Below are 136,197 nucleotides of genomic sequence, written 5' to 3' on the forward strand. Positions count from 1 at the left end.
TTTCATACCGGTGGCGTCAACGTTACGGAGTCATTGTCTTAAAATAATTCGGGTATGACACATGGGAATATTGTCCCAACTATCTCGAAACTGAGATTTTAAACAGATGGGAAAACAAAAATTACCAACTATGTATTTTTTATATAATTGAAAGAAAATAACTAATGTTAAATATAATTAGGTCTGTTTAACCATCACTCATTCCTGGAAAGGTTTGTAAAAGGTAATCTGTGGCAGGGATTTTTTTTTAAATAACTTGATTTAATGAGGACTAAGGGTAAAAATTGAATTTGGAACCACAAATATTTGGAACAATACATATTTGCCCCGAAAGGGGAAAATCTATATATTTTCGAAGATAAATATGTCTCAGAAAACCATCAGCTGTTGTTTTGTTTATTTTTGTTTTGATTTTGTTTTGTTGTTTTGTTTGTATGACTTAATATTTTGATTTTGTAAAGTTATGAAACGATTTTTGTCAAACTATAAAACCAAGTAGAAAAATCTTTTGGTGCAATGAAGCATACAACTGTATGGAAGACAGCCTCTTGTTGATTGCATACAGCGACGTTTCGATGTAGATTCTGACACCGTTGTCAAGCTAAAAGTGACTATGACCAAGAGATGAGAAGTTGTAGTCACTTTTAACTTGATAACGGTTTCGTTCTATGCAATAAACAAGAAGTATAAATATATATACTTCAATTTTCACTCACTAACCTCTAGAAGGCCGATCAAACAAATCTTTGGATGCTTAATCTAATATATGTAAAAAAAATCAGTTGAAAATCAAATTTATGATCAACTCAAGTAAGAAGTTAAGTTCCCTTTGCTCCTCATTTTATGATGCATTTGAAATACGGCAGTAGACCTTTCACCTGCCCTATTCCGAACCACTCATTGACCTCCTCACACAGGTAATAACTGTGGCACACCATATTGCAGTAGTTACTCGACTAAACGCCTACCTGGAAGAATATCCGGGTTTATTATCGTGTAACCCCAAACTGTTTGTTACAATGTGATATGATACATCACTCATGCATACAGTCCCCATAAGCGTGGTAGGTAAAACTGATATATTAATGATAAACCCATGCACAGATGATTCGCTGGAAAATGCGACACCGAAACGTTTAACGGAGGATTTACGGTACATTTCTATAAGCGAAAATTATGTATATTGTTTCTGAAACTATTGTTGTAACGCAGCATTGTAGGTAAATAATGCACAGATGATTCGATGGAAAATGCGACACCGAAACGTTTAACGGAGGATTTACGGTACATTTCTATAAGCGAAAATTATGTATATTGTTTCTGAAACTATTGTTGTAACGCAGCATTGTAGGTAAATAATGCACAGATGATTCGATGGAAAATGCGACACTGAAACGTTTAACGGACGATTTACGGTACATTTCTATAAGCGAAAATTATGTATATTGTTTCTGAAACTATTGTTGCAACGCAGCATTGTAGGTAAATAATGCACAGATGATTCGATGGAAAATGCGACACCGAAACGTTTAACGGAGGATTTACGGTACATTTCTATAAGCGAAAATTATGTATGTTATTTCTGAAGCTATTGTTCACAGATATTCACAGATAGGTAGCGGAAAGCTTCAATACCCAAACATTTAATAGAGAATTTACAAAAACTATATATCTGCATCGTGCTATATTGAGCATTTATTTTTTAAAGTAATGTTTTACCGCGGCTAAATTCGTTGTACAAAAAGGCCTCTCTCTGAATACACAAGATAGTAACTCAAACCTTTTTAGATCATTTTAACATGGTTTAAATACGGATATATACGAACAATGCCTGTTCTGTATACAATACGGATGTCCGTTTTGTTCAGCTGTTACTTATTCTCTGTTGATACTCAAGTGGTACTATCATATCGCAGTGCCCATCCTTTCAGATTCAATGTAAAATTAGTTGACGGATCTCCATGTGAAGATGTAGCCTTGCTCAAAGGCTGTACCCAATGCTGAGCCCATGGGTGTATAGTAATTCTCAGGGGGGTAGGTGGGGTGGGGGTATCCTTCGAAGAGGCAGGTCCAGATAAGCAGACAGGACCCCAGTCTGTTATTTATTATTTTTTAGAAATTAGGATTGAAACTATTATTTTTTACATTAGAGACGTTTGCAAGTCTAGCGAAAACGGTTAGCGAATATAGTTATTGGCGGTAAACGTCAGATATGCTTTGTTACACTGTACAGAGTCCTCAACGCCACCGTTGTTGTTTTTTTATATGTACAATAACATTTGAGAAATTGAGCTTGTAGAATGTTGAAATTTTTTCGCAGCAGCTCCTTATTTTCATTTGCATTTGTAGTCTGCTAGTATTTTTATATGTTTGAAGAAATGTAAATATATTTGTTTCTTTAATGAAAATGATTTAATTTAAAATGATTTGTAACGAGGAATTTTAACTCTTTATGGCAGCTGTTTTAAAATGACAACTTTAATTACGACTTTCGTTGTCAAATTACGATTTTTTGTTACAACAACGCGCGTGCTTTCAAGCGTCACACACGGACCGAGGTAAGGACAACCTCACACCTGCTTCACGCATTTTATTGATCAACATGCACGCACCTGAGGGTATAGCGTCTTACCTGCCGGACAGGTAACGATACAGGTGTTTGCTGATCACCTGTGTAACAACCAAAACACGAACTGCCTGGACCCGTTCATTGTACCTTGCTTATCTCCAGGCAGAGTAGATCAGTCGAAGGGGATTCTTCTAACCTGTTAATAAATTTGATTTGCCTCGTAGTCATTAAAGATTCATCAATCTCGAGAATCTCGATTCTGCATCTCTTCAAGTGCTAACAGGCATATGGATTCTATAGAGGAACCGGCATTTCAGCTTAACTTAGTTTCATGTTAATGTAAGAGATAAAATGCGGTTTGTATCAAGCATATTTTCTGTTTTTGTTTTTGGAATATTACTAAATGTATATTTATCCGTTTGAATTTCAAAGTTTGCTAAGAGTTTGGAAATTATTGATAAAATAGCATAGAATGTGTTTTTCAACGTTTTTTAACATTAGTAAACCAAAAAATTAAAAAGAATATTATTGATTATTTTTTCCTTCTGAAGATCAAAAAATGTTGACAAAACATTATAAATGATATTGAATATTTTTCTCCATTTGAATATTAAAATTAGTACAGTTGTACGTAAAAGAAATAAGTGTATATTAAATATTGTTTGTTTTATGTATCATAAATGTGCATACAATTACCCGTATGTCCATACGACGTCTCCGGGTGTAGTGGACCTTGGTCATCTACTGTGACAAGCTGTTGTTACATTAGTCAGTACCCCCAAAGCGACCAAGTCTGACCTTTCTAGTAGCCTACATTAAGTTTGACGCCATGGTTGTGATGAGCAGTTCGCGTGACACCTTTCACTGACGGACAATTGGTAACATCCGCCTGGGCCCCAGACCTCAATGCATGGATTATATACTTAGTGTTGACCCCGAGGATATACAACTGAGAAATGAATCTAAAACATTTGACTGTACAAATGTCAAGTGTCTGACTCTTTATTTGGCTGCCATGTCGCCGGACTAATGACCGACTGTATGTGTTTTATACGACGACCCAATTTCAAGTAAAAAATATGCTGATATGCATTTGTGGAGTTTTGATAAAAAAAAAAATATATACATAATAACGATATATAGATGTATTGATCAAATGTAAATAAAAATATATATGACAACGACTTACAGATCTCGATATATCGATAAAAATGTAAATAATAATAATAATAACAACAACATATGAATATCGATATATTGATAACAAAATATACTAATATATATAACGACATATAGATATCGATATAGTTTTAAAAAAGTAAATAATGAGTTATATGATAACGACATATAGATATCGATATACTGATAAAAAAACAATATATAAAATAACGACATATGGGTCGGAATACGCACACGCACATTTCTGCAGCTTTTCTGGGTCCAATCCGGCAGTATGCCGTAATATTAAGTACTGTTTTCATTAATAAATGAAAATACCTCTGGTTAATACAAGAATGATTATATTGTTCATTATGCTGATAATGTAGTTATTTCAACATGAGTAAATAGCATTTATAGAGAAAACAAAACAAAAACATGTTGAATACACAACCAGCTGTTAGTTTATTATAGAAAAACGGATACTGCTGTAGAGTTAACATCTGACGACCAAGCGATCGTGAGAGTCCGCACGTAGGTTGCAAAAGCCTGTTTACGTTTATGCCAGATTTCCCGCGCTTTCCTCACAATTTACAGGTAAACATGCAGTTGTGAACTTTGGATGACCCATGACGTAATCACGAGTGTATAAACGGCTGACATCACTCGGACCGCATCGGCAATGGCCGTAACTTGAGGAGATGGGGAATGCAGGTTTACAGGAAGGGATCTCGGTAGTGTACAGTTACCCCTATACCATTACATGTCCACAGTCTTTTGTTGGAAGTGTTCAAGATGTAACGTTGAATAATTATTGAGAGTTTAGTTGGTCAATTTCAATTCCTGTTTTCACAGATCAGGAGAAATGTGACCAATATGTGATAACATTCACATAAAAATATAATGTTTTGTTTCAACCCAAATGCACTTAATTCAAAATCATTCAATTTATTGTCATGCCAATTACATCCCAATGTTAAATACACTGTATATTAAAATAAATCTGGTCATAATCGGTAAAAAACGTCCAATATAGTGTGATATACCTCCCCTGTTTCACCGTACAATCTCAACATATCACCTAGACCTACACTTTTTTCTTTATTTCCTTGAAATATTACATTTCATCGGTGTTTGATATTTGATTATTAAACATTTGAGAGAATGGTATGCTGGGCAGGAGAATGTACACAATATAAATTACATATAAATATAAATTACATGTTTCGTATCTTAAGAGCATTAACAAGAAATCTACCTAGGTTACATAATTGTGTAGTTTTTTGGATAGTAAATAAGTGTACAAGTTTATAAACAGAAGGATATTTTCAGTAATATTGTTTGATGTATTTATGTCTCATTTAATTATATTTAGAACATTTAAGGATAAAATGAAATTCGTCCTCAATATCTGTAATACACAATTTACAAAATCTTTCATTCATATTTACATTATAATATCTTCCTGTTTCTATTGATAAGTTATGCGATGATAATCTAAATATAGTTATATATCGTTTGTGAACGCGTACCCTCTCTATAGAGTACAGCACTATAGTGAGGGCTGGGCGGAATGGACACTGATATAATACAGTGAGTTGCCAGGGCTACATTCCAACATATAAACTAGCCAGTCATTACATAGAACTATTTTATTTTTTCTGACCGACAGTTCTTTTTTTTTTTTGTTTGGTCCTTTTCTTTTCATCGAAGAGACTGAGTAATTTTCTTTTGCGTAAAGTCTAGACAATTTTAAACACGAAAAGATTTCAAATCTGCGTGGGAAGTGACATTGTCGGTATGTATGTTTCTTGTGTAATCAACACAGCAAGATTTACAAGTTGCTTCCTTGGTGCCATTTATGCACCACGTGCACTATGCATCACTTTCAAGTCGTGATGTTCACAGAAATATTCTTCATACACCTCTCACCAATATGGCGCAATGCAGTCATGCAGTGTAAACAACAGTGTAACGTATGCATTGCTTCATTTCTTTTTGGAAATAATTTACCTCATTTGGGATACAATTTATGTGATGAAGGAAATGATTCATCTTAGTTACGAATTCACACAAACTTGCAACATGGAGCACTGGAGGAAACACTGACATGAGATACTTAGTATATGTACTGGAGAAAACAACATCATTCCATTACAGAACAGAGGGAATTTTGTAGACATGCACACATACATACAGGTAACATCTAGAGCATATATTTTGAAAGAGAAAAAAACAAACCTAAAATGTATAAGTTCATATACTAATTAAACAATGTACTTTATTCATGATCAAAGGCTCGGGTTTTAAATTTACGGAACTAAAGACACGATAAATATTAAAGATGTTAATATCTTTGAGGTGCGCAAACAACCTCGCATTGGTAGCACCCCAACTCCCGGTAGCCAGCTTCAGTCGTTAAAAGCAAAGTCTATGAAAACACACACATGCACAGTCTGGCGCGAACAATGACCTCTAGAAGCAGAAGCTGTAATTTTTTTAAACTTTCGTTTCAGTCTTTTTTTCATTTTGCAAAATAGCCTGATTTAAAGTCTCAAACACATACAGGATATAAGCAAATAACAAATAAATAGACCACATTCGAGTTGATGGCATTATCTTATACCACAGGGCAGGTGATATTCAGTGACTGTCAGCTTTATCAACGCTTATGTCGAACGTGACATTTTGCACGTGCTATCCCTTGTAATCACGCGAGAGGAATCGTGGCAGACATCTTGTTTATCTTGACCTCTGACTTGTCGTCTGCTCACAGGCTGGAATTGAAAATATTCCTACGCGCCGGCTGAATTCTTTCCGCCATATGTATAAATCTGTTCGAAATGTGAAAAATAAACGTCGCTTTGATTTAAAAGGAAAAATAGCAGGGTTTACGCTTCTGGTGTATATTTACTTTTCCAGATGCATTTATTTTGGCCTTGCTTTTTTTCTATTTGTTTATTTCGTTTGAAATGCACCTAGACGTTGCTAGCTCTTGGTAGTATGTGACTGTGTCGAGTCTTGGGGGAAGCAATACTTTGTCTCTTTTTTTCAACTTTTGTGTGAGAAGGGTATGTGAGAATTGTTCTCTAAACGCCCGTTTTGATTTCAATCAAATCTCTATGACTGTATGACATTTGTAATAAATGGTGTCTGAGAATTGATATTAATAAAATTCGTCACCCAGTATCGATCACTGATCTCTACGGCTTCCACGTCTGATAGTCCAGCAACCCATTCACCTGACACTACTCTATTTTACTCCCTAAAAACAAACGATCAAGTCTTAGTCATGCTAGAGTTATCTCCCATTTGATTTCAATATTTTACTCACGTTTTCACTGATTTGTTAGCCTCTTTTATTTTTAGCCTGTGTTTGTTCTTTAACGTGTTTATGCTATTTTAATGACCCCAATGACACTTCAGTTCTTTTCGAAACAAATCAGGACTAAATATTAGCTTCAATACCATGTACTGCAAAAGAAAATATTAACTCTAATTCGAAGAGTTCATTTTCATCTGTTTTCACGAGAGTTTTAATGTTATTTGATAAACCTTTTAGGACAAAGGAGGGCTGCGCACCCCTACACACACACCCAGGATCCGCCTATGCACTATAAAACCAGCTTAAGTCTGGGCTAGTACAAGCAGCCGCACGTACACACGCATGCACGTCGTCATATGAGCGAAATATTCTTAAACACGACATTAAACCCCATTCCACCTCACCTCACCTCACCTCCCACCTCACCTCACCTCACCTTGTATAGACTGTAGTAGCATATCAGTACCTTTTACTTGGAAAGAAATCTTGCCACAATATAGAAAATGCTCGAAATGTATTTCAATGTAAGCTCTTGTAGCAAAGATTTTTGTACCTGAAACTTTCTGTATTTAAGATGAAAATATATGATGTTGTCACGCGCACATATTGCAAAGCGAGAAAATCGTGTTGAATGTAAATCTAGAATGCGAACAAATGATGCCTTTCCGGAACAAGTTTGAATATCACATAGCTGGCGAATATTGTTTAGATTTAAAGTCAACCAAACCTATTTCAGCGAATCGAATCACAAAGATATCTATATTTACCCAGTATGAAAATGGAATGTCGACTGCAGATAGATTCATCAAAATACTTCATGAATCAAAGTAGAATAAGTAAGGGTGTATTGCTACGATCGTTTGTAATGAACCTGGTTCTCTGAACCCAAAGACACACGAGTGTCTATACGATGTTTTGATAATATTGTTATTTCGTAATTTGTGCATGAAGCCTCTTCTGTTTGATATCACCATCTCTCTTTACAGTCACCGTGAAGATCCGGGTTAGAATTGATCTTCAGCAACCCATGCTTGTCGTAAGAGGCGACTAACGGGATCGGGGGGTCAGGCTCGCTGACTTGATCACAAGGGCGGATACTGCATTTTGAGAAGGGGGGCTGCACACTCTTGAGAAGGTGTGTGTGTGTGGTGTGTGTGTGTGTGTGTGTGTGTGTGTGTGTGTGTGTGCGCGCGCGCGCCCAACCCCACCCCCTCTGGATCCGCCCATAGGTTGACACATGTCACCGTTTCCAAATTGCGTAGATCGGTGTTCATGGTGTTGATCACTGGAGTGTCTGGTCCAGACTCGATTATTACGCCATTTAGCTGGAATATTACTGAGCGCAGCGTTAAACAATTATCAACCAACCTTTTTACAGAGTATGTGCTGTATATATCCCACAAGTAGGTCTTTAGATGCATGGATTTCACCAGGATGAAGGCCAATAATTAAAGCTAACTCTGGATCCACACTTATGGCTAAGAACAAATAACGGCAAGAACAAACAATGGAAAACCTTGTTGCTGATCATTGTGCAAACATTTCAAACATAAGATCATTAAAAAATGTTACAGCTAAACGATTAAATAAGGATATGCTTTGTCATAGTTAATATAGGTCTTCTGACTGCGGCGGTGGGGTAGCCTAGTGGTTAAAGCGTTCGCTCGTCACGCCGAAGGCCCGGGTTCGATTCCCCACATGGGTACAATTTGTGAAGCCCATTTCTGGTGTCCCCCGCCGTGATATTGCTGGAATATTGCTAAAAACGGCGTAAAACCATACTCAGTCAGTCAGTCAGTCTTCTGACTCATGAAAATATAATTGTAAGTCATTCATTGTTTTTTTGTACTTATATGTTGTAAGACAAGTTGGGGTGCGGCGGGGTAGCCTAGAGGTTAAAGTGTTCGCTCGTTCCGAGTTCAATTAACAACATGGGCACAATGTGTGAAGCCCATTTCTGGTGTCCCCTGTCATGATACTGCTGGAATATTGCAAAATGCGGCGGCGTAAAACCATACTCACTCGCATGTCAAAAAGGATGTTCAAAGGACTGGCCAGTAATTGGTTGATTGATCATAACTCAGCCAATTGGTAAACGCAAGCGTGTATACACGTATGGTATAGTTTCTGTGGCTTTATATCTGTGTAAATCATATTGAAATGTATTCAAAGGAGTTACCGATAATACATCGATTGATCATTGTTTTTTATTAGTGGAGATCATGAAATATATTTTAGTTGACCAGTCAGATTATACACCTCTGAAACTCCTAACAATTCGTGAATGTCATGATGCATATATGTTTAGTTTGTTTTAGTTTGGATTTTTCTTTGTTGTTAACGTCACACTGAACAATATTCCAGGTACATTAAATATGACAGCGGTCTGCAAATAATCGAGACTTGACCAGACAATCCAGTACTTCCGATAGTATCGTGTTTCTTCTAGAATAAACTGATCTTGGTATATATATGCCCACGGCCTCTCAATAAAACTGGTACGGAGTGATGTGAATGGAGCTACCATAGTCCAAGAAAGGCAGGTCCACTCCATCCCTATCACCACATGGTTCGTGAAACAAGACGTTACTTTGAAAACTGTATAGCCAACGGTCACTTGAGAAAATAATCTGGATGCAATACCAATAATGCACGGTTGCCAAGGCGATGAAAAGAGAATATGAAAAAAAACAGCCTAAAATATTGATTTTTTATAAACAGTAACTTACACTGCGGGAAGAAAGAAATCGGGCTCTTTCACAGGATTTCTAGTATATCATGACTTTCTGTGTGCACATCCTTTAATTGGATATAATCTTGAATGCAGAGCATTCACGACTAGTTGATCGTGGAAGATGGCTGAATGATAGATAACCTTGGTGAGATTTATATGAAATCAGGGGCGATGGGGTAGCTTAGTGGTTAAAGCGTTGGCTCGTCACGCCGAAGACCCGGGTTCGATTCCCCACATGGGTACAATGTGTGAAGCCCATTTCTGGTGTCCCCGCCGTGATGTTGCTGGAATATTGCTAAAAGCGGCGTAACATTAAACTCACTCACTCATATGAAAACAAGGTAGTACAAAACACTAGTACATGTATACCTATTAAGCGTGATATTGCCCATCTACATTACCGGAAGAGCCACGGTCAGAGTGTAACAACAAACAGGCATTTATAAAAATACATTGCACGAACACAAAAAGACCAAAACTAAAATAAATGCATTTATTTGAAAAAAGCGTTTTCATTTCCTCCTTCAGTGATGGCCATGAATGAAACATAATACATGTAGCTGTTCACATATTACGCTCCTCACCGCGAATAGCGGTAATAATGCTGGTGCAGCGTAAAACAATAATTGTTATTCATTCATACGTATTACTGCCTATATATTCATTGTATACACAATATTATCCCCTCGAAGTAATATTTTTCGCGCTTTTATAAAATGCAAATTTTATTTTCCATGACGATATGTCAATGTTCTGGAGAGGAAATCTGTGTTTTAGATCAGCCTGCAAGATGTCAATGGCTTTGTTAACAGCCCGTACTTCTCTAAAGTCGTAGAAAAAGTTGGTATGCGGCTGGAAAGACCTGTCTCTTCGGAAGTGGCCTTCATTGTTATGGAGAGCACAGTCTACGTTTACTTTGAGCGATCCATCGTCTAGGAAGTCTGCAATGCGAGACAGCTGGGAGCTCAGGTCCGCCTTCAGGTCATCGAACAGAACGACCTTCACATTCGGGCACCTGAGCCAGTTGCTGTAATATGGCTGCCACTTCTTGGAACTTTTCTTGAAGAACTCGTTCCAGTCTAAAATACAAACCCGGAACCTTGGTTTTATTTCGATCAAAACTAATTCTAATACAGATATTGTATATGAATGTGAAATGTTCGATAGGTATTAAGTTTATGTAAGTTTTATATATAGCAAGGGTATTTCTGTCTGCAGCTTAAAACAACAACCATTTACTCATTGATGTGGTCATATGCCTTTAGGACCTCTCTGTATGATAAAGGTACAGGTGGGTACAATTCCAGGAAGGTGGCATCTTTGCTATTTTGAAACGTTGGCGTCGTAAACTTACACGTTCGAATACAATGTAGACTAGTCTGTCTCACAGTCCCCCAACCACATTATTTTCCCTTTCGTCCAGCCCTTTCTGCACTACTAAAGCCCTAAATGAAGCAAGTCTAGATTCCCCCCCAGGTACTGAGACTCCCAACTCACTGTGGCACCATTCGCCACCACTCGCCCCTTTCCGTAAACTTGGGGTTGTGATGATGATTTTATGGAGAAGCATGTACAATGAGAATGGCTGAGTATGGTTTTACGCCGTTTTTAGCAATATTCCAGCAACATCACGGCGGGGGACACCAGAAATGGGCTTCACAAGTTGTACCCAAGTGGGGAATCGAACCCGGGTCTTCGGCGTGACGAGCGAACGCTTTAACCACTAGGCTACCCCACCGCCCCTCAATGAGAATGACCCTCCTAAACATTTATGTACAAAGAAAGTGACCCGTCCCACCCTGCATGTCACTTACAAAATTTATGACAAACCCCACCCCATTCCCATGATTTCTTGGCATAATTTCTTAATATTAACGTGTACAAAATTGATGACCCGCCTTAGTACTTGTGTACAAAATTGATGACCTCCTACCTCCCCAGAACAAAATGGGTGACACCCTCCCACCCCCACCCTCCCTTAAAATCATCAACACACCCTCCTAGCCATAAATTATTTCCCTACAATCACACTTGCAACATACTCACTAGACTAATTCTTAGTCTCTGAATATATATAATTTTGATTATATAAACAAGCCCATTTTAATTGAAAAGGAGCCCCAGGGAGACCAGAGATTCAGAACCTGAGGAAATCTAGACTTGCTTTATTTGGGGCTTTAGCACTGCAGATAGGGCTTGGCAGTAGGGAAAATCATGTGGTTCAGGGACTGAGTGACAGACTACATACTCACGTGCGATAAAGGCAGAGACGTACGCATGAGCGACATGATCCCCTCCCATGTAGTATCTGTTGAACTCTGCCAGAAGAGTGTCGTACGGGTTCCTCAGCAGCAGGATGACTCTCTTTGTGGATTCCACCGAGGTGTTGGCTGAGGGATTGTAGTCATTGTGAGTCTTCACAACGATGGTGGACTCGTTCCGGACAAACTCACCGATAAAGCCTTTCTCTAGTAGCCGCTTGTCTGACCAGTTGGAGCCGGTTGCGTAACCTGCAGTGGTATCATGATTACGGTCGGTTAGGGATTTGTCCCAGGGAATAAATTACATTTTTATACTCTCCTGTCATTGATACAAATGCGGGCGGTAACAAAAACAACATAATGATAACTACAGAGTACCATACGAGCATCTGTATAAAGCAACCCTTAGAAGTTCAACCATTTGGTTCTAGCAGATGGCACGGTTTGTGTGGAAGTGAGGAGTTGCGTTCCCTAGCAACTGCTGATCTGCTGATACTGATAGTGTGTTCGTTTCCCAACGTTATTTTTTAGATCCATGTTATTTTAAGCAACAATGCCTGCTCGTTTGTATTTTACAACCTACCCTACTTGGAACAACATGTGAAGCATGTTACGAGCGGTCGATGGATAGCTTTTATGTTTGCGATACATCTTTTACTGGATTCCAAGCAGATCCCTGAGTACCCCCTTTAAACTTGTGTTATAATGAAACAAACATGACAATAAATACCAGCTTGTAAACACAACTATTATATACCTATGAAAAATCACCATAGAACTACTTCTTGTTTCTTATATATTTATTCAATCTTAGACAGATCTCTCCGTGTCCCTGTGCCTGTTGAGACAACACAGTTCAACTATAGAACTGGACTAACGAACATCTAGTCTCTGAAATGAACATATTTTACAGAAAACACGTTTTTAGATTAAAATAAAATACAATAAAAAGGAGCCCAGAGACTTTCTTCATTTTCAGAAATTGTGTTAATCTAGACTTGCCACATATTCTAGACTTGCATCAGCTGCAGTGGGTATATTTGTTTCAGGGTCTGTATGACAGACTACGATAGAACCATCGGGACACAAGCTGGTATATCAATTTTCTGATGTTAAAAATTGTAACTGCCAGCTGTACTAAATTCAAGACAAACCCCATTTTTTCAAGGATCAAACCAGACTGGAAGAATTACATTATTGAAAAGAAATCCTCGTTATAAAACATATTTTACCTGTCATCCTCTCAATAAGATATCGGAGCCAGGTGTTGCCAGACCCAGGGTAACTTGCAAACACTGTCAGCCTCATAGGCCGATCTAAGAAGCGGGTGGTACTCGGGCATGTCTCCGATGCTCTGGTGTCTTTGTGTGAAGTGTACCCATAGGTGTCATAGCCCTGGCGATAGGTGTCACTGTGATCCTGGCGCTCAGATGTGTGTAACTGGATCATCAGAATGGTCAGAGCCATGCACCCCAGAACCAGGTGGACAGTTGACCTGCGTCGTCTAAACCTGAACATGACCATAGGGATCTGCCCTTGCAATGATGTAATAGTTCCTTGTTAGAGGCGTCACCGCTTGAAACATGTAGATGTATACAGACTGCCGGGGAAGCGAAATTATACACACTGGAAATAATAAATGTCAAGACAGTCGCCGAAACCATGCAAATTTCAGGTCCAAATCACAACTATGATACAAGTATGAGTGAGTGAGTTTAGTTTAGCTTTACGCCGCACTCAGCAATATTCCAGCTATATGGTGGCAGTCTGTAAATAATTGAGTCTGGACCAGATAATCCAGTGATCAACATCATGAGCATCGATCTACGCAATTGGGATATGATGACATGTGTCAACCAGGTCAGCGAGCCTGACCACCCGATCCCGTTAGTCGCCTCTTACGATAAGCATGGGTTACTGAAGATCAGTTCTAACCCGGATCTTCACGGGTCGATACAAGTATGAAATATAATCATCATCGATTAACGAAATACAATTTCGATCTGGCCGCTTTAACCAATGTCATGTTTGAATCCGAGTTCAATGTGTCAAAGTCATAAAAGGAAGCATCGAACGCTCATAACATGCGCTACTTTACCCCTCAAGGAAGTTTATATTATAAACACCGAATACGAATGTTAATTCTGGAGTGGGTGGGTCAGTTTAGCTTTACAGCTCAGCAATATTCCAGCTTATGGCGGTCTGTAAATAATCGAGTCTGGACCAGACAATCCAGTGATAAACAGCATGAGCATCGATCTGCGCAACTGGGATACAATGACATGTGTCAACCCAGTCAGCGAGCCTGACCACCCGAACCCGGTTAATTCTGGAAAGGTTTGATCATAATATCTATATATATATATAAATAATAAAACCGACTGTACTTTATGAAGTCAACTGTCTGTTTATCGTGAAAGGGATGATGCATTTAGATGAAAGTATTTGTGCTTGTTCTTGTAATTCGTAAGTCATACAATAAAATAACAATTTCAGTCTTTTTCGACGAATTGCACAATCATGAGCTTATAATATATATCGTCTATTATAATATAGTATAAAATACTCACCAAGCAAACACTAAGTGTATCGTGTAACTCCAACTGTTAACAGTCATCTCCTGTGGAGATTAATTAAAGGACTGGTTGATGTACATATGGCCACGGGACGTTGAAGACCTGCTGTTGCGCACTGCGATGTCAGAGACAGCTTCATAGGTCTGCCTTGGACACATTACCACTTTACTCCACTGGTAAAGGTGCTCAATCTAATTTGACAAGTCAGATAAGAATCTGTAGAGAATCTGATTAGAATCTGAAGGAACAGATTGGGACATATTAGTGAGTGAGAGAGTGAGTTTTGTTTTACGCCGCTTTTAGCTTATTGAGCAATATCACGAGGGGCGCCAGAAATCATTTCACCTGAGTTTCCCAATGGTCATTTGACGACAAACTTTCACCACTAAGGGGGCTACCCCACCGCCCCTGGGACATATTAAGGTATCAGTGCACACTGACACCGGTCATTCAGTTCTTAACCATTTCAGATAAATAGTTTTAGCTGGCTTTCATTATTTTTTCTTTCTTTTCTATTATGTTACCTTTTGAAGAGTATGACCTCGGAGAGATACACATCCACATGAGAATTACGATACATAAAAACGGAAAAACACGTCCCGGTAACCATTAGATATTTCTGCTCAAAGCACAGTCCGATGTCACCCGTCACAAATAGATGCATTGACATCTGGATCCGCCTATATAGGTTACGTTACTTATGATATGATTATATTAAATATGTTTCGTGAAAACGTATCAAGGAAATCTGGAGCGCCATAACAATGTATAGGTCAATAAGCATACATTTGAAGGGTTGCACATGTTTTGTTTAAAACATTGTTACGTTGTTTAAATGCGAGAAACAAAACTTCGCTAATCGATTTAAAATACCTAAATCCTGTGATGTGCAAAGTAATTCAAATTTATCATAAAAAGGATGCATGAGCACAAAAGAGCTCAGGCAAAATTGTATGATGTCTAAGATTATAGTAAAACGGACATTCCAAATTCATGTGATATTCTGTCTCAATTACAGGTATAACACAAAATGGACATAATCTAGAATTTCTTGTCGGACCAGATTTTCTTCCAGACCCGCTTCTTATCATTAACTGATTGCCTGAACAGCGGAATTTTCTCAAAGCATTACGATAAGGCTGGATTTACACTACGCCCGCATTTTTTGACGCATGCGTTACCGAGTGCGTTTTTTCCAATACACTAGGTGCGATCATCTGCGATATAAGACGGATGAATATAAGATGGAGGGAAAATCCCAGCATCTCTGGCAGTTTCTGTGCATGAGGAAGAGAACAAAACACGGAGATGGTGGGTACATCCCTTAAACCAACAAAGATTTCTTGAAGGAGCCTATAATCGTCTTATAAGGGAATTATTAGGGAATTAAATAACATCAATCTTTTATGTGTTTTCGAAATATTGAACTAAAAGTTTGTAGAAAATATTTACCTCTATACCAACATTGTTCTCTCATACACACAGGCATTACAAATTCCACATATATAGAATCTGAGCAGTACTGATTTCCCTGGGGAACATATTTATGAGGGTTCTGTTGACGTGAACCAAATTGAGCCTCATGAAATATCTGGGCAATTTTATTCTTCATAAGACTTTTAGAAGCATCTTGAAGTAGCTCGTTCTAGGAATGACATTTATCAACGGTTTGTCATATTATTGAATCTGTTGTGCACAGACAGGCGCAGAAACACATTGTAAATAATATCTCATAAAAAAACAGCCTGTCTGCAATTGGAATCGCGTGTTTTTATCGAAAGATGAGGAAATAAACTTACCTGATTGTCAACGTGTTGGGGAAATACTTTATTGGAATGACGTCATCAGGGGAATTCCTCATGCGAGTTCATTTGCGTTGCGTCAAAAATAGGAGGCCTACCTATCTAAATCGCTTCGGATCGCAACGCATGCAAAATTCGCACCTAGTGTATTGTCTAAATGGAAATTGTACTGCTTGCGGTTTTTCGGACGCAACGCATGACGCAACGCAGAGAAAATCGGACGTAGTGTAAATCCAGCCTAAGCTGGTACTTCCAGGTAAGTTCTCCCTCACAAATGAAAGTTTAATGTCACAATATAAAATTAGTTTAAGATAAGAATGAATACGTGTCAACAAAGTTTGTGTATCTATATCAATACATCTAATTCTAAAAGTTCCTATGAAAGATGAAAGGTCGAAATCCAGTTGTTTTTCCATACATATCCTAAACCATACTTTTCTAATAGCTGTTTTACTTGTAACTCCAAACAAGATATTCCAATTTCTGCTAGTCTATATTGACAAAGATAAGCATTTGATAAAGTTACATTATCTTTCTGTTGAATCAAGCGTACCCAGAATCGATTACAAATTGATGTATTTTCAGAGAATAACGACCTAATTCACCACGAGCTAAAATATTTGGAACTGCTCTTGGAAGATGTAATATTTCCTTTAAGAATTTATCATGTACATTAAGAATATCCTGAGAAGGACGAAAACCCCAAATGTCCGTAGCATACATCAATATTGGTAATATCTTAACATCAAAAGTTTTAATAGCACATCTAATGACAAATTATTAAACATATGGATTCCACTTTTTTCATGATATGACTTTAGTAACTGTAAAATGGGCCTGTGTCCCCTTTATTGAACAAAAAAATATTCATAAACTGTCAGCAAAGACAAACACATTAATGATTATTGACCATAAAACTGCAAAGATAAATATAACTGTTCACAAGTACAGAGCAACAACATGTAGCGTGTTTTCATTCGTCACCGCCGGGGATCGGACCACCGACCTTTTCCATGTGACATACATTTATGTCATTTACTCAAATGAATTTTTCGTAACGTATTGACTGAATTCTCATATAACCATGATAGTCCAACTCCACTATTGAATCATCAAAATATTGGAGCATCAAAATATTAGAGCATCAAAATACCTCCCAATTCAGTAGGATATATTTTTGTAGGATTTCCCCATGTACTATGACATCATATATATGTGTTGTAAACTCAACCTTTGTTATTGTATACATGTGTAAATGAGATTATTTTATGACTTTGACTTGGAGACGATATGACATTACTGCATAACATTATCATTATCAAAAGATAGAGATTTATGTACTTGATATCCAAAGAAAACCCAAAACCCTGTAAAATGGGCCTGTGCCATCCAACTCCAATTGTTATTTTATGAGTGCTTCAAATACTTGATAGGTGCTCTCCAAGTCTGAAGGTCATTTTCTATAAGGGACAAGTCGTTTAATTATATTGTAATCGAGTATATTATGAACATGTTGCGCCTTTGAGATACAGAGTCATGTACAATTTATACCTGTTATTTTAATCATTATGCATTATATTTTGGAAGGTATTTAGAATATGATTATTTAGGAATCAGTTTAATGTCAGTATTTCAAAATGAATTCTCAAAAGCGGGAGAATCAAGATGGCCGAAAAAGAGAAAAGTGATAACATTGCAGATGAAACTTCCAAAGTGTCAGGCATACTTTTGATTTAATTTGCAACCTAATTATATGTAATGATTATGCTTGCTTATTGCCTCTTGATGATTAAATATAATGAACTGTTATTGTTGTATTCAATATATGAAATAAGTTTCTCGGTCCTTTTATTAGTTTTAGAGGTTTTAGCCTTTAGGCAAATAGTGATCTGTTAGAAAAGCCAACGACGTATATACACGTGGATGTACGTCTTTGGAAAAGCCTTGCTGTGCTAGTGTAACTGACTGGTCGCTGCTTACTGTAGCGGTAATTGGGTGTCCTTTCACGGGTCTCGGGATTCTTTTCGATCAATATGTTAGTGGGTGTGTTAGGGTTAGGGAAGGTTGCACCCAACTCAGTCCTTAAGACGTTATTCCGTGTGTACTCTTTCCGACCCAACACACCTTTACGATCACCAGGGTTAGCTACTGAATTTCAGCCCAACATTACCTCATGACCTCCAGCATTGAGGACCACTTGCCAATTAAACACTCCATTATCGTAAAATTTAGTCACCTCCTTTATGATCTTTTTGGGGTTAGTTGTTGTGGTTCATTGTATGCCACAGCCATCTCATTATGGTGACAAATAAATCCAGTGCAATGAAATATAACTTTTGTCACATGATATTACTTGAATATTGATGATATCAGTGTAATCCAATTCACTCACTCCCAAGTTCTTTATACCAAAAGACGTTGAAAGATGGCACTTGTTGTTTCCTTGCCTAGTGCTAAGCATTAAAAGGGATAAAACAAGGACTGCTTGGCTTGGAGTCATTAGTCTGTGTCTGAGAGGGGTATATATGTCAACTGCCTTATGAATATCTCAGTACAGGAGACCGCCTTTGTGGTGTAGTGGTTAGAGCGTCCGCCCGGAAAGCGGAAGGTCGCGGGTTCGATCCCCGACCGCTTCATATCAATAGACGTTAAAATATGGTACTTGTTGGTCCCTGCCTGGCGCTCGGCATTAATGGGTACAACAAGGACTGGTCGGCTCGAGTCAGTATAATGTGTCTGAGTTGGGTATTCATGCTTCACTGTGGCATGGTATCTCAGTGGGCTAGCACTATAAAAGCAGCTTAAGTCTGGGATAGTACAAGCAGCCGTACATACACATACACACGCATGCACGTCGTCATATGAGCGAAATATTCTCAAGCACGACGTAAAACCCAGTTTCACCTCACCTCACCTCAGTACAGGAGCATTAAAAACTATTCTAAGATGCTTTGGTGAAAGATCAAATGCGCCTACTGTACTTTATCAGACGATAAAGAGCGCTTTTGGCATTATGTCACAATGTACTGGCGTCACTGCACCATTCTAGTCTGTCCCCTCGTAATCGAACACTTTTCATTATGTCACTTTGTAACTGACATCACAATGCATGTCAGTTGTCATCGCCTTGTAAAGCCTCCTACAGTAAACTACTTCGTTTGCATCCTGTTTCTTGGTTTGCAGTTGCTTCCCTCAGCTACCATCACTGGTGGAAACATTATGTTTATGTTTTCTGACGGATAAAATATCTCAGTTCGACTCACAATTTTACAGTGACACGGTAACGTTCGCAATGTTTACATTCCCACAATGCAATCGTGGAATGTCGCTGGACTTGTCAGCTTCATCTGGATGTACTGATCTAAACTTACGTTGGTAGTAGAAATGCGACATTCATATTGCCCCATATGGTTTACGTTAAGCACAGATGTAATTAAAATTATTCAGAGAAGATATGTAAAACGAACGTAAACTGTCATCAAACTGTTTATCATTTGTTTTTTCTGGTAATGTTCATCTTAACGTAGGGGGTCAAAAGTACAGCGTGTCAGTTAGCCCTGTGTGAGGATTCTTAATTTGGTCACCGACACCGTCATTTGTTTTCTGCCTTAGCTTATTCATAATTATCCTAAGAAAGTATTAAACTTTAATTATAATAGTTCAGGGCGAAAGTGTGCTTTATTACACTATACATGAGGGTAGAGCGAACTGTATTTCTTAAGCATGAGTGTGGCCGTGTACAAGAACCCTGATACATGCACATCATTACAATTTACAGTACATCAATAACACAACATTAAACCCTGTTTAACTTTGTGCACCTGTATATCATTGGGCCCCAATATCAGCAACCTTGATTGACAATCTTGTAATCAGTACATTGTTAAGTGTCATATGTTAGATGGAGGAATGTTTTACAATCTATGAGAGAAGTATTTATTAACAGTAAACAATGTCGTTGATGCTCATGTTGTATGCTCTGACAGCCCCGAAGCAACAACTGAGAAGGCAGGATCCATCCAGGCAATAGACAGAGGATCGGTTCATCGTATATGTTCAGGACAAGTCGTTCTTACGCTGGCCATTGCTGTCAAGGAACTGGTTGAGAACAGTGTAGATGCTAGAGCAACAAGTGTTGGTAATACACCATATTTCTGCTATTGAATGCTTTTGTTAAAAGGCATGACCAATTTAGTTGTGTTGTTTTTCAGATTCCCTTTCACTGTGCCAATTTCAAAACAAAAACTTAAGTAGAAATCAGTCCTGTGGGCCTTAGCAACTTTTTCATTAAATTATAAGTGGCCTTGACACGGCAAACTATGTTTGACAACACATGTTAAAATTTCAAAAGTTGTCAAAATAGCATTTTCACACGTCAAACACATGTTGTCAAACTTTTGTGTCATTTGAGCGATGCTAATTTGTAGGATGAGTTGACCAGACAACCAAAACATCACGTGACAGTTTTGTTGACTGCTCTTGGTTGTTTCTGAACAACACAAGTTTGACAACACTTCACACGTCAAACTTGAGTTTGACAACACCGAAAGTTTGATAGAAAAGTTGGTGATAATAGAGACCGATCCTATTTCTCGACAACAGTTTGACAACTCTGAAATTGGTGTTGATGACGAGTTGTTTGAATGTTCACACTCGAAAACTCGAGTTTGAAACATGTGTTGTCAAACTTTAGTTTGCCATGTGAAGGCCACTTTAGAGTTCAGTGACACTTTCACCGTGTTTATCTCCCCTGTTTTCTCATAAAGAAACTTGGAAGTGAAAGGTGATTTGAATAAAAACATGAAATCAAAAAGGGGGTTGTGTATTGTAAACAATATGTTTATAGTTACAGTCTGCATGGCTTAGGAAGCTTTTGTTATTGAAATTTAATGGTAGTGTGACACTTTCACCATGATTAAAAAAACCATGAAGCCAAAAAGGTGATTCTGTATTGTAAACACGAAAATATGTAATAGGACAATTCAGTATTACATTTAATGCGTATATATTGTTTTAAGTAATGCCATTATTTACATAGATTTCTCCCCTTCCGGTATTTTGGGGATGATTTCTGTAAAACATATATAATTTCATTTGACGTAGAAACGGTATCAGCCCAAACAACTTCATTGTACTTAATGTGATATGAAAGTTGAAACAAATATGTGCCACTTGAACATGAAGAACTGATGTGCGAATCTGTTGGGTCTGATATTACTTTTTTGTGTCGACACAGTATGTAATATTAGTTATAATGTTCAGTTTTATAAAGCAACCTATTTCACTAGCACCTGGCGTTGATGAACGTGAACCTGACAACCTCTGTCTCAAAATGTAAGAGTGATGTTCATTTTGTATTTTTGTCAGAGGTGAAACTGAAGGAGTATGGCAGTGAAAGTATTGAGGTCAGTGATAACGGAACAGGAGTGGAGGAGAAGAACTTTGAGGGACTCAGTAAGTTTTGTTTTTTTTTCACTTTATTTTAATTGTGTAGTACTGGAGTATATCATACAAAGGATGGCAGGTTTCTGTACAGCACTAGAGTTACCCATGTGTAGTACTGGAGTATATCATACAAAGGATGGCAGGTTTCTGTACATCACTAGAGTTACCCATGTGTAGTACTGGAGTATATCATACAAAGGATGGCAGGTTTCTGTACAGCACTAGAGTTACCCGTGTGTAGTACTGGAGTATATCATACAAAGGATGGCAGGTTTCTGTACAGCACTAGAGTTACCCATGTGTAGTACTGGAGTATATCATACAAAGGATGGCAGGTTTCTGTACAGCACTAGAGTTACCCATGTGTAGTACTGGAGTATATCATACAAAGGATGGCAGGTTTCAGTACTGGGTATATCATACAAAGGATGGCAGGTTTCTGTACAGCACTAGAGTTACCCATGTGTAGTACTGGAGTATATCATACAAAGGATGGCGGGTTTCTGTACAGCACTAGAGTTACCCATGTGTAGTACTGGAGTATATCATACAAAGGATGGCAGGTTTCTGTACAGCACTAGAGTTACCCATGTGTAGTACTGGAGTATATCATACAAAGGATGGCAGGTTTCTGTACAGCACTAGAGTTACCCATGTGTAGTACTGGAGTATATCATACAAAGGGCGGCAGGTTTCTATACAGCACCAGAGTTACCCATGTGTAGTAATTGGAGTATATCATACAAAGGATGGCAGGTTTCTGTACAGCACTTGAGTTACCCATGTGTAGTACTGGAGTATATCATACAAAGGATGGCGGGTTTCTGTACAGCACTAGAGTTACCCATGTGTAGTACTGGAGTATATCATACAAAGGATGGCAGGTTTCTGTACAGCACTAGAGTTACCCATGTGTAGTACTGGAGTATATCATACAAAGGATGGCAGGTTTCTGTACAGCACTAGAGTTACCCATGTGTAGTACTGGAGTATATCATACAAAGGACGGCAGGTTTCTATACAGCACCAGAGTTACCCATGTGTAGTACTGGAGTATATCATACAAAGGATGGCAGGTTTCTGTACAGCACTTGAGTTACCCATGTGTAGTACTGGAGTATATCATACAAAGGATGACAGGTTTCTGTACAGCACTAGAGTTACCCATGTGTAGTAATTGGAGTATATCATACAAAGGGATGGCAGGTTTCTGTACAGCACTAGAGTTACCCATGTGTAGTACTGGAGTATATCATACAAAGGATGGCAGGTTTTGTACAGCACTAGAGTTACCCATGTGTAGTACTGGAGTATATCATACAAAGGATGGCAGGTTTCTGTACAGCACTAGAATTACCCATGTGTAGTACTGGAATATATCATACAAAGGACGGCAGGTTTCTATACAGCACTAGAGTTACCCATGTGTAGTACTGGAGCATATCATACAAAGGATGGCAGGTTTCTGTACAGCACTAGAGTTACCCATGTGTAGTACTGGAGTATATCATACAAAGGATGGCAGGTTTCTGTACAGCACTAGAGTTACCCATGTGTAGTACTGGAGTATATCATACAAAGGATGGCAGGTTTCTGTACAGCACTAGAGTTACCCATGTGTAGTACTGGAGTATATCATACATAAGATGACAGGTTTTTGTACAGCACTATAGTTACCGATGTGTAGTACTGGAGTATATCATACAAAGGATGGCAGGTTTCTGTACAGCACTTGAGTTACCCATGTGTAGTACTGGAGTATATCATACAAAGGATGACAGGTTTTTGTACAGCACTAGAGTTACCCATGTGTAGTACTGGAGTATATCATACAAAGGATGGCAGGTTTCTGTACACTGTAGTTGCCCGTGTATATCCTACAGCAAAGTGTATGCCTTTGTAAACAGAAGATTTGGCAATGTCCTGTATATTAACATATCATACAGAGAATACTACAGGCTTTGGTAGAGCACTAGAGTAAAGTATAAGAGTACATCATACAGAGAATACTACAGGCAACTGTAGAACACTGGTGTTGTCCATGTCTGGTAAAGGAGTATATCATATGGAGAATACTGCAGGCCTTTGTAGAACACTATAGTTGTACATGTATAGTATATGAATATATCATGCAGTGAATAGTCCTGGCTTCGGTTCTTCTTGTGAAGTATAAGAGTATCGGGTATATCATGTTATTGAATGTCCTTGTTGAGTATAAGAGTACATCATGCAATGAATGCTACAGGGTTTGGTAGAGCTCTTGAGATGTCACAAGTGTATGTAATACAGAGAATATTACAGGCTCCTAATAGAAACATTGGCTGTGTCTAGTAATGAATTATTACCACAATAATATACCCTACCCTATTATGCCTTTCCACAGCCTTAAAGCACCACACGTCTAAGCTGCAGGACTTCGGGGACTTGGTTGGAGTGGAGACATTTGGTTTTAGAGGGGAGGCTTTGAGCTCTCTCTGTGCTTTAAGGTTTGTCTGTTTTGTATCAGCACTGACTGGGTTCAGGGCTAGTTTCCATGGATATAACCCTCATTGACTTTGGAAATAGCTGGTTACCTGATGTTGCAGAAGTTTGTTTTGTTATGGATATATTTGCCATGACATTCATTTTGCCCCAATTTTCACATTGAGTTTATTAAAGATGAACTGTCTTGTTTTTGTGACAGAGAAAGATACAGACAGTAAGTTTTGGTATTGTTTTGTCTTTGATAGACATTTGAATTGAAAATGGACAGTTGAAATATATTTATTTACCATGTTTGTGAGACAGGTTTTCATTGACATTGAGTTTTGTCCCTTATTTTGCAAGGATATTCTTATGCTTATATGCGTGTCCACATCAGATCCTTGGCCTGTTTGCCTGATGTTTATGACCTTCACCAATATATATCAGCAGAATCATTTAGAGCTTTACTTCAATAAAGCTGACTAAAATGTAACACAAATACCTTTCTAAACCATGTTGACCCATGAAGATATGGGTTGAAATTGGTCTTCATTAACCCATGTTTGTCATAAGAAGTTGTAAATGGTCAGGATTGCTGACATGGTTGATGCATGTCATCTTATCCCAGTTGCATAGATTAATGCTCATGATATCAATCACAGGGTTATTTGGTCCCAACTCGATTATTTACAGTCTGCCATCATGAAGCTGGAGTATTACTTAGTGTGGTGTTTATCAACAAACAAACATCCTTCCCATGTTAAACCAAGCTTGTTCTAGACTGTTTCTATGTTATACAAGTGGTGTGATAATGTTGTATGTTTCAGCAAATTATGTGTTGTTACCCGTCATGAGGATGCAAGTGTTGGGACAAGACTAGAGTTTGATCATCATGGGAAGATCTGCAGCAGGGCACCATGCCCTAGACAGGTTAGTCTGGCAGTGAAAGTTTTATATCTCACACCTTCAGCACAAACAGGGGCGGTGGGGTAGCCTAGTGGTTAAAGCGTTGGCTCGTCACGCCGAAGACCCGGGTTCGAATCCCCACATGGGTACAATGGAATCCCCACATAGGCTAATATTGCTAGCGTGTGAAGACCATTTTTTGCCCTTTTTCATCCTTATCATATATAGTTATGGTGTATCCGTTTACAATATCAATTGGGGGCATGGTGGGCGAGCTGTCTAAGGCGCAAGGCTAGTGATCCAGCGAGCTTGAGGTGTCGGGATCAAGCCCACCTGTGACCGGGTGTAAAAACTTTGTGTTCAGACTCTTTCAGTGTTGTCACAACCATTAGTGTACAGTACACAACCCTGTGTACAGAACCCACAAATCCGTTGTTATATGACAAGATGGGTCAGCAACATGCAGTAAACTTGGACAAAGTACTGTGACTATGTGTCCCAGTCCACCCAGCTGTGAATGGGTACTTTGTAAGGATGGGAAAGCCGTAATAACTTGGTGTGCCTAGTGGCTGCAAGAGTTGTATGATCCCCAGGGGAGTTGAGATTGATAATACGATATGCTGTTGAGATTGACATCCAATGATCCGGGGACAAAATACCAGTGCCTTGAGCACGTACTAGTTGCGTGGATATGTGCGCTATGTAAATATCCTACAATAATCAATCACTTGATCATGTGGTCCAGATTAGATTATAGTTGCCATCAAGGACGCTATTGATGCACCATTAAATAAGAAACACACTTACCCCAGTAATCAGCCTGACTGGTGATGATGAGAAGAATTGCTCTTCCTGGCATGATGCGTATTTCACACACAGGTTCTGACCGATCAACAGTGGCCATATTGGGGATCAGTCATTGCTTATAGGGCAGGGTGGAGCAGAAAGCATCAGGGAAGAGTCACCAAAGTATTTTTCAGTGTGGGCCTTGAACAAATGGAGATTTTACCCCCCAAAAATAGAGTGCTTTTGTCATGTTGAAATATTGCACTTTCAGGGAGAGTCATAAGAAGGGTTCATGTTGAGGGTCATCTAAACTATGACATAAGCATTCACTCACATTTGTAGTTAAATGATTATTCTACTGAGTTTTGTCCTTTTAGTGCCAATCAATTGAAGAGACGTTGAATTAACTTACTGTGTCTACGTCATGTCTTCAGAAAGGAATGACCGTGATTCTACAAAACCTGTTCTCGACACTGCCAGTGCGACATCGAGAGTTTCAGCGAAGTCTGAAGAAGGAGTTTGCCAAGATGATCCAGGTTCTCAATGCCTACTGTCTGGTGACGACCGGGGTCAGGATATCCTGTACCAACCAGGCTGGGAAAGGGTAAGTAGAATCATGTTGTTTTTCTGACAACCGGGGTCAGGATATCCTGTACCAACCAGGCTGGGAAAGGGTCAGTAGAATCATGTTGTTTTTCTGACAACCGGGGTCAGGATATCCTGTACCAACCAGGCTGGGAAAGGGTCAGGAATCATGAAAGGGGGAAAGGGTCAGGATGGTTGTCCAGGCTGGAAAGGGTAAGTAGAATCATGTTGTTTTTCTGACAACCGGGGTCAGGATATCCTGTACCAACCAGGCTGGGAAAGGGTCAGTAGAATCATGGTGTTTTTCTGACAACCGGGGTCAGGATATCCTGTACTAACCAGGCTGGGAAAGGGTCAGTAGAATCATGGTGTTTTCTGACAACCGGGGTCAGGATATCCTGTACTAACCAGGCTGGGAAAGGGTAAGTAGAATCATGGTGTTTTTCTGACAACCGGGGTCAGGATATCCTGTACCAACCAGGCTGGGAAAGGGTAAGTAGAATCATGGTGTTTTTCTGACAACCGGGGTCAGGATATCCTGTACCAACCAGGCTGGGAAAGGGTAAGTAGAATCATGTTGTTTTTCTGACAACCGGGGTCAGGATATCCTGTACCAACCAGGCGGGGAAAGGGTTGTTTTTCTGACAACCGGGTCAGGATATCCTGTACCAACCAGAATCATGGTGTTTTCTGACAACCGGGGTCAGGATATCCTGTACCAACCAGGCTGGGAAAGGGTAAGTAGAATCATGTTGTTTTTCTGACAACCGGGGTCAGGATATCCTGTACCAACCAGGCTGGGAAAGGGTAAGTAGAATCATGTTGTTTTTCTGACAACCGGGGTCAGGATATCCTGTACCAACCAGGCTGGGAAAGGGTAAGTAGAATCATGTTGTTTTTCTGACAACCGGGGTCAGGATATCCTGTACCAACCAGGCTGGGAAAGGGTCAGTAGAATCATGTTGTTTTTCTGACAACCGGGGTCAGGATATCCTGTACCAACCAGGCTGGGAAAGGGTAAGTAGAATCATGGTGTTTTTCTGACAACCGGGGTCAGGATATCCTGTACTAACCAGGCTGGGAAAGGGTAAGTAGAATCATGTTGTTTTTCTGACAACCGGGGTCAGGATATCCTGTACCAACCAGGCTGGGAAAGGGTAAGTAGAATCAGGTTGTTTATCTTACAAATATATGTAAACAAAATATTGTACAGCAAAATCTTTCTTTTTTTCTACATACCGTATATTACCGTAGATAAGCTGATCTCATAGATAAGCCGACCCCCTAACTTGACCCTTAAAATCAGTATCAAAATATTTTACATGTTTAGAGTAAAACCTGAAATTAAAATTACACAATGCTAGGATATATTTGTTTTGGTATAGGTTTAGGTATTATATTTTACTGATTACTGCGTCAGAATTCATCCAGTTATATTATTGTGTATGTTGTAATATATTCCAGTCAACTTGTTTTAAGTGGTATATGTAATAGATAAAAAAGGATGCAGTTGGAACTCAAACAAAATTTGTTAACCCATTATTTCAGGTTAATTAACTTCTAAACAAGATGTTATGCTGAAGATGATGATGATGATGATGATGATGATGATTTTTCACATGTCTAAGTCTCCATGCCATATCTGGGCTGAGACAAGTTTGATACACTTCATGTCAAAATGGTCTCAACAGTTAATCAGGATGGACCTTAAAGGTCACATGCAACCAAAAAATCATACATAATTAAAACACAATTATCACTTATTCATGGCATATAATATACATTGCTGATTATGAAAAAACATATAAACAAAATTATAAGCGTACAATCGCAAATCAAAAGTGCAATATTTTGTATTTGGGTTTACTTCCCAAGAAACGAAGCAGCCGGGATACCGAACCCAGTCAGAGAGGGACGGTGTGCACTCAAGTGTAATGGCTGGTTCATTTGCAGATGCCACTCTCACGGCTCATTGTGTGTGTATATATACAGATGTTGGGTTTTGTAAATACATGCTCATTTTTTGTGTATAACATTTTGCAATCAACAGACATCATAACATGTCATGTGTACAAGTATCACACCTGCCTGTCTGTGTAATTACATAATGTGACAGAGACCGAACTCGGGCCATAAATCAATGCGTTTTGTTTATGGTGTATAGCCTGATAGGTGTTAAGTTCAAATTGCATGTGGTCAGTGATCGAAGTTGTGTATTGAATATTGTCATTAGCAGACAGGCAGGCAGACACATAGGTGTCAATAAAACAGACATTGAGTTTTGTCTGTGACAATGACATATCTATATCACAGTTAGAAATTCTGTCAACGCTAAATAATGACATTGCTTTTAAGTATCGAACTGAGAAAGTGACTTGGTAAGAAGAACGTGTGGTGAAATAGACAAATGAAATTATATAAACAGTTAAATCGGTAATCTACTGTCATAACATATAAAAAGCTCGCGCCTGTGAAATATCAACGAAACATTAGAAAAATAGCTCACACCAAAGCCTTCACCGAGTATTCACGGACAACCCACTTCCAAGCTGTGCGAACCTATTTCACTCGCATGTCCTATGAGCGAGCCCAGCCCAGCCCAGCTGTTGAAACCACTGTTCCCCCAAGTGCTGGGGGCAAATTAGTGAATCGTTTGAACTCCGATTTCATGCGCTTTTTTCATCGCGCGTAATTTTTCAACTTTATAAGTTGAATTTGCATTTTGATGATTTGTTTCGGTAAGTCCATACCGAAAGGTATCAGAATCTGCAGAGTTGTGTTTTATGTTGCATGTGACCTTTAAGCAATTTAAACTATATTTTTCCTTATCCTGACTCATGCTAAATGCTTGTCTCCTTCTTCTTGCGAATGATAGTGGAACACTTGAAATCCCTTGAAGTTCCCTTCTAAAAAAGCGGACGTAAAATCATCACTCACCCACGAGTGGCCTCCCTTGCCTCCTTTGGCCCTTTTGGTCACATGACCAGCCATGTTTTGTCACTCTCTCCTTCTTCGCCCTTGAGGACGGTTGTGAGAGCACCTGGGTCCCTATACGGCACATATCCTTTTCTATTTTGGACCTTTACATCAAAATTATTGCTGTATACGGCTTTTAGGATTGTATTCTACTATATGGTTTGAAATTTGATCTAAATTATACGTTGTTTGACATGTTTTTTCATCGTGTTTACATTTGATGAAAACTTGTATTCGTTGTAGGTACCGGCTGTCTGCGGCTGACCCACATTTATTATGTCCTGATTGCACTACTTCATGTTCTTTCAGCTCTCGCTGTAAACATTGTCTGAATTTAACCACTTTTGAATTTAATAACTACCTTTTTTCCATTCATAGACGTGCAAAGGACTGGGTAAGAAGGTATTCACAAGTCATGTCTAAATCGAGTGATTGCGCTGATAACCGTGTGTTAACTACTGCTGCCGATGTTCATAATTCCAGTGAATTGCCGAGCAGTTTTACGGGGGCAGGTCGCTGTTCCAGTGATGAACTCTGGAGCCAATAAGAGATCGTCGTCAACGGAGCTGACCTCTTCGCAGACGAAGAAGACTAGATCGTCTTCAACGCAGAAGAAGAAGGCTACTACCCCTAAGACTTCATCGAAGTCTCTACACAGCTCTACGCAGAAGACGAGATCCTTCTCTGCCGAGATTGTACCTCTGGAAGAAGCAGACGTGTATGATGATCCCCCCATCCTCATACCTGAAGTCACAGTCGTCAGCAAGAAGACGAAGCCTGCTTCTACAGCTACATCGGCAACTTTATCAGCGCAGACATTGACAGAAGACCTTCTATCAACGCAGACATCGGGTACCAGAGATAGCAGCAGCGTCAACTCTTCACAAGTGCAGCATGCCTTAGAAGACGCCTCATCGTTGTCAGAAGCATCATCAACCCTGCAGCAGTCTCTTCAGACATCGCAGAACTTCAACCCGGGCTGTTTATGCAACAGTTTACAGACCAGATGATGTTGATGATGGAACGTCGCTTCACGGAGGAGAAAGCTGCTACGAAGACCACTACGATGACTACTAGCCTGCGTGAAGATTCAGCAGTCTCTCCAACGCACTTGGAAGAAGAGGGAAGCCTGCGTGAAGGCTCACGCACCCGACGATCTTCCCCATCTGAAGTTAGGAGCCTGGACAACGCTACTAACGTCAGCTCAGCCTTAGACGTCCCTGAAGGAGCCGCTAAGAATTCTCCACGCAGAAGCAGATCGAAGCGTTCTCCAGAACCCTACAGACGTCGTAGATACGGGTCATCATCACCATCGGACTCAGACGCACATCGGAACCTGCACGCAGGCACTCCACATCTTACAGAGGGGAAACTACGCCTAAGAATCAACCTTCACGAAGGCCTAGAGAGAGATCTCAAGACTCCAGGAAGGATACACGATCACATCGATCGCTCACCTGCGCACAGCAGTTCGCCATACAGATCTTCATACAGAGACTCACACGCCGTCGTGGATCGTCAGAGCGGGAGATGTCTAAATCAGAGGAAGAAGGTGAAGTCATATTCTCCGATACGGAAGTAACCTCATGGATTGCTAATGGCCTGGACCTAGCATCACCTTCCAAGGACACAGACGAAGCGTTTACATACAAGATGTCCAACGATGATTTCGACACACTCACCTTTCCGCCTATCGACCCGATCTCCCAAGTACCGGACAGTCTCAGCTCAGCCTTTGATAAGGCTACCAAGTTCCAGAATCAGCATATCCCGACGTTCAACGCCAGGAAATTCCCCTTACATCACATGGAACCCTTCCTGAAGGCACCAGAGATTGATGAGGACTACAAGATCATCAACGACTCCCGCTATAGAACTTACAAGATAGAGGACAAGAAGCTAGCGCAACTGGATACGACTACTAGACGTACCTTCTTCGGACTAGCCAGGTCTAGGGCTATCAACGAAGCACTCATCTCGAAGTTCAAGAACTCCACCGCCGAAGATGACCGGATGATATATTCTGCACTACTGACTCAGAAAAAGGACCACCAGTTTATGTCGGAGCATCTAGCATCCACATCAGCGGGCCTGACTCTCCTGAGGAGACAAGGATTATTGTCATCGTGCACCTGGAGTGAGCGGTTCACCAAGTCCTTATACAGAGCCCCATGGTCAGCATCATCCATCTTCGGAGGAGGAATTGAAGAAGTCGCCAAAGAGGTTACACACAAATCAAGGGAGGTCATGATGATAAAGTCCATAGATACCTTGGCAAATGTGATTCACCAGACGTCCCAGCGCTACTCCAACAAATCCAAGTTTGCAGGAGTCCAGAGAGCCAGAGAAAAGAAGTATTCCAGCTCGAGAGGAGGAAGAGGTTCTTTTCGTCGCCCAACCGGAGCCCCCAGAAGTAACCCCGGAAGAGGCCGAGCACCCAGGGGTGCCAGGGGAACCAAGCGCTGAAGGACAGGTTTGGAACGACTGGAGTCTTCCACCCCCAGCCGTTCCTGTACAACCTTCGACAGTGGGTGGACGTCTTCAACGGTACTGGGAGAATTGGGGAATACTACAGGACGACTACGTATCCCAGATACTACGCAGAGGGTACAAGATACAGTTGGAAGCCACCCCGCCGCTTACAAGCAACCCGCTGGCCTTCAACTACGCAGCCGACCAGACAGAGAAACTGGACGACGCAATCAAGACTCTACTCGACAAAGATGCAGTAGAAGAGATAAATCAAGATCTCATCACGCCCGGTTTTTACTCCCCAATTTTCCTGGTACCGAAGAAGAATTCCAAGGAGAAGTTTCGGCTCATCTACAACATGAGGAAGTTCAACCAGGAGTATCTCCGCAGACCAGCAAAATTCAAGATGATACATCTTCCTCAGCTCCGACATCTCGTTCGTCCATCAGACTACCTCGCCAGCATAGATCTACAAGATGCGTACCTACACATCCCGATACATCCAGACTCAAGGAAATACCTAAGATTCCTTTTCAACGGACATCACTTCCAGTGGAAGGTTCTACCGTTTGGAATATCGTCGGCCCCCTGGTTGTTTACTCGAGTGACCAAGCCCATCGTCACATATCTACATCGTCGAGGTCTACGCAGTGCTTTTTACCTGGACGACGGAATTCAAGTTCATCAAGATCCCAGTCAACTCAGACTGCAACTAGACTTCACCATCAGGCTTCTCACTCAGTTAGGATGGCTGGTAAATCTCCTCAAGTCGGAACTGGAGCTGAAACAGGATCTTCAATTTCTAGGAATACGACTCATCACGCCGGTGAATCGCATAGTCGTCCCAGAGGATTGTTGGGTCAAGATACAACAGATGATATCTCAAGCAATGCTCTCTCCGTTGACACTACGTGCTTGGCAAAGCATGCTCGGTCTACTCACCTCAGCTCAAGACATGACTCGCAGAGGGTGAATTTACAACTCCCCACTACAAATATTTCTGAATGCCCCATCTGATACTACTGGACACCGACTTGAAACCATACCTCTTATGGTGGACTCGGAAGTCGAATGTTTGCTGAGGAACCTTTTGTCAGAGCCGGTTTGCAACACTCATCTCTACGTGGATGCATCGCTACAAGGATGGGGTGCCCACCTCGACAACGAAGTGGCAGCAGGGAAGTGGTCGAGTCAGGATCAGAGTCTGCACATGAAAGCAGTGATCAACGCTCTACAACACTGGTCCAGCGTACTAAAGAATGCAAGACTCACGGTCCACACGGACAACTCCACAGTAGCGTTCTACATCAACAAACAAGGATCAACAAGATCAACAAGTCTGCAACAACTCAGCTTTCTCCTGTTCAGCATCGTCGACGACCTGAACATCTACATGAAGGCATGCCACATTCCAGGAGCAAAGAATGTCATAGCAGACGCCCTATCTCGTCCACTACAACCATCCCCAACGGAATGGATGTTACATCCAGAAGCGTTCCAGTTCGTCATACAGACAATAGGATCTCCACTGATAGACCTGTTTGCAACAAAGTTCAACAAGCAACTACCAACATTCATCTCACCGATTCCGGATCCTCAGGCATGGGCAACAGACGCTTTAAGCATCTCATAGGAAGGACTAAACGCCTATGCGTTTCCACCTCCAGCACTACTACCACAAGTAATACAGAAAATCAAGCAGACGACAATGCTGCAACTGATTTTGGTCGCTCCCTATTGGCCAGCGAGGGTATGGTTCCCGTCCTCATACAAGAACTCGGAAGTCCAACCCTGAAACTACCAGAGTGGTCGAACCTGCTCGTCCATCCACACACCAAGCAAGCTCACCACCAATTCCGACGGATTCTGCAAGCATTTAGCATGAGTCAGGATAAGGAAAAATACTTAATTGTCTGACTAAAATTGATATTTTATACTTATCCTGACTCATGAGGTCAGCCCTCCCAACCTCCCCTCTCAGGGCACTCTGGATATCCCTGTAAATCCGGGTGTCGGGCGTACATACGGAGAGAGTGACAAACATGGCTGGTCATGTGACCAAAAAGGGCGCCAAAGGAGGCAAGGGAGACTACTCGTGGGTGAGTGATGATTTTACGTCCGCTTTTTAGAAGGGAACTTCAAGGGATTTCAAGTGTTCCACTATCATTCGCAAAGAAGAAGGAGACAAGCATTTAGCATGAGTCAGGATAAGTATAAAATATCAATTTTAGTCAGAAAATTACATTATCCTCGGAATACATGGGTATTTCATTTTATAACTTCTTCTGGATAACAACTTCTTTCTTGTTTTCACCTGAAGTGTTGTTATAAGCAGTTAAGAAGTTGTTGATTGTAAAATGTTAAAAGTAAAGATTGTTTATTCCAGTTCATAACCAATGATATTGGAAAGAATGCATGTGATATAATGTTCTATGTATTGCAGCATGTGAATTGTTATTCCAAAGAATTGCAATACGCAATTCAGGCCAATGCCCATCTCTTGTGATAACATAATTTGTTATTCTGGGGCCAAAGTTTGTAAATACTCTTGATTAAAATTTGATACATAAGTAATACCTGAATGGATACATGTGTATGATGATGCAGTGTACAGTGTGCTGTACCTTATTGAATCAAGCCATGTATGTGTTGCAGGATAGAGGGCTTCGTGTCCAAGTGTGAACATGGCCGAGGAAGAGGGAGCTCCGACAGACAGTTCATCTTCATCAACAAGAGGCCGTGTGACTCAGCCAAGGTAGTGAAATTCAAATATCTGATTAATAGTTAATTTAAGTTCAGTTAAGGATGAAGCACAAGTAACCGAACATTCTATACAAACAGTGTACTAGGCAGGCGAGTATCAATGTTTTAACAAAAGTTCAGTTGTGCATGCATTTAAGATTCATTGTTTGATCGGCATTCTAGAAGTTGGTGAGGCAAGAATGAGACATACAACTTTATGGATGACAACTTCTTGTTTATTGCATAGAGCGACTATTCGATATAGATCTACATCAAAACTTCGCTCTATGCAATAAACCAGAAGTTGTGATCCATAAAGTTGTATGTCTCATTTAGGATACAGCCCAGGGGTGGAAATAACCCATTGCCCGACGTCCCAGTCCAGTGTTTTTTGTCTGTCGGGCAAGCAAATTCGTATATCACACTGTACCGGCGTCCAGTTGACTTTCCAATGTTAATTATGTTGTTTATTTAAAAAATTCAACAAGAAAACGGCCGGTATAGAGGAAAATTTTTCAGGGCAAGTGATTTCACATGTGCCACTGTACCGGAGTACACTAGCAATTTTAAAGTTATTTCCACCCCTGCAGCCTACAATTTACAATATACTAACAAAGTCAGATTTAAAATACAGTCTCATGATGACATTCCAGTTGTCCAAGCAGATCAATGAGGTGTACCACAGCTACAACCGCCATCAGTACCCCTTTGTGGTGTTGACCATCACTATGGACAAAGGTCAGTGAAACATTTTTTGCAACCTATTCAGCTGTATGGTTGTTACATAACAGAAACCGGATATCTTCAGAATTAAATATCATTTAGATAATGTGATATTGGCTTCTGAGAATTTGAAGCAAATGTTGAGATAAAGTATTTTTCAGTAATGGTTTCTTGAATCATTCATATGACTTCGAGATAGGTAATGTTCCTGCATGCATTTTAAATATACATGCGTACATACATACATACATACATACATACATACATACATACATACATACATACATACATACATACATACATACATACATACATACATACATACATACATACATACATACATACATACATTACATACATTACATACATACATACATTTGTATAGCGCTGATATCCAGTACAACTGCTCAAAGGTGCTTTGTTTTTCTTCCTCGATCATTGGATATCATCACAACAGCACATCATATTTTTCAATCTCAACTCCCTGTGGAGCATACAACTCTTGCTGCCTACTAGGCGCACCGAGTTAATGTGGCTTTTCCATCCTTACGAGGTACCCATTCACAGCTGGGTGGACTGGGACACATAGTCACGAAAAAGACTGGGCAGAATAGGTCTCCAGCACTTCATGCAGGTCTCCACTGGGGTTTCCATAGGCTCCCAGTACCCCATACTTTTCTCCATTCAAGGGTAAAATATTATCGCAGTGCTTTTTGTTCATCTGCAATGGGGTTTCCATGACAAAATAGGTCCTCGTACCCAATACTTGTCTCCCATGTGCATTCTTGGGTAAAATTGGTGTCAGTACCCCATATTTGTCTCCTGATGGCATTTGAGGGTAAATGTCACTGTCTACGGTGTTGCAGAGAGTGTTGATGTGAATGTGACCCCCGACAAGAGACAGCTCTTCCTTCAGGGGGAGAAACTCCTACTAGCAACACTGAAGGTGAGTGGGCTTTGATGTAGTTCCCTTAACCCCCTGAGGAATCTGGAGATGAATAGGGCCACAATAACGCAGTGCTTGTTGTAAAAGCCTGTAGAACTGTTGGCTGACCCAGACCTGGCTTATCACTGTTCATTAATGTTCATTATCTTGAAAACTGACAGTGCTATGACTGACAGATTTGGAAGGCATTCTTAACACTGAGACATTGTAACTCCCATTCTGTAACATAGACTTATGCCAGTCTTAGCCCTAAGTTTGCTTTGTTGAACATGGTCAGGTTAGATTATTTATAACTTCAGAGAATTCAGGGCCCCCCATTCCTAAAGCAATCTTAGCGCTATGATGACCCTAAACCTAAGTATGGGAGTTACGATCACCATACAGGGCTCGATTTAAGAGATGTTAACCTACTTGCACCAGGTGCAACCTAAGATAAAAACCTAGTTGCACCAGCCAAATTCCAGTTGCACTGCTTTTATTGCAATATGTAATGTAAGAAATATGGTATTCAATTATTTAGATGTTTTATTGAGAGTTTACCCACTCAAACATTTAGTTGCACCAGGTGCAAGCTCAGCTAATAGCTAGATTGCACTGTGTAATATTTGGGTTGCACCAGTGCAAGTAACAAAGTACTAAATCGAGCGCTGCCATAGCACTAAGATAACTTTGTGGAATGGGGCCTGCCTAGTTAGTCAGACTCTTCACGGTATACGAAAATCCTTTTACTACAGTTTGTACGGTGACTCTTGCCTGACTTTTGTCTAATGGCTGTGTATTGCAGACGTCACTGGTGAAGATGTTTGAGCCAACTACCAACATACTAAAGATCAACACCTTCATGACTCTCAACACTAGCAGAGGTACACAGAGCCTTATGTGGTAACACCCATACATTAACAGGGATGTTTGGTAGTCATAGTGATGCATCCTTTTCTTGCTGTGAGGGGCAGCACCTAGTTTCACAACGTACAACTGTCTTAAAAGTGTACAATCGCAAATCAAAAGTGCAATATTGTGTACTTTCGGTTTACTTCCCAAGAAAACGAAGCAGCCGGGATACCGAACCCAGTCAGAGAGGGTGGGTGTGCACTCAAGTGTAACGGCTGGTTCATTTGCAGATGCCCTCACGGCTAATTGTGTGTATATATAGAGACAGATGTTGGGTTTTGTAAATACATGCTCATTTTTTGTGTATAACATTTTGCAATCAACAGACATCATAACATGTCATGTGTTCAAAGTATCACACCTGCCTGTCTGTGTAATTACATAATGTGACAGAGGCCTAACTCGGGCCATAAATCAATGCATTTTGTTTATGGTGTATAGCCTGATTGGTGTTAAGTTGCATGTGGTCAGTGATCGCAGAGTTGTGTATTGAATATTGTCATTAGCAGACAGGCAGGCAGACACACAGGTGTCAATAAAACAAGACATTGAGTTTTGTCTGTGACAACACACATATGTATATCACAGTTAGAAATTCTGTCAACGCTAAATAATGACATTGCTTTTAAGTATCGAACTGAGAAAAAAATGACTCGGTAAGAAGAACGCGTGTGGTGAAATAGACAAATGAAATTATATAAACAGTTAATTTACGCCGCCTGTGAGATATCAACAAAACATTAGAAAAATAGCTCACACCAAAGCCTTCACCTAGGTATTCACGGACAACCCGCTTCCAAGCTGAGCGAACCTATTTCACTGGCGACGCGTGCTATGAGCCCAGCCCAGCTGTTGAAACCAGTTTTCCCCGAAAGCCGGGGAAAATTAGTGAATCGTTTGAACTCCGATTTGGCTGGGGTTTTCATCATCGCGTTATTTTTCAACTTTATAAGTTGAATTTGCATTTTGTGATTTGTTTCGGTAAGTCCATACCGAAGGTATCAGGATCTGCAAAGTTGTGTTTTACGTTGCATGTGACCTTTAAGATAGAGTACAGGTTATTGGTGGCTGAAAATCTCCACAGATTTAAAATGTCTGGTGTCAACATTGATTTTCACTGATCCATGCATATAACTTTCACTGTTATTTTGCCTTTCATCCTCAATGGAGACTTGTTTGCTGGATAATCAAGATTTGTTGTTCTCATGCTTTGACTTTTGAATTCACATTTAACAGTTCAAATTAGAATAAGAAGACATTGACGGATGACAAGTGAACTTAGGGCTATGAGTGGATTAGGTTCTCGACTTTGTGTGCTTATAATTAGGGGAGTGTGTTCTGGATGGGATTTAGCCTAAGGAAGTACCAGAATTTGTACTTCACTGAAAACTGTCATCCTAATAAAACATGCTATATTTTTACTGCTTGCATTATAAACTGATATGGTTATTTTCCTAGGTGACAAAGATGACGACAGTTCAGATACAGGGTCTGACAGGTAATATATCATTTGTATTCAGTGTTAATAAACATGCTGTATTTCAGTATAGAGCTATTTTACCTGCAGACCTGAATTATAAACAGAATTTTGAACTAGGTTTAGTTATACACAAGTCACTATTATGATTTCATACAGCTCATTGTGATCCTGAAGGTATAATGTTGAGTCAGATATACGAAAACACTAAATTGCTGTGTTACACCCAATTACTGTCACCAATCTTGAGTGGTAGAATTACAGATAAACTTCAAGAATGGGCTTGGTGTGAGCAAAGTTCCAGTCCTAGAAAGATTAAATCACCTTTCTCACCTGTTATCTCTAAATCTTTTCATATTCAGAAGTAACTGAAATGAACAAAACATATATAGAAAACTTTCTAAGTGCTTCTTCCTCCACTTAGAGCTTCTTCTGCCACTAAGTGGGTCTTCTTCCACCACTAAGTGCTTCTTCTTCCATTTAGTGCTTCTTCTGCCACTAAGTGCTCCTTCTTCCACTAACTACTTCTTCTCCCCTTAGTGCTTCTTCTGCCACTAAGTGCTTCTTCCACCACTAAGTGCTTCTTCCTCCACTTAGAGCTTCTTCCTCCACTAAATGCTTCTTCCTCCACTAAATGCTTCTTCCTCCACTGAGTGCTTCTTCCCACCACTAAGTGCTTCTTCTTCCATTTAGTGCTTCTTCTGCTCCACTAAGTGCTTCTTCTTCCACTTAGTGCTTCTTCTGCCACTAACTACTTCTTCTCCCCTTAGTGCTTCTTCTGCCACTAAGTGCTTCTTCCACCACTAAGTGCTTCTTCCTCCACTTAGAGCTTCTTACTCCACTAAATGCTTCTTCCTCCACTAAATGCTTCTTCCCTGCACTGAGTGCTTCTTCCACCACTAAGTGCTTCTTCTTCCATTTAGTGCTTCTTCTGCCACTAAGTGCTTCTTCTTCCACTTAGTGCTCCTTCTTCCACTAAGTGCTTCTTCCTCCACTTAGTGCTCCTTCTGCCACTAGCTACTTCTTCTCCCCTTAGTGCTTCTTCCTCCACTTAGAGCTTCTTCCTCCACTAAATGTTTCTTCCTCCACTAAGTGCTTCTTCCACCACTAAGTGCTTCTTCTTCCATTTAGTGCTTCTTCTGCCACTAAAGTGCTCCTTCTTCCACTAACTTCTTCTTCTTCTCCCCTTAGTGCTTCTTCTGCCACTAAGTGCTTCTTCCACCACTAAGTGCTTCTTCCTCCACTTAGAGCTTCTTACTCCACTCTGCTTCTTCCTCCACTAAATGCTTCTTCCTCCACTGAGTGCTTCTTCCACCACTAAGTGCTTCTTCCATTTAGTGCTTCTTCTGCCACTAAGTGCTTCTTCTTCCACTTAGTGCTTCTTCTGCCCACTAACTACTTCTTCTCCCCTTAGTGCTTCTTCTGCCACTAAGTGCTTCTTCCCACCACTAAGTGCTTCTTCCTCCACTTAGAGCTTCTTACTCCACTAAATGCTTCTTCCTCCACTAAATGCTTCTTCCTGCACTGAGTGCTTCTTCCACCACTAAGTGCTTCTTCTTCCATTTAGTGCTTCTTCTGCCACTAAGTGCTTCTTCTTCCACTTAGTGCTCCTTCTTCCACTAAGTGCTTCTTCCTCCACTTAGTGAGTGCTTCTTCCTCCACTTAGAGCTTCTTCCTCCACTAAATGTTTCTTCCTCCACTAAGTGCTTCTTCCTCCACTAAGTGCTTCTTCCACCACTAAGTGCTTCTTCTTCCATTTAGTGCTTCTTCTGCCACTAAGTGCTTCTTCTTCCACTTAGTGCTCCTTCTTCCACTTAGTGCCTCTTCCTCCACTTAGTGCTTCTTCCTCCATTAAATGCTTCTTCTTCAACTACATGCTTCTTACTCCACTTAGTGATTCTTCCTCCACTAAGTGCTGCTTCTCCACTAATTCCTTTCCTACCATGACTTGAGTAAATACTTGATTGTGATTGGTTAATTACAGTCAATCACACATATATAATCACATTATACAGGTCTCTGATTTTCCATTGCACATATTTTACGCTGGCAGAAAAATAATGTCACTGGACTGACAGTTAAAAAGTGGGGAAGTTTAATTTTCTCCAAACATGTACCCAAGAACTGGGAGTTACATGATATTCCAGCTTCCATGATACACATGAAAATAATGGTACATGTTATCTTTCCTTCTGGAATTGTACTAGTGTCTTATAAATAATCTGAACATGGTAAGAAAAGTGTAGTGAAGATGTATCGTGTGGACCCATCTGCTTCTTGGTGAAGAGGAACCTTGTCTGTTTGCAGATCATTGCAGGTGGTACCAGAAGGACCAAAAACAGGAAAGGTATGGATAATTAGACATTCTGCATTAAACTTTGAACAGGACTGGAATCCATCAGTAGTTATATTGGTAGGAAAGTAGCCTGTAACAGTGAGTGAGTTAAGTGTGTGAGTTGGGTTTTATGCAGCTTTTAGCAATATACTAGTAACATCACGGCGGGGGACACCAGAAATGGGCTTCACACATTGGGGAATCGAACCTGGGTCTTCGGCGTGGCAAGCGTCAGTATCGTGTATGGCCTCCATGGGTATCGATGATGGTGTTGGATCGTCTGTACATGGAATGAATTCGCTGGTTGATGAAGGCCATAGACACTTGGGTCCATACTCTGCGAAATGCCTGATCGAGTCCAGCTGCAGTTGTCGGCCTTTTTGGTTGGATGTCATTAAGTCTTCTTTAAATCTCGTCCCAAAGGTGTTCTATTGAACTTAAATCCAGACTGAGTGCAGGCCATGCTAGGGTTTGGATGCCATGTTGTCTTCTGAAGTCCAATGTTGTTCTGGCAGTGTGGGCATGAGCGTTGTCTTGCTGGAAGATGTGATTTCTGTAACGCCCAAAATGACTTGGATCAGACTGACTGCACCCCACACCATGATGCTTGGACCAACCCACGAGTCTCTGTCAACAATACACTCATTAGAAAACAGTTCCCCACGCCTTCGCCATACTCTCACTCTGCCATGGGCAGTCAAAACACAATATCATCTTTCATCTGAAAAAAGTACATGTCTCCAGTTTTGATAACGCCAATTTCAATGTTGAGTTGCCCATTGCAGTCAGTTTGGGCGATATGGTCCGTGACAGCAGAGGTTTCTTCAGACACTAATTGGGACTGTTGTGAGTCCCAATGGTCTGGCGTGCTGTTTGCGTCACTCTGGGGAAGCGATTCTGCAGCTGGTTGTGCACAATCTGTCGGTCTTGACGTTGTGATGTTACTGAAGGTCCACTGCGTCGACGGTCCTGGGTTCTGTTAGTGGCCTGATACAGCTCCTGCAGTTGGTAGATTGTCCTAACATGAACATTAAAATGATTGGCTGCAGCTGGCCGTCCCAAGGCTTGATTCCTCTGCACAAGAATCTGTCGGTTTAGGACTTCATTGGTAGGATTGTCACGATATACATGTGCATTTTCATTTTCACAAATGTCATACAGAACCTATCACCACATTTGCCTTTTTAGGTGCATTTGGTCGATATGCTTTTTCATCAGAAAACACACTGATTTTTGTAATAACTGTCAATTTGGATTGAAAATCATGTTAACAAAATGGTACAATCATAATAAAAACACCACCTTGTAAGAACAAAATTTTGCATTAGGTTTTGAAAGGCAATGTTTCTTTTGCAGTTCAGTATATTTTCCTGTGGCATGTTTTGTAATGGGGTCATTGGCTAATTTCTTGGGGCATCTGTATCCTTGCTATTGTCAAATGTTTTATATATTTGTTAGACATATGAATCTGTTGTTTCAGCCAACTCTCGTGAACACCCTGTCCAAACTAAAGCGGTCATTTTCCAGCGCTTTTGCAAAGGATGATGGGACAGGACACTTTCAGACTTCTAGTCCTGAACAATCAAAACGTGAGGCCACCTTCTGTAGACCTTGTACATCAAACATTGACCCTACAAAGTATGTTCAGATGTGGATACCAAACATCCTCTTCAGTACAAAACTGCCCTTGCATACAAAATGACTTTGGGAATGGCTTAAGGCAGCCATTTTGGTTTGCTTGAGTCTTGCAGAGTGAGTGAGTGAGTTTAGTTTTACGCCACTTTTAGCAATATTCCAGCAATATCACGGCTTAAGGCAGCCATTTTGGTTTGCTTGAGTCTTGCAGAGTGAGTGAGTGAGTTTAGTTTTACGCCACTTTTAGCAATATTCCAGCAATATCACGGCTTAAGGCAGCCATTTTGGTTTGCTTGAGTCTTGCAGAGTGAGTGAGCGAGTTTAGTTTTACGCCACTTTTAGCAATATTCCAGCAATATCACGGGGAATGGAACCATTTTGGCTTATACATTGTATGTATGTGGGTTTTCACTGCCATGGAACGCGGTCTTAACTACTCAGAGGTACTTTTACCCACCACCAGTGTTACAGAGACGTGTGAGTGCATGATGTGTATTACAAAGGTTGCTGGAGAACATAAGTGTGTATTCAGAATCTGTGTTGGTCTGTATTATTACAGGGGTGGAAATAACTTTAAAATTGCTAGTTTACTCTCGTACAGTGGCACATGTAAAATCACTTGCCCTGATAATTTTTCCACTATACCCGCCGTTTTTCTTGTTGATTTTTAAAAAACAACATAATTAACATTGGAATAACAACTGGACACCCGTTACAGTGTGATATACAAATTTGCTTGCCCGACAGAAAAACACTGGACTCAAGGCCGGGCAATGGGTTCTTTCCACCCCTGTATTAGATTATTTAATAATCGGCTCAGACAAAAATTTTTCCTTTAGTGTATCCTCATATCCACCTTATTATATAATAACACTAATTCACTAATCTGGAAATCTAATTCCTAAACCTTGGACACCCTAAACTGGGAACTATAATGCAGGACAGAGTTTGGTGCTGGAAGAAGACAATAATGTTTACTGTGCTTATATTTATGTCAGTTTTACTTTGTTTCAGTTTGTAGCAAAATTTAAGAATACAGAATAATAGCATACAAATGTTATTTGTCTATGAGGACCAATGTTATCTGATTTTCACATGTCCTCTGCACAATTGAGAAGTCTTGGGCTAACGGCCTTGCATGAATTCTTTTGACATTAGCATTCTGAATTGTAAACGGATCGAGTAAAGTACATGGTTTTATTCATTTCAGAGAGAAGACTTGACAAATGGACATTACCCCAAAGTCAAAGTCTCCCTGCAAAGTTCAAATCTGAGGAAACCTCACCTGGTAAATCTTCTCTTTCAAAGTTTCTGTGCAAACAATCCACAAACTTGGGAGAATCTGATTCTGTGATAGACTCCGACTCAGGGATGACAGAATCCCCCAGCAAACACTCATCTGCATTATCTCGGAAAACAGGAGCTGATCATTTGTTTTCATCTCCAGTGAGTGCAGAAAGAGGCTCACATGTTGACAGTTTTTTATCAGATTTTAAACAGAAGTGCACCAAGGATGCAACAAACAGTGAATGTGGATCCAGTCAATCCTCAGATTGTGTTATTGTTGTTCCGGAACTGATCCCATCTCCCCAAGGTAGTGACTCCACATTCTGTAGCCAAGAATCCAAAACAGACAGCTTTGCTGTACCAGACACAGATCTGGACTATATTCAGTGTGAGGAAGACACAGCTGATGAGGGCATGTCATCTCTGAAAACTTCAAAACATTCAAGTCCAAATATGGTAAACCTTGAGGAAATGTCTAAATCCTCTGTGTTAAAGAAGACAAGATTAAAAGGTGATACATGTGAACTAGAGGATGTTGTAGATGTAGAGGAGGAGGCATCACGCTGGGCTGCTGCAGGTGTTTCAGGAGAAGCTTCACGGGAGAGTCCAGATGATACACTACTACCTCAGGAATGTCAGGTTACCCTGCTGGAGTTTGTGAGTACCATAGTCTTGTTAGGATAATCTGTAGATTCTTAATATCATCTGACCTGCTACGTCATTGATGTTGATATGTCAGTTGATTTCATTTCACCATTCCTTCTTTCAGAAGCTGATATTTGTATCTGAATAGACTTAGTGTCTGAATGATTGTCTTGTAAGATTCTTCAAGTGCACAGCATACCCTCTAAACAAAGAGACACAGTGGAAAGTTGAAGGATTAAAATTGACTCTAGCCCAGCATCCCAGCCCAGGATTCTTAATGTTAAAGGTATCCTAAGGACTTGTGCAATGTTAGACTTTGTCTTTTGAAAAGAATAGGTATTCTTTGACTTCTATTGAGTAGATTATATCATCTGTACATATAATACTTATAGGTCAAATAAGCTAAACTGTGGATTGGGTATTGAGTGTTTTGCTCCAGGATGAGAAAGAAGAGGTTCACAAAAGAGAGAGAAGACTTCCGTTTTCCTTCAGTGCTTTCAAGGCGAGGAAACAGGCTCTGAATGAAACAAGCCATGATGGTTGGTAATACATATTTGCAACTGTCCTAAAGAGAGTGTCATTATTTAGTATTAACCTGTCTGCTACAAATGTGTGTCTTGACTGGTATGAAGTCTTCTTTATAAAGAAGCATAAGACTCTCAACTCATTAGAAGTTGCTGTAGCCAAAATGGAAACTAAAAAAATGAAATGGTCAACTGAATTGTAATTACTTGTGTGTGTTACTGTAGATTATTCAGTGCCGGTGTCCTGATGTCAGTGATGTGACTGTACAAGAAGTAGCTGACTTATTATTTCATGCTCTATTTTCACAGTACACAGATACTTGTTTGATATTTATGTTATACATCCAGTCAGCTCTGCTATGGGTTGTAAAGCATGTGCAGTTGTGGGTAGATTTTTTCCAGCTGTCTGCAATACTTGAGACATATTTGTTTGTTTATTTGTTGTTGTAGTACTTCAGGTGTATGACTGTATGACAAGACAAGCTAAATCTAGTAAATGTCATCATGAGCATCGATCTGTGCAATACGACTGACATTCATCACCGAGTCACAGAGCCTGACCACCCAGTCCATTATCCAACTTTTTCAGCTTTTAAAGAGTAATAACCAGTAGATGTCACATGATCTCACCCAAGTGCTATCTTCTATAGGAGTCCATTTTGATTTATAATATCAGTGAACAGCCCAAGGATTGTGTTGTCCTTTTTCCTTATGGGAACCCCACACGAGCTGCAGGAGTTATCTCCCCTTGCAAAAGACCATCGTCCAGATCACACACAGTAACAATCAGGGACATTTTTTCTGAGCATGGGGCACTATATTGACAAATTAAGTGTGTATTGACACAAACTGTATGCAGTGTAAACCTGTTGTACAAAAACCTTCTCTTTTTTCATAGGAAATGGTGATACAGATTTCAGCCGCAGTTTCCGAGCCAAGATTTCCCCCCAGGACAACAGGTCTGCTGAAGAGGAGCTCCAGAGAGAAATAACGTTAGTTTATCTTCTGCTAGATGTGTTTGAGAGGGGGCTTAAATACCCTGGCATGTGATTAATGCTGTAAAGTACCTGATTATGACTTGTGAATCCAAGGCCACCATACTGAGGCTGAAAGTTATTAGGTAAGACCTCTAAATTCAAACTGCTCAAGTAAAGTGCTGATAGCAAAATGATTGTAAACATTGGGATTTAGTGGCACAAAGGGTGAACCACTGACTATTCCTGCCTAGGATCCAGCAACGGATGTGGTTTAAACATAGCTGAAAGATTAGTGCACATATGTAGCGAAATGCTAGTCTGTCTCACAGTCCCTGAACCAGATTATTTTCCCTTTCGCCAAGTCCTTCCTGCAACGCAAAGGCCCTAATGGCTGGAGCCTGGAAGAGCTAAGAGCCTCGATGTTTGAGTTGTGTTGCACATTGGAATTGGCTTATAATGTTGTTGATCCATTACTGTACTCTGTGGCAGGGCTTTGTTCAATTTTGGCATGACAAGAATTACATTAGAAATAATAATCATAAAGTTTTTTCTGTCTGATTTGGTTGCAGGAAAGACATGTTTGGCAAGATGGAGATCATCGGCCAGGTGAGACATACAGAGCTGTTGTCACTACAGTCTGTATTATACACTAGGTTCCACCATCATTCCATCTTCACATTGTATGTGAATACATGTATCAGATATACAGTGTAGTAGTAACATGTGTCTGTGTTTACTTCACTAATAACACAAGAGGACCTGTGGAGATCCTCAGTAACCAGGTGTAGTGACATGTGTCTGTGTTTACTTCACTAATAACATAAGGGGACCAGTGAAGATCTGGGTTAGAATTGATCTTCAGTAACCCAGGTGTAGTGACATGTGTCTGTGTTTACTTCACTAATAACATAAGGGGACCAGTGAAGATCTGGGTTAGAATTGATCTTCAGTAACCCAGATGTAGTGACATGTGTCTGTGTTTACTTCACTAATAACATAAGGGGACCAGTGAAGATCTGGGTTAGAATTGATCTTCAGTAACCCAGGTGTAGTGACATGTGTCTGTGTTTACTTCACTAATAACATAAGAGGACCAGTGAAGATCCGGGTTAGAATTGATCTTCAGTAACCCAGGTGTAGTGACATGTGTCTGTGTTTACTTCACTAATAACATAAGAGGACCAGTGAAGATCCGGGTTAGAATTGATCTTCAGTAACCCAGGTGTAGTGTAGTGTTTACTTCACTAATAACATAAGAGGACCAGTGAAGATCCGGTTAGAATTGATCTTCAGTAACCCAGGTGTAGTGACCATGTGTCTGTGTTTACTTCACTAATAACATAAGGGGACCCGTGAAGATCCGGGTTAGAATTGATCTTCAGTAACCCAGGTGTAGTGACATGTGTCTGTGTTTACTTCACTAATAACATAAGAGGACCAGTGAAGATCCGGGTTAGAATTGATCTTCAGTAACCCAGGTGTAGTGACATGTGTCTGTGTTTACATCACTAATAACATAAGAGGACCAGTGAAGATCCGGGTTAGAATTGATCTTCAGTAACCCAGGTGTAGTGACGTGTCTGTGTTTACTTCACTAATAACATAAGGGGACGAGTGAAGATCTGGGTTAGAATTGATCTTCAGTACCCAGGTGTAGTGACGCGTGTCTGTGTTTACTTCACTAATAACATAAGGGGACCAGTGAAGATCTGGGTTAGAATTGATCTTCAGTACCCAGGTGTAGTGACACGTGTATGTGTTTACTTCACTAATAACATAAGAGGACCCGTGAAGATCCGGGTAAGAACTGATCTTCAGTAACCCAGGTGTAGTTAAATGTGTCTGTGTGTTTACATCACTAATAATATAAGAGGACCGTGAAGATCCGGTTAAGAACTGATCTTCAGTAACCCATGTTTGTCGTAAGAGGCGTCTAACGGGATCGGGTGGTCAGGCTCGCTGACTTGGTTGACACATGTTATCATATCCCACTTTTGTAGATTGATGCTCATGCTGTTAATCACTGGATTGTCTGGTCCAGACTCGATTATTTACAGACTGCTGCCATACAGCTGGAATATTGCTGAATGCAGTGTAAAATTAAACTCACTGAGTAAAATGAGGTTATTTATGATTCATGGAAGTCAAACTAGTACTACTCTGTTCATGGAATTTGTGATCCTGAACAGATGTTCCAATTTGTGATCCTTAAGCTCTTGTTTTCTGAAAAGACTCTTGGTCAAATATATTGATGCTAGGTTTGGGATTACTTTTGGCTAATCTCAATAGGGACAGTTAATCCATAATTCATTATCAACTTTTAGATTGTTCTGTGAGTGACCTATCAGGGGCACCTGTCAACTTTGTTCCAGTTTAACCTGGGCTTCATCCTGGCCAAGCATGGGGAGGACTTGTTCATTGTGGATCAGCATGCGACTGATGAGAAGTACAACTTTGAGATGTTACAGAGACATACAGTCATACAGAGTCAGAAGCTTATACTGTGAGTGCTCATCACTCACACACACACTCACTTCAGCGTGAATGCGTGCACTCACACACTCACACAATAACTCGATCACTCTATCCCTCACTTGATGGTCATGATATCATGATCTTGATGGTAGAACATACTTTTTCAGTGCCTACCTTTTTTGGCTTCAATATTATAGAATACCTCACTCACTCACTCACTCACTCACTCACTCACTCACTCACTCACTCACTCACTCACTCACTCACTCACTCACTCACTCACTCACTCACTCACTCACTCACTCACTCACTCGACATCAAATACTTGAATGGTAGAACATAATTGTTTTATTAAGTGCTTACCGTTTTTGTTTCACAATTTTTAGAATATATCTGAAAAAATATCTTTGAAATTGGTGATTGCAGTCCCCAAAACCTGGAGCTGACCGCCAGCAATGAGACTATCCTGATAGACAACCTAGACATCTTCAGGAAGAATGGCTTTGACTTTGTCATTGATGAAACAGGTTGGGTGGAGTCTGTTGGCCAAACTCAGGGAACTATTTGTACTCCATATCCTGTGATGGCCTGCTTATCCTCGTTTTAATGCCACTTTGATTGTAATTGATGTTTGGAGAATGTTCATATATTTAAAAATATAGTGTATTGTCTACATAAATGCAAAAAGTATTAAAGGCTGTTAATAATACACAAACTGTTTTGACAAATGAAACCATGGCAACAAGAATGGAAGTTGAATATATGAAAGTCTTGTTACAGCCCCTCCCACCAGCAGAGTGAAACTGACCTCAACGCCAGTCAGTAAAAACTGGAACTTTGGCAAAGATGGTGAGAACTACTTGCATTATGTTGACATGGGTATGATTATATGTTTGAAAGGGGTAAAGTCCATGATGATGATGACTATTGGAAATTTGCCAGAAGTGGGAGGGGGTTCTGAAGTCCAGGAGCCATTCTGGACATTTTATTATTCGGTGATTTTTGGTGAGAGACTGAGGATCAGAACTTCAGTTTATAGAGCAGATGTTTGCAAAATTCTTGTCTCAAAACCATGGTTATGAATGAAACTATGAATAGTATTTGAGGTAGTATTTGACATGCATTGCTTTTCTGGGTCTGGGAACAGTTTGTTATTTTAATCAGAGGTCTGATTACCAGGGATAGTGGCAATGCAAAATGCCTCCAACTAATTGTTTTTAGGATAGCCATCCACAAGTGCTTGTTATTAAAGATAACACACTAAACAGCCTTGTCTCCTTGCAGACATAGAAGAACTCATCTTCATGCTGACAGACTCACCAGTAAGTACACTTGTCTTTAGGGACCGTGTAGTCATTTCAGGCATCTTGTATGTGACCAAAAAATAGAAAGTAGTACATATAGATATTCCAATCTTTAGCGGCGGGGGACATTGCCATATCAGTGGCAAACACTTGTTTTGTACATAAATTTTAGGGGGGGTCATTCACATTGTACATGCTTCTCTATAAAAATCATCATCAGCCCCTTAGCCATAAATTATGAACGGTCCCTTAGTTCCTGTTCTCAACTGGAAAACTGATGCCAGGACTTCCATTGAATGAGGATTGATGACACTCCAAGGGGAGACAACCTGAATATAATCCCCAGTGTTTTGGCAATCAGTGGTCTATGTACCGTAGGTATCTGCATATATGATGCTGTGACAATGAAAGATATGTCACTAGGATCTGAAGGTATTTTCAACTGTAATGCTTAAGTTTTGTCTCATATTCAAATTGTCTGTAGCGGAGACTGATATCAAGACTCACTCACTCACTCTACCCTCCAGGGTGTCATGTGTCGGCCGTCACGAGTCAGGATGATGTTTGCCTCAAGGGCCTGTCGGAAGTCCATCATGATTGGAACAGCTCTCAATAAAGCAGAAATGAAAAAGGTCAGAATAAAAGTCTAACTATAAAAAAGTGGCAGTTGTCTGAACTCACATTGTCAAAATGGTTGTGACATGAATGTTTAATGTTTAAGAAAAATGTACTTCTAGAATGCCAATCAAACAGCTATAAATCTGGTTATTGTGTGTAAACATGATTTTTTCATTGGTGTTTTGGAAAGTTTTTGAGGTGAAGAATTTTAAAATCTGTTGATTACCATACTTTCAGAAAGGTAATTTATAATCTGTGTTCATGGCAAATTCTCTTCAGTGAAACCATACTTGAAACATTAATTCCTGTAGCCATAGCCATATAGCAAACCGTCTTTTCAGGAAATGGGGTTTCAAATTTAATGTGAATATTTTATGGTTGACACTCAACTTTCAAGATGTGGGAGAAAAATTGTTTCCTTGATTGTTTCAGCTGCTGTGCCATATGAGTGATATTGAGCAGCCATGGGTAGGTTTTTAATTCTGTTCTGGATTTATTTCTCCAAGATTTGACAATGTCTTCTCGCCTTAGCTCTTCTGAAGCCTACATCCGTGTCAAGTGATTGATGTACATGGAGCTTTTCAAACAAGACTAAACAGTTGTAATGCAGAATTGTGTATTACTGGGTAATTTCACTGGAAATCTTAAGCCTTTAATTACCTTTCAAGATTTATCTTCTAAATTAATTACAATGAAGATAAAAACTTTTGAAATGAGAACAAGTGCTGTGTTATAACTGTTATACTTTTCAAAGCCCAATTAGAATAAACTCACTCACTCACAAGTGAAAATTCAGAGCATTCCTGAAAATGCTACTCTGTCTCATAATTTGAAAAAAAGTTTGAATTCAAACTATGGATTAGCTGTGACATCGAGGTTTTTAGAAAATTGAAGAGAAATAAAATTCTTGGCAAGTGATAATGATTGAGAAGAAAAATGTATCCTAACATTGCCAAACAACATAATATTCATATAAAATGTGTCCTGTAGGTCTGATGGATTAATAATTGACTTATGGAGTCCTTATGATGCTAATTATCCTCGTTTCAGAACTGCCCCCATGGTCGTCCAACAATGAGGCATCTGTTCAATCTCAACATGCTGCCAAAATGATCGTTTCCAGTGCAGCTGTTGATGTTCGCTCAAGAGTTGTCTCCCTTGAATCAGTGATCTTTTAGCAAGGCGCACCTTAACAGTGTGAGAAAATCAGAATCATTAAACAGACATTATCTGTGAAAGTTTAATGACAAGAAGCTGTAAATAAAGACTTTTTAAATCTGCTGAATGTTGTCTAATCTTCAAGAAACATGCACCATGTGGAAATCATATTTTCTTGTTTGGCACCATCCCACGTCTCAAATGGATTGTACGTAGGAGAGCTCAGTACATCGTTAGTTGACGCAGTGCATCACATTAGTAGAATCTGGTTGTGTAAACAAGATATAGTCATCTGGGCAGGCAATGTCCCCGAACATTGGGGCTTCATCGTTGCTATTAATTAAAATCTGATAACTTGGAACAGATTATAAAGAAATTTTTATTTTTGGGGATCATACTAAGAATTTTTCTCAGTTCTGATGCATGTAATGCAGAAATGCCAATCATCATTTTAGTAGAATCAGTACCAAAAATTACAAGTTCCACCAGGATATTAAAGTGATATGTATTGCATAATTTATCTAAATGACTCTGACTTGTTTGTGATGTCGCCATATATAGTAAATCAGTGTTGTTCTCATGTATGTTAATTCCGGATTGTTGCACCATATTAGCGCCGTGTTGCATGGCAAGGTTAGGAGACACAGGTTTCAATTACACTGTGCAGCAGGACCAGCTATGCATCATGCGAGAGAGTAGTGACACTCAGAAGGATGTGATGACAATTTGAGGGGGAGTCTCAGTCCCTGTACCACATTCTCCCTTCTGACCAGCCCTTACTGCAATAGCAATGCTAAAGTCCTACATGAAGCAATTCTTCAAACTCATTTAGAAGTCGGTTTAGTAATACAAGACAAACCGTATGGATAACAACTTCTGTATTTATTTGGCACGACGTTTCCGGGCTACTTCTTGTCCCTTCTTCAGGTGGATAATGAAAATAGTGAAAAGGAAGCAAGTCTAGATTTCCTCAGATTTAGAATCTCCCATCTCACTGGGGCTTCTTTTCAATTTAAAAAGAACTAATTGTTTCTCTCAAAGTTATATAGATTCAGTCTTGGGGGACAAATACACCTATTGCCCTCCTGCTTGTCTAAAATTACCTCCTGACTGTAAGATTGTATTATATGTAATGTTATATTCTGCTGCAATGGCTGAGCAGGCTACATAGCTCACCTGGTGTGCTGGCAATTAGGTGCCTCACTGTGTGTTTTGGTTTGAATCCCAGGTGAGACCCAACCCCAAAAAGTACGAGATCTGTACAGAACTGAGGAAGTGTAATCCCATATATGTCATGTTTGACCACTTTCTAAAATGCTTTGTATAGTAATGACCAACATTTGACCAACAGTTTGAACTTTGTACAGACTGACACCCCATGCAGCCACTTGTGCTATAGGTGAATATCAATTTCACTTCAAATTTTTAATGTTTGAGATAATCATCTGATCCGAGTTCTTAAGTATCTGTGTTTGGGGTTGACATCTCTGGTGTTTTCTTCAGTGTCTACCAAAGGTAACGTAGCATGATAAAGGACCTGTGGAGATTCTAGGACAGAATAGATCCTTAGTGCCCTCCATGATTGACTGAAAAGCCATATTACATGAGGGTTGACTGGGGAGATCATATGTAATGGTTGTTATTGTGAATATTGTATACATTCAACCATGGTTTAATCAGGACCAGATAAAAAGCTGCAGTAGACCAGTGGACACTCTCAAAAAGGTCAGTTGCACAATGTATGGAAAGAATGACTATTAGATTCAGAGTGTTGTCAGAGATTTTGACATGTCCTTTCCATTTTGTACTCTTTGTATCGTGGTGTGTCCGCCTACTGTGTGAGGGAAGCTGCAGTTGATGAAGGTCTCTGACAATAACCACTTTGGTTCAGCTCATGAGGAAGGAGCTGACAAACCTAAAACCAGAGTGAACCAAGATCTGAAGTCATGCTCATACGTTTCTGGTGCGACTATGTGATGCAACACTGTTATCAGGATCAACTGAAGTCATGCTCAAGTTTCTGGTGCGACTATGTGATGCAACACTGTTATCAGGATCAACTGGGCTACTGTGCCCTTCCATTTTATGCAGGGCATGTTACCTATCAGAATGGAAATGGCAAACAGCTCTTGCATAGAGGTGTATTATTCTCATCTGACAACTGTTTGTTAAAAATTTTCAGGGCTACTGTTTCACCCTCCTGAGTTAATTATTCACCAGATCAGACTGATGATAAAGTCCAGATGCACAAGAATGAAAATAACTGTCCATCCAGTGATTCACCATTAAACACAGAATTATTCATGATTCACATTTTATTCGACTGATTGTATGTACAGATTCTATGTACAAGTGCAAGCGCCAGGGCCACTAAAGCATCACACAGTTTAACAATATGTCCGCCTAGGGCTCGGCACCACTGTCAACAAAGTGCGTATCCAACAACAGCTGCTAAACACTAGCAAGAAGCGGCACAGAACAACAATACAGATCCCAGTCTTCGTATTTCTGAGTATTGATGGTGCATGATTTGATGATTCCAATGGTATGAGGATAGTGATTAGACAATGGTGATTTTGATCTCCAAACATGGGCTACATGTGCAGTAGAAACAAGTGTTTGTTCACACTGGACGATAAAATGTTTCAGATTTGTACAATTTTTGAATTTTATTCTTTGCCCTTCTATGGATGATAAGTAAAAACGACATTTCCTTCTTTCCTCTTAATGAAATAATCATTCGAAATATAAGAGGAAAATTGGAATGGTTCCAAGTATGAAAATGCCATTTATGAAATTTTACAAATGAATGTTCTTTTGAATATCTACAAGTCCGACCACATATACAACAAATTTGTTTCCCCCTGAAAACAGTCTTGTATACATAGATATATAAAACCTGTAGTGTTCCCATGAGATTCTCAAAATCTTTGGTCTCATTTTCCATTTTTGTTTCATTTTTCTTTTTAGAAAAAAAATAATGAAATGTTCCTCATAATATATATATAACTAGGCTCTCTGAGAATAAAATTTTCTTGAGAATGTTAAAATTGTCCATGTAGCTTGCAAAACAAATAACATGGAACGTATGAAGCAGCATCCTGAGAGGGCAACCTAAACTCAATCATCAGCACCACCAGGAAAATAAATTAGAGTCCCATCAGACTTTAGTAACAAATGGCACAATTTGTTGTCCAGCAACAGTCACAAGTGCCTTTAAAACAAGTTCCACAGCACTTTTTGTTTTCCAGTACAAACATACTGGCAATGTCTTTGTCACTCACAAGTTTGAAGTGTTCATAATGACACAGTCTTATAGAGTTTTATAGCACAGGCATTCTCACTAGAGATCAGTCTGGACACGTAGTGTCTGCCATTTTGCAGGGGGGGTAACTCCTTTAAATGGGAGATAACTCCAGCACTGAGACATTATGTCCGACTGCCATTTTAGAAGATACTGTCCCTCCTTCTTCAATGTTTATCACACACATTACAACTTCAATCTGATTCTTGACCAACACTAGCAAGGACATCTTCAAGCGTCTACAACAGATCCTGCACAACACTCAAAGCCGGACAATATCCTCCATAATACACCTTGCAGTGTAACAACCACGGGGCAGTCGGCAGCCATTTTAAGTACCAGTATGAAAATGATTCACAAAGGAACTAGGCTGACGTCTTTCTCTTTGTTTGTCATAAACCAGCCTGAGCCCTGGAAAAGAAAAGGGACAATAAATAACCTTGCCATACATACTTTAAATATAACATTGTCAAGAGGAAAACATTCAATAATGATATTAACCATCACTATTCAAGAACATATTAACATGTACTGGATACACCCACTGCCTTCTAATTCATTCAGTCATATACTGTACAAGGAGCTAAGAATGTCAGGGGTGGTCGGGTAGCCTAGTGGTTAAAGCGTTTGCTCGTCACCCCGAAGACCCGGGTTCGATTCCCCACATGGGTACAATGTGTGAAGCCCATTTCTGGTGTCCCCAGCCGTGATATAGCTGGAATATTGTTAAATGCGGCGAAAAACTGAACTCACTCACTCACTCACTCACTAAGAATGTCAGAGTACACACATTGATGAGCAATATTTATGTACTGCCATGAGCATTTTCATGACATGGATATGGCAAATTATTAATATGCATTTATTATTATCATAATGAATAATTGCCTCCATTGATTTTATCTGAAAGTGGAGCAAACCTTTGTCAGGCGTCACACAATACAAGCTAACTTGAAGCTTGCTGTAAACTAGGATATTAACTATGCCGAATATCTGTTAACTGAGAGTTGTCACAGTGGGAAACTTACTTGAGTGTCTTGTGTCTCTCCTTGTCATAGCTGTTTTCTGGGGGCTCGCACTCATATGATGCCAGTGATAGCTCTACAGAGAGACAAAAATACAATAACTCAATAATGCAATACAGTATTGAATGTTGCAAAAAGCATTATTAAACTTTTGCACATTATCTTAGCATTTTTGTTTAATCTTGGCAGTTTTCTTATTTCTTAAAAAAAAGAAAAAAATGAACAAAATTTTTTAATTCAAATTAAAACTGAATTGAATTTAAATGAATTTTACTTACTTGTTTCTGAGAAAACTGGGGATGTCAGCACGTAATTCAACACTTTGTTGTTCTTCTCAAAAGGGCACTGCAAGAATGAGACAATGAAACATGAAAATACAAGTCATAATGTAATAAATGGTATGGTTTAGCGGTGCTTGGTTATATATGCAGTAGGGGCAGTGGGGTAATCTAGTGGTTAAAGCGTTGGCTCGTCACTCCGAAAACCCGGGTTCGAATCCCCACATGGGTACAATGAGTGAAGCCCATTTCTGGTGTCCCCTACCGTGATATTGCTGGAATATTGCTAAAAGCAGCGTAAACCAAACTCAGTCAGTCAGTCAGTATATACGCAGTATATCCTAGTCAGAATTCTTACATGGAAACATTGCAAGGTGTGGCCTCATTTGAAGATGTTTTAATATACATGTCATTTTACTGCATGTGTCATTTTACAACCCTGAACATGAATAAATATACTTGTTTCTTACCTCAACTTGCTGCCAAGCCATGATATCAGAGATCTGCTTTGCAACCTGCCAGAATTTCTAAAAACAAAACAAAAACGAACTTAAAATTAATGTCATTGTATGTGTACATTTCTTGCTTATAATTAACATATAATCACTTAAAATCATTCAACTATGTTTAACAGATATTAACATATTGATAAGTTTTAGGAATTTTTTTAATGAAATGGTAGCAAACTTGGTGTCTAAAATAATTTAGACAATTTCACTGAAATTGCCAGAATGTTTTTTCTCTGACATTCCTGCTTACCTCAAAGTTGATGTTTGTGTTGGACAGCCTGCTCAAGCAGCCTTCATTGAGGAAATACAGATCTTTGACAAACAGGCTGAAGAAGGGGATGACGATCTGGGGAAAAACACGAAACTTAATTAAAATGCATCAAAATAATTGAATTCAAACATTCATATTTTATAAAATCCTTTGAAGAGATTATCACTGCTTAGACAAATGACAAAAAATGGTTTTAGAATTAATCTTAACTATAAGACCTTTCAAAACTGACAGTTTCCAGCAAGTTATAAATAGTGATAGTGTTAGTTCATCTTATTCGCTTCTTTAAAATACAGAGTTGTTGTTTAGACTGAGTTACCTTTCCCTGGTCATCGACTGCCCCCTGTGAGCGCCACATTGCCGCCTTGAGACATGATCGGTAACTGCCGGAGTTGTTTGAGGGGTCCATCTGATGCTCCAAGATAAGGAACTTGGCTGTGTTCACCTTAGCCCACTGGAGACAGAATAACAAGACATAAGTATTGATGTATGTAAAGGAGTCTGTTTTATTAGTTTAACATGGGAAACATAAATATACAAATGTACTTAAATGTGTATAATAGTGGAAAATTAACAGATTTAATATAAAATATTTACTTAATCATGGGTACAGATAAACTTCATTTTATATAAATGTGAGATTTCCCAGCAGTAATAATATTTTCTAGAACATTGGGACTGACAAATATGACTTGATACAGTTTATACAGGTATTTGAGCAACTTGAGCAACTTACCGTCTTTTTTAATCTTGCAACAGGGCTCATGTTCATGCCAGCTGAAAAAATTGTAAAAAATGTTTTAATCATGAAACCTGCCACATATTTCTACAGGATATCTAAGGCTGCTATTAGCAATAGACATTCACTCCTTACTGTAAGGGACAGTGTTGATTTTCAGTGGTTAACACTTTTGGACACTTGTAATAGTTTTGCTATGATGCTTTTCAGAGTATCATTTCTCATTCGTATTACAGAATTTGGATAACTGAAATGTGTTTTCAGTGGTTAACCTATGATTGCCATTAAGGAGTTGAATGATTGCCATTATTGAAGTTGCCGATGTTGATGCACTCCTTGGCCACGTCAATGAAGTACTCAATCATTTTAACTCGGTTCTTCTTCTTCAAATGCTGAAAAGGTGAACAAATAAATCAGTAATTAGGCAAATAGGTAATAAATTAAGTACATATGTAAATAATCGAAGGGAATTCTTTTTAAATTATGGAATTACAATGACGAAGCATATGACTTTATGGATAACAACTTCTTGTTTATTGCAAAGAGCTACGTTTTGGTGTAGATTCTGACACTGTTATCAAGCTAAAAGCTCTATGTAATAAACAAGAAGTTATCGTATTCTTCATTATTGACTCATCAACTTCTAGAATGCTCATTAACCAATCAAGGAAGTACACTTCACCGATATCGATGTCATGATATACTTACTGAGCATATTTCTGACGCCACGAGGTAGCTGAGTCGGTTGAACCACTGAACATACGCCTCCAAGTTGGTTGTCTTTTTCATGTCACGGAATGTTGTCTGCAATAAAACAGATGTCATGTGAAACAACCCAATGGTATTTTCATAACTGAAGTAGGAAACTGAAACTGAGTTATCTCCCCTGAATATTGCATTTCTCCACAATTGTGCTTTAAATCTTTCCATGATATTTCTGTACCTTTTTTTCTATCCCTCCTGGTTAAAGAAATAAAATATTTACATTAGACTATAAGATACCTTTGCAGTAATGTGTAAGAATTAGCTTTAGAAACACTGTAGTTACCTCGCCATCAATAACTTCTTTTGAGAATGCTTGGACAAATTCTTCAGCGCCAATCATACTCAAACGTTCCTGAAAAGTAATAATTTTCTGTAAGCAATTTGAATATTTTTGCATAAAAATTTTGATTAGTACTTTTTAAAGAAGTGCTTTTGTAAAAAAGTTGTGTTGGAAGAAGTGAAATTCTTTCATTTACAGTATTTTAATTACATAATTTCTTGCCAACGTACCAGTTCAACATGCGTTAGTTGTTGAGCTAAGACGAGTGGGCTGGGGCACACCTCCATGATGTCGGTGGTGGGGACAACCTGGGTCTGCGATTTCTGCATGGCCTCACTGGTCAGTTTAGCCAGGACATCTTCAAACTTCTGCAACCGAGACAACTGGAACAGAAAAAAAATAATTAATAAAAATAAAATACTAAATGTTTTTTGTAAGTACTGCATATTACAGTATATCCATCATGCAGTCTCGTAAGGATGCATATCCATAGCAACAGAGTGTGATGTTAACAGGCAATTAAAACCAGGATGTTTATTGAAGAAAGTATAAGTGGTTAGTCATCATGGTTTAAATTCATTATGACGTCATTAGCATAAATGTGAGGTCCTGTGACTTCCCACTGCCCATTTATGATACACGGAAAGGCACATTGTATCGTCACATCAGGAAATATAGTTTTAGCTTTGTGTCCATTTATGACAATCTAAAACAAATTTATAAATAGATCAAGGAAATTACAATTACCGGTACATCATACTGTACACAAGTAAACAATATCAAAACATATCCAAATAAGATCTGATTTAAGATTGTTTATTTTTATAGTTTTGGTAATTATGAAACTTGTAACTTTAAACCCCAAATTCTTTCATTACAAACATCAAAAGCAGAAAATTTGGATAACTAAAATATTGGTTAGCACAAGATTGGTAAGACTTACTGTAAGTCATAGAATGTTTTTACTACACATAGCATACAATCTATACTGGTCTTAGTTTGCATTAGATCTCAAGACAACCCCTAACAGAGATCAGAGCTGATGCCAAAGGTAAAAGATGCCTGTCTGAGAAACATGGCACTGGAATTATCCCTTATCCTCAGTGGGAAGTGTCCCTGCTGGTACCACCAAATAATTCCAGACAAACTTGCTGCTTATCAATCTGATTTACTGCATTGGGTTTGGCACTGGCCAAGTTTGGATCAGCCTGATAATGGAATAAGGTCAGAAATGGATTTCTGTAGAAAATATCTCACAGCAGCGAAATATAATGGCCAAGCTATTTTGTACATGAAACGCCATCAATTATTTGAAAATTGGATTTACTACAAACCAAAATTTGATAAATTCACTTTCAAATGTGTAATTTAAATGAGGGTCATACTTTTACGATTCACAGACTTTTGAAAAAGTAAGAAGTTTTGAAGGTTAAAATATGAATGTGTTTGGATAGCATTCCTTTTTTTCTCATTTTCATGCCATTATTTGTCATGATTGAACTTTGGACGGAAGCATTTGAAATGTCTAGCATAGTTCCAATGTCTTGATGAAGATGTCAAGACAAGAGGTCACATAGGAGGAATTTAACAGGATGAAAACATGATTCCAATATTGCAGTCTTGAGACACAGATAAACACTTGGATTCTTTCACATACAATCTTCACAGAGAGCCAACATATCGGATCCCTGCCCACAAAGAAAGGAGGCCTCCCTAATCCATCTACAAATACCAGTTTCATCCTAACAAACTAAACGTGAAACAGTCGCAAGTTTCCGTCAGTATTTCGGGTTGTGTGGTTTTACTTAAGCCGAGGCTCCATCCATGAGTCACGTGATGGGAGGTGTTTCAAGGTACATACGTAAGTGAAACTGTAGATGTGCATGTCAAGGTGAAGGATACCAATAGAAGGGAATAACTTTTTCATTATTATTTTAAAAACCAGGTGGCTCAATTTTTTTAAAGTCGTTACTTACTCGAGAGAGAAGATTATGCATGAGGGCACTGATATCCTTTCTGAGTTCTGGGTAGATCTTGACGACACGCTGGGTGATATCCTTCAGGTGTTTCATCATACGCTCATCCCTGAAGTCGTAGGGGAATAATTCGGTCCACTCGCTGCAATGATGAAGATGACAAAGACGATGAAGACAATGAAGCATGAGTTGAGATATGATCCATCATCCAACACAATAACTTAATCATAATCAATGCAATCAAGAAACATTTTGATTTAATGTCTTTAAAACACTCACCTCAGCAGGCTGACAATGTGTGTTCCGAATTTACCCAGGGAATTCTGTAAAAACAAAAATGAAACAGATTTAGAAAACAGTAAATAAGAAAACTGTAAATTGTTCCCCTCATACAAAGTGATTATTTTTATTTTAAAAACTTGATTTCATGACCTTACAAAAAAAATCACAACTTACCTTATCAATTCTGTCATTGGCCAGGTTCTGTTGAAATATGCACACCTTAAAAACAATATAAGAAAAAGGTATTAAATGATTACATTTATGCACTGCTTAAACTATTTTCAGTAACTTCAAAAAGAAATTGGGAAAGGGCTTTACTATGGGGACATGCTCTCAATGTGTGCGGCCCTGTCGCAAAAGACGTGTTGACAGCGTAAATAGACACCTGAACGCTACTCAATTTCAACAAGTCTATTTCAAGCTGCACCACTAATCGTGTAATTAACATTTTCGTCTTCAACTTGGAGACTGTAGGTAGTCACATGTCTCTGTACACGTGATCACCATTACATTTAATGATGGGCAGGGCATACTACTTACACAAATATAGGTTTACTTACATTTAGAACCTTTTCAACTGACAACCCCAAATTTTGAAATAAACAAATGATAACTTTGATTGACACCTGCCAATCAGTGTTATGTACAGCTGCTCAGCACACATGTGTATATTTGCCACTAACGTTGGTTGTACTCCTTGTTAATTACAGGTCTATTTCGGTCTCACCTGGCAAACTTCTCCCAATAAGCTGTGGGGTCGGATAAACAGCCTTGAACTCAAGAGAAATGCAAATATGTACGTCCTCTGAAAGAGAGAAATGATTGTGTTACAACCACATACTTCAGCATGTCAGTATTTGTAACTTTTAAAGAAGTTACATATTCAAAACTGCCAATTCCTTGATCTAATCTTTCTTCAGCCTTGACAGAATGGAATCACATTGCTTTAAGAAAATAGCTGTCATGTAAATATTTGTTAAAGGAGAGTTCTATAAATTACAAGTTGTGTAAACTTTCAAAAGTAATCACACCAATATTTGTAGTCTGTTCAAAAGGAAAGTTAATTCTTCAATATTTGAAAATATCCATGAAATATTGGAACACACTTGCTCAACATTCACACACCGATCCAAATGGATATTCATTTTCAGCCATTGTAAACGGAAACATTAATTCAATCACATAAACAGTTAAGGGAGTTAGTGCTAGGATAGCTTGTTAAGGTGTGTTCAAACAGAACTTGGTATTGACTGAATGAAATTACTTGATATGCTTTGAAAAGAAGCACAATAAAGCACAATCCTTTTTAAAGAATATCGATAACACTTGATCATGATTCCCCACTATGGACTGAGGCGGTACTATACCAGCTGAATCCATACATTTCTGTTACCAGAACTAAACCAAATATTCCTAGATAAGTCTCAGTAACATATTCCACCTTAAAATCTTTAATTACATGTAGGGAAAAACTAAAAGGTGAAAGGTAGAATGATTTTTGTCACGACCTGTAGTAGACGTTGTTCAATGGATATTGTTAATGTAATGTGTAACTGACAACTTGATGCAGTATAAGATTATTGTGATTAATCTGAATCAAGAATAAAAACAGAGGACATTTTATTATGGTCAATATAGCAAAAAAATACAATATAGTAATACAGGAATAAAATATGATGTGTTTATGTAATAGCTCTATAAGAATTGTGAAATCTGATCTTGAAAACTGTACATGACGTATTTCCCAAAGATAACAAAAACCACATTTAAACTATTTACATCCTGGTATGGTCGAAAGTTCCCCTTCCCACCTCAGCATCATGCCACCTTGATCTCTAAGTTTCAGACAATGGAACCTTTCTGTTCCCTAGATGTAAGTCAAGTAATATTAAGCAATGAGCATAACTCAACCCTCAGTTCCTTATATTGTAATATCCTGCTGTAAGAATATTCTCATGAATACAAGACTGTGTTAAACGTTTCTAGGCAACATGTCTAATAACAATTCTCCCACACATTCTTATATAAAACATGCCCACATAAACTTTAAGAGAGATGGGTGTGTACATCTAAAATTAACCAAAACACATATTGGATAAATCCGGCATTTTTTAGCTATGTATGGGTTTCGATTACAGGTTTTCAAGAATATGAAAGATCTGTTGGGGGAGTTGTGTAATGAGAGTTAAGTACCGTACTACTTTTCTTTATATGAAAACACTTACAAGCACGACAGCCTTACAGTTTCCGTTCATGTATCTGGTTCATTCACAAAGCAGTGTTATGTGGTGTAGTTAATGAATCAAGCAATTTGGGGGATGTTTTCAATGAAGGGAATACTTTGGCGGTAAAACTACCCCCTGGCGAAGTTCCAGACGTTCAATCCCATGTGCCACTTGAACTCATCATCACATCCTCTCTACTATATTCAGTTTCCTACTAAAGGTGGCATAAAATCAGGGCAGGTTCCTATCGCCAACATACACCAACATCTCCATGGAATAACAACTTATAGTCTATTTCAGTAAAGGAAATCAACAAGCGTTAATTTCATTCACCCTTGTCACAACATGTTTTTTTTAGTCTGGTAACACAGACAAACCCAAGATGCAATGACCTTCACATAATGAAGCAGTATCTTGCTTATTTCACAAGTGATGTCGTCAATAGCGAAATTGACGCTAGGTTGAGCGATGATTCTGTAGTACAGGGCATGATACACACAAGTGTCTATATCCAATGAAAAGTGGCTATGGTAAATATACTCACATCAGGGTAATAATCTCCTGTAGGTACCAGATGCTGGATAAGTGCCTCCAGCGATCCTGATAACAGGTTGCCATCTTGAAATATCAATGCCTGAAAAAGTACCATAGTAAATCTATATCTTAAAGAGACTTTAGTGTGTTAGAAATATGATAAGAGAGATTCGTGACATATTTTGGGCTGATTCATGTTGCTGTGTAATTCTAGTACTACGCACTGGTTCATTCTGTACACTTCTTTGTAACACACCCATTTTTTACAGGTGAAATTTAAACTTTTCTCAATGTCTTGTATATAATACACTTCGGTTATCCAGTACCTTTTTCAATATCTTTCATTATGAACAGAATTTTACAACTGACAGTTACATTCTCATAAAAATTGTAATGTGTAATAAGTTTTTAAAAACCCTGAATAATCCTTTCATGCTTTCAACCTGATTAACCCATATCATAACATAACACACCCAAATAACATAAACGTAATATCATGTGAATATCTAAGAACGATTAACTTGTTCTTAAAAACAGTTGTGTCAATTTCAACAAGAAAAAACAGCATTTCTCATGGCCCTCCCTTGACCTTAGTAAAGCTTGAGAGGCAAGTGCAGTGTTGTGATGCACTGCCTCAACCACACTCTGAAGGACTGTTTTGTTCCCCTGTTGACCTATCTTCCGAAAAACAAATACTTACTGCCGCCATCAAAGTTTCAAACCTAAATATACTTTACAAACCATCTTGGTGTCATTTGCTGGAGATGTAAGCTTAACATATTGCATCTTGTATCATACATTGGAGGATGTACCAATTTGTTCCGAATGTGAATTTCTATGTTTTGGAACTAAGCCAATGTCATTTCCGCTTGCACGGTACAAAAGGTTTCTTACATCAACAGAAGTCTGTCTGAAGCTTGAAAGTGTTTATGTGTAATGTTGCTACGAGGTAGACTATGGGTTTTGCATGACAAAGCAGGTATACTTACATCAGTTTCGTCTATGTATCGTATGTGGCTGTCAAAGCCGTTTTTCTCCATGTCAAACATTTGTGAAAGGCTCAGAGTCTGTGGACCAACACTCTGCTGTAAAATAAAACAAACACATATCATAATGTATTATATTGTATAATATGTACACTTCAGTCAAAAATCTTATAAACAGCAGCAAAAACCTGGCATCAAGGTATATACTGTCACTGACTGGTCTTAACTCCATTTATATAGCGTGAACAGAACACTGTTTCCTCACACAAATACCAATTTGTGGTTCCTTTGAGTACATTACAACCTAATTCACTGTGAATGGATATCATTTTCTATACAAAACAACCCTTACTACAAAGTCTTACTATGGAATGAAATGCAAACAAGTCTGAGACCAATATAAGGAATGGCTCCAAGAGCTGGAGAATGTATGAGTAATGTCAACATGTCACACCCTTGGTGCTGTTATTTTGGTCTGAACACTGAAATGGATTGCAAAATAACCTTCAACCAGACCCTCCCAAGCTATTACTGAATGCCTCCCCCACAGCGACCGACCACGCTTGTCTTGTTGGAAATAGCTGACAAAATTACATAAGTAATTGACATTATGCAAGAGATGTTAGAAGCTCTGATCACTGAATATCTAATCACAGACATCTGTTGTTTATCTGAATGAAAGAAGGAACACAGGAGATATAAACAACATTTTAGCTTGAGCTGTAATGGGATGTAAATGTGACTTTATTCCTTTGCACTTCATGTATCACACAGAACATTATGAAAGGAATAAATATGATATAAACATGATTATACATGATATAAACATGGTTGGATTGGATTTCATACTGGGGACTTTTAAAATTTTACATTTCAATGTTCTCAGATCTTCAAAACAGCTGATCCGCCCTTCCAAATATCAAAACACCATTCCTCATGGTAATATGAGTTGAACTGTGTCCTCAATAAAGGTGTAGCCCTTCCTTTCTGAGATTGCCCCACCCCTGATGGCTCACCCCTCCCCTCACAGTCACCATCTGGCCACATGGTAAACAAGCATGTGTCAGGCATGTAATTCACACATGTGCATTTCATTAGCAATCAATCACCTAGGGACCATCTCATAATGAATAAAATATTTACTTTAACTATATCCACATTTGTTTATACAATCAGACCTTTTGAAGATGGATAAATTTACACTGGTAGTGAATTGAGACATACACGGGGAAATGTCTTACTACATAGAATATTGATACAACTATTTAGACTTATTAAATTAGAGGCCCCGGATTAACAACAAAGTGAGCATCAAAGGGACACAAATGAGGAAACAAACCACCCGCACATGTTAAGTAATACATCACAGAACATTACAAAAACTGAACTTACGTTGGGCTTATTCAAAATGGTTGGCATAGTTGACGTTTTTCAAAGGAACAACAGTAAGATAGGCTTTCCACTCAGTAGAGATTAACTGCCCTTTGGCATGAAATCGGCATATGCACTGACTATGTAGATACAAATATTTCCTTCAATGATGTCAGTTTCACTTCGAACTAATGTTAGTTTCAGTTGAGCACATGACAAATTACACGTCAATCCTTTCAGTTTCACTAAATTAGTTTCAACAGTGGTGTCAATTTCACCCGTAAATAAATTAACATACAAAATGGCAAATTACACATTCTTTCTTTACAATTCACCATGGTGATAGCAGTAATAATAGTAAACTTAAACAATGCTGATCGGTTATTTATTTCAGTAGGTGAAATTCCATCAATTTGAAATATACCTCGTAACTCACATGGCTTACATGCAGTTGAGCACAGCAGGGTATATTCCCAGCAACACATGGCCTATCAGTCAGTCAGCAATTTACACATGTACATTTCAGCCAATGAGAGGGGATATCGGTTCTACTACATTTCAGGTTCATAACATTGGTATCCCAGCAACTGGTAGTAAATGACTCCCAGGTGATTGTTTTATTGTTTTCAATTGATTTAAGATATAGTATCCCTGCATTGATCAAACAAGAAACCCCTGCACAACTGAATTTCCACATATTGATCTCGGTAGCAAAAAGCTTCAAATTTATATTGTCAAGCATGTTCACTGAGGTCTAACATTGTTCTGTTGAATAAATGTGGATAATGTTGTTGCTTTGATTGAAAATAACAGTTGTCCTTATCAGTTTTTTTTACAAATTCATACTGAATTATGAATCATTACAGATGCTATATCAAATATATTTGATACATAGAAAGCAGAACCAGTCTCACCTTAGTCATGTTGAAAAATTTAGGAATCCACATTTTGAAATATTCTTCCATGCACAGTAAGCTCTGACCGTTGATTATTCAAATCGTGTGGCGGGTTTTGTTTCTGGTGGGACTTATGAAGCGAGAACTCTTATCTGATAAAGATAGGAAAACCCACTCATAGGGGCATTCATTGGGAGTTTCCATTCAGATGGTCAAATGATCGCGACGCTAGCTCTTGAATCGGAAGTCGCTGAGAGCTCCGGATCTATGAATCATAACCTCAACACTAAATTTGGGAAATGAATTAAGTTTTGACGGTTCTGCTTGCGCAATGTTGAACAGAATTAACAAATCTAAAATAAGAAATTACTGGTAAATGCTGTTTAGGGCTTTTGAAATGCACATCAATAATTTTGCATGGATGCGAGCTAAAGATGATTTTGATATATGTGGTATAATACTAAATCTCAGAATCCCTCAATAATTTCAAATGTCATTCATATCTGCCTAGTGAATAGCTAATATATACTATAAAATTGTGTGAAATTAATGTTTTAATTTTATAAAATACATGTATTCTACAGTTGTGAAGCAGTAGTAAGTGAATCATACAAATCATACAAATATAACCGGAATACAAAAAGAATCTGTAATTTCATACAGATTCTAAAATGAGTTACACAACATCAGGCTGCACTTGTCTATCAAACCTACCTCCTGAATTTCCACAATCATCCACATCAAGGTAGAAAATAACCACAGTTACACTGAATGAGATTCACCACATATCGTGGCGCATGAGGTTTTGACATCAAGCATCATCATAATAGTTCCACACCTCCCAACGTTTCAGGGACAAGTAATAGAGCACCCAGGGTTTGTTCTACGCAGCCAAAATACAACCCAGCATGCCACAGTGTTGACCCATCCCCCTGAACCCTCCGACAACTTCAACTATTTGTCCACTAAACACCATCCATGTGGGAATCAGATACGTCCAACGCTGGCTGCTTGCTACCTGGAGGCTACCTGGGGCAGGTGGGTAAACAAAGACTGACGAGCAACGCTCAGGTAGTCAGTCCCTCACGATCAAGACATGTGACACACAGATTTACAAGACCACCCAGTTTACTCCTTTTCCCAAAAAATCAGTTTAAAAAATTTAAATTTCAGTTTTTGAAATTGAAAAGCGATCACCCAAAAACAGATGACTCAGATCCCGATTGTCACGACAGTTAGACAGACAATGCAGCATTACCATACCTTAAACCAGGATCTGCCTGTGATGTAGAAAACATCCTTATCTTGCTCCGAGTTACAGTGCCTCCAAGTCGAAGAAGCGATTCTTACGTGTATCGTTTTGACTGTCTGTTATCACCATATTTACATAGTTGACTAATATGCCCTCCATGGCAGAAGACCTGAATCACACAGCCTGCTCCCAAATCAATAGTTGTATGGATTGCAGTTAGAATGATATCTTGGGCCAAAATGACTCAACGCGACAGCTGGGAGGGAGAGCTCGGGAGGGAGAGCTCGGGAGGGAGATCCTGCTTCCTCAAATCAGAGATCCTTGTTAATGTAATGCAGAATTGTCCAACATCTTGACTTGGAGAAACAAACATGGCCAATTCTTCTCACCACCGCATTATATCAGGGACATCATCATGTGAGCTCTATGCATAACCGAGGCAGTCCACCACCAGCGTATGACAATGAATCGTAATTACTTCCAATATCGTCTTACCAAAACTGCCTTAGTTAATGGGGGTCAGCAATGATAATATAATTTCCACTCAGTCATTAGATTAAACTGGTATGCCTGCACAATATTGGGGTTTTATGAAATAACAGGGTTGTTTATTTTCTCAATGATACACAATGAGGACTCATTGTAAATATTTTGAAATGATTCTGATCATACAAATCTTGTAGGTTTATCCTAGTTAAATAAAATATGATCTGGGCCAAAAACATCACCAGACATGAAAGGCGGTAAATATGGTAATACCAGTTAGAAACTACCCCGAACTTGAATATCAGTAACAGACATGGAAGGTACTAAATAGGATAATACCAGTTTGAAAATTTACCCTGAACTTAAAGTCAAATAGCAACAGCCAAGTTGCTAAATGTGATAACACCCAAATTGAAAACTTACCCTGAACTTGAATACCATCAGTTTCGATTTCAAGTTGCCTTTCCCAACATGACACTAAGGAATGGTTCCTCGTCTGAGACACCACAATAAACAAGCATCGTCAAGACAACAACTCTTTCCAGAAATTCCAAGAAAATCCAAGTGATGGTATAAACCAGGGAGAGGAAGGCCTGTTGCTAACAAACAGTACACAAATCTATATATACAACCCCCCAAGTCACTGACCTCGAGCCAGTCAGCATTCCTGCTTCCATTCCCTGACAGTGCTTATCTAACTAGGCAGCGTACATTAACCATCTTAGAGTCAAAACACGTGATCACTGGATGAAAGTCATATGAAACTTGTGCTGTAATAATTTAAGCTTGACATTTTTCATTTGCACATTAAATCTGTCCAAGCTTGACATTTTGAAGAATTCCTTTTGTAAGGAAACTTATGAAGATAGCCTTGAACTAGACTGGGTGCACGTGATACAGATTCACATGACCACTGAAATAAACATCTTGCTGAAAGGTCAAATCTGATATTGACCAGATAAGTACAACACTGTCCCTATGGTCATCGCTTCCCTGTATCGTCTTAGAATAGAAAAAGATATCTAATTGTGCAAACAGGAAAAGCTTGAATGAAATCAGCAACACCTCAAGTGGAATGAGGAGAGGAATTGAAATTGGCGAGACATTATCAGAAATCAATAGCAAAGGGATTCGCTGGATAATTGGAGTAGGGCTGCACAAACACCTTCAGTTGGTCCTATCAATTCAGGAGGGTGCTGAAACACCAACTGGGAGGTTATTCCTATCTTCAACAAACCCTTGCGGCTCTCAGAAAGCGCGCTATTTATGTATTTCGGAGGAATGGCATCAAAAGTCATAAATCTCTGGTACAAATTGGTATAATCCCGAAGAGATGACTCTTTACAATATGTTTTCATTTCATCAACTTATGACTTGCGATTTTTCGGTTTAACGTTCAAACCAGGATCCAGGATATTGACTTCGTGTCAGGTGGTAATAATCATTATATGTATCCTATAGCACGTAGAGAGCCTCGTCTGATGCTGAAATGCACGTGATTCAAAACTCATCTGAGCTTGATATATGAAGAATTACACAGGTATAATGTCAAGCTATATCTTGTATATGGTCTATATATACCATTTCAAACTGATCAGACCTTGATATGGAAGTTTCAACATGAAAAGTACATCTGAAATATATACATATCAGGAAGCTTTGAAATACACATTTATATCTGCTGTTAGCATCTCCTGTCAACATGACATGCAACGTGATAATTATGATCATTATATTTATACCATAACTGACATTTACTGAAACATAATTATCTATCTGGCAACATTATTGCTGATATTTGGTATGTGCATCAACAATATATATTCACCAGTGTGAATCACATGCAGTCTGCACTGACAATAACACTGTATATTAACCAGCCAGTCGAGTTATTGACAAGAAGTGTTTTGCTTGTAACATATGTGCATGGAATGTCATACGATAGAAATACAGACAATTGTTTCTCATACGTTCGAAACATACATTATTTATATCACCAGTTTGTCTGTGGAATAAACATGAGGTATGAGATTTATGTAGTAATATACTGGTATATTTAAAGCTTTATTTACATACATTTACTAAACTTAAAGATACACCCAGATGAAAAGAACTGGTAGAGTAAAATGGAGGCAGTCTTTCTCCCAGGTAAAGAATAAAACGAAAACAGAATTTCAATACTTGATTTGGCAAAGTTACATTCATACTTTTTAGTTTCAGCTGAAACTTTACAAAAACTCTATAAAATACAAATATGTAAGTTTATGTTTTGTAACCATCATTGATTAAACCTCACTAACAAATGTAATCAGTTTGAGTGGATGAGACATTACTAGATCTCCTCTTTTCATCTTTGAGATTTCATCGTGTTACAGAGCTAGATCCTACGAACACTACAGTCAGATATTTAACATACAATGGCACTGCAGATTAGATCTTAATGCCAAGCCTGTATCCCCTCTTTGAGGGCCTAGCCTGTTACATTTCTCAACAGCACTAGAGGACCCAGGTGGGATATCTGGATCCAAGACACCATTTTCCACTAATCCAATTTAGAGACGAGGGTTCAAATCGTGCTGCTGCAGTTAAGGCTGAAGTCTTGTAATTGACTAAAAACTCAAGCAGTTGGATGATTCTAAATCTCCTTTACAACTTTCATCAGCAAATTATGAATTTTGACTGGAATCATTAGAAGCATAAGGACATCTTTGAAAAGACATGATGAAAGAATTTGTTTGTGTGTTTCTTCACATCATCAGCAACCAAATTGTGGGAGGTCTGGATAGGTTCAAAAATTCACGAGAATAAACAGCAATCAAATTTGGATGAAATGGTGAAAAACACTCCTCTGAGCTTCAAATATTTTTTTAACTAATGCGAAAAGCAGAGCAAGAGCCAGTTGATAATTACATCTTGTATGTCCTTCACTCTTCCACATCCATTTGACAACAACGCTACAAATGTAATCTGTCGGACAAAACAAAGGAAGGCTTGTGTTGTAAATGAAGCTACTCAGCATTGACGACACGGTAATTGCAGCCAAGATTACTGTCTTGAGAACAGTAGACCCTTATACTGACTTGGAGAGATTCGTATAATTACCCCTTCTACTGACAGCTGAGTGTTACATGGATATCCTGTTAAAATCTATTAACTTTGAAAATAGGGTTTCAAATAGAAATTCTGCAAACTTAAATTCTTCAATTGTTTTGACTATGCTTGTTAAACCTTTTTGTCAATTAGTTATATTTTTTAAGTTCTAATACAAAAAAATGTCACATTTGTATTAAATTTAATGACTCTTCTCATGATCGGAGAGTGAATCTTTACTGCAGAAAACAACCACTTTTGACTGACTGAGTTTGAGTTTTACGCCGCTTTTAGCAATATTCCAGCAATATCACGGCGGGGGACACCAGAAATGGGCTTAACACATTGTGCCCATGTGGGGAATCGAACCCGGGTCTTCGGCGTGACGAGCCAACGCTTTAACCACTAGGCTACCCCACCGCCCCCAACCACTTTTGAACTTTCCATGTATGATCACTCAGAAACATCTGGTTGGTAATTAAATTAATTATTCAGAATTTCAACAACCGCCTGCGAAATCATGATAGATGTGATATCTACAAGCACACAATTCTTGCAATGATTATGCCATGTGAATTTCTTCAAATTCTACAGTCCTAAGGAGAATCATGGCGCCATTGAAAGGACCTTGGCTCCTCTGTGTGTCAATTTGTGGAAAGATTAGCAACCATTATGTTTATTTACAAAGATTGAGCCTATTTATATGTTTTCTTAGCTATATACTTTACCACAGAACCAGACATAGGGTTATCAACAAAAGTAAATATTTGAAAGAAATCTGAAATCTCATGTAGCACTTGCTGCAAGGCTTGCGTTTTGTGGCACTAAAAACATAACCCCAGTTGAAGAAGATGTTTCTGATATATGCCAACAATGGAGGCATTTAGAAGTGGTTCTGAATCCAACCCACAATCTTATTGATACGGTCAACATTCATCCACCCCTCCTTCAGACATCTTGAACCCATGCTTGTTGTCGCGATATGTTAAAGGAGGTGGGGTAGCCTAGTGGTTAGAGCGTTGGTCGTCATCACGAAAACCCGGGTTCGATTCCCCACATGGGTACAATGTGTGAAGCCCATTTCTGGTGTCCCCCGCCGTGATGTTGCTGGAATATTGCTAAAAGCGGCGTAAAACCATACTCAGTCAGTCAGTGAGATATGTTAAAGGGACTTGGCTGTGAGAGTCCCTTGCTTGGATAATGCATATCCCAATAGATCAATGCTCTTGTTATCAATCACTGGATTGTCTGAACCAGACTACCATTTACTGACAGTGACATTCTCAAATATTTCTGTGTTAAACAACTTATAAAAAAACTGCATGTTAGTTTATCAAAAAAACAAAATATTTTTAATCTCCTCCTTTCGCTCATCCCATAGCATTACAATTGACACAGTTGCCTGAAGATTGACACGTTATTATATCAATATTTCTGGCAAAACTGAATTTCAAGGTAATGCTGGCTTCTTACAAAACATGTCAACTCACGATATATAACTGATAAAACAGAATATCTGACATTTCAAAGATGGCATTCTATTCTTTAAGACCCATTTCATCTACCCATCAGGAAGATTTGAATCTTGAAAAACTATTTTTTTAACTCTGGAGGTTTAAGAGCCTTCCACAGAGCAATTACGTGACACACTTTTCCAGTGTTCCGTTAGCGACTTCCTCAACAGATGTGAAATGTGCCCATCTGTACTGCTACATGCATCATTAAATGTGTTAGACTCCTTTTGTTACAGCAGCCATGCACTGGTTGATCCATCAGATGGACATACCATATTTAGAACCCAGGAGCTGCAACTGGGTACTCGATGACTTATTCAAACTATCATACAAAAAATGAAATTTGAATAATTTCCCCGGTTGAGTGTACGTGCATTAGGTTTGCTATTTTGTAATTTTTAAAATTTGTTAAATGTATAATGTACAATCTCTAGGCTTCTCTCCCATTGTATTCAAATTTCATGCATTTATTTGATATTTTGTAATTCAAAGTAAATTGGATTTTATAAATTTATATAATGTATACATTTACAATTTCTAGGCTTCTCTACCATTGCATTCCAATTCCAGCACATGTCTTTAACATAATCATAAACAAAATTTTGAAATTTAACCCACTGGTGTCAAATTAGATAAATATACTCTCTTTATAATTGACTTGACATTTGAGAGTAGCTATCTAATAACTTGAACCATCAACTGTCCACTCAGAAATGAAGAGAATTCCAGACATTCATGCTATAGGATGGGTATCTTCAAAGATCTTTAGGTCTGATGACCAAGCAGATGTTTTCATTAGATATATCAGCATCAGCATCAGACAAATGGAAGAGTGAAACTGATGGCTTTGTGGCATGTAAAACCAATTCCCCTTTCTTTCTGGTAGATTGTGTTTCATCACCAGCTTGAAAAGTTCCACAGCAGGTAAATGAATTTGAAAAAAAAACACTATGGGGATGACAGATCTGAATGTTTATGTCATTTTAACAGTAGCTCTGGTATGGTGCTTTGAAACAGATTTCAACGTCAAAGAAATTTGAGATAACACAATCATGGCCAGAAAAAGACTCCAAATCAACTTGTATGAAATTCAAATTTCACTCACAGAAAATAGCCTTCGTTGACACATAAACAACCAGTGATATCAAGTTTGCAAACAAATTTCAAAAGTGAGATTTGAAATGAACCTGATCACAAATGCTACACATTCTTTACCTGAAAAATTCCACGAATAGCAACACCTCCCAAGAATGGAAACACCAAATCCTAAGAATACTGAAACTGTGAACAGCAGCCTTGGAATATATAACCAATGTCCAGGCTGTCAAGAACCTGTCTGTGCCTACTGAGAGTTGTCAATAGCTGTCACCCGCCTGTCACAGTCAGAGTGTTATCAACACCGGTGCGAGTGATGGTGACAAAAACTGAACTGGACACTGACCGTGTTTCTCAGTTTTATTCCTTCAACCAAGGGGTGAGAAAAACTATAACATTGACTTACCCTCCGTCGATCCTCGGTTGGAGCCTTGTCTTGTGCAATCGTACCAAAGATGGTCGGCTGAAAGTACACAAAAAACACCGTTTCCTGTTGAATCAGATCCCACTGGTCAATGTTAGAAGTCAACTATAAGCCCACTCCTGTCTCTAATTCTAAGTCCTTGCGTTTATGTCTCGCTGCTCAGGTCTGACCTCGGTTAAGTTATCACTGGTATTCCGATCCATCCTTTGGTATATGGTCAGGAAGCAAGTTTGAATTTTAGAAGGGGGTTCAAGTTGTGAAGTGTGAATGGAACCTTTGTAGAGGAGTGTCGGTAGAAGCAGACAGTGCTAGGTATGAGAGACATCTCCAGCATCCAGTGATGAAGGAAAGTGCATCATGTTTAAGCCAGGGACCTGGAGTACTCCCACTGCTGTACCAGTCTATTCCTGCCTCAGATATCAATGAGGCCTAGAGCTTGGAGGAGGGGGTAGGAGTGAAGGAGGGAGGGGGGTAGTGCCACACAACTGGGGGATGGGATTTGGAGGCTTTGGCTGGGGAAGGTGCTTTGTAAGAGTATGGGGGTTGGATGTGGGTTAAAGGGGATAAGGGTTATTGTTGTGTGGGATTTGGATGGGGTATGCTTGGATGGTGGGAGGGACCAGTATTGATGGGGATTTGGCATGAAGGTCGGGTGTGCTTTGATCAATATAACAGAGGATTAGTGACCCGGAAGCGGAAAGAACTAGGTTTAGGGGTGATATCAAGATGTGTTAGACAGTACACTAAATTGGAGAGGGGTTGACAAAATTTTATGGATGACGAGTATTAATGATAATTATCATGTTTTGATATTCAATAAATGAAACAAAACATGAAAACAATATGGCCCTAGATACTGATGCCTATACTACAGTAAACTTGCACAAGTCTCTCAGGTAATAACAGACTTGTAACAGGTCCTTGTAACGTCCACTTATCTAGATTTGCCTTTTTAAAGGATAGAATTACTGTACATGCACGGGCTTAGCACTCAGTACAGCCTTGGAGCAGGACTAATATTACACTACACCTGCAAAAGTAACCAGAGTGAGAGTGAAAACGTACAAAAATAGGAAAAATGTAACAACAAAAGATAAATATCACATCATCTAACCTGACATAAACACTGAAATGATATCCTGCTATCAACTCAATCTCCATGCACCTTTTAAATCCGGTATCCAGTGATTTACATTAACACTGTATAACTCCCAGCTGAGTCACCTACATTGTTACAGGTACTCACATTTATGGATGGGAACCGGGTGGAGGAATGTACAGGGTGGGTGTCAAATGCCCACCCCTATAAGTGGGAGGGGAAGGGGAGGCCATGGCTGCCAACATATCAAAGCCCCATTGTCCTACCTGCAGTGACGACCTGGTCCCAATGACTTTCTGGCAGTTTGCTTACAGTGTGTAGGGGCAGGGCAGTGTAATTTACAGTTAATGTGTGGGTGGCTGGCTGGGGGTGATACATAATTGTGTCACAATATTCTGAGATTTCTGACTGAATTTTAAGAGGGGCAGTAATTGCAACTTGACTAGTTTTGAAAAATAACACCAAGTTCCAGGGTGAAAATACCACAATATTATTTAATTGCATTATATTTGTGAATGCATGAGGAAATATCGCTGTTATTCAATATTTGCTTCTTTTCATATATGTAGACAAAAAATATTGATATTACGAAAATATTATTGCATTATATTTGTGAATATGTTGATACATCACTGTTATTTTTTATATTTGATGCTTTTCTTAAAAGTCAAGATTAATATCAATATGAAGACAAGATGCTGGTAAAGTAAATACATCTTAAGATGGAAATGATTTCTTCTAATGTCAGCCTAAGATTAGAACAGATTAGTCAGTTAATTACCAGGCCACCTTCACCGAGGTTGTCAGCCAAGCCACTGTGTGGGATCTGGCACCCCTACTGATATGTCTATTGACGAGTGTCATCAGCTGTCAAGGCAGTCATAACAATGTCTGGCTGTGTATATTGACAAGCTCTCTGACCCCTGGTCCCCAGACTAATTAACCAGAGTTCTCTTGAACATATCAAATAAACAACCCCAATACTGTAGTCAGACGATTTTGATTTTATACATTTGAAATTTTACTATTCTTTTAAAATTTAAACTTTCAATTTTTTTCATCATTTATTACATTAGACAGTGATCAGAAGAGATTACTAGTGTGATCAAATATATGGAAATATGTAATATGGTCAGATGTAATGCAGCATCATTGGCACCAGAGATCTATATTGAAATTTAATTAGTTTTATGAAAAAAGTATGTATTTATGTTGAATTTACACTGAAATCTGTGACTCGATAGTGGTTTGGGTAATGGTACTTTATGTTTCAAGTAGTGTCAGTTTACCCTGTGGGTCATATTGTAAACAGTGCTTAGACAAGTAGTATAAACATCCGATCACTAGATAGCAGCCACACAAGTCACTGTTGATATTTAAGTTGAAATTTAATTAATTCAAGATTCTACTTTAGAAAACAACTGATCTCTGTGGTTGTAAAATGACATTTTATTCAAACATTTTATGTCAGTTCTACTGTTCAGAATTCAACCATGCATATTTCAGGCATAAAATGGAATTTCTTCAAGCCACTGAGGTATGAGTCATGAACTAAATTGTTATAAATCTTTAATCACAAGATTACAGAGGGTCTGAACAATTGGATTATTGGTGCCAAGTACTGGTCTGACTCATGGTTTTAAAAAAATGCCTTTAACACTTGGTTCAATTTTTGAATACAACTTGTTGAGAAAACAGAACAGGTATTGCATGGTACTAATGCAACAGAATATGAAAATGATTGATTTGTATGAAATGACGAACAACAGAACTGATCGATAGGAATGGCATAATATTCTGATATGAAAGATGTCGATATTGAATAATAATCAAAGCATAAAGATTGCATGCAATATGGAATCAAAGCAGAAAACGTTAATACCTTTTTGTTGAAAGGAAAACATGAGAACACAGATAGGCACTTAGTCCATGAAAAACACTCGTTCATCTTCAGACATGTGAATTCTTTCTTGTCCATAAAATCCTGACTTGAAAACGACACCACGGAAACCATTCCTGGTACTAAAATGGTCAGTAGGAATCTAGCACCATCTTAAATAAGGCAAGAGTCGATGTAAACAAACAAGTGTCCGGCTCACATTTTATTGCAATACGGTTTCAGCCAAATGATTCACCCCATGCTAACACGGTCATCTTGAATGAGTCACATTTTCATCATCAATCGATAATTTCTTCTGTTAGGATCCAAACTCATTCACTCAGAGTCTCTATAGGAATGGCACAAACCAATTCCATCATTCCTGACTTTACCGAAATTTGGGCCACTCTTTTCTCTGACATTAAGCTACTTAAAAACGATCGAGAAACAGCAATTACAAAATTTTATGGGCTAATGACCAAGACGGAATTATTTGATGATATCCTTTTGATAAAGGAAGCAGCAAATATGGATTTTTGTGAATTTGCCCAAATTGAGTGATTAATTTGATTCATCACCATGGAAACACTAATTAAATTTCTAGCTCATGAGGGTAAGGTCAGTTGTAAACAAGAAAAATATGCTCATAAACATCTCAGCATGTTGGGCGGAACACATTTACAGTGTGTTCATGTAAGTAAATTTGTCTGATTTATACAAGAAATGGTAATGAAAAGAAAATAATTTATTTGTATAAGGGAGTGCTCATATTTTCTGAAGACACCACTCTGAAACATACGCCCTGAAATAAGCCCCAATATTCCTACAAGTCTCTGGAATCTTAGTTTTTCACTTTAAGTATTAAAAATCTCAGGGAGAGTGAAATAACATTTAAATCTTGACAAAAAGAGAAATACACAGGTGATTGAAAATGAACAGCTTGGAGTTTGTGTACATTTCGACAGCTGTGAAATAAACATGAAATACATACCATGTTGAGGATATAGAGGGCAGTGTAAGACTGATGTACAGACACTGTACAAGTGCTATTAACAAGGCCAAGGCTGAGGTGTCATAATAGGGATATAGACATCAAAGACAGGGGTTCACAGATAAGTGTCAAGTAGGTCCCATAAGACTGAGGGGTGTAAACGGAATTGAGGGGGTTATGTATGATGCAAGACAATTAACTTTACGGGTACATCAAAGCCAGAAAAACTCTCAAGGATTACCACTATAAATATATTACAGATTGTAGGCTATTTCAAAGGAATTTAAGAATCTGAGGCATTTCAAATTACAGGTTTGCATGTTAAATTCATTATTCTAAAATCTGGTTTAAATTTAATCAACCTGTGTGTTGTGTATAAGCCTGTATTTTTTTTAAACCCAAATGAATTCCTGAAAGTGTGATGGCAGCTGGGAATAGGTAAAATCATACCAAAGTGGGGATTTAATGTCATCATTTTGATGTGAGTGTTGAAGAATTTAATGGAATGTCCAAGTAAAACCGAACTCTCTGTAGGGTTGATAAAGGGGAATCAGACCAATATTGAGTTGCAAATGGATGTGAAGAGAGGAGAGCGGTGGGATGAGAGTATTAAGTAAGATAAGCATGATGAGACATGATGGAGAGAATTCCTCTGATACCAGCTTCATAGTGACAAGCTAGGAAGATCAAAGGTTGAGCATGATGCCAAAATTCCTGGAAGTGGGGCCACAGTTAGTGACCGATGCAGTTTGGTCATTGGCGCTATCTTCTTTATGATGCAAGTGGGCAGCCCTGTTGTGAGGGTTGGGAACAGATGAATATGGGAGGGAGAAAGAGAAGGGTCTTGTGATGTAAAGAATGTGATGAAGCTTGTAAGAAAATGCCATTTTTTCTTTGACAGATATGCAACATATATGTTAGGAACATTATACATGGAAGATTTTAAATGCTGGATTTTTATCAAATCTCCAGTAGTAAGTCATGGCTGAGATTCTTCTAAATGTAGACCGTTATAATCTGGAAACTCTGCCGTAGAGACTGTATTGCCCAAAACATACACATACAAATTACATTTGTACATGACACAACTACAATGAATTCCCTGATAATGGTTGTTCTGGATAAACAGGGTTTCACTGTAGTAGATTGTATTCATATACAGAGTCAAATTAAGTCAGTATTTAGTGGAAGAATCAACATTAACTAAACAAATTGCCAGAAAAGTAAACATCACTAATTTCATTTCCTGAAGCCAAGACACCAAGACAATTCAAACAGATGTCAGAATGAAACCTGGAGAGAAATACCCTAACGAAAACAACAGCAACAATTAAGGTTTACTATTAGCACTGCCTGGGGTCATCCCTCTACCCTGACTGTTTAAGTACATCCCATGTGGGGTCCTGGGGATGCCTGGCCCACCCAGTGTCCCTGGGGTGATGTCTGATTGGTAGGGTCAACTGGCACTGGGGATGTGTGACTGGGGAAGGGGGATGTATTATCGGGGTCTGGGAGATGTACTTGCAGGGTTTTGGTCAAGTGTATGCTGATTAGCCAGAAGTCTCTGATCAATATGTTGTAGAGATTGATTGAAGTCAATGATGTTGTTACCATTGTTTAAATAGCTGAGTTGTGGTCAATCTAAGAAGCATATGGTGTTTACCAGTGACAGAGTAAAAGCAGAGTAAAAGTTAATAAAAGATAAAATGATTAATCAAAAGGAGAAGACAAAAGTAAAAATAGTTGGAAACCACAATGGACAGAAGGATTATGAGAAACACTGAATTATAAATCACGTAAATAAAATCAAGTAATGAATGAAAAAGAAGCTATGAAAACAGAAATGAAGCAAAAAAAGAAAGAAAAAAGAAAGTTGTAGATGAAGGAATGAAGCAATAAATACATTAATGAACACCTGGTGTCTCTGGTCTTCAGGGATCCATTTGTGTCTAATTTGGAATGGAATGTGTTTCAAAGTGGGTTATTTTCTGTTTCATATTTTAAAAGTAAGATAGAAAAATGAAGGCATTTACACTATAAAAATGCATGCTTGAAATGACCCTGCTGGAGGCACAAGGCATTCTCTGTCCCAATAGAGTCGATGATATGTTTTCCTTCGTGTATGAAGGTTACAGTTGCCTTTGATCTAAGATCCTACGACAACAACACAGATGTTTATTATAACCAAACACCCATTGTTTACACATTTTCAACCCAGGAAACATCTATAGCCAAATGGCCACCAAGTTGATCGCTTTGGGTGAATATTTTTCTTTCAGAAGTTCTGAAACCGTGTTATCTGGTTTCAATGTGCAAGATATGAACAGACTCTGAGACAAAGGGATATTTACTGGTGTGTTTGTAGTATAATATGCATGTGGTCGACTTCAAACACCTATCCATGCAGAGACATCTTGGGCGATGTTTTACATTAAAGACGTATTGTAAGATTAAAGCACATATTAAGGCTAAGAGGGGGTCGAGTGTGACTCACAGTAAAACTGACATTCTGACAAAAATTGACATGTTCTTTAAAACTGACATTCTTTGTTAAAAAATAGGTTTACTTGTACATGTGATTAATAATTTTAAACTACAGCTGTGGAAGATTCACATACAGATGTCAAAATAGATCACAAGTTGGCGAAAAGCAGGAGCCCTTCTTTTGAAATGTACATGAAACAAATTACAAACATTGTCAGAATCCATATTTCATAAATGTTCACTCCATTTCTGTTCCCTTAAGAAGAGAAAGTAACACACAAGCTTCACTGTCAAGGAAAAGCCTTGATGGATATGAAATTAAATTTACACATTGGGCTGTCATGTTTGTTTACTGAATATTTAATTATTGTGTCCATACTAGACTCACTGTCTGTAGATTATATCGTGTTTGAACAGAAGTATTTAATTGCTTTTACAAACTGATATGCCATTTTTCAAGGTAGAACTTGTATCTGCAATGATGTATTTTATTCATCATCTGAGAATCTCTGAATAGTCAAACTAGGATTAAGCTTTCAAACGGTGGTTACATCTAAACAGATATCCACCAAGTAACCTTACTTCAGAGATTAAGGAAATATAATCGTGAACGGTTTAACATAGATTAAGATGAAGCCATTTGTAACGCAGCGTCTAAAACTGCTCGGAGCAAGGAGACAAAAAACAACAGGACCACCAGGTTGGTGGGCTCAAACTTATTTACTTACAATTTAACCATAAGCTTGCCTACGCGGTTCTTTACAGACTTTTTTGTTGTGAATCTTTTGAAATGCACTCTTACCAAGGAATGAGCCAAAAATAGACCTGTCAATACATGTTAAAATTCCATTTGTGTTTCAGCGAGATTAGGTATTTGCACCTAAAGATATCCAGGTACATGTGTGTTTCATAAACGTGTTAGAAAAAGTGTCTAGTTTCTAAATTTATTAAACACTGAATTTAAAAAACCCAAACCATATGAAATCAGGGAATGGGGAGTACAAAATATTAGAAACTTACCCTTGACTTTGGAGTCTGTTTGAGACCAATGGCAGGTTGGCTCCTTGAAGACTGGTGAAGAAACAAAAACATATATTAAAAATTAGAATCTTGATTTAAAAAATATATATAATCAATTGAATATTCAATCCTAAGTACAATGAAAACTAGCTGATGAATGTACAGATGCAATATCCAAAGCATTTATACATGCAACGTTTCAGCTTATACCAACCTTGAGGCTTGCATGCAAAGCAGAAACATGTGAGTTTCTTGCCAGTTCCCTCATTTTGATGAATATATTTGTAAATAATTTCACAATTACAAAACACACGAAATATCCTTCCTCCTACTCCAGTGGATCTTAGACCTTTAATGGTTGTGCTGATTAAACTGGCCTCCTTAAATGTTGGTAGCATGGCATGGGGCTTGTTGTTGTTTTAACTGTATAGTCTGTTTATTTACCACTTCACAGATCATTAGGTATTATGGCCAGTCTTGACCACAGCTCACTGTTTGTCTGTGTAAACAAAGGTTAATTAAGGACACTATACCTTTCCACGGAGCCTGCTTGTAAGACTTTCACAGAAGCCTTGGTGTCACCTTTGTCAGGTACTTAATTGGCTTGGATTATCATAATAGGGATAATCTACCCAATCAGATTAAGTATGGCAGCCAGACTGGGAACATTGTTTTTTTTTGTGAATGGTTAATGATTAGATGGCTTCTGAGTTTGAACTGGTGCTTGTGTGCATGGTTATAGCATTTGAATAATTATAACCATCTTCATGTCTTTTAATTAAAAATATGGGTTCATGAGCTGCTTAAACAATATTCTTTTCTTCAGTTACCATAATCATATTGTTCTTTAGATGGATGATAACAAATAACATCAAATTCTATATGAAAGCATAAAAAACCCACTAAATACTAATCATTTTACGTAGTCTCTTAGTTGCCGAATGTGTTGTATATTGTTTCTCCCCAGGGAGGTGAGAATGATAATTGGAATGCATATTGGGGAACAAACAGATCGCATGTGAGCATATACCTGTACCATATAAGTGGGGTATATAAATGTAAACATTAAAATTTTATTTCATATGAAATTTATTATTTTGACATACATATGCGATAAAGTAATTTCAGTTTATAGGAGTGTACATGAACGGTACCAGTATCTCATGTGTTTTTAGCATCCACTATTAGAGAGATTTATCAGCATCCTAAGTCAATGTGTACGTGGAACGGCCCACGTGGAGGAGGCGCAAACACGCAGTATCCTTGTCGTAAATACTTCATCACTGCTCTTTCTTGACATACATCACATAAAGATTGAGACACAAATTCCAGCCACTGACCCTAAATGACCGGAGACAAGATAATGAGGGGAGGCTGATTGTCTCAAATCACCTGTTATCAAACCCGTGGTAATAAACATGCCTATCATGTCGTCAATAGCATGACAGAGAGTGTGTAGTCTGTAGACTAGTGTCACTCATTACACAGGATTTTGAAATAGACGATACCATGTGTGTACTTAATTGACTGGATTAATGTTGTCTGTATACTTGTGTCAGTCATTACTGAGGATTTTGAAATAAACAACACAATATGTGTAATTGGGAACAAATGTGTTGACTACTTATTTATATCACTCTATGTAGAAGATGAAATTGATGGCAACATGTTTGTACATAGCAATGTCAATTTTAATTGACAGGTTTGTGGTAAGTTGATGTATATTTAGTGTGACTTATTGCAATGAACATGAAATACATTGCATGTATGTTCCATGAAGAACATAAACATGGTCTAAGGTCACAGTAGATCTCGATGTTAAAGCATGTTGACATTATGACAGGCATTAAACCCAATCAACAAATCTACAAGCCACAATATGCCGAAATAACAAAGAATTCTTTTCGTGTGTATCTTATTGGCACTAGACAAACAGTGCTACTCTGTAAATATTCGAGTCTGGATCAGACAATCCAGTGGTCAACAGCATGAGCATTGACCTACGCAATTGGGATATCAAGTCAGTGATCGTGACCACACAATCCTGGCCACTCAAATAAAAGTTGCTTTGAAATAGAGAACAAAACTAGTTGAACATGGGCAGTAAGAATGATTCAGATTTTGTCTCAAATCATGATGACATGGTTTTATAAATCACAGAGATCCTTATTCCCATGGATATGAGTAAGCTGTAGTCAAATGTGTCAAGCTCATTGTATATGTACATATTCCTTCATTAATAATGTAACGCCTGAGAATGACAAGTAGCTGTTATTTCACTTGATGTCTAGAACAGCTGTTAGTCACCGATTTCACACTGCCTGTCATACAAACAACTTCACTGTTTCCTATTTTTAAAGCCAGATTACACATGCAAACAGTCAAAATGAACAGAAATATTGTTCCATAATCAATATAGAATATGTTATATTTGGCATTACACTTTCTCAGTAAAGTACAGATTCTTGTACTTTTGTTGGGTTGAATCCCATCTAGGATTCGAACCCACACTCTCAGAGTCAACCACCTAATCGCCAGCACACAGTCAGCCACCTAACCTGCTCAGCCACCGTGGCTTCCACATTGTGGTACTAGAATCTGTTTTGTTAGTTTTTAGCAATAACATATCAGAGTTACTTATCACCACTTGACCAATGGAAATCACTCAAATAGTTTCTAAACAGTCCTGGCCCGATTTCTTCTTAAATCAATATGTTAAAGAAATGAGTGAGTTTGGTGGATTTACTTAAGTTGTTTGGGCTTTTTAGTTAAAAATGCAGTTGAGTTAAAAATTCTGTTTCAAATTGTCAAAATCAGTTTGAAATTTGAGTAAAACTTAAGTTTGTTTTGAACCTGGCATTCTGTACTGTTTGTTTGGTGGCCACATATCATGTCAATGCTATCTGTGAAATGTACAATGATTGATGTCTGTTGTCATGCTATGTACAACCTCTTTAACACTGACACAGTATCAGGCTGAAGTAAGGTATGGCAAAGGTGGATAGCCCTCATTAAATATCCCGATAAGGACGTAGATAAACATCTACATGCTGACTAGTCGACATGCTGACGTATGTACAATGGATAGCTGACACTGACATCTTGGACTTGGGTGGTGTATATTTCATGTGAAGACTCGTCAACAACTCATCCCTCGGATACAGTTTCAGGGTTCATACAGTGGATCCTATCTTTTTTTTCTCCAAATGTTACAATTCTTGATGTAGTCACCCAAGATGATTGAATTTTTGGAATAAAACATACATTTAGTAGAACTTTCTTATATTGGACTGGAACAATTATTTTCATTTAAAAAAATAAGGCTGTTGAACTGATTGTCTTACATTTGTCTGTGTTTGTGATGATAAGACCCACATTTAGTTGAGTGAGTTGGGTTTTATGCTGCTTTTTGCAATATTCCAGCAATATCATGGTGGGGGACACCCAAAATGGGCTTCACACATTGTACCCATGTGGGGAATCGAACCCGTGTCTTTGGCGTGATGAGCGAATGCTTTAACCACTGGGCTACCCCACTGCCCCACATTCACATGAACTTTCTTACTGAATCAGTACAATAACTTCCGTTTTAAGAAATAAGGCTGTTCAACTGATTGCCTTGCTTTTGCATGTGTTAGTGACATACTCCACAAGTGGGGCAGATATTTTATGAGTGAGTGAGTGAGTAAGTTTAGTTTTACGCTGCTTTCAGCTATATTCCAGCAATATCACGACGGGGGACACCAGAAATGAGATATTTTGTGAACATCTGGTATCATCACTCTTTGATTAAGATTCATGTACACATATTTATGATACAGTTGGATAAACTCAAACATTTCTGATGAATACTAAAATGTTTCTGTTGCTTTTATCATCAATACAAATAATACTAGAGCATATTCTTTACTTAATAATGTTCAAAAGAAATTAGATTAAAATCAATTCATCTAGCCTAGTGGTTAATGAGATAAACTCATCAAGGCTACATCATCTCGACAATATAACCTCCCATTACACATGGGCACAATGTGTTAAGCCCATTTCTGGTGTCCCCAAAAGACGATATTGCTGGGTACTTATTGCTAAAGCGGTACAACAAGGACTAAACTCAGGCAGTCAGTCAGTCAAAAGAAAATAGATTAAAATCAATCCATCTAATCCTTTTGTCAATGAGATAAACCTAATACAGGCAAAATCATCTCTGACAATATAACCTCATAACACTTTCCTTTACAGCAATCCTTCTTCCATTGTCACCCTTTAATTATAATTTCTTTTTTTTATCTTCTAATCCCAAAAATCTTTTGTTTTGTGTTTAAACAAAAAATAAAAATGCCATTTGAAATATCTGCAACACAAACAGATGGCGTTGAGTTGTGATAATCCTATCATCTAAACAATCAAACAAAGAGAACCATCACCAAGTCCCCTACTTATCTCTTCATCCTTCACACCTTGCAACCAGTGAGGCCAGGGGTCATGACCCTGTACCCTGGGGGTGGGGACTGAACCTGGGACCCCCCATAAAACTGAACAACTACCTCTCACCTCTTGGTTTACGACTATTCTTGGGCTGGGAAAGTGTACTTTGATACTCCGTGGACATGCATTTCAAAGAAACACTTCACCTATCACATGGTCTTCTTGCTGTTATTGATAACAAATTCCTACTTTTTGTATTTCCCGGATGAGATGCTTTAGTTTATTTAATAGTGTGGGAAAACAGCTAAGCTCCTCACAACATGCAACATGACTGTTTCCCATGCTCTTAAGTTGGGGAAATATTTGGAAATTGATTTGCTTTCAACAATAGAACATAAGGATGTTTTTACATAACTGACTGAATGAACTGTCTAAAAACCACCTTGCTGTACTTCAGACAGACAGACAGACAGTTTTATTTGCATAATATCAGCCAAGTGGCTTATAATACAGTTATACAGTTACATAAATTGATGTACAGTGGTCAGCTGTATCCAGCTCTTGTTTGGAATACATTATGCAGAAATAAAGCAGTGAAATATATTACCTGACTGTTCCTTGATTTGAAAATAGATTCTAAGATTAATGGACCTTTATACACTCTGAAGTTGTACCAAATACTTTTCACGCCAACATTTGTAATATTTACATTAAAAAAAGACATGATTCTCGTCTTCAACTTCCAATGCATTACATACAGTGCACAAATAGCCTGTTATGGGGATATATCTTTTTACATCTAAATGACTTCAGAGTTCTTCAGGCTCTTACCAAGTACCTTGGCAAGGGTTATTGAATGTTTTTTTCAAATATGAAAAACACAAAAATAGTCTATCAAAGAACCTACCACAATGTAATTCCAGTTTTACACTGAAATCATAATAACTCTATATTTGTTGACAAAATGACTTTCTATGACTTCAGTTTCCTTAGCATGACTGGGTTTTTTTAAATTTTAAGATTTGAGGGCACTTTTCTCACTGTCATTTGCTCAGATTAGAATGTCTAATTTCAGTATTATTCAGCTGTTCACATAAGCAATTAATATGATCCTCCAAGTTTTCGTGATTAACTGAGAATCTATGTTATTTCATAACAAATAAGATATGTTTATCATCTGCTTTCACCACAGGTGCGGAAATTGCAAATATTTGATGTTATCATCAGATGAAAAAACAAAGTACTAGTAACAGAATATTTCAACGTCAATAAAGTTTTGTACTATTCCATCCCAATATGAAATATGAAGTTCAATTAGTTTCAAATAGTAATTTATCAAAACCTGCATGAAATACTGAAAAACATTTAATGATGAAATGGAAGATGTATTTATATCATCACAGTTATTATTTTCACATGTCAAGATTTAATGGAGTATGCCATTCTATCCCAACGTCAATAATATACTAATTATCAACACCTGCATTAAATATTGAAAAACATTTATTATGATGAAATTAAGGACTAAATAAGTTTTAAAGTATGACAGTTATTATTTTCACTTGTGATAATTTAATGGAGCAATTAGTACTGAGCAATTAGTACACGAGATGATGGATATATGTCACAACAGTTTTGAAATGTACATCTGATCAGCAGTGTGTGACAGAACCCTGACGTACAAGTGCACCAAGAGAGTACCTCTCTCAGTGCAAGATTATGTCAATATTGTTGTCAAACATTTAAATTGAAACATGTTTGCTGAGTTGTTTTAAGTCTGTTTCACCAGCAAACATTTCCCAAATGATAATCAACAGACGTTAATTTCATGTTTTTGTACTGGATTTGAGATAGTAATATTTTACATTGTGATTTTGATAATAAAACAATTTCATCAGGGCATATGTAATTTACTTTTTTGATATGAAGCATACATTATATTTTTATTTAATTATCTGTAAAACTGTAACAAGATTTGGTTTCAATTTTCAATACAATTGCTTGTACATCATAAATTTTACATGCAAAATGTCTTGTAGACAAATGTACATAGTTTACATGACTCAGCATCGGAGTGACTGATACATTCTTGATGCGCTGGCATGTTATCCCGACACAGTCCCACAACTCGGGATGCAGGTTACTATAAAATGCGCAGGAACGTGGTGTCACTATCAGCATCTACATTTAGGAGTGTTGTCAATATCGCAATAGACAAGCACTGACTGATACAACATGGCATGAGGTGTAAACTTATCTATCTTATCAGATATCATGTTGGATCATCAGTTAGAAGCTAATATTCACATTAGAATGATATGATTCACATTAACATTGATCAGGGATGATTAATGAATTATGATTGGCAACAGTCTGTTTGCAGTGAAAACGTACGGATGAATTTCACTCTAAACAAAAAAGTAAATCGATTAAAGCGAAATTAAGATTGCAAATCCTCATAATTTTGTGGGGAATCGAACTCGGGTCATCGGCGTGACAAGCGAATGCTTTAACCACTGGGCTACCCCAAGCTCCCTTAATATTAGAGAATGAGAATGGTTTTACAGTGCTTATACCAGTAATATTGGCGGAGGACTTCCGAAGTGGGTGTCACAATTGTACCTATTTTGGGAATAAAACTGACAGGATGAGCAAACACTTTAACTGACTTACTGAGTTTAGTTTTACGCCGCTTTTAGCAATATTCCAGCAATATCACGGAGGGGGACACCAGAAATGGGCTTAACACATTGTGCCCATGTGGGGAATCGAACCCGGGCCTTCGGCGTGACGAGCCAACGCTTTAACCACTAGGCTACCCCACCGCCCCCAAACACTTTAACCACAAGGCTACCCAACTCATCTTAAATCTATGTTAAAGTAGGGGAACTATGATGATCTGAGCACGAAGATCATTTGTGGAGCACCTGGGCACTTATGTTCATTATGGTATAGTTTTATTGACATAATACATATGGTAGGCATCCCTCACATGAAATATGGGAATAAAAAATATTGTTATTCATGAATATGATATAAAACATAATCAAACATGAAAAGATTTTTTTTACAACCTGGAAGAAAAGAAGACCCACAATGAGACCCAAATACCAGTGTTGAGAAATGTATGGATTGTTAAAGGTATTTTCATGTTGCTTCTTTAAACAGCTTTCCCATGCTGTATTGGGCAAGAATGTCTATAGAAAACAAGCTGCCTTCATCGTTGGCCTCCTTCCCTTTTGTGTACCTACAATATGAGGTAACATTCCACACCTGTAGGGTCCTCGTTAACATACCTGGTGGGGAATCTTGACAGTTCAGGTGTAACAGGGTTCAGAGACCAGACAGCCTCATCAAGGGCTGGTGGGGCAGGGGGATGAAATACATTTCCAGTCACGGGGGTATTTTGGAATAATGGTGATTTTCTTTCAGGGGATACTGGAATTTTGTTCAGTTGAAGAAGCAGATGCAAAACTTCCTTGGGCTGGAGGCTAGGTGTCGGGGAGGTCAGGTAACATTAAGTGTATGGAAGGTGTCTGTGAATGAACTTAGTCCCTGAGGGTAGGGGTCTGTGAGGGTGGGATGCAGGTGTGTGGGGCCTAAGGAGGTGGGCAGGGGGCTGGGGAGGGGGCTGGGGTGTAGGGGATGAGTTAGACTTGCACAAGTCTCTAAGGTAAAGATTAATAGTTAAAATGATAATTTCTAAAAAATAATTAATAAGAGACTGGGGGACTGTCCGCTTATCTAAACTTGCCTCTTTGAGGGATAGAATGGGGTAGCCTAGTGGTTAAAGCGCTGGCTCATCCATGGACCCGGTTCAATCCCCACATGGGTACAATGTGTGAAGCCGTGATGTTGCTGGAATATTGCTAAATGCGGCGTAAAACCAAACTCAGTAAGTCAGTCTTTGAGGGATAGAATTACTATACTTCCATGGGCTCAGCACTCAGTACAGCAAGGCTAGGGATGAGTGGTAGGGGTGATATGGATTATATATTTCTCAAGAAATCAAGAAATATGTATACAGCTAAGTGTATAGAAGGTGTCTGGTGAATAAGCTTACTCCCTAAGGGTAGGCATCTGTGAGGGTGGGATATAGGTGTGTGGGATCGAGGGGATGAGTGGTAGGGGTGGTAGAGGGTCATACATATTTAAAAACAGGACCAGTGTACATGAATATAATTCTGTGTAAAATGAACGAAAATAAATAATAATTAATGACATGGTACTGAACCAGTACCTCAGGGAATACACAAGGTGTAAGCAACAAGCTGTATAAGCTGGTCGGTACCAGAGGCTGCAGTGACATATATATACCCATTATATGTACATGCTATATGATCAGAGTCTGCATACCTTCCTCCAGGGGGCATGTCTGGTAAAGAGCGGTACTCCATAAGCTATCAGTAGTGTTGGATTTCACAAGTACAACATTCCCCTGGGTTTTGAATATACAAACAGCTGCAGCATAATAATCACAATTTTTCTTTTTCAAAATTCTTGTTCAGCTTGTGCATGACAGTAGCATTTTCTATTACAAATTTTCAAAGAGGAAAAAAGCATAGTTACAATTGTATAAAATATTAAAATTTGTTCAAAGCGCATCTAATTTTAGTTTATAATCAGAAAATTGACCCTCCTCTGCTAATCAGTTCTTCCTATTCTCATGTCAGTGTCCTTCCGTATGATTGAAAGAATGGGATCAAACCAGAGATCAAAAGGTATTCTATCACACAGTATTAGATTGCTATCAATACAGTGGATGAAGGAGATAGTGAAAACATTATATGATCAATCTGACATGCAGCATAGGGATTTGCATATGAGCTAAAACTAGAGGTAACTATATTGAAACATTAAGTATCGTAAATGACCAATTTCCCTGTGTCAAGTTAAATATGAATAACTATTAAAACTACACTTTTAAAACACTATTCTGGGCAAATTATGAAATGTACCTGGTACATGATGATTATAAAAAAGTAGATGCAATATGGTAGTGCAGTGGTTCAAGTGTTTACTGTTCAACAGTTAGATCCAGGTTTGATTCTCTATATGGTTACACTGTAGACATTTCCTTGGCACAAGGCTGAAATGTAGCTAAACAACAAGCTCACATATAAATTCCAATTGCACTGGATCCTGGCAGTTATAGGGGCAGTAACTCTGCATGTGAAATGTGGCACCCAAGAGGAATCTTTCACAGTAAAAAATTAAGAACTATTGTACAACACTACCATTAAATGCAGACATAGAATTTTATGTGACCTTTTAAAAACAGAACACAGATATATAAAGAAATTCAAACATCAATGCAAACAAACTTAGTGAGGAAGTGAGAATTTCATGCCATCAAATTGATTTACTGAGACGAATAAACGAAAGCTGTTAAAAACATTTGTTTAGAAGCTTAGCTTGATTGCTAAAGTTGTAATACCCTTTAAAAATCAATGGTTAACAAGTCAAGTCAATTATATTATCCTTGGTAGTTAGTTGCAAGTTTTTGTATATTTCATGATGGCTAGTAAAGGCCATGGTGATTCCTTGGTGCAATTCAGGGATGGGAATTAGATTAACCACACTAATCAAATAAGTTGATGTCAGTTCAAAAATACCTCTGAATTCTTGAGTTTTATCAAATTTCACACTGGTCAGTCCTTGCCACTAAGTTAGACTGTGTAATACACATGGAACCATAAAGGCTTCACCAGTAATGGGATTTCATCCTTCTGTCTATTTTGATTACATATACAATCTTTAAAACCTCTCAGTATTAAACTAATCATTTGGTTGCCATTCCTGATATTTGTTCCTGAGGTTCTTTTTCATTCCAGAAAGAAATTGAAAACCATTTCCATTAAGATAACATTTTGTGTTAGGTCATAATAATGTCGGTACCAGAATTTCTCTCCCTCCTGCCTCAGTACCAAAACATCAGTTCAGAGTCCTATAGCCTCTGCAGACAAAGACAATCACAGTGTGTGTTACAATCTATCTTTGTTTGAAATTTACTATACACATTTTCCATCCAAACACTAATGCTTCTTTGTACAAGGGGGTGGTGGGGTAGCCTAGTGGTTAAAGCGTTGGCTCGTCACGCCGAAGACCCGGGTTCGATTCCCCACATGGGCACAATGTGTTAAGCCCATTTCTGGTGTCCCCAGCCGTGATATTGCTGGATTATTGCCAAAAGCCGCGTAAAACTAAAACTCAGTCAGTCATGCTTTGTACAAGGATGCTGTTTACAGTAAAAAAGATAAAATATTAGCCAATGATTCATGTTTTTAAAATTTGGATGAAAGTCTGTAATAAAATTATTGTGGCTTACTGTCAATATTGGATATGCTCAAACAGATTCATATTTCAATTGGTGTACTTCAGCATGATGATGATGATGATGATTTGGAGAATAAACATGCACTTTCCGACATAATGTGTATTTCACACATAGTAATTGAGCAAATATTCAAGTCTTATCTATACTAAGTCAATAAGCAATGAAAGTAGTTTTTGTTTCCTGGTTTGAAACACACTTCTGTATGTACATATGACCATGAAATACCTTCCACCTGTATCAGAGCTCCAGATAAGATTTAGCTCATGTGGGTACTGTACCCACTGTATTTTTTTGGAGTGGGTATTATGAATGTTGAGTGGGTATTTCATTTTCCGTTACTCCCACTGCTTTCAAATATGTGCATATTTCAGTCATTTTACTCACCTAAGCATTATGTCATGGAGTAAGTTTACTAAGCAGGTATGTTCTGCCTTATGTCATACCTAATCAAAACCAACTTAAATATAATGGAAATGATTTCATAAAAAATCACTCATCCTATACTGACAGTACAAGACTTGTTCTATACTAACAGTACAACTTGATAGCAATCGATGTCTTTTTCATTACGCAAGCGATTTTTATAAATATATTCCATACGCATTTGTTTTAAACTTTTTTCGTATCTAACATTTTAAATGCGTGATTGGTACGCAACAATTATTTTTCAATGCGGAATTGGAAATTTTCTATGCATATTTTACCCGGATATGCAGCTTATCTGGGCCTCTGTGTATACTCACACTCCTGATATGAAACTGTCCTTGTCACTCACAGCATGAAATGAACGAAAGTGTGTCACAGGTAGTATTATCACAACATCTTACAATGACTGCTTTGAAACATACTTCTGTATGTACATGACCATGAAATACCTTCCACCTGTATACTCATGAAACTATCCTTGTCACTCACAACATGAAATGAACGAAAGTGTGTCACAGGTAGAATTATCACAACATCTTACAACGACTTAGGCACTGTCTACTTAGAATAATCCATATAGCTGAGTATGATAACGTAGGGCAATATTACACCAGATGTCATTGTGTAGATAGCTACAAGGCCTGCCACTGTAGTGTGATTGCAATAGACGAGAAAATGCCAATAGCGTAACCGCAATGCAGAGTAAGGCAGTGGCTAGGAAAGCTGTGTAATGTTATCAACGTGGCTAGACTCAACCTGGGAGGCAGCGATGACATTTGACGGATGAGAATCTCAACATCAATGCCGGGCAGTATTAGAATTAATGGAAAATAATTGAGTGTTTTTATCCCTTTTCCCATGTGCTGGTTATATCATCTATAACGTACTGTCATGTTGGTGATGATGACTTGGTCTGTGTTGTTGGAGATGTCGCTACAGTTCAGTTGTGTAGTGACGTTACTACAGTAAAGGTTGTAGGATATTAATTTTCTATTAGTTATATCAGAGTTCATTAGTCTGTAGACATAGTATGGTAGCAGACAAGGATTCTAATCCCACATACACTGGATCCTGGAAACTACAAGGGAGGCAACTCATATTTAAACAAGACACCTTAGGCCACTGGGCTACTAAGACCAATGATACTAAAGCTAATAATGAGTGAGTGAGTGAGTGAGTTTAGTTTTACGCCGCACTCAGCAATATCCCAGCTATATGGTGGCGGTCTGTAAATAATCGAGTCTGGACCAGACAATCCCCCAGTGATCAACAGCATGAGCATCGATCTGCGCAACTGGGAACCGATGACATGTGTCAACCAAGTCAGCGAAACTGACCACCCGATCCCATTAGTCGCCTCTTACGACTAGCATAGTTGCCTTTTATGGCAAGCACATGGGTTCTTGAAGACCTATTCTACCCCGGATCTTCACGGGTCAAAGCTAATAATGACAGTGATACAAAGTATAATAACAATAACAGCAATTACAATAGTAGTGATGATATAATATTAATAATCATATAACAAAAGTAATATAGCAAGAAAGGAGAAAAATGAATATTGGTAAAAATATCATTAGAAAGAAATTTCTGGGTCAAAAATGAGAAATGCATGTCAAGAGGGCATGAAAACATTACAGATACCCCTCTTTGAAGGAAACCGTTCAGATATGGGCTCGTGTCACCAGTCATAAACGTAGTCCTCAGAACTAGCCAATCACTGATAACAGGAATTGATCTGTTTTCTTCCATCTAAGAGTTTACGAAGCAATTTGATCGGGCATTAAGTTACTGAAGTAGCGTTCTTATTAAACTAGTTTCACTGTACTCACTTGGGACATTGTGTCGTCTTACTGGTGTGACAAGTCTTTATATGAACAACCCAAATGATACTTGTTTATATTAGAGAGGGCTGAGTGTATTTCCTAAATCTATATAACTTACTGATAAAACCCACATAAACAAATAAAAAACCATGTTTATGCCGCTTCCTGTCCTGACTTGTGGCATGTTTGCTATTGAAGTGAAGTAATCATAAAGTTCAATACAATGGTAGATTTACTTCCTTTTCCTCAGAGGTGTTTTCCCGTAGTACGTCACTGTTATCTCTACAAGTGCTTCCTACATCTAAACAACGTCAACACGTTTCCATGTTCATGATCAATCCATTCAAATTTAGTAAATTGGAATTCTTTAAGGCTGTTTTTTCCAAATTTGTAAGTCAGGGACCAATATGATGTCTGATGCAGTTACTTATTTTGACTTTCTATATGCTTAGCTGAACACTTGCTTTTGCATGTACTTGCTTTTATATGTTAATATTCATGTATTTTAAAGCTATGGGTGCCATGGGTGGGGTAATATATGTTAATATTCTCATGAACACCTTGTTTCATTATCATTTCATAGAGATTCATGGTCAGAAGTAACAAATTTCTTACAATTATTTTTCTCCGATTATAAGCTTTTCGCATTTGAGAAAAAGTTTTATGTTACGTTTCCTAGGATACTGGCCAAGAAAACTGTCAACAAAAGAAAGATATGGATTTGGCTTTAAAATATTGTTAGGGTGTTTAAAAATGAACACAATGGGCATGATATACCTGTAATAATTGGAGGTGCATGGTATACCACAATATGAATACTAATGAATACCTATCACAATATGTTTAGAAAATGCTTTTTAAAATCATTCATACATTCATCTTGTTGGCAAAGATTACATAGGAGACAAGATAAACCTGAAATTATGAAACTTTTCAAGACCAGCTTCCTGTATAGGACATGTCTATTAGAATTCATGAGTTGTCAAAATTGTCTAGGGAAATCCCATGTTTTAATTTTTATAAGGTTATAAAATAGAAGATGAAAGAGCACACACATATACAGTGATATGGATAGCAATATATAAATCATTATTGCGAAAAATAGCAATGTGAATGTCAGGCTAATACCCATTGCTCTTAGAAATAAAGGAAGTCTAAAAACACAGTTGATGAAAACCCTTCTGTTCTAACTCACAGTAAACTTCCAGTCATATGCCATCTATCAAACCGACTTCAAAGCATCAGGCTGTCGAACTGAACACTACATAATAATTTAAGTGTGCACAGGGTTTTGAAACAGCATTAAGCATGAGACTTTATACTGTTTTATCTTTTGAAAAGCCTCAAAGATATAGTGGATGAAAGCACATTTTGTTGAATAGTGATTAATATCTATTTTTACTGAACGTTTATCACAAGCATTACTGATTCTTTCGGAGTATGACACTCCATCATAGACAAAGCTGCCTGATGTAATGATGGGTTTGTGATTGATAGTGGGAGTTGTTTCAGATTTTTTTCCATAAAATACAGGAATTATTGTCTTGATATGACTATCAACCCAAAAACCCAGATGATTATTAAACCTGAAAAGAAGAAAAGCAGTTTACCGGTAATGTTACAGTTGAGATCAACTCAGATTGTTCAGGAAAAGCTCTAACCAGGGAATCAATATAGATATGGAGAGTTCATTTAGTTAAACTGAAAACAACCATGGCTTCATATCAGTTCGAGAAACCATCTAACACATGGCATTGACATTATAGATCCACAGTTTGTAGACAACCCCATGATTCAACTGTATTTTTAGATCAATACAAAGATTCAACTGAACCCATAGACCTACCCCATGATTCAACACTCTCCAGAGATCAACTTCATGATTCAACTGGACCAGTAGATGATCCCAATGATTCAACACTCTCCAGAGATCAACCTTGTGATTCAATACTCTCCAGAGATCAACTCCATTATTCACATGTACAAGTAGATAAACCCATGATTCACCTCTCTAGAGACCAACCTTATGATTTAACACTCTCTAGAGATCAACCTCATGATTCAATACCTTCCAGACACCAAACCTTTTCAACACTCTCCAGACTGATTCAATACTCCAGAGATGAGATTCAACTCTCCAGAGATCAACCTTGTGATTCAATACTCTCCAGAGATCAACCTTGTGATTCAATACTCTCCAGAGATCCAACTCCATTATTCACCTGTCCAAGTAGATAAACCCATGATTGACCTCTCTAGAGACCAACTTCATGATTCAACACTCTCCAGAGATGAACCTCACGATTCAATACTCTCCAGACACCAAACCTGAGATTCAACACTCTCCAGAGACCAACCTTATGATTCAACACTCCATAGATCAAACTTGTGATTCAACACTCCAGAAATGAACCATATGATTTAGCCATCCCATGAGATCCACCTTATAACTCAAAATTCAAAGAAATCAACTCATTGACTCAACTCTCTCAAGAGATGCACCTCTTAATTCTACCTCATGCATTTCCATAAGGGTAAACATAACATAGTTAAAAATATAAACCGGTATTTAAAACTTGAATGTGTAGTGCAGTTGGGCTAGTTGTATTTACAGTTGGATGGCATGTTATCTGTGTGACCTTGACATTGGTGATGACAACACTACAACAAGACCCTGTGCCAGATGCTGTAGGGAGGGAATCAGTTGTAACAGACAGCTGAAGGACGTCAGACCTGGTGTGGTATGAGGAAGGGAGGCTGACCCATATACCAGCAGCAGGTGACCATGGCCCCAGGGACAGGACTGTCAGTGTCACCCTGGCACCCTCTTGACACCACCATAGAGTAAAGCTGCTGTCCAACAGGTGGATTGAGCTGTACCTCAGAGAGATAGGGTTGAGGAGCTAGTTTGGGGAGATAGTTTGAGGAGATAGTTTGAGGAGATAGTTTGAGGAGATAGTCTGGGGAGAGGGAAGGAGGGAGGGAGCATGAGGCATGATAAAAGTCATATAGATGAAACTTTATATGAATGGGTTGTACTTAAGTTTATAATAAGCGTGTTGTACTAAATAAATCAATATCTTATTTCAAAATATGTCAGGTTTGCTTTTGTCTTTTTTCCTAACCTGACCATTGCCCATGTGATGCAGTGAAACTGAAAAAGTATTGAATAAATGCATACAAGCAATTCTGTTGTTAAACTAGTGACTAAGGTTTGGAAATAGACTATTGCTTAGTCTCTGAATAGATATAATTTTGATAGTAACAAACAAACCTATTATAAATTGAAAAGGAGTCCCAGAGAGACCAGAGATTCAGAACCTGGGGAAATCTAGACTTGCTTCATTTAGGGCTTTAGCACTGCAGGGAAGGCTGTAGGGAAAATAATGTGGTTCAGGGACTGTGAGACAGACTAGTTTGGAAAGTATGACAGAAAATGTGACAGAGATGGTTAACCCATCTGACAGTCCCTGAATTGCAATATTTTCCCATCTGTCCACCCCTTTCTGCAATGCTAAAGCCAGAAATGAAGCAAGTCAGGTTCTGAATCTCCAATCTCACTGGGGCTCCTTTTCAATTTAAACAAACTGTTTGTTTCTATCCAAATAATAATATTCAGAGACTAAGCATTAGTCTTATCATGGTGTATGAGACCAACTATTAAGGGGAATAAAAATATGGACAGACAAAGATAGGTATTGCACTGTTTTCTTCCTACAACTGTTTATTGTATAGTAATCCTTCTTATATTATATTTAGTGACTGCATGTATAAATAAAGTTAATGGATGGCAGAGGGAGAGAGCCCTGGAGGGTACGAGCAGAAGGTTGGAATGGAGGCATGCCCCTGTTTCTACTTTCCTGAATATGTTTTAAGTTGAACGATCCAGAAGTACGGCCACTACATCATGTTACATGTAACACCTTGGTTCTAATCAGGCACAGGGTAACCATGGTAAACATCGCGTACTGACCTGTTACCTCCGAAGTAACCTGAAGGTCATGTCACCAAAGTATTACAAGATTCATAAGAAGATTTCAGACGGGTATATAAAGACTATTTGATCAGCCATTCATGACAATTGTAAAGTTTTAATAAGGTATATCTTGATAAATCAATTCCTGTTCCATGGATAATGATGTGCTAGATAGGTGCATGATCATAAATGTTCTTTCATCTAATCTCAGCAAATTAACCCCCTCCCACAGCAACACAAACTTTTAAAGTACAAACAAACTTTAAACACATGTTCAGTTAAAATCAATGAGAACACAGGAAAATGTGCTAATAAGTTAATAAATTCAACAATTTCAACTTACTGAGAAAGAGCATATGATATACATTTTCCCACAGTTTGCCATAGTCGTACTCCATGGAAAGAAAAATGAACACCTATTTGAATATTCTATTCAGATCATAATAAAAGGGATCCTCTTTGCAAATCAAATAAGCGTGAGTCACCTTGCTTGTTGTGAGGGGTAGAGATCTTTAGAATTTGACCGTAGCTAAATGGAAAGGTACTTTCATAAACATACACCACTGTCCCTTTTCTGAACACCAACCATGTAATGTTATACACAGATATAGAAATAGGCGAGGAACAATATCATAACAATCAATCTTTTATTTTGCTTTGTAAACATTGCCAGTTTTAAAACTTCACATGAGCGCTTATCTCAGAGACAGGGAAGGTTGACTAATGCTGTTTTTGATGTTACAGATATTGACTGATGGGCAGTTTGAGAAGTCTGAAATCGCTTTTCCTGTCATGGGTTTGACGGAAATAAATAAGACATGTTGGGGATATTTACCTTCAAGAGCCATTTTCCTTGAAATAATGGATGCCGCAGGTACTCCACTTTTTGCATTGTGAATAACTGGCGTCAAGTTTTTCAAATTTGCCGTCTGACTTTCAACTAACAAGAAACCTTGGATACAAGCGTGGGGCTTGTTTCAGCTTCTGGAAGAATTTGGCACAATCTTCTCCTGCATGAATTCTGACGTCTAGGATTCAGGCTTATACAGTGCAATCTATTAATTAGCTCACAGCATAATTAATACAAGATGCATGAAATTGATGTGTTAATCCACAATATCACAAAACATACACATTCCTCTGTAGAATTCCAGAACAGCTGATAAAGTCATATCCTTTTTGGGTGTGAATTAAACAGTGATTTGGGGAAAACTTAAATGTCAATTTCTGTTCTGTCCATGCTTGTAGAAGTCTAACATGTCGATGCAGAAACTGAGAACACTGATAACAGGTCGTGACAAAGAGGTATCCCTGTGACCTAGTGTACTAAAACACACGCTACCTGTCACACACCCCCTGGGGATTTTAGAAGGGGGCCCTATTGTTAGGGGACAATCCAAAACATTGCATAATAGGTTCCCATTTTGATAGATGGTTTTGCAAGTTGGTTAGAGGCCATTCACCTCAATGCCCTGTGTAACTAGTAGACAATTACTGCTCTTGAGAGAAAATGACTCTTTTTAAATGCTAATAACAGTCTTCTTCGCACCTCCAATAATAGAGGTCAACTTCATGTACCCACACATCCCATTTAATAACACACCTCCACAAAGACAGGAATTACTTTGATTTTTTAAAAGCCATGTGTGTGTAATTTATTTGATGAGTGCTGTTGAAGGGTAATTAGGGGATTAATTGTTGCGGCCGAGCAATAGTAAGAATGACTTAAAGAATAGGGTTAACAGCCTGAGATTATCTTTAGTGGGATGAAGAGATAGTCACCCTTTCTACATTGTCTTTAAAAACTTTGAAGTTGGTCAGTAGAGTTGAGAGATTAACAGAGACCTTTCATTACTATGTAATATTGGTGAAGACACATATGTGTGAAGGTTCATCGAAGTATTAGCCATTTTAACATGGTAGACAATTCCACTGTTATGAAGTCTCAACATTTATGTCCAGAAATGTAAAAATGTTTCTAAAGAAATCAAAATAAGATATAAACTTTCAGTCAATTTGCATGTTTTAAAGACAAAGCTAATGATAATCAGTAATATCTGTCGTTGATTGCAAAATATTATTCAATAAGGCATAAGTGTTTTTATTAAGATATTTCTTCAGATATTAACTTCAAATCAACCATAACAAAAAGGAATTAACTTCCTGGCTCTTCAAAAATTGACCAAAACAATTGGTGAAATGAGAAACCAAACATGTCTGACCAAAGGTGTCAGTAATACCAGTTTAAGTGGATGACAATTATGACAAAAGCGCTTAAATGAACTCAGAGTAAGTTTGGTTACATCCAAACAATTCAGATGTACCATAGCTTATCTGCTTAGATACGGAGGAAGGCAACTGTCCTTGACCTTACCACACGTTAAAGTGCTGACAGGTAATTTGTGATCACTCAACCGTTTAGATACAGTTACAGATGTCAGACAAGAAAGTTGCTCAACAACAACATACCAGCCTAAGTATGTGTAATGTACTGTGTCATTAACTGCTTCTTCATCACAATGATAAATGTGCAATGGTCCTAAACCATCGTTGATACTCATACGAAAAATATGTTGTGCTAAATGGGGGCTCATACAAAATCTGGGTTCACGAGCACCCATGTCAAAGTGTTTTCAAATGTGGATCTTTTCTATTCTTGTTTCATACAGACAAAAATGTAAATGTAACTACTATTACTGAAGGTTAATTTCAGTTCAGTTTGTAATAAAACAATCATTCCCATCACTTTCTCATTGTTCTCATCTCTACTAGCCAATATGCATTCCAATCTTGGCTCTTGAAATTGAGTTGAGGTTCCTTCATACTCAAGGGTTCCCTTTATAGAATTAACCATTATCTCAAGGACTACATACATTTTGCTCTGTACTGTTTTATTAATAGTACTTCCTAAAACTACATAGGCTCAACTCTTATTCAACTTCAGAACTTAGTGTGGTTGTCTAAATAACTTCCAAATGAAGCACACTCCCAAATTTTCAGTAGCAGTGCTCCTCAATTACCTGTCGAAGTTAAATGTTTCCAAATATACATTGTAAGTGTCAAAATGAAGTGTCCAAGCGCCATTTCAAATCGTTCATTTTCTATAAATATTCTTCTTAAAATCTTCAAATCTCTAAAGAAAGCCAGACGGAGTTTTAAATCTGAGACTCAAGTGATTTGGATAGACTTTATTGTATATAATCATCAACAGATGTTAAAAGAACACACAATTTTTAGATTATTATAGCTAATTCGGGGACTTGGGATATTGCAACATACTGCCTTGTGGGTGTCCTTTAAGTCATTTTGAGTGGTGTATATATAGGCATTGGAAGCTCTGGCTAGAAATAGATAAGGATGATTATCCCTTTAGAAATTTGCTTTTCTCTTATCAAATAATTTAAAGTCAAGGATAGTAACAAAGCTATATTTGGCGTCTCCTCCATATTTATCATGGTACCTATTAGTGATATAAAAGTCTGTAAGTAGATTCCAGTTTATCGTAAAGTCATTTAAGCTTCACCTATAAGCTTTCAACAATTGTCATACTTTCAGTAAAGCTAGTTGATGTGGGTCAGGGTTGGTTTTGCTCTGAAACGATTGTGATTACTACTCGATGGGGCTCAATGGGCCTCTTAGGCACCTGCGTAGGTTATATCACATTGGTAAAGGTCGCACAGACTACCAATGCCTCATAGACTATTGCCATAGCAACGTGACACTCTTCACCTCAGTGAAATAGATTAGCACCTGTGAGAGTCAAAACTGACTCCAGTTTGAGTGTTGGTGGTGAGTGTGTCAAATGTTCTCACCTTGAAGTAGTCAAGGGTCGCAGGGACGTGTGACAATTTGGCAGATTCATTAAGGGTTATCTAATTAGAATTTGCCTGGCTTAGAATAGAACAGGCTGAAGTAAACATTCACAGTTGCTTCAAGTGGTATAACCACAGTTATATACTGGGGCTATTTACAACATAGTTCTTATTTAAGACTGTAAAAAAGCTGAAAAATAGAGCCTCAAGGTTCTGTGGCTCACATATTATACATCAGGTTGGTTGGCTGGTTGTTTAATGCCGCACTCAGCAATATTCCAGCTATATGGCAGCAGTCTGTAAATAATCGAGTCTGGACCCGACAATCCAGTGATCGACATCATGAGCATTGATCTACGCAATTAGGATACGATGACACGTGTCAACCAAGTCAGCGAGCCTGACCACCCGATCCCATTAGTCGCCTCTTACGACAAGAATGGGTAGCTGAAGATCAATTCTAATTAGATCTTCATGGGTCTCTAAATCAGGGGATACAGTACTGGATGGGCAGGCTCGGAGACCCGGTTGACAGCAACCTGACAGTTGGATGATACTCACAACATCAACCATTGGTTCACGTGGCCCAGATTCAAACACAAATAACTGTAGCCACAGCAGTGAATATCCAGTTAGAATCAGCTAACACAACAGTCGTACTACGATCTTACCCCTAGAATCTGTGTTAAAATGCTGCTAGATTTCCGTAGTCATGGTACGTAATGTTCATATTTTCAATTTCAGAAAAAGATTTAATGAGAAAAGCATAAGATTCATTCCCCTTCCATTCAGAGCAATTGCCATGGGATGCACCGACATGAATCTTAATGAAGCAAAAACTGAGTTAATAGCTTTCACGTATGCCTCCAAAAAAAATACTCAATTTATAAGATAATTTTCTTTCCAGTTGAAACAATCTGTGGGGAAAATCCTGTTCCCTTCTGAAGGAAACTTTACACTTTTGGAAGATGAGCTGCAAAAAATGTCTTGTTACATAATGGTTTTACCAAACCTAATTTGAACTTTGGAGTTCAATATTGAAAAAAGAACAAAATATTCTGCTGAAGAAAACATTTTTAAAAATAAACCTAAATTAAATATTCTTATCAATATATTGCAAAATGAAATATTAAAGAATGATTTTTCACCTATATTTTAAAAATACTGCCACTTGAAAACATGATCACAAAATAAGATATACCCACTAGATTTGATTGAAATTCTTAACCTTGTCTAGTACAGAGGTTTCTGGCAAATGTGAATGTTTATGTAAGATTTAGAGGCGAGGAAATAACCCCCTGGTTTGGCATGACAGTTTTTAAAGCTGATGGTGTACAAACACCACGTTCAAGATCAACATTGTGAAGCTGATGCCAATTTCAGCTTCCTCTTGACAATGTGTTCCATAAGTGAGTGGATACAGCAAACTCCAGGAACAATAGGTGCAGCACACAGCTGGCTGGAAGTTGGCACAAAGGTTTACATATAGCCTTGCTCCAAGGCTGTACTGAATGCTGATGTATACTAGTAATTCTATCCTTCAAAGAAGCAAGCCTAGATAAGCAGACCCCAGTCTCTTATTTATTATTTTTGTAGAAATTATCATTTAAACCATTAATCTTTACCTTAGAGACTAGTGCAAGTCTAGTGACATTTTGGATGCAGGCCTGCAAGGGATTGACTTTGTTAATATGTCAGCATTACATTGGATTCAGAGGAAGTCGTGGTGGGGTAGCCTAGTGGTTAAAGTGTTCACTAATGTCGAAGACCTGTTTTTTTTGTAACCAAACCAAACCAAATCGAACCCAAACCAGTGTGGGCAATTGTACAGGTCATGATGGCATAAACATACTGATCAAATGAGAACAGAAAAACTGCACTATATGAGCACCAAAATGAGTTAACGAATACATTCTTTCACCGAACAATATTATTTCATAAGAGATGTTTGTGATATCTTAGCAACTTTAGGACAAAGACTGGGTCCAATTATCAATGCTATATGATCGGATTCTACAATGGTCCAGATGTGTAATCACATATCCCTCACAACATTCTCATTTCCATGTCATGATTATATCACTGGAAAATGACACACATTGCATTACGTTTCCAGTGAACCTATTTAAATGACACATCAAATCCTAATTAAAGTTTTCTTCCCAAGCCATGTGAAACATTTAATCTTTTAATCTTTAAATAATAAAAAAATTGAAACATAATATCATGACAATGCGTCATGGCTGTGTTTTGTTTGCGAAGGCAGGATGAACACTAAAATGATATTTAAAACTCTTTACCAGGAGAATGTATCCAAACAAATATGTATCAAAACATGTGAATACACAATGCCATTTAGAAAGTGGTCAAATGTAACATGTTATATTTGGGATTACACTTTCTTAGTAAAGTAGAGATTCTAGTACTGCTACTGTTTGGGGTTGAGTCCTATCTTTGTTTTGAAGGTGAGATGAGGTGAGGTGAGGTGAGGTGAAATTGGGTTTAACGTCGCTCATATGGCGACGTGCATGCGTGTTTATGTGTATGTACGGCTGCTTGTACTAGCCCAGACTGAAGCTGGTTTTATAGTGCTAGCCCACTGAGATACCATGCCGCAGTGAAGCATGAATACCCCACTCAGACACATTAAACTGACTCTGAGCCGACCAGTCCTTGTTGTACCCATTAATGCCGAGCGCCAGGCAGGGACCAACAAGTACCATATTTTAACGTCTTTTGGTATAACGCGGTCGGGGATCGAACCCGCGACCTTCCGCTCTCTGGGCGGACGCTCTAACCACTACACCACGGAGGCGGTCTCTTTCTTTTGAAAATATGAGTATCTGTACTTTACTAAGAAAGTGTAATCCCAAATATAACATATGTTACATTAGATCAAAAGATCAAAGTTAAAAAATGAACACAATATTTTTACTGATAGTTTGATTATAAATAAGTTTAACTTGTGCTAATATATATATATATATCGCACCAGCGAAAGAAAGCGCTTTGATACCATCCCTATAATTATTCGCCATAAGGTTCCAACACTGTATTAAATGCTTAAGTGAGCAAGTGTAGACTACCTATTAAGAACATTCAACTGCTTGAGGCTGTCAATGTCAAAAACAATGGGAAATAGACAAGCACCTGTCAACAGCATTACAGCCTCCATTTAATCTAAAGACCACTCAATAGTCTGTAATGTACAACACCACCAAGCTGTCAGTCAACCCCTCAGGGAACATCTGCTATCTACTTAACTGTTTATATCTTGTTTACTGTTAGGACAATATGATGGGTTATTATTTTGATGGTCATATTGACACTGACACATTTTGTGAGATTGTAAGTAACATCAAGATTAACATATTATAGGATTATCTGATTTGATGTGCGAGTCTGTTGTGGCATTTCATTGTCCATTACTTGACCTTGACCTTAAGAGTTTGCATTGTAAATACTAGTATATGATATTCTGAACGTACAGTTAAACCTATGATGCAAACATTGTAGAATGATTGCAGTATGAGTTAATAACTATTCAAATATTCAGTTTAAAATCTGAGTGAGTGAGTGAGTGAGTGAGTATGGTTTTATGCAGCGTTTAGCAATATTTCAGTAATATCACTGCAGGGGACACCAGAAATGGGCTTCACACATTGTACCCATGTGGGGAATTGAACCCAGGTCTTTGGCGTGACGAGCGAACGCTTAAATCACTCAGCTACCCCACCGCCCCATTTCAAATTTGAAGGGGGATGACAAATTTCAGTGTTTTCATAACGACTCAAACACATGCTAGGATATTGTCAGAATCATATGTGCTCAGATTTAGAGTGAGTGAGTTTAGGTTTACGCCGCAATCAGCAATATTCCAGCTATATGGCGGCGGTCTGTAAATAATCGAGTTTGGACCAGACAATCCAGTGATCAACAGCATGAGCATCGATCTGCTCAATTGGGAACCGATGACATGTGTCAACCAAGTCAGAGAGCCTGACCACCCAATCCCGTTAGTCGCCTCTTACGACAAGCATGGGTTACTGAAGGTTCATTCTAACCCAGACCTTCACGGGTCGCTCTGATTTAGAAGTGATTTTTTATGATTATTGAAACAATTGTCACTTTTATCTCATATATTATGTGCTGTACAAAACATAACTGCACAAATGATTGTTCAATTTGGATTTATTGTTATTAACAACTTGTTTTGTTTACCTTATACAATTTTTTAATATATATTTACATTACCTTTTAAACATTTTGAATGACTGTTCCATCTCAAATTCATCACAGATGAAAATATGACTTAGTTTTTGTAATACAAATGCAAAGAGCACTTTCTTTTAAACATCAACAAATCAATAAAAGCCACACATAATAAATAATATAAACAAACAAATAAACCAGGTTCTCATGGCAAATCAACTTATGACATGCTGGCTTTAACACACATCTACTCAACATAATAGCACTTTATTTGCCAAATGTTGGGAGGAATCAAAGTCTATTTCTCTAGAAGTACACAACTCCAAGGCTTCCCATTACTGTTTAGTTAACCGACATCATTACCCAAGTACAGAGACTCCCCCAGCAACAGACTCCTCACCCATACACTCACTATCTACCTACTTCAGTCAGCAGTTTATACATCTTCTTGGAGATAAACATCAGACCGTTTCATGAATGAGCATGCTTTGAAAGGCAAAGATGTTTGGCGTTGGTAGCATTGCCCTGATTGCCCATGTTTGTATTGCTGGACACATTTCTATGGCTTTTTCTGGATTTAACAGTGTTCCATGATGATGGCAAGATATTTGGCTATGGATAATGTCAGACGTTTGATGATATTGATGATGATAATGATATATGGACTTCATAAACATGTCAATAAATCTTTTAACTGTGTATTCAATAAATCACAGAAAGGAAACAAGAATGGAATATTGAGGTTATGTTAGATTAAATTAGTCTCTGAAAATGGATTTAGTCTGTCACATAGACTTTAGAGAATAAATTAAATAGGAGCCCTACTCAAGTCTAGAATTATTTGCTAGTCTAGCTTGCCTCAGCTTTGTGAATTAAAGATTGTACTAGGCTCCATTTGGATTTGTTTTGAAGATAAGTATATTTTGTAATACATTTAAATAAGATAACTTTTTTCTAACTAAATAGTCTACAGGCTACTGTATTGTGTACTTTGGGAGATTTCACATATGAAAGATGGTGGACCTAACTCACAGCCTTGACCTCAGAGCAAATGACCATTTGGCCTCTATCTTGTGTTTTCATCATCCATTAACCCAGCAAGTAAAAAAATCCATGCAATGACCGCTAGACATTACCTGGACAGTGTGATACAGTGTGGTATTGACAACCTGAGTGTAATGGACACCGCCCCCTGATGGGCAGGGTTAATGATGGGGAAGAACACAAGGCCAATACAGCCTCATACTGTTCCAGCTGATAGACGGAATGGTCTCCTAGGAATATATGGCTCCCTTCAAAGTAAACAAAATTGTTGTGCACGCTACAATAACAAGGTTTGTATAGAAACATTAATCTAAACACTTTGGTGGAAATATGTGAGGTATGTCTAATGTATTTGTACCAGTACTATTCTGAACTCATCAGTGCTTTGATTGTAAGTAACCAGATATGGAATCACTATATCTGTTTTCAATTCACAAAAAAAGTTAGAACAATGATTTTCATTGTTTCTTTCTTCTTACTTTGTTGATACTTGGAAATAGTTGTACCTACCTGTAATGAATACGTTAAGTCTGGGCACTGTGTCACATGTCCACAGAAGTATGTATAAATTCACTAAATGAGTATGGTTTTACACTTTTAGATATTCAAATATCACGACACCATTGGCTTCTACTTGGTCATACACAAATCTATGATTCGACACATTTTTTAACTACTTGTCTATACACCAAAGATAATGACACTATGATGACACAATTGTCTACTTGTCATACACAAACTATGATGACACATTTTGCTACTAGTCATACGCAAATCATGATGACCCTCCTTGCCCATGAGAAGAAATGCAGTAAAACATCTTAAGTGTTTTTCTTGCATCATGTCTGACATGACAAAGAAATAACAGTAGCTGAAGTCAGAAGCCCAACACATGAATAAATGAACATGCAAACACTGAAATGTACAAGCAATCAACATATATAATTACACAACAACTATTTCATCAGTCCCAGATGATCTCATGTTTAAGACCTTGACCAAAACATGAAGCCAATGAATGAGCATTTTTCTGAGATGTAAAATAGAGGTAAACAATGTTATATACAGGAACCTTGGACAACTTCCCCTACTTCTGTCAACATTCTCAGTTGATCTCATCAAGCTGAAGACCTTGAACAAAACATGAAGCTAATTACCCATTAGGTGAAAGCTAGCATTTCTCAAACAGAACAGAACACTCCACAGAGAAATGCAGGATGAATTAACGGTACGAGTAGAAGTAGTTAATGAGATGAACATGCTATCAACAATTATATGCCTTGGCATTTAACTTGTTGCCTTTCTCTGCAGCTTTCCTGTACAATATGAGCTCAGATTCAAACAGATTCTGACATTTATACGTATGTATCTGTTTATGACTGGCTTCATTTGTATGTCTAGGTCTCCCATAAGTCATCTTCTCCCATCCTCAGTCACCAGATGAAGAGGCAAGAAGCTTTGAAATGTTGTAGATGTTAGAATCAAGTTATCCACAATATGGATTGTCACAGGTTCTAACGGGTCAGACATACATTGGGTCTGCCTAGCTTTTTCTTCTAACACATATCTGTCACTGTTGGCAACCTAGATATATTAATCAGTTGTAGTCAATAACAAACAAGTACATTTTTCATATGAATTGTGCAAGTGGTAAGTGCTACTGGAAGGACAGGGTGCTTAACCTTTCTATGAACACCTGGTGTCATTGCTGATTTTCAGTTTTCTATTTATTCATGCTCACGATGAGTCTGTCCAGTTGTTTCAGTGGTTACTCTCTGGTATTGATAATAATTGTTAAAACCTTCACAATAAATGAATACAAAAGAGCTGAAACGTACATGCTATTGACGACATATTGATCAGTAGCAGCTGATCTCAGTGCCATCAAACACAGGGACCAATAAGTGAACTTTTCTTGACTGCCTGAATACTAACAAATCCAGCATATATATGTCATTCCTAGATGTGTATACCACTTATATACAATAGCTGCTGAAATGGACATGCTATTGACAACATATAGCACTTCAGTCATCAGTACCAGCTGATCTCTGCAGCCATCAAACACAGGGACCAATATGTGAACTTTCCCTGACTGCCTGAATACTAGCAAATCCTGCATATAAATGTCATTCCAAGACGTGTATAACACTTATATACAATAGCTGCTGAAAAGGACATGCTATCAACAACCATCTTCTAACTGACGTATCAGCTGACCACCTGCCAAAGTGGTTCATCAAACAGTAAACTACTTCCTAATGGATGAAGAAGATGTTCGTTCCAATCTACAGAAGTGAATAGCTCAGACAAATATGACAGGATTTATGATTTCAAAGACAGCCTCCAGAACAATCCCAGAATGTTTGAGAGTCTGGTTTTATGCAGCTCCAGTAAATGTTATGGGTCAATGTAGCTTGGGGTGCATACCAGTGACTCACTGCAGACTTGGTATGTATAGCACTGTAATACTGATGAGTGTGTTAACATTTACAATTGTTTTTTACCTGGCATCTCAGGTAGTGGTATTAATGTCAAGTATTGGCCCACTGCCATTGATATGTTTTGACACGAACCAACTGCCAATATTGTCTTTCCAGTAGAGTCTTCAGAGTAAATGTTTTCTTATTGTGATTTAAATTTATTACAAGAAAGGTTGTATATTTGTTCATCATAAAACTGAAGAACTTGTAAAGCCAATATAGTTTGAGTATTTATTCACTTGTTTTCACCATTCACAACCAAAGGAGATCTGTTTACCTCATTTGTTGAAGAACCAATCAGGCCAAGTGAATCTGGTTACTTGTTTTAGAGAATTTTATCCCCAAATACCCAATGGCAGGAGGGAAGGAGGATAAGATTAGAATATCAATGACAAAATGTATTACTACTCAGTAGCTATTACTGTTTTGTTCCTACAAAATACATGTATAATACACACATAGTTCAACGTTCAGGCTGAAACAGTGCTGCCGTTTCATTATTAAGTTGTCATTCATTCTGGCCAAAAATATATTTATTATCTTTTCTTAACAAACTTAAGTCGCTATAATGCTAAAATACTGCTGATGCTACGTTAAATTTTAACTCACTCTTACCAAACTAGTCTATAATGCTGTGTGATTTGTTTCACTTGCTTCGTAAAAGATTTGAAATAAATACACTTTCTCACCAGTCATTCAATGATGGTGTCTGTGTTTAATTTACTTTCCTATCTCATGAACATGTCTCCCAGTGAAATGAATATCGGAAAAATGCCATTTCAGTTTATTCAGACTGCAGTAAACAAGCGCCACAGTGAAATAGACCCAAGTCACACTATCGGAGACACTTCAACACGTATATCTACCAAAGCAAATATTGTGTAATGTCCATCAGAATTGATAAACTACTGCATCTATCGATTTTCTGATGAAACTGACAATCAAAAAATAGAAATATAAGCTTTTGGTAAGATCAACATGGTAAAATATAGATTCTGTTATGAAGAAATATCACAAGTGTGATTTCATTTCAGATCTGCTAGAAAATCGACATCTTAAAAATGAAATGTACGTGAAATGTACAAGATCAAATGAATTCGCTGATGATGAATCTGACTGGTGATCTTATGTCATTAAAATAAGAAATGAAACTGTCCAGCAAACACATGAGGTCCTGGAAATCGATTGTATGTAATATATCATCGCGTGCTCCTGTAGTGGTGGGAACCGGAGACCCACCTTTCAGCTGTATTAACTAGCTAGATCTGTTATATCTGTAGACTTGTTTTGCTCTCTCCGGCAGGCACTATGTGGTCAATATTGCTGATCTTATGTTTCATCAGCGTGGGCTCGATCACATTTGTAACATTCTTGAGTGATGAACGTAAACTTTGACCTGTTTGTTTAATCTTTCTCTTCACATTACAGATTTCTATTTTAAGTAAAGCAGCACATGATACAAAATGCACATTCCTTAGTAAAGTGTGGCTTTAATAAACTCTAAAGGACAACTAATTTTAGTTTGAGAAAACAAGTTCATGATAGGCATTTCGACTAAAATATACAGCACATGTCTGGGTCAATAGTTTGTTAGATCCATCAGTTTGTTGAAAGCATGTTCATTATAAATGTAGTTCATGGTATTGAAAATATACATCAGGGTATGAAATAAGGCCGTCGACCGCCCGAGACGGTCTAGATTTCTGATGGACGGTCTAAATTTACAGCTAGCCAGCCTGATGGTCTGGTAAAATTGTTAGATGTTCCATACATCTGAGTAAATTCACCATATTTGGTCTGGTTAAATCCATTTTGGGCTGGTAGCATTTTGAAGTTACCGGCCCTGATGTCTGGCTGGACTTTTGACTTATTTCATACACTGTATACATATTGTATAACATCTGGTCACATGAAAGCATATGAAACAACACAAATAGAATATAATTTAGTAAATTTCAAAACCATAGAACAAAAATATCCATGATAAATGTTGGTAGTTTTTGTTTAATACGTCACTCAGGAATATCCCAGCTAGCTGATGGTGGTCTTTAAATAACTAACCAGACAACCCGTTGACGAACATCCTTAACGAAGATTCTAGCGACAAGGATGTGATGGCATGCGATAATCACGTCACTGACCATGACAACCGAATCCATTCAGTTCAGTCTTACAACAGTATAGGTAGCTGGGGACATACATTATTACCCCCTAACCGCACAGGATTTCAGCTGCCTTTAAGTTTGTGCAAATCAAATTCTATCACTAAGTCAGAATGAGGTATTGCCTCTCGGTCTGTTGAAGGTGTAGCCTGTCTCCACGAAACAGGGACAATGATTTTTGGTATTTCAATGACTTAAAAGTCGCGTAAGACATGGCACTCAAGTAAGAGTTCCTTGACAACTTATAACGGTTGTGTACAGAGTTGTGTCTTGACTCCTTATGACCTTGCATCCCCATAATCCGATTCTCAATAAAACCTAGCATTCTCTACATAATCTGATTCTCTTCATAAACTTTAATCTACATAATCCTACCCTCTTTATGAATCAATGTTTCTATCAATTGGCTCTCTTTATAATCTTTCATCTCTACAATATCTCATCATAAACTTGCATGCCTTTAATATTACTCTTCATAAACATGCACCTGTAAAATCTAACACTCTCTATAAACCAAAATTCGTTCTTCACACTGACTGAAGCTCTCTCGAATAAGAAGTGGTTCTGGGGATTTTATAGGTGAAATACACTCCTGTACACCACATTAACCTAGCAAAATACAACCATGTTGAAGATATAACATATCAACAAGTCCTGTTTTATCTTCAGAAAGTGTGAAAGGTACCATAAAGGTTAAAAAACAAATAAAGCAAACAAATACTCTCAAATGAGAACATTACGTTCACCAGCACCAACTGGTGTAAAGTTACAATGCATTTTAAGCCTGTTCAACCTACACAAACAGGATACATTCAAGTAATGACGAAATTGACGATAAGAGGAGTGCTTGGAATGTAAGATGCTTGAAATCAGGCAATTCACAATGACACGTTTAAAGACCAAACTGCTGATGACTTTGATTTTCCATTACACTGACTGACTGAGTTTAGTTTTACGCCACTTTTAGCAATATTCCAGCAATATCATGGCGGGGGACACCAGAAATGGGCTTCACACATTGTGCCCATGTGGGGAATCGAACCCGGGTCTTCGGCCACGAGCCAACGCTTTAACCACTATGCTACCCCACCGCCCCTTTTTTTCCGTTACATAGGTTTAACATTAATTCCCTCGTTAGGATGAGAAGGCCATAGGTGGCTGCAAGAGTTGTATACTCCCTAGGAGTTGAGATTGATAATACCAACATCCAATGATCGAGGGGAAAATACACAATGCACTAGATTCCAAAGCGCTTATAAATATCCTATAATAAAAAAAAACAAAACAAAAGTCACAATCAGATTCCAAAGAGTTTTCCTATGGCTGCTTATATATCTTTAGAAAAAAACATCTAGACATGAAAAAAGTGTTGTCAGTTGCAAGTGACAGCATGACAGCTGACAAGAATGATTGATACTGACAATATGTAAAACAAGGTCCTAAATACATAATTGCAGTGAAAAAAAATGAGGACAAACTGAATTTTCTGTAAACATTTTTCCAACATATTAACATACTGAGACGATAAGTATGATTTCAACAAACAAAACATCTAGGAGAAGAGAAACCAATTTATAAAAAACATTTTCCAAGACATTTGGTCAGATTTCATCATGTATATTTTCAAACTAAGATAGTGAAATCTTATACTGCTATTTACAGATCCAGACGTAAAGATAGCTGTGTGTTTATGAATGCTTCTCACTCCTACACAATAGCCCATCAATATTCCATACATATATCTGGCTCAACAGGACGAGAAATATCACGCCATTTTCTACCACATGTCGACAACCATGTACAAACAAAAACATGTTTATTTCATCATATACAATATTGATCTGAGATAATTATCACCATCAACAAGATTGTTGATAACATGTACCCCAAATGTTTGTTTACCGAAGAAGCCACCAGACGTAATTGAGAATAGATGATCGTTTGGCAGTTATTCCAACTCATGTACAACTCTCTGGAGGTAACTCGGTACCGTTTACCTACATACCGACTAGGAATATACCTTGCCAGTTCCGGTTCTCTTATCCACAACTGTGGAAGGCATTTCACATGTGTAACATGTTGATACACTAAAGTGATGGCCATCTCATGTTTACAACGTCACCGCACCCAGAGGTTTCCAAGAACGTGTCGAGGGACCTATCAGTATCTAGCTTGCTCTTTAGAGCTCTGCTGCACCTATGTACACGGAAACATATATGAAGCTTTGCTAATGAGTATGATTAACCTAAGGTGAACGTGACCTTTTAATCTGCAGCTTTATCCTGCTGTAAACATGGAAATACTGTTTCTTAATCTTGTAAAGTGCTGCTTGTAAAGACACGAAAGAAAAAAAGACAAAATGACGTATTTTTGATCGAGGATACGCTTTTCTTAACATTATGTGTTTACATTTTGAACATATGCATGTATGCAACATGTGTATATGTGTTTAGGTGTGTATATGTATGTATGTAATGCATGCATGTATGCATGTATGTGTGTGTGTGTGTGTATGTATGTATGTATGTGTGTGTGTATGTGTGTATGTATGTATGTGTGTATGTATGTATGTATGTATGTATGTATGTATGTATGTATGTATGTATGTATGCACATGCATGTAATGGGTGCATGTAATGGGTGGATGGATGGATGGATGGATGGATGTGATACAGACTTCTGTCACCTTACTTGGGCAAGGAATTGATGAAATGAAAATTCTCCCAACTTAAAATATATTAGTTGTTAATATTGAATAGGTTTAGGAATGTCAAATAAATATTCTACCAAGATCCTCATTCCCCCTTTTCCTGGTTAATATGTAATCCTCAGGTTTACGATATTTCACACTGCAGTTGATGGGTCATTTCCTTCATAACACCATGAGTAACGAGTATAACATGCTATACATCATGTATACATCTACTATTTGTTAAACAATGGATTCTTTGAAATTCAACATGCTTTTGGGAAACAAAGCTGGTAGCCCATGCTGCTATATTTATCAGTCTGTTGTATTATGCTGGTGTAATGTTCTGAGGAGTGTGGCCTTTATCTTGGAACAGTGTTCTGGGCAAATAAACAGGTGTTCCGAGATAAATATGTTCTGCATCATAATGGCATGCATTGCTACAATATGTAGGATATAGGCCAGGGTTTGAAGGCATCGGCTCCTTAACAGCGCCAACTACAGAAGATGTATGATCCACAAACCAACACTATTTCAGCTGCAATGCTAAACCTAGACATTTTGGGGACAGGCTTTGTATTTACCATTGTTATTAGATTAAATATATAGAGATTTTGTCTAAATATTAAAGACAGTTATGAAAAAATAATGCTTTCTCAAATCCCTGTTGAGTTTAGAAATATTGGAGCATCATTTCTATGGACAAGTGTATATCAAAACTATATTCTCAGCTCCCAATACCAGTGTTGGAGCATCATCACTACCCTAGTTGATGGATATGTATAAATTTAAATTACATCCTCTCTTCCCTTGGGGTATGCAATTTTTGGAGCACCATTATTACTCCGGTTGAAGGATAGGTGTAAAATCAAGTCATATTCTCAGCTCCCTGGGGAACATTCAAAAGCTGGAAAAGGTTTGGTGTGAAAACTAATTACCATTACAATAGGACAACTGTTTGAAATACAAAACTTCATGCCTTTCAGCTATTACTATTGTAGCGCTTTCAGCACCCACTAAGTGGTTGGATTTAGAACTACATAAATTTTCAGTATTATTATTATTTCAAGACTCAGCAGGTGAATGAATGGATTAAATGAACAAGTACAATGCTGAAATGTTTTGGCTCCTCTGTAATTATTAACCATGAACTGCTGCTGCATTTGCTCCGTGTTTTGTTTCACATTGTTAATATTTGTGCTTGATGTTAGATATCCTTCAACTGACCTTACTGAATACATAAACACATTAGAGTGACTGAGTTTGGTTTTACGCCTCTTTTAGCAATATTCCAGCAACATCACGGCGGGGACACCAGAAATGGGCTTCACACATTGTGCCCATGTGGGGATTCGAACCCGGGTCTTCGGCGTGTCGAGCCAGCGCTTTAACCATTAGGCTACCCCACCAACCTAAACACATTAGAAGGATAAACCACATTATATGGTCATTTTAAACTTCAGTCAAATTTAAAAACTACTATGGTTGTTTTAATATAAATTCACTCCAATATTCCACAAAAGGATGAAATACATTTCATCTTAATGGGACCCGTGAAGGTCCGGGTTAGAATATTGGCCTTCAGTAACCCATGCTTGTCGTAAGAGGCAACTAACGGGATCGGGTGGACAGGCTCGCTGACTTGGTTGACACATGTCATCGGTTCCCAATTGCACAGATCGATGATCATGTTGTTGATCACTGGATTGTCTGGTCCAGACTCGATTATTTACAGACCGCCGCCATATAGCTGGAATATTGCTGAGTGCGGCGTAAAACTAGACTCACTCACTCACTCATCTTGATGGTTAATTTCAGCTGAGACTGCATATGGCAACCTGAAATTTTCTGACAAGATTCAGAATGAAGGTTCATGCTCAGCCCTGGATAAGGTGAGCTAAAAACTATAGCCGAATATATATACTGAAGTGCAAACAACCACAGTGACAGAGTATGTGATTTGGTGAACATATATACAATACTAACAAGAACAGCTGATACAGGGTCTTAGTATTCCGTGCCAACCCATTACCTGCATCCATCATCTCAAAAGGACATAGAGGTTATAATCTGATTGATTCAGTACCATCACTTCATTCTAACCTTCTGATAACTCTAGTTACAAAAATATTGCCATCCAGTCTCATCTTAAAAATTCCTTTTATCATTTCATTCTAAACCTCTGATAAGGTGAGCTAAACTTTAGTTACAAAAAATATTGCCTGCATCCAGTCTCATTTAAAAAATGTCTTATCATTTCATTCTAAACCTCTGATAAGGTGAGCTAAACTCTAGTTACAAAAATGATGCCTGGAACCATTCTCATCTCAAAAGGAAATGGATGTCGTTATCACCTACAATGAATTAATATTGCTTGTTTCCTCTAAATATTGACCAGCACTGTCTGACCAGGTCAGTTCCCACCCATTAGACTAACATGGCTCCTGGGGTCATCGATAGCTTGTTGATTACACAGTAATTGGGTATAAATTTCACTTATTTTCAGATAAGAGTTAAGGACTTAGGGCCATAATGACGTTATCAGCCTATAAACACCTACACTTATTTCAAACGTTGTTAACATTTTCTCGGTAGGGTACGGGGTACAACATGTGAAATTGATTATCAATATTGACACATTAACCCCTTGAGGTATTTCATTGGTTATTTGTTGTCAATTAACTCTGCTGGTATAATTGGGTATTTTGGTTACATAGTGTAACCTTTGATCAGTGATACGAGCTGATGCAACATGTTTCATCATGAGACAAAACTGTTTATATTCTGTTTATACTCTTCCCATGTGCAAACATCACAATTAATGATATTTACAAATACAATATTTGTAGGAAAAATATCAATTTCATATCCTTGACACAGTTGTAGCAACAAATTAAACTTAGAACCAGATGTAGATTTTATGTATCAAATATTTGACAGATAAAACAATACCAAATGTATTTTAGTGAAAGAATTACATGTTACAGTGAAAAAAAATGAAGTGTTACAGTGAACCAAAGACTGATTTCAATTTACTCTTTTCATAGATGTGACATCAACCTGTACTGATCACAGTGTGAACAAACTGTACTGAAGTATCACAGTGTGAACAAACAGATTCTTGATGTGGCACAGTGAACAAGTTGTTTAAGGTGCCTAAATTCACTGGGTAGAGATGCATCTCTCTGGCACACCAAATACGTATGACTGTAGGTTCAGATATCAGTTTGAAAGGGTGAGTAAGTGTAGTTTTACGCCGCTTTTAGCAATATTACAGCAATATTCCAGCAATATCATGACGGGGGACACCAGAAATGGGCTTCACACATTGTACCCATGTGGGGAATTGAACCTCGGGTCTTCGGCTTGACGAGCAATCGCTTTAACCACTTGGCTACTCCGCCGCCCCAGTTTATAAAACAGCAAAACAAAAATATTCTTGCAAAAATGCACTGATGTTGTTTGTTTTATCTAAAAAATTAAACTTCCTGATAAAAGATTAACTATGTAATTTACCTTTCTAAGCAGCCTGTGGAGCTTCTCCAACTTAGGGAAGTGGATGCAGCTTGGATGTCGACCGAGGGATGACATTGTCTGCGAGGTAATGTCCACAAAGCAAACACAGTATCTCACACAGAGGAATAAAACAGCACAGTAATTCTGTCGATAAGCAAGTTTACATCACTCCTGGGATGGACCTAGTGCACACATTTCATAGTTCTCTATTTCAGAGCCACGTCAACCTGTCACAACACAATAAAACAATGTGGACTTGCTTAATAAACCTAGATAACCATTGGCTACCACTGATGGGAAGATCAGATACACTTGTGAGGATTTCTGGTGTTAATGAAATAGATCCAATTCATTAACTGCTGTAGAGCTCTGTCCACTGTCAGGAGTTATGATTCAGTCCAAATGCAAACAAATTCTACCACTGTCACCTTTCTAAACCCCAAAATGAAATTAATCAGTGTCAAAACTTCCAAAACAATTCCTGTCAGTGTAAAACAATGTCACTCTCTGTATGTACGAATGCAACGCTGAATCAGCCACAGGGATACGGCACTTGATGAAATATACACTTTTTTAGGTATATTTTAACAGCTGTCAAATGTCTCTTTGGAATGACGTCAATAGCATGTAGATTTCTTCAAATATAAGCCAAGGTCCCAGATTGTTTACATTTCTCACTTCAATATCATGTACATATCACGTCACTTTCAAAAGCCTTGTGCCAGCTGGCCAACAGATATGTACTCTTTGTGACGACAGGTAAACATCCACAAGTGAAATTGACAGGTGTCAATTTCTTGTTATCTGTCCATATGGTTATGTCACACCTACAGATTATGATCCTACGTCAGTCAGTACACTTTGATGTGAGCCTTTCTCAGTGAGACGCTTCACTGTATACTCCTAGTATTTCCTTGTCGAAACAGCTGATTTGCATATAAAAAAGATTTATCTGATATCATGCAAGTTTCTTAAATGCCACATTTGTTGTTGGCCTGAAGCTGTTCCCAAATCAGGCATATGCCTATCTTCTTCAGAGTCAGACTGATATTCACTGCAAAAGAATAATCCTCTTGTGATGCACGTCATCAGATGTCAATTGCGATATATTCCACAATCACATATACTGACAAGATATCGAATCTTCTGTCTCATATCCAACCAAATGCGTAATACAGATTTTCATTTAAAAAGACGTAATTTGAAAAGTTCAGTAAGTCTGTCTGACATCGCTGCATGAAATGAGAATTTATCCATACAGATGAACCAAACAGACAAGTCATCAACACATATTATTTCTGAGAAAATAGTCAAAGACAGTCCTCAGCAGGAAGTAATTTGTCCTGGACTCAACACACATGGTAGCATGAAAAAGGAACGTCTCCTGACGCAGATCTTCTTATCAGCTTATGAGGTCCGCTTGATGATGGAATCAAAGGTTTGTGAGCGAAATCAACACTCAGCAGGATTTAAAGTGCACTAGTGCAACTGCAAAAAATCTGCACTTGCTGACAACGGGCTGTTGTGCATCGAAATGTTTACGAAGATCCTCACACTCCTGTTTGTTGTAATCGCTGAACACTTTTTATGGTTTCGGTTTCACACTGTAAAACTTTCCATGTCAGTGACACCCTGTATGTTAATAGTGACGTAAATGTTTGCACCTGCAACCAGACAAACTATTCAATTTGCCGTGCTCCTCATCTTATGGTGTACACCACCACTTGATCTACCTGGCAAACACTGTTGGTTTCAAATGCTGTAATACACACTGCAGTTGTATCATAATACCCAGGATTACATCAGTGGATTCGAATCAAGCTGACATACTTCGATGTTCACCTGCCTGGGGGAGATAGGACGTCTAAGCTCGTCAAAACGAGAGGTGAAGATACCATTTGAATCCCAATAGCTGTTGATCCTGTAGCTCCGTACAGGGTTGTACGACACCGATGTTGCACCTGAGTGTCACCCTGTGAAGGCAACCACGCTTGACAGTGACTTCTGAACTTTACCCACGACTCAAGGCTCTGTCACAACGGCAGATATTTTGAGACGTCTCACTACCTCAGGACAAGATAATTATAGCTGGCTGGAGAGTCAGGTTAAACTAGATCACAAGACCTAATGACTGTGAGTGTGCATATTCACTGTCCTCGTGCTGTCAGCCTTAAAACAATGACAAACAGTTTTGACCCTTCAGTTCAACCTTGTACAGGGATTCAGGATATCCTGAGCTATAAATCATATGGGCAAAGTCACATATTCTGTGTAATACTGAACACAAACTGAATCTGAAGTCCACCAATGAAACCTTGTATCGTATTTCTGGTGGTATTAAGTTTTAATCATGCAATGTTTCTCTCCATGAAATCCAAGCTGATAGAACACCATTCAAAGTGTGTCTAAAGTGCTAGAATTACAGCCTTGTGTTGTGAGCCGCCTTTGATGTTTAATCATGATCTCCCTCAAGGAAGTGTGCACTTTTCACAAAGTCAGCTGCACTTCAATTCAAATTCAAATCTGTCAGTATCTTTTAAGATACCAGCTGACCACGGAGGCATCAAGCTTCAAAAACATCACATCCAATCAAATGTCTTCAGTTTGTCTGAAATCAATCCCGACCTTATACCTTATCGCTACAGCCCAACAAATTTCAGCCAAGTATGAAAACCTCAGACATGAATTAAAACAGGCATTAGCATGGGGAGTCTGTTCGGGTTTCAAAGGCTTTACCTGACAAAAGATCTGACAGAGAAAAGCAGGTATGGTGGGAAGGTCTGGCTGTCCACTGACCCTCCACCCCTCACTGTGGACACTCACATTCCACTGGACACAATGTATGCCCTTCACTATGCAGGGACAGCATGAGTGCTGACCTGTCCACTTCTGGTCATTACAAACTCATATCTCAAGTCCAAGAAGATTAAGGAATAAAGAGCCAATTTGAATTGGAGTACAGGCTTTGTTTACTCCGTGCTCACAAATACACACTTTTTCTCCCACATTCACAAAGGTCACAGAAATGTCAGGATTGTAATGAAAACATAATGTATTTGTTAAAAATGATGATTCAGTTTGACTTTACTCTTCAGACTAGGAAATGGAGTTGATTAATTTAAGCAATAAATTTACCAATCTTTCCAAACAGTCAGCATATTAGCATACTAGGTGTTTCTGCTTGGGTAATTGTTTAGACGATTCTTTGATCTGGTGGTTATAAATTTGATAATATTCGATTCACGAATCAGAATTTTCTGCACCAGTGCACTTTTCCAGCCAAGTAGAGTTTCAGTACAGTATTTCCACCACATTCCAATCATAAAAGAATTACGAGCTCACACATACAGCACTATTTTCAACTGTTTAATCACAGATCCAATTTGTCTTGAACAACTTCAAAGCAAACATTCCGCCAATGATAATACCCTACACAACCACAGAGATCTATTGTTGTGTATGGTCTCAGAGAAAATTCCACCAACACTTCATCTGAATTCTTAGCCAACAGACATGTTCGCAGTTGTACATCACAAGAGATGACCTATAACTGCTGTTACTTCACTTCAGCACAACCTTGACCATCGGCCAGTCTTGGACAGGTTACACAAGTGTATTTACCACACAACTGACCAATTATGGAACCAGTACTGTCCACAGAACGCCAAAAATATAGAGAAAGCCCTCAGAATTTTTTCCAGTCAGTTGTTTAGAGAGGCTTTCCTTTAGCATTCTTATCCAATTGATTCTCTGAGAGTCTTGTGGATGGTGTAATGTGACCAGTACAATTGATAATAAATTACCTTTATCGTCAGGGGCAAAAATAGATTTGTTGCACAATGGATCCGTTCTGGACAGAATGACTTCTTTCACCAGCCATGCATTGTTCATGGTGAGACAATCAATACTAGTTTGCCTCAATCCGGTTAAGAAAATACTTGTAACTCTCTAAATATACTGAATGATACATTTGAGCATGACTATAACGATTTAAGACGGAAATAGATTAAGAATGGATTGTATAGAAAGATTGACAATCTGCAATTGATGACTTTGCTGCAGGTAGTTGAATTATTATGAATTCTGGTTAAAAAAATGTCTGTGATTAAACCTTTATAGAAATGCAATATAAATTGTCAAATCGTTATTGATTTGATTTACTTCCTATACTTGAAAACAAATGCGATTCTAATACATGTATTTGAAAAATGATTTTGTTTCATAGCAGTCCCCGAGTTGAAGTGGGAATATATTTTTGCTTTTGTTATTGATATTCGTATAAATATTAACTTCATTGTTTGAAATAAGTCACAAACTCACCTTTAATTGCTCTCCATTAATATGACATCGAAAACATGTTGGCATTCATAACTGATTTGTGTTCCTACTAATTCATAAAAATATACGTCATGCAATAATTTGAAACCTATCTCAAATAATCTGTTCCTTTTCTCAAACATCTTTAAACATGAAGGTATGGACATTTTAAAGACATATTCTGCTTAATTAATTTTAACCACACATGTGGAAGTTCCTAAAGTGTTTCTATCTCAGCAGGAAACTACATGGCCTATTTATAGTTTTGTAGTTCTGACATGAAAAATAATTAGTTATGTTAAAGATGTTTAAAACATCTCATGTTTAAGACATGAAGCCATGAAAATTAATCAATTCCTAATGGAAACCATCAAAACTGAAAATAAATGCTGTTGGCATTTACAAAACATGTTAGAATCCAAATTACCATACAGAAATGTGAACTTTATGACCAGCAGGCAGAACCATCTGCTTTATCATTTGAGTGAGTCAGTGAGTGAGTGAGTATGGTTTTATGCCGCTTTGAGCAATATTCTAGCAATATCACGATGGGGGACATCAGAAATGGGCTTCACACATTGTACCCATGCTTTCAACCACTAGGTTTTGGCCCACTGCCGCTTTAACATTTGAACTCTTATGCTTTTATCATTTGAACTCTCATGCTTTGAGGTAGTAGCCTAGTGGTTAAAGCGTTCATTGTAACGCCGATGACCGGGTTCGATTCCCCACATGGGTACAATGTGTGAAGCCTATTTCTGGTGTCCCCTGCTGTGATATTGCTGGAATATTGCTAAAAGCGGCGTAAAACCATACTTTCTCACTCTTATGCTTTAATATGATCTCAGCTAAGCAGTATCTCTTTTAGTCCAACTGATATGATTAATTTTCCAATCTAATGTTTAAATTCATTACTAATGAGACATTTCTTCTTAATCATAATCTTCAGAATATTTCCTGTAAAATATTTTCAAGGCAGTGTAGCCAAGCTAATGACTAAACAAATCTTGTTCCTTGACTTTTCTCCCACCTGGTGATAGAGTTGCCTCCCACGCTTGTCAATAACAGGATATGTACATATGTCTATTAAAACATGCCACTCACATAACAGGAAACGACGATACTCTATTGACACTTCAATATTGCAATTAACATCAAGGTAAATATCCCCTCTAGAAAACTGATGGCAGCATGCACCAAATATGTTTATGTCCTGATCAATTGGAATAACACAAATTAAATCTTGTATCCATGTGTGTACATAATAATAATGTTCATTTTAACATACGTTGATGACCATTATATTTATATGGATATTTAGTACTTATATAGAACCTCACTACAATGTTACATTGATTCAAACATTCCACTTCGTTTAACAGTACCACCCTCAAAACTCTGTACAAGTTTATTGTATTACAATCATTTTTTTGCAACTTGAAACAAAATCTTTCCATTGGCAATGATTACGGTATTGATGAAATGCATTGAAAAAGTAAAATTCATTCATCATAAACAATCATTAAATCTAATTACAAAATTCAGTTTTGAAAATTTGATCAATTTAATTCAAATTAATTGCATCAAAAAACGGAAACAGTCACTGGACCAGAATAATAAACGTTTTTGGGAGAACTCTACCGAGACAAAATAATTCCTCATGTCAACGCCAGTGCCAGCTTTTCCCATGCTTCTGCTTTCCACCAAAATGTAATTTCCAACATGATTATAAGCCCTTTGTTCTAAAGTGCTTCTTTTGATGTCTGCCTTGACGAAGCCCAAGGCAGCATCCTTGATAATCTGTTCCTCCATCAAATTTTGTCATAAACTCAGATCCATAGCTGCCTTAATACCTCCCTAGCCTACATGGACATCAAGTGGCTAATTGCAAAATCAATTCATTGCGTGTGATTTCTTTGTTCTGTCAATCAACTTCGAGGAAGCGTTTTAAGATGATAGTCTTGCATCGAAATTCAGGAAATCATGCAAATTAGTTCAGCCTAAAGTCAAATCTCACTGTTTGGATTTGCTGTCAGTATGGACAGTCTCCATAACAAGTTGATCAACTACCTGTCTTTCTCAATTCCACTGGTACGGATCCCACAATATTTCAGCATGTTTATTAAATGTTTGAAAAAATATGATTAATGCATCAGCAGCTTGTTAGATATTCTATTTTTCACCAAAGGCATTTATATCTTGCCTTTTGGATTTTGAAGCCTGGGTTTGAGATTAATGGATTTTGGGGACTGATAAAATTTGAAAATTGATTCCTTTATTATGGAAACAAGCATTTGCTTGAATATGAGATACAACAGACTGATGGAAATGAGGAAATAAAAAGATGAAAGATGAACAGTTGATACAAATCCCAGAATATTTTAATATTACAAATTTCCTTTGTTTTGAAACATATCTAATAGGACAAAAGAACACAAAAAGGTCAAATGTTATCATTGTGATTCAAGTCTATAAGTGTGAACAAATTCTCATTTTTGTTAGGTGCAGCTAAATAATTCCCATATTTGGTTCTTTTGATTATGCATCGCTCTTGTATTAGAGGGCTGGTGAGGTAGGCTAGTGGTTAAAGACTAATAAAGAGTTGGCTCGTCACGCCGAAGACCTGGGTTCGATTCCCCACATGGGTACAATGTGTGAAGCCCATTTCTGGTGTTCCCAGCCTTGATATTGCTGGAATATTGCTAAAATCGGCATAAAACCATACTATCTCACTATTAGAAGCATTTATAGATATGTATATTCTAGTTAAATATGAGGACTTATACAGTCCCTCTGAGATAGCAATGTTATCACTATATTGCACCAATAAAACACAGCGGGTAGATCCGGTTAGTACAGTCTTGTTAAGAGAAAACCCCATGGGTGTGTATGCACTAGTTTTCAAACCATTTCAGTGAACAGGTCGCTCGCTAAGTACACATTTAATGTAAACAAGGATGTTATCTCAAATTTTTCAACTATGAAAATATCCAAACTTTATACAATCTTTACAATCCACAGCACCACGAACAAACATTACTTTGAACAATTTTCCATTTTAATGTCCAAAATACATGTAAAATGCTGCCAACATAAAAACTTATCTTTCATGAAAAGCTAACACCAGCTGGTTTAACATTTAAAAAAAAAAAAAAAAAAAATAATTCATTTGCCCTTACTCAGCTGGCAACCATAAAAAAATGTTACTCACATACTTGGGTAATCGTTTGAAGACATATACTTTCGTCCAAATTAATGAATGTATGAATACTTTTCAAGCATATAAAACAATGAAATCAATGAAATGCCCTTTATTTACATCTGAGCTGTAGGAATTAGATTAGGCCTATGAAAAGAGATAACTAATAGAATCAATCAACTACCTTTCATGTGAAAAGGAGTCAGAGATGAGATGAAGATTCCACAATCTGTGGAAATTCTAGACTTGCTTCATTTAACGCTATAATATTATAGTAATGGCTTGTGGAAAGGGCAAATAATGCTTCACTGAAAGATTGACCAACAGGGAATGAGACACTCCCAGAAACAGAGTCATCCTGTTAACAAATATATATCTACCAAAAGGAGCAATAATATAATGCGAATGGATTGAAATAGATTCATTTTGAATGTATTATTTAGGGTCTTGGAGACAGACTAGCAGGGCATAGGCAAACCAACCTTTATATTTCAAGGATACTATACTCATGCCAATAATGGTTGTCACTCCCTTCAATTATTTTATTGGAGAGGGGTGTGGGTGGGGTTGGGGTGGGGAGGGGTTGACAACCATTATTGGCATGAGTATATTTAACAGTGCTTGTGGTCCCATGTTATGCAGTGTTTGAAGCCAGTTTGTTTCTGTTACACTTGACAAGCATAACGACAGCCAGAGTCCAACCTATATCCTCGTCAATAGCAGCCAAGTCGTCAATAGCAGCCCAAGTCGTACAAATGCCCTGTACAGCCATAAATACACAAGCTTTCTCCTAAACCTATCACCAGCACACAGCCAGCACTGTTCCAGCAGTCTCCACAAAGAGACTGTGTATCAAGACTGTAGTAATTTGTCATAACTCTACCACGATACGATCAACAACCAATCACTAAGAACAAAGTCACGATGGTTTATGGTATCAAATAATTGTTTACTTAACAGCCAAATTGATGAACAATGTAATTTCTGATGGATTTTATCTGTCATGGAAAACGACCCACATAACTCAGTATTATGTGGGTGGCTTGCCAATTCACTGTTCTTAATGGTGTTAATTTCAGACCATATGACGTACATTTCATGACGTTAACTGCACTGAAGTGTAAACTGTTCGCAAATGACCATGTAAACAGAATCTAGCAATCTATAGTCAATGATGTTAATTTCGTACACTTTACAATGTAGGTGGCAATGTTTGCAAATTAAACAAGAATAGACAAATAAACCACATGTACAAGCATCAATAGTTAATGGTTCTATTCATATTTACATGACGTACATTTCACTTTGATATTTGATTTCGTGTATATAGCTCATGCTAGACTACGTACAATAAATCAAATCTCTGGTATGATGCACAGCAATGAATTATGGTTAATGGACGTCTATTTCAATGAAGGCATCATACATTTCACGATATTTGCTTTATTAGTGTGTATGTAACTCATGCATATTGCATGAACGTAAACAGGCGGGAAATCAATACAAGTAAGTATTGATTTTTTCCTATCTCAAGCTGATTCTATTAAGCAGCCACTCCAGTCTGCTTTGTGATGCCGCTCACAGAAAAGCACATTGAGATGGCAACGCTTTAAGTGACTTCATCTTATTTTCTTTCACATTGCATAAAGAAACAAAGAGATAGAAAGCCAACCATCTCCTTGGCAGATTCCAATGTTCTTTTCAGTGTTAATGTAAGCTGAAAGCTTTGCATCAGTTTTTCCTGCACACATCAAAAGAAATGTAAACGAGTCAAAAAGTCAACCTTCTCTGTGACATGAACACAAAGAGCTTATTTAAGTGTTGAAATTAAATTTAAACTCTTGCATTAAAATGCACTTTCTTCAAAGTGTCTGTTTCAGAAATTAAATTTTCTCTCCATATAAAAAGTTGATTCTATAATCAAAGATGACATTTTGTTTTTAAATGTCCAAATAAAAAATATATATCATTTATTCAAAACTTTAAAACCAAATAAGGGAGTATGAAATCAATATTATGGGAAAATTGCTAAATTGAATCCAACATTTCAATTATTGGTTGCCTAATTGCCTCGGAACGATAGAGCTAAACCATAATTAACCCATTGAACTTTTTCACAGTAAACGTTTGTCCTTCGCTCACGAATATCAGATATCTGTAAATTGGCAGGCTTCATGCCCTGTGATCAGGTCTAGGAGTTTCCCTCCAAATTCTTTCTCCCTTAACTTGTAAATTCAACGTTGAAGCACGTGGAATGGTGGGGAGCTATCCAGCAAAACCAGGGGGTCGACAGGGTCGTATTTGTCCTGAATGTTTGCAGAATGTGACTGGATCTACATATCAACATTGCCAATCACTTTTCGAGTTCCTTTCAATGTTGACATGTTTAATTGTCTTAGACAGGTCAGCTTCTCCTCAACCAATCACAGCTGAGGAATGACTTGCGCAAGGTTCAGTCCAGTGTGTGAATTCTCACTCACACGTTCTGGCCGTGACTTGTGAAAGTTGTGTAATATCAAAACAAAATACACAGTGCTGGGATTAAATGAACTTGACATGATTTCATTCAAGGTGGACCTGTTGAATCAGTTCAGCACTGAATTCTACATGCAACATTTGGGGACTGGGGTAAGTTTCATCTAATGTGGTTAAAATGCGTTGGCTCGAAGTCCGCCCATCTGACCCGGTTCGATTCCCCACATGGGCACAATGTGTTAAGCCCATTTCTGGTGTCCCCACCCTACAAATTAGCTAGAAGGGTGGAAAGTGATATTGCTGGAATATTGCTAAAAGCATATTCCGTAATCCAAAACCAAACTCAGTCAGTCAGTCAGACATGCAAATTTAATACTCAAAGTGATATTTTTTTCAGACTCAACGGAAAGTTTCATTGAATGCTGCAAGGACTATACCTTGGAAATGACAACTAGTTCTCATACAAAAGTTAAGCATCATCTCATTCACTCATATAACTAAAACTAACATATCATGCCATGGCTGAATAAACCATATAGTGATATGAAAGTATTGGGTGGTACTTTGGAGTATTTTGGAGTTACATATGTCAATGTCCATTGTTTTACAGACTATGCAATAACTGAATCATTACGCTAGTTCAGCTACATCTTTGGTTACCTTTACAAATCACAGAATGAATTACAGTAAACATTAACTTGAGAACAGTCAGGTTTCAGCATCAGCTGATGTTTATACATGTATACTGATAGTGACTATAATCAACCACAATCAACCACAATCAAACGCATAGTTCACTAAATGTTACATGTAAACATTCTTCACCTGTTGTGAAAAACCTTATGTCTGCTTTCCACCTTAATGATGAAAACTCTGGTAGTTACTCAGGTGTGTTCACAGGTGCTGTTGCAGTTATGAAAATATATATTGAGAAGACGTAGATAGTTGATGATGCCTAAGGGGAGAATGAAAGTGATATTGTAATGTAAATAAATCATATATTCCCTGAAGATGTGTTATGATTGTAAAATATATATATACACACTCATATCTCACTGCCTGAAGGTGGCAATGCATTGTATCATAAAATTTAAACTTACCTTAAAATATTTACATTTTGGATATTAACACAGAGAGAGAGAAAGAGAGAGACAGACAGACAGAGACAGAGAGAGAGAGAAAGAGACAGACAGACAGCAAGAGAGAGAGAGACAGAAAGAGAGACAGCAAGAGACAGAGAGAGACAGACAGACAGAGAGAGAGAGACAGAGAGAGAGAGAGAAAGAGACAGACAGACAGCGAGAGAGAGAGACAGAGAGGGAGAGAGACAGAGAGAGAGACAGAGAGAGAGAGAGAGAGAGACAGAGAGAGAGAGACAGCGAGAGAGACAGAGAAAGATTAATATGGGGACTGCCAAAGTGTTCAAGGCTCTAACCTTAAGGAAACTGCATTCCTTAAGTCACAAACTTTTGAAAATAATTGACTGTGTTTGTATTGTTTTACCCTAACATATCATGCCTGGCTTGCCAATGCCCAATGTATTGTTCTTATTGATCCTGATGACTAATATGTCATTACTGATGGATTAAGTGACATGACATGACATTCATCTTTCTATCACAGATATGTGAAACCTTTGTCAACAATACTTGAACTGCCACTTTAACAGATACACACAATTCTGGTTTATGACTAATTCCAACAATATCACTAAACATGTCATCTTAAATTTAAGCATTCATCATTTTAAGTTAAAGAAACAACTAAGAAGACCTGTCAATAGAATGAGAGAAAGGAATTGACTCTGAGCCTTTGAGTGTCAATTCTAAAAACATCAATTTGCATTCATTTACTTTTTTTTGCTCATAAACAACAGATATCTCAAGATCAAAGGCACAAAACTCCACCAAATCAGGCTTTTACAATGATTGATTCAAAGGGAATGCATTTAAATATGGAGAAAAAACACATGGCCAAAATTACAGAGCCAGATATTCTAAAAAATATGTCCTTGTGCCAAAGGAAGATCTGTTTAGGCTTGGTGATATCAGAGAGAAACGTATGTACATTTTGGAATCCAGAGTAACCTTTAATTCTTTGACCTTCAACATTTACCACTGAAAAATGTGGAGATTTAAGAACTGGATGTTTTGCAGATCACTGACAAAGAGAGGCCAGTATTATATAAAAGTTTGATAAAAGTTACGTTAGCAAAATATTTACTCTCACACAATTGTTCAAGAGGGGCATGTGAGTCATTCAAAATAAAAATATCAGAGACCGAACTTGGCCCAAACTGAGGACAACAAGTTTATACATATCTGAAAGTATTTTTAGGAAGCAAATCTAAGTGAAAAATAAACATGGCGAGGAGCCAATATGTCTGTCACGTCTCCAAGCTGGAATGAAAATAAAGGGATAATTTTGTATGTTTTCAGAAAGTTGCTGCAGAAGTAAATTACGCCACACATATTTTGTTCTGTTTGAGAGGGGCAGGACTTGACTCCATTTTCTGAAGACCCTGGAAACGTTCCAGGTCTTAGTACAAAAAGAGGACTTTTTCTGAAGTTTCTTATCTAAACTTAGAAAACAGCAATGAAAGTTATTTGGATGTGTTCCTTTCAAGTTCACTGACACAATATCTGAAACTATTTGAAACCTTTTTTTAACCAAACTGAAGGAGATTGCTCCAGTTGACCCTGTCAGTCTGAATTTTAATGAGTTAAAGAAACGATGCAGCTTTATTTATACAAAAAGGAAAAAAGTTGATTTTACACAAAAACCATGATTCCAAACAAAAAACACTGCCTACTATTCATGTTTGCATTTCTTAAAAAAAACCCTTAAGTTTGTGAAAGTTGTAAAAAAATAAACCTCTTCATAAAAGAATGATGTGGAAAGTTAGTGGTTCTTTTATAGCAGTGTCCATACTTCTCCGACCAACGAAACTCATATACATTACATACAGATGAAAATCAGAATAGTACAATCGGGATATGACACAGAGTCTTATAACAAGCCATGGCGATTAACAGTATTGCCCCACAGTGCTCGTGAGATTATGAGATATACACTTGCTCATGATTTAATATTCAATAATATTTTCCTTCTCAGCTGCCCAAGGAGCATACAACCCATGTTGCATGTCAGGCAAGAGAAGGTTAACAGTCACATTACTATCTTGTCCCACCAGGTACCCATTCACTGATTTTGTAAAAGTATTACGTCAAAAGGGACTTATTGTAAATTTCAAGTTATTATTTGTGTGTTAATCTGGACTGTCACATGATAACAGTATAGGAAAGGATACAGGTGAAGGGAGGTATTGGTGGAAATGATGACTTCACTTTGCAACTAGGAATGGCATCATTGTTTTAATAGGTGCTCACTCTAAATCAACATCCCTGATCTGTTCAATGTTGAAATAGCTAATTGTGGATAATCATTGAATTTGGAACATAAAGGATTACATTTGATATGTTCCATATGAAATATCAGATAACAAGCAAACAAGATTTATGCTTGCTCATCATCAAATTATGCACGTGAGCCATGTCACTACGCAGACCTAATTTTAAGGAAATGATAAGGATGCCTTTGTCTGTCACATGCTTAATTTGAAGACATAAACAAAATTTGGTATTTCCAAGTAAAAGTTTCAGAAAATTGTGAATTTCGTAAACTTGTATCTATTTGTGATTTTCACATGACCAGACCACTTGACCTGGACCTTGGAGAAGGAAACACTCAGGTCATCAGCAGCCTACGCTGATGGAGAGGACGTTCAGTGATTCATGCATTATGTAATGCAGTGAAGTATCTGTACTTTCCTGCATCTGCATCAACTTTCCCTTTGTTTTGAGCAAACAAACAATTAAGAGATGAATGCCACTTAAAGTTAACTGTTAGACTGTTATACTCATACAAAACGCCCTACCTTATATTTCACTTGGGGCGGTGGGGTAGCCCATGGTTAAAGCATCCGCCCCTCACACTGAAGACCTGGGTACGATTCCCCAAATGGGTACAATGTGTGAAGCCCATTCCTGGTGTCCCCTGCCGTTATATTGCTGGAATATTGCTAAAAGTGGTGTAAAACCATACTCACTCACTCATATCTCACTGTACCTACCAGCATGAGAATTGCAATGCATATAGCCTCTTTCATTCAGATCTTTCTGTTTTTAAGACCCCCAAATTCTACAATGCTTTCAGAAGTCTTGGTATCTTCTTTTTCTAAAATGAGGATATTCTCTGGGCTTGTATATATAAACTCATGGAAACGAATAAGGGAACACATGAAAGTACAAGTGTTCCTTTATTCTTTTCCAGGTTTCTTCACAATGTATATGTATTGCACTGTGGGGGAAATGCTGGAAATATCTAAAGGAACACTTGTACTTTCATGTGTTCCCTTATTCGTTTCCATTAGCATCTACAATGCTTACATAAGTCTTGGTATCTTCTTCCTCTGGAAATATATATTTACATTAAACATATTAAAAAAGCAATTTAACCAAAATAATGACATTTTCATTTGGTAATGTTGGTACTCTCCTTCCTTCACTGTAACCAAACATAACGTGGTTGTATCTGGGATTCACAAGTAGAAGTTCCTGGAATGGCAAGGGGCACAACTCTGCAATGACTGAAAGACCTCAGAACATGTGACCACCTGTGCACCCTGATTGTGTAGAAGGATCTTTCATTGCGGGGAAACCGATGAGTACTTCTTCCTGATGAACACTGTGGGACTAAGTTAGATGGGGTAGTGGGGGAGTGTAGTGGTTAAAGAGTTATGCGGAAGACCCGGGTTTGATTCCCCACATGGGTGCATTGTGTGAAGCCTATTTCATGTGTCCCCTGCCGTGATAATGCTGGAATATTGCTAAAAATGGTGTAAAACTATACTCACTCACTAAGTTAGATAGGCACAGGGTTTTACCATTCACTAAACATCGGATTCTACCTGCTTATATATTTTGAATTCATGCTGCTGAATTTTATATCAAATCCAGGATGATGTAAATGGCTGTTTGCCTTGTCACAATTGTACATTTCAAGTTACATGTAACTGACATTTCTAATATGGTACAAATGCACTGAGCAATGTAACTGGATGAATTTCAACGATCTAACATTAAAACCCATATCTGTAACAGGCGTATAGATAATGATCATGGGGACTCAAATGATACATGTTAGAGGTTTGGAAACAGAGTGAAGCATACCACCCATCCCCAACCTGGGACTCCATATGTGTGCCTTGACCTCATACTGTACCACTGAGAGTCCCCCTCAACTCAGGTAAACACTACAGGAAGTCACAGCTGAGAGAAGGTGAAGGATGCCCTTCCTTCCTATGCTAGAAGGGTATACTTGTATTCTAAATGAAGTCGGCTGTGGGTAGCCCAGTGGTTAATGTGTTTGCTCATCTCGCCAAAGACCAGATTAGATTCCCCATAGGTACAACATGTGAAGCCCATTACTATTGTCCCTCACCATGAAACTGCTGGAATATTGCTAAAAACTGCAGAAAATCATAGTCACTTACGTCTAAAGGAAAAGACCGGATTAGATCCCCCATAGGTACAACACGTGAAGCCCATTTCTGTTGTCCCTCACTATGAAATTGCTGGAATATTGCTAAACACTGCATAAAATCATAGTCACTTACGTCTAAAGGAAAAGACCGGATTAGATCCCCCATAGGTACAACACGTAAAGCCCATTTCTGTTGTCCCTCACCATGAAATTGCTGGAATATTGCTAAAAACTGCATAAAATCATAGTCACTTACGTCTAAAGGAAAAGACCGGATTAGATTCCCCATAGGTACAACATGTGAAGCCCATTTCTGTTGTCCCTCACCATGAAACTGCTGTAATATTGCTAAAAACTGCAGAAAATCATAGTCACTTACGTCTAAAGGAAAAGACCGGATTAGATTCCCCATAGGTACAACATGTGAAGCCCATTTCTGTTGTCCCTCACCATGAAACTGCTGGAATATTGCTAAAAACTGCAGAAAATCATAGTCACTTACGTCTAAAGGAAAAGGCCGGATTAGATCCCCCATAGGTACAACCTGGAAGCCCATTTCTGTTGTCCCTCACCATGAAATTGCTGGAATATTGCTAAACACTGCATAAAATCATAGTCACTTACGTCTAAAGGAAAAGACCGGATTAGATTCCCCATAGGTACAACATGTGAAGCCCATTTCTGTTGTCCCTCACCATGAAACTGCTGTAATATTGCTAAAAACTGCAGAAAATCATAGTCACTTACGTCTAAAGGAAAAGACCGGATTAGATTCCCCATAGGTACAACATGTGAAGCCCATTTCTGTTGTCCCTCACCATGAAACTGCTGTAATATTGCTAAAAACTGCATAAAATCATAGTCACTTACGTCTAAAGAAAAGGATCATGTTTCAGTGATCTTTTCATACAAATTCACAAATAATTTTAAACTGTGAATTCAAAAGCAAGGACATGCATACATAGTCTAATATTAAGGATACCTTGTTGTCCAAACACATACTGAGATTGATTGTGGTTTGGGGACATCCACATCCCATAATAGTTTCTTAAAGTGAAAAGTGTAAAAACATTGTACATTTTGTAAAAGTATCATTATTTCTATTTGTCACAAATATAATCACAAGACCATAAATTATTTCCTGTGGATCTACAATTTCACATACTGAGATTGATTGTGGATTG

General features: G+C 38.1%; 4 protein-coding genes across 4 annotated transcripts; 2 read left to right on the plus strand and 2 right to left on the minus strand.

Annotated features, from left to right (window-relative positions):
* Positions 1–10,352: 10,352 nt before the first annotated feature.
* Positions 10,353–12,073, minus strand: LOC124271976 (WSCD family member GA21586-like). Its single transcript, XM_046707144.1, has 2 exons — positions 12,062–12,073; positions 10,353–10,865 (listed from the first exon to the last, which is right to left on the minus strand). The coding sequence occupies exons 1-2, from the start codon at positions 12,063–12,065 to the stop codon at positions 10,465–10,467; spliced, it is 405 nt and encodes a 134-aa protein (XP_046563100.1). The 5' UTR covers positions 12,066–12,073; the 3' UTR covers positions 10,353–10,464.
* Positions 12,074–20,148: 8,075 nt separating this feature from the next.
* On the plus strand, positions 20,149–31,168 carry LOC124271964 (mismatch repair endonuclease PMS2-like). Its single transcript, XM_046707134.1, has 7 exons — positions 20,149–20,162; positions 20,412–20,563; positions 21,793–21,879; positions 24,254–24,356; positions 25,161–25,263; positions 26,460–26,629; positions 30,763–31,168. The coding sequence occupies exons 1-7, from the start codon at positions 20,149–20,151 to the stop codon at positions 31,166–31,168; spliced, it is 1,035 nt and encodes a 344-aa protein (XP_046563090.1).
* A 3,101-nt stretch (positions 31,169–34,269) lies between these two features.
* On the plus strand, positions 34,270–51,918 carry LOC124271984 (mismatch repair endonuclease PMS2-like). The gene is made up of 18 exons (XM_046707151.1): positions 34,270–34,813; positions 35,454–35,538; positions 36,390–36,469; positions 37,254–37,332; positions 38,819–38,858; positions 41,145–41,184; positions 42,653–42,761; positions 44,018–44,751; positions 45,179–45,278; positions 46,162–46,255; positions 46,810–46,846; positions 48,613–48,743; positions 49,142–49,242; positions 49,496–49,564; positions 50,000–50,037; positions 50,547–50,651; positions 51,070–51,105; positions 51,688–51,918. Exons 1-18 carry the CDS (start codon positions 34,703–34,705, stop codon positions 51,748–51,750), a joined length of 2,052 nt encoding a protein of 683 aa, XP_046563107.1. The 5' UTR covers positions 34,270–34,702; the 3' UTR covers positions 51,751–51,918.
* A 2,174-nt stretch (positions 51,919–54,092) lies between these two features.
* LOC124271986 (ras-GEF domain-containing family member 1B-like) lies at positions 54,093–121,506 on the minus strand. The gene is given in 21 exon segments (XM_046707152.1): positions 54,093–55,510; positions 56,128–56,200; positions 56,403–56,469; positions 56,873–56,929; positions 57,162–57,257; positions 57,502–57,636; positions 57,919–57,959; positions 58,194–58,218; positions 58,221–58,313; positions 58,630–58,725; positions 58,970–59,038; positions 59,197–59,349; positions 60,943–61,084; positions 61,222–61,265; positions 61,399–61,443; positions 61,952–62,029; positions 63,994–64,083; positions 64,973–65,068; positions 75,080–75,136; positions 82,571–82,621; positions 119,479–121,506. Coding segments are annotated over 21 exon segments (1,602 nt in total). The 5' UTR covers positions 119,554–121,506; the 3' UTR covers positions 54,093–55,491.
* Positions 121,507–136,197: the final 14,691 nt, after the last annotated feature.

This window comes from Haliotis rubra, unplaced genomic scaffold, assembly GCF_003918875.1.
Source record: "Haliotis rubra isolate DU_JTF1 unplaced genomic scaffold, ASM391887v1 Scf165, whole genome shotgun sequence".
Lineage (NCBI taxonomy): Eukaryota > Metazoa > Mollusca > Gastropoda > Lepetellida > Haliotidae > Haliotis > Haliotis rubra.

Coding starts and splice junctions, on each gene's coding strand:
- LOC124271984 (XM_046707151.1), top strand. CDS start 34,703: ATGTGTTGCAGGATAGAGGGCTTCGTGTCCAAGTGTGAACATGGCCGA. Junction 38,859..41,144: donor TCAGATACAGGGTCTGACAG/GTAATATATCAT, acceptor GTCTGTTTGCAG/ATCATTGCAGGTGGTACCAG. Junction 41,185..42,652: donor AAGGACCAAAAACAGGAAAG/GTATGGATAATT, acceptor CTGTTGTTTCAG/CCAACTCTCGTGAACACCCT.
- LOC124271964 (XM_046707134.1), top strand. Junction 21,880..24,253: donor GAAGAACTTTGAGGGACTCA/GTAAGTTTTGTT, acceptor GCCTTTCCACAG/CCTTAAAGCACCACACGTCT. Junction 25,264..26,459: donor GGGCACCATGCCCTAGACAG/GTTAGTCTGGCA, acceptor TCATGTCTTCAG/AAAGGAATGACCGTGATTCT.